A 121,896-nucleotide genomic window follows, 5' to 3' on the forward strand; every position below is an offset into this window, starting at 1 on the left:
TTTCACGCGGGAGGACGAGGGGAACTATTTCTGCGTCGTGAACAGCAACCAAGTGCTCTACTTCAGCAGCGGCCAGCCTGCCTTCTTCCCAGGTCAGCAACACCTCCACCCAACCTTGCCCAGCTCTGCCAAAATGCCCACCTGCATGGACAGCACCTCCTGTCCATGCCTTTTGTAATCGGTCGCCTCTCCCACAAACCCTATTTTCCCTGCTTGCTTGCCCAAGGCATCTTGTGACCAACCCACCGGTCCTCCTGCCAGAAGCTTCCTGCTTGCCATCTCTTCTCATGGTATCGCTCCTGCCCGAAGGCAAAGATGATCGGGCAGACCCAGCATCACCTGCCCATCCCCACTTCTCCATCCCATTCATGGCTCTGAAGGGATAAGACTAAAGCAAAGTTCTCCCTCATCCCTCCCTCCTTCAGAAATAAGGAGCCTGCAGCTCCTTATTGGGTCTTGGGAGACCCTCCTTGGGGGAGTCACCATCCAAAATGGGCTCTATGAAAGGGGCTCTGGACCTGATCCCTACACTGGCCAGAGAAGCAGCCATGCCCTGGCAGGGGTGGGAGAGAAGAAAGGCAGGAGAGCACTATTGTATTGTGTTTCCCTGTATGCTGTATTCATCCATTTTCACTTACAGTCCTCACCACAGCGGCACCCACTGCACCGGCACCCACCACCCAGCATGGCATCACCGAAAAGGATCCCTGCCCGATGACCCCAGATCCAGGTAGCCCAGCTGCAGGGAGGGAGCGGGGAAGAGCTGGGCTTTGGTCCACTGATACTAAGGGGGATCCTGCAGGAATTTTGGGATAGGGGGAGAGGGAAAAATACTTAGAGCTTTATCAGAGTTGGACACGTGGGTACACGCAGCTGGGAGGGTTAAACTCCAACATCTCATCCCTCATAGGAAAGGCTAAGGATGACTTAAAAAGCACGAGGATGCCTCATGACTGGGTACATTGGGAAGACTTGGAGGGAGGGCAGAGCCTCGGGGGCTGGTGCTGGTTTTAGCCTTGGCAGTGGAGACAAGAAAATTTTTGGCTACACATCCTCCCTCAAGTCCTCAGGAAAATGCTGACAGCAGCAGCACTAACGAATGCTTATCGCTGGGGATGACACCAGGGCTTGTGGACACCCCTGGTACCCATCTCTGCCTTTGCAGGCCAGGGGAAGCCCTCTGCTTCATCGCCAGCCTCACTGAATGCCAGGCAGGTCCCTTGGCTCCACCACAGCTGGCCGTAACACCAGTCACGAGTATCTTTCCTCTTCTCTATTCCTGCAGAGACCAGCAAGAAGAAAGAGATGAATTTCTTCTGTGAAATCTTCATCTGGGTTCCCTTAGCAGCTGCCTGCCTCCTGCTCCTCCTCGCCCTGGCAGTCACCATCGCCCTGTGCCAAAGTAAGACTCACCCATAACCCCCCGTAGATATTCCTCTAGCCTGAAACTGCAGCCCTGTCCTTCAGGGGAATGGATCTCCCAGCTACCCCCTTTACGTAGGCACCAGATAACCAGGACACAGTCAACACAAGAGAAGGACCACTGTTAAAAATCCATGTCTGCGTTTTCCTCATCAGTAGGCTTAGGCTGAGAAATAATTTTCAACTTCTACACTACAAGGAAGAAAAATAAATTATAAATAGAGAAAGCTTTATCAAACTGTACTGGCTCTAACAATGGCTCTAAGGTGGCTCTAACCATCCTTAAATCGGTGTATCAGAGGGTAAAAGTACCAGAACTTGAAACACTTTGACAAAATCGGGTAAACATGCTCCAGCACGGGGCTTGCAAATTCAAATGCTGTGACAGCTTGAGCTGTACGCAAACGAGCAACTTAATTGCACAGGTTCAGAGACTGCTATGGCTAAAGCAGTAAGGCAAAATCCCTGGGTAGGCAAAAGTCCTCTGGTGAAATTTCATGTTTGAAATGCCTTTAAATTACCCCGAGCAAGCAGTGAGTGCAAATGTATTTAAATCAATTCAACGCTCACTGAAATCAGTTTAACTTCCCGATATCCCCAGAAGTTACATTAAACTGGCTCAGCTCATCTGCCTGGAACACCAGAGTGTTTTGCTGCTGAATTAACCTAACTAGATCCTGACTAACCCCACAGCCCGGAGCTGATGTGGGATGAATTTACCAGCTGACCCAGTTTAAAAAAAAAAAAAAAAAAAGTACAATTTTGCAGCATCCTTCAGCCCTGAAAAATACTGATCAGCATGGTCTGCAGCGATAGGAAGGAACGCATGGAAAAACACAGATGAGCCACAGCCAAAAATCATTCTTCTTGAGGGAAATAGCTGGCGATGCAGCCGAGCACCCAGAGTTGGTCCAGATTTCCCTCTGAAGTCACCAGGAGCCTTCCCTGTGCGCTAGGATTCCCCAGTGACCTGCAACATCGCTAACCTACAAATGCCACCCGATGATTTATTTCTGCCTTTTAATGCTGATGTGATTTACCAGCGAAAAGCCATTAGCTGCAATTAATTTCTGCAGCAGGCAGCCCCGAGCCCTCAAGGACAGATTTTTACCTTGTGCTAAAATTAATGGCTGGACATTGTTATTTTGCCGTGTACGTTCCAAAGTGACGACGTCGATGCTAAAATGGGGAAGAGCATCGTTCAACTTGGTTGCATGCTGTGTGGCATCATTGCCACTCGCCTGTTGTAGAAATTAATTGCTGCCGATGGATTTTCAGTAACATGCCAAAGTCGCTGGAGACAGCAAAAAAAAAAAAAAAAAAAAAAAAAAAAAATTCACCATCGGCATTCCCAGGCTGACCCTGCTACTGTTACTCCCATGAAAATCTAATTCATGAAAATATTTCAGTGGACTGCTGGGGGAACGTGAGCTGCAGCACCGCTCACTTGCACGGCTTTCCTCAAAGATAAGCTCCGTTTATCCGTCGTTAGTCTCACAGCGGCCGCCAGCCCTACCTTGCTGCAGTGCTTCCTTCCCGAGCTGGGACTTGGCATCTTTGAACTAAAACGTTTTCTTTTTTATTTTAGAAACCAGAAGACGAAGGTGCAGATGTAAAAGGTTAGTGAGTGACAGGTGTTGGCACTTAGACTCAGCGGCACCTCACCCTCAAGCGAGCGATAAAGCAGGCAGGTGCCAAAAAGCCATCTAAATATTCTCCATCCAATACACAGTGGATGCGAGGGGACTGCGCAATGAATTAAGGGCAAAAAAGAGATAAGATTATCTTCTCCTGCGGGGTTTGCTTTTGGGTTTTTTAAAACAATTTAAATCACTGACAAGGTAGTAGCTACTTAACAGAAAGACAAGGGGTGTTTGTGGCAGCCTAAAAACTTTGTGCATCACCCCACGTTCATAACTTTTATCACATTTTAGTGCTCACAATGCTCTGCTCGGCGGTGACCGTATTTCACCCCTTCCCCTCCCCAAACTGTTCATTTGATTCCATCACCAGATCTTCAGGTTGCGCCCATGGATTAGATGCCAGTCATTGCATCTCAAATCCCCCTCTGCGCAATTTTTGGACCAACACCAGCATGGCTTTATGCCCCTATTTCCCCAACAGGCACGAAGTGAGAGTAGCCGAGTGGCTGATGCAGCCTTCAAATGACTTTCCTGGGAAACAGCAATGCAGAGAGGCACAGCTTTAGAGTTAACCTATTTTCTAGGGCAGACAGGAACATTTTTTTAATGCTTTTCCCTCCCGCCTCCCCAACCCACCCATCAACCCGAGGCACCAGGAAAACGCTAATTGGAGTAAGAATTGCAATTTGCCGGTTTGGAAGAAGAAATCCTTTTGCCTGCGAGTAACACACGTTCTGCTTCTGCAAACGGAGCTGCCAGCGGCCGGTTCCTTCCCTTCGCCTGCCCCGCAGGGAACCACGGCTGCGGCTTTGCAAGCCTTGTGCTGGGAGCGCAGGCCAGGGCTGGGGGCAGGAAAGGGCTCCAGCACAGAATTCCCCGCTCCGGCTCCGGCCAGGTGGCAAGAAAGTTTGGAACAGTATTGCCACAGCTCTACGGCCTGATGCTTCGCACATCGAGCGCCTTTTAAATCAGATAAATTACCGTTCCTTGTTACACGTCCATGGGTTTCATAGTAAAAAAAGTTAATAGTTTTTTAGTTGCCCAAATTAACATGACCACTCAGAAAGAACCTCTCTCCTCCTACATTAACAGAAAATGGATCCCTACAATTTTTTTTTTTTTTTTTAAAGGCAGAACACATCAGAAATCAGTGCCTGAATAATAAATAACGATGATGAAGGGAAGAGGCACCAAGTGGCAATGCTGTCTGCCCTTGGGGTGCAATCTTCCCCTGCGCCTGTGGGAATACAGCTGCCCCTACAGACCCACATTTTCTTTTGCCTGTCTGAAAAAGGGAAGAGCCTGGCAATTTTTTTTTTTTTTTTTTTTTTTTTTAAACAATGGATTTTTATTATATCTCCTGATCCTTGCCTGGCTTTCCAACGGCTAAACGATAATGAAGAGCTCTCCCAGCCTTGTTCGGGATTCTTATCTCAATCCCTGTTGCCAGCCCTGGGCAAAGATGTTTCATCCCTGAGGAGAAAAACACGCTGCAGAGCTCTTCAATTTTGCACCGATGGAGCAGTCAGGTTACAAAGGACAGCCTTCCTCCGGCAGCCTTATGGTTTAAGCAATTGTAACATATTTAAGCTTGTATGTAGAGAGGAAATTCCTGCTGCTCTGAGCAGTTCCCAGTTGTTGAAATGAAGCTCTTTGGAAGTTAACAGTGCAATTCACCCAATTAAAAAGCGCCTCAGGATCTGGCCTGGGATTCGCGCTGGCAGCTGAAGGATTCATTTTCCACCACAAATTAATCTTCAGTGAAAAGGGGTACCAAATCTCCAACTCATTAAACCAGCATAAAACTATCAGTTGCTGGAGACCACTAATTTCCATCATTTTGGGAACACGCTGGTAGCCTAGAAAGCCTCCTTTCAAACTTCTCTGCAGGAAACTGGTTTGCAACAAGAAAAAAAAGAGTCCTTATGAACTGATAACAGCTTCCCCGACTCCAAAAAAGACCCGAGCTTTTCTTCCCATTTCAGCTCCCAGCGTTTCTGAGTGTGGAGAAAGGCTTGATGAGGACAGAAGTGTGCAGAAGGCAGACGCAAATTTTTAAAAAATTAAAAAAAAAAAAAAACACAAAAAAACCCAAACCCTTTCTTTTAATTAGTGTAACAATTGATTAGCAGTGTCTCTTAAGAAAGGGGATTTAGGAACACTTTAGAGCCTGCTCTTCGAGGTCCCTGGCTGCAGACCAAGGCTAAACAAGCTGATCAGTAGCCATACTTTAATTGTTGCTTTGACGTGAAAGTAAGTCTAAACCTTTTCTCTCTCTAGACCTGCGAACGGGAAGCCCAACGCGAAACCCGTCACGCCAAGCCGACACGTATGAGCATCTGCACCTTCTGGATCATCTTCTGGGAGCTGTCACTGCATAAGTGCATCACCTACATTATCTATACTGCTACTAGTTCTCACACGCTCTGCCTGGACACATTTGAAGAGATGGAGCAGACACACGGACAGCAAGCAGGCGCTTCTTCTGTGAGCTGCACGCTAAAGCACAACTCCTCCCAAAACCTGAGATTTTTCAAATTAATTCCCAAGGGCAAACACCACTTCTGTTCCAAATGGCAGAGCTCCGTGGTTCAGGCAAAAGAAACAGGTCAATCCGGATGCTGACATGTATCAAACCGATGAGAAATAAGGATGTTAGCCAGATCTTTCCTCAGGAGTGTGTAATTCTTTCTAAAATGCAGCTAAAAGTTGAATTTGCTACAGGATTACTTCGAAATAAAAACCCTCACTTAACAGACCCTCTTTTCCCGGTGCCACGTATCTGCTAGGAGTTTTACTGTTTCATCTAACATAGCACAAGGCTGCACTGAGAAGGTAAACACGGATTAAAGGGCCTTGTTTTGAGAGTTTTTACAGCCCTGGGGGCTAAGGTTTACTGTTTCCCTCTTGCTATCCTTTCCTTGTTCTGCTGCTAGCCCCACTTCTACCGATTTCAGCAGTTTTGCCTGAGCAAGGAAGGTTCTGGAAGAAATAGTTGAGTAGTGGGGGGGGGGGGGGGGGAAGGTCTTTGTCACTTCCTTTGGTTAAGCAGGACTTTTAGCCTTCCTTCTTGGGACATGTTCATCAACTACAGTGAGTTCTGTTTTTTTCTGCTCTGTATGTGATGTAAATATTTCCTTACTCCACTTGCACATCAAGAACTGAGAAAAAAATTAAAAAGTGTTTTTAGTTGGACTCGCTAATGTTTAGTTCTTTATTCAGCTCCTAGCCTCAAAACCGCTAAAATCCTTTGTGAAAATAATAAATGAGGGTCTGAGGAAGACTTGGATAAGGGAAAAGGCAGTGATTTACACACCAGCCTGAGCTTTAAGATGCCAGAGTTCAGCTTCCAGCTTACTACTGCCTAAAATGATCTAAAATTCTTTTCCCAGACTTGCAAGATGGGCCCGTAACACTCCCCCATCCCAGGGGGGTGAGAAGGTGGATGAGATAAAGACTCTGAAGGTATTCCAGTATTCCTGCCAAGGGGCTGATAAAAACCTGGGGAAAAAAAGAATGAAAGAAACCTTTTGCTAGTCTCCTCCTCTCCAAACAAACTGAGGAAATTCAGAGAAAAACAAAGTTCTCTCAAACTTAGTTTTTTGTAATTCTTAATTTAAAAAATAAAAATAAAAAAAGGACAAGAGAAGTGTACCAAGAGAAGACAAGAAGAAATACCGAATGACAACTACGTGTATCTACACACACTATAAAGAAAAAAATTAACAGAAAAGCCTTAACATTGAAACATCTACGAATTCAGACCTTAATAAGGGTGGCCTCGTTCAAACCCCAGGTGCTAAGCTGGGTGAAGCGAGGGTCTCGCTGCACCTGCGGTGCCAGACTCTGCCCTGTCACCAACATGCACCTGCATTTTGACACGAGCACGAAGCAGATCCTACTCACCAACCTCTTTTGAGGCAGACTAGGTCACATTTTTAGCCCCATTTTAACATGTTATGGTTACCTCAATCAGTTTGATCTCATCCTACAGTCAGCTCTAACCACGAGGATGAAAAGCTCAAGCCTTTTCTCTCTCTCCTGCGAGCATCAATTTTATTATTAGCTTGTCCCGGAGTCAACCTGTTGACTTAGTATGAGCTAAAAGTTTTCACTTATAAAGCCTTAACTCATAAAGCACTTCTGCAAAACAGTTTACAAGAGGTAGGAACATCAGTACCTCACTGGTAGCATTCTCTTACAGCTCTTCTCTCGCTGTTCTCAATCATTTTATCCTGCGTTTTCACATTACACCTAGGGCTTTGGTCTACGTTATGCCACGTTCCCGTAACCCGGGCTATCAGGCAGTGCTCCTCCTGATCTGGTACTAACTCCCAAACCTAAATCCTCCTCCAAGAGATTGCCTCCACACTTCCACAGCGACCTTCCAGCTCTTTTAAATGGCTTTGTAGAAAGAAGGTGAATGATCTGACTGCATGCATCTGGTGGTGTTTCCCCACAAAAGGCCCCCTACTATACCTGGGACGCGTTTCCTTGAAAATGCAGTTTCTCTAGCACAGTAGTTGAATGTGGCATGACTGAACGTATAGTGCTAAACATTGAACAGAAAACTTAACAGAAGCATTTTTCTGTATTTTGCTCCCTATAAGCTATGCTATTCTTTCAAATGAAATTATTATTTCAGGATCCACAGGTTAAATACTTATTGCTAGTTCTACCGCTATGAGAGTCAATCCTGTAGTGTAAAACAGGATATGGGTACTTAAAAATCAAAAGCATTTCAATAAGGTGAACCTATGTACAACAAATTCCTCACTACAGGAACCGCATGGAATCCTAATGCAGGATAAGCAGAGCAAAACCATACCCTAAGCAATGTAAAATACATATATTCGGGCATTACTAACTACTGACATTACTAATAGCACTGCTCCCCTGTGCGGTGCCACACTGAGACACCCCCCCGGCTCCTGCAGCAAGATCAACAGAGCCAAAGCCCTCCTGACACCACCAACAACTGGAAGCAGGGTATGTTTGGGGTTTGGTTTTTTCTAGTAGTCGTTTGCACAGGAAATAAACATCTAGAAAAAAAAAATTACAGCACTGACAGTTGCAATTACCATCCTCAATACAGCACCAAATGCACTGCACAGTGGGGGCTGCCGATTTTTGACCTCTAGTTCAGAATCACAGAACATCACTGATCTCTTTTAACCCCAGTGCCAAACTGGGGAGGCACCGGGAAGCCTCCTGTCTCCCTCGACGCACTCTTCACCCTGAACCTCTAACCTGCGCTCTGCCGGCCACAGCTCATGCAGTGCCCCAAGAGCACGCTCTGCTCAGCACAATCCTCAGGACCCAGCATCCGAGTGCCACAATCCCAGATAAATACCGACCACCACACAACTGCCTGCGGCAACTAGTATCTACCGGCTCAAGCTCCGTTTCCACAGCCAGATGCCTCAAAAGAAACCAAAGAGGAAATTTCATCCTTGAAGATAATCAGAGACTTCGTTCATAAATTCAGGAACCTAGCAAGTTTCCAGCAGTTTCAACACTCTGAAGAAAGGACTTTGATCGCAATATTGCTGTCGATAGCATACTCCCTCTTTAGAGGGTATATTTCACATGAAAGAAAGCCCAGTTAACAGACAGATTACAAATTCTCCTGCCTGCCAATTTCTGGGCAATGTCATCACAGCTGTAAGCTATGAGGGCATGGCTTTTTACTGGGTATAATCAAGCTATTAAAAATACATGACCGTTCACTGAACTCTATTAGCAGCTTTCAGCTTCTTACTTGCTATCAGTCAGGCATCATCTTCAATTCTTTATCTTCATTCCTGTCCTTGCATCTCTCTAAAACATAGATCTTGGTGGTCTCATTTTGGTTCTTAGATCTGTAGGTGACCAAAGGGATGTATCACCCAAACTGCATATCAAGCTTGACTGCAAACCGCATGTGAAGTATCAGTAGAAATATTATCCCTCTGTACCTCTGTGACAGATATCATGAGTCAGCAAAAACCTATTAAGGAATTAATTTTAAAAGCATATACAACTCTCCACCTGTGGACTTTCTGTGAGATACTACACGTGCATGTCCAGGGACCGTTGTCCATCTCTGGATACCCAGGAGTAAAACTTGTTCATCTGCCTCTTCTTAGGTGGGCTTTTCTATTTGTGAACCACTGTGATTTAAATGTTTTCAAAATACATCAGGCACACTGGACCAAAGTGCTGTGATTCAGCATTTGCTACACAAGCAGCAAAATCATGAGAAGTTTGCTTCAAACCACCAGCCTGACTCCACCAAGGAACCCTCCACCAGAGGCGGTGATGCCGCACAGCTCTCCAAAGCAAGACTGAGCTTCCTTCCACGCAGTCCTGCAATCGATTCATCTTCCAGTTCGGGTCAGCTGTAGCCACCACCGCGTCTTGGATTCAAACCTATAGCTCAAGAAGGCCTGTTAAGTTTTCCATCTACACATACAGCTGAGGAACAATATTGTTTATAATCAGCTTAATAAGACCAGTATTTTCTTCACAAGACAAACGTGTACTTTTGCATCCCAATAATAAGTTACCAATAGAAGGCAAAACCCAAACCACATCTTTTGCACCAAAACCTTAATAACCAAGATGCAAATATCAGCGCAGCAGTGAGAAGGGAAGGAGCTGACAGCAACTCCAGCCCTGCTGTAGAGGTGAATGGCTGACGCGGCATCAAGCTAGAAGGCACGTAGACGCCTCCAGCAAATCAAGCAAGTTTGCTCAAACTGGATGAGTTTCTGGATGCAGAGTAGCAATGACTGGGCAAGAAGCCTGGAGGACCAGCTGAGCTGGAGTCTAGAGAAGCAGCTCAAGGGTGCTTGTTTCTCCATGCAGGAAGCTGTTTTTGGACAGGCCCTACAGATCTGACAGCTTTTTGCTAACAGCGCGCGTAGAAGGTTCTAGGCTATATGGTGAGGGGACTCCACTGGGTGCAGAGGCAAAGGCTGGAAGGTGTTAGGGGTTAACAGGAGGCAAACAAGAGTCTGAGATATAGAACTGACTTTCCAAGAGAAGTGGAAGGAATAGATTTGCTCTGAGGTTGAGGGTTACCTAATTGCAGAGTTGCTCAAAACTAATAGTAAAGTAGCCCAAAACTCTCAGATGCTGATGGGCTAAAGGCAAACAACCTAGGGGTTAACGCTTAATGGTGGAAAGAGCAACAGCTGATTTACAATTTAAGCATAACTTCAGCTAATAAAGAAAAAAGGGTACAAGATGGTCAGTGAAAGAGCCCTATGAAGCTGAGGGAGGCATCAGATGTCCTCCACACCATACAGCATCCAGAATTTGCTGCCTTTGTTAGACACCTGCTTCTCCCCCATGCAGCGCTTCACTTACTCTGAAATATTTTCTGAGTGGTAAAGGATTTTGATGAGTTAAACTCCAGACAAATAATACAGCCAAGATGACCCCAGAAGAGCCAGTAATTGGTCACTTAGTCACTTTGTCTGTACTTGACAGACGACGTGTCACAGTGAAGGCACCTGAGCCCAACCCAGACTCCTCAGACTAATGCTGTGATGCATGTTGTGCAAGTGCTTGGAAGCCACCCCACAGAAACCATACCCTTGCCGCTGTTTCTGCGGCATTCAAGACAGAAGAGCACAATAAGGTGAGGAAAGAGTTACAGAAATCCTGGGGAGAACAGAAGCAGTGAAACATGACCTTCTTGTAACTAGGTTTCTTCCTTCTGATTCATCTGAAGTCAAATCTATTTGACATGCAGGGTCAGCATGACCTATCCATCACTGGGTTCCATCCTGAGCTGTGCTGAATAAATTGGTAAGTACAATTTTTGTCATGGGAGAACTATCACATCTGCTTGTGCTCCACATGCCTGGAAGCCTCCTGTGTAATTCAGAAACCTTGGAAAATACTGTCATTTACTCTCACTTCTGAGGGGAGAAGAAATTGTCAGTCAAAGTAGCTGTGTTTGTATAATTAGTTCCTCCCCTCACAGGCAAATCTCTCATGGATCATGCTCAAGACTTGAACTGAGGCACTATTTGCATCTTCCCCATCCCTTTGTTTCTTTAGCCAAAGCAGAGGAAAACCCACAGCGATAGCTTGACACTTAGTAAGAAAGAAGACACCAATAGCAGTGTCACTCAGTCTGTAAATAAACACGAGGTAGAGGAAATGCAGGAGAAAAGGGGATATCCATTTCAAAGGCTGAATTCAGGTAAGCTTTGCTCACTCCAGTCCACGCCACGGCAACCACCAGCTTCAGGACAGAGTCTTTGTTCCAGTCTGCATTGGAACTGTGCTGTTCAGCTACGTTTGAAATAACCCTCTAGAAAGTGTAAAAAATTCTTAGTTATAAAGTGGAGTAGGTCCTGGGCAATACAACCAGGGATTTTGCATTTCAATACACAGATACGATTTTCCTGTAAAAAATACTACAAGTCAGTGTGATGTGAAAACACCAGTTACTGCACATAAACCCAGCAGGATTCAGTAAGAGCTTATAGTAGGCTGTAAGCAACTCCAGTTTCCGTATTTCCTTAGAGAACTCCTAATTTAATGCAAGCATGAAGTCATAAAGGAATGTTAAGTCACTCTTCTCTCACATATATACACTTTTGTAAACCAATCTTCCTTTATATATATTAGGGCTTGAATTAAATCAGAATAGTAATGTAACACTATGTTACAGCTTTACTCACTAACAGTTGGGCTGGATTAAGGACCATGAATTTCCTCCCCCTCCCCTCTGAGATAAATCAACCTGCGCAGTGACAAGTACAGAAAGAAAAACAGTCTCTTGCAGCAGGCAAACAAACCTTGCTAGGAAAATCAAACCCAAACTTACTGCGTTGAGCTTGACAAGTTGGCTCTGAGTAGTCATAACTAACTTCAAACTCAAATTTTAGCAGCAGCCATCCTGTAAAACGTTAGGAAGAAAGTATGAAAGCAACAGGATAGAGACACATCTAACTTAACAGGGATCAAAAGCTCTAACTCATTATTTGTAACACACAGCTTTCAGTGCAGCTTCTACACACATTAATTGACCTGACTTACCGACAGAAGACTGAAATCAATACAGTATTTCAGCAGAGAAACACTGATTTTTAGCAGGGAAGATCTGTTTTTCAGCCATGTATACTTGCTATGCGCAGTGCTGAAGTCACTGCAGGAAAAAGACCTTCCTCAATTCGAGAAAAAATACTTCACAGAGCAGCTGATCATCAAGAGTACTAACGGGGGGTTAGGACATGAACTTTGCCTTAATGACAGTCATAGTATTACAAAAACGATCGATACCTTTTGAGATCAAAAAGGCTATCATTTTCTACCATCTGTTTTTAAGGTCTGATTATGTTTTATACCACCAGTCAGACTTGAAACCCCACAAGAACATATCACAATAGACTTCCAATTTAGAAAAAAAAAAAAAGAGTTAATGTAACATGTCTATTAATAGACATAGAAATAACACCACTAACAAGCCACTGTTATGGAAATCATATTTATAACCATCCATTACTTTTGGAGCACCTATAAGCTAAACCTTTTATATAAGCATAGCCAAAAAATTCTTGGCTTAAGGCCCATCTACGTTATAAGCTGGAACACTTGTTGCCGCAGAGTTGCTGTTCTGACACATTTTGCAAAGGAAGGGGGGAAGCAGCAGCTGCAAGCCCAATGCAGTATGCAGAAGTGACACAGTGATCTCGATACAGATATAAATGCGCTGAGTCTCTTCACTCTCATCATGCAGCAGTCTCATTAAAAGGCTCTTGCTGCACAAAGGGACTGGTTAAAGGCTTCACAATCTGGTCCAAAAGCGTAATAGAGACAGACCTCAGATCATGCTGTAGCTTTAAAATCAGAACCTTTTTTCTATGGATATTCCCCAACCCTGCTAGAGAAAGTGTACGCGTATCAGCTGCTAACTATAAGTATGAAAACCTCAGAGTATTAATCACTTTTCCCCATGCAAGCACTTTCTCTAGTTACCAGAAGCGTATCAAGCGTTAGCAGGAGATAACTTGCATCACCTCAAAGGGCAAACTGGACAGCTTTAACAACCAAAATGCAGACATATTTCAAACATGCCCAGCACAACACCCCGTTACTGTAAGCAAATAAGCACTCTATAATAAACTGCTAGCATCATCTGCTGGTGGAACTTCCACACTGCAAGCAATTATTTTTAAAGTAAACATACAGACAGGTAAGAAAAGAATTGCAATTATCTGGTGAAAACAGCCGTGGAGCTATAACATGCACTGTTTAAAAGGGAAAACAGGACCACTCTGTATTAAAAACATTCTAATACGTAAGTTGAGTTGGTATTCTGCTGCCATTTAATAACTGTGCCATTTTTGTCCTCTAAGCAATTGCATCCGAGGCACTATAACACTAACCAGCGTTCATACCAATGCCAAAATACCAGCAGTGTAACAGAGAAAGACATGCAGACCTTACACTTCAGGGTGATTTGGGGTGGGTTTTTTTTTTTTTTGTTATTATTACTTTTAAATAGTCCATACGCCATTTCATTTAAATCCAAAGCATTAAGCAATTCCTCTGCAAAGAAAATATTAAAAGCAATTTCAGTAAGACTAGGAAACCTACATGGAAAATAATATCCTCACCCGTTTATTATTGATTTTACCACTTGGTAACGCGGTTGTTTTGAACTCAGTGTGAATACAGTTTAAGTTTTGCAGAAAATCACACACCTGTATTTTTTCACACGTATCAAACACATTTAAAATTTAAAATTTGTGTGCCTTGACTTGCTCCTCTTAATGTCTCTTTAGGGATGTCCATTGTCACTGATCCAATAGAGTCCAACTCAGTCTCTCAAGTCAGGTGATGTACAAATTCAAAAGGTGTAGATTTCTCAAAGACGGTCTTCTCTGTAGTGCATTGTGCTAGTGCATTCAACCAGTGTGTCAGTATTCAACCATATAAGCTTGGGTTGTTGTTTTTTTTAAACTACACAATACAGAAATATAATTTTACATGTAGCTTTGCATGCCTTATGGCTGCTTGCCCTACTATAGGACAGTGCAATAAATACAAATATATGCACACTAGAAAAGATTTAACTGCCATGATCTACATCTCATTTATGAGTACAAATTTACCTAGTCAACAATATGACAAATTTAGCAGAAAAAGTGGCAATGGCAGTAATAGTCTACTACAAAAACAAGGCTAGAAGCAAAGTGTTCTCAAGCTACAGAAAATTTGCTACCTCCTAATATATGATGTAGGGCCCAGTTCCGCCAAGTGCAGAGTCGTGATCAGTAGATTGCATCAGAACATGCTTTTCCCCATTTAACAATGAATACTTCTACAATTTATTTGGTTTTGATAACTGTTTATAAATAGCACACTATAATGACTATTAAACTATACAGCAACATGACATTTATAGCCTAATCCTGAATACAAAGTTCAAAGAACATGACTACAAAGGCCAGAGAGCAAATGTCATCGACTAAAAGCATTTCCACTTCAGAATTTATTGAATGTTCTCTTACACAAACACTTCTCGATCGTGAAATCAAAGGAACAGGATTTCCTGTTCCCTCTCTGCTCCAGTAGTAATTTAGCCACGCATCACCCTTATAAATTAGTGATGGATTTTAACAGGTAGCCCCTTGGGGCTATATATTTTATATACTTTATATATATGCACATTTACTTTGAATTCTATGTAAAAATTGAAAAAATGTTTGAAAGAAAAACTCAGAATATATCACAGCTTTTTCAGCGAAAAAAATACAAATTAGTTTTATAACCACTATTCAAATTATCAAACTTTTTTTTCTGAAGTATTTACCTTTAATTATGTACACATTACAGGAAATAAAACTTTTTCCACAAACATTCTCTAAGGTGATAGTTATCAATAGAATGATAAAATAATAGCGGGAATAATATGAAACCAATGGGGGTGATAAATTTCTGCTTTTAAAAAGTAAAAAGTCACCGTATAATTAAGTACAAAAACCTGCATTGAATGACAACTGCTGGTGTAGTAACTTGATCAGGTATGGAGACCAAGAGTATAGTAAAGCCCTATGGTAATATTATTTCTGTAGCATTTCCACTTGGTATGTATATACTAAATGTTGGCAAAGTTTCTGTAGCATTAGCTTATCAAACATAGGAGTCCTCAGTCTGCTGCATAAAATGGAACAAGTGTGTTTTAATTCTCCTGAAATGCACCTGAAATCCAGAGTGTCACTTACAAACTGCATAATGAAACTTTTCTTCAGAAAAATATCTGTTTGGCATCTCCAGGGCTCTGTTCCATCGGACAATAGGGGCATTTTAATCTGAGGACAAAGACAACGCGTTAGAATCGTGGCAATGTGCAACAACTGAGCATTAAGCTTCTTCATCAGTTACAAAAGGTATCAAGTTTGCAGTGATAGCCCTTTCTCTTTCCCCCCCCCATGCAGCATGAAACAGGTGTACTCTTAAGCCATAATACTTAACTTGGCTCCATTAAAAGTCCTTTAGCTGAGAGAGACCTTATCACGCTTTTTCTTCTAATTATATTCTTTCTCACCTTTCGCCCACACATCCCTGAATTATTAAATACCAAGAAATTACTCTTCGTGATTAATCTATTATTTCTACTTCTGGATTAGTCTGCTGCATTTCGGCCATTTTAAATAGGCTGGTAGCTTTCCTTTTGACTTCGTCAGCACCCAGTGCGTTTTACTCTCTGGTTCCCAAAACGCTGTGATTTTACAACGCCCTGAGATCAGCTCCTGCAGGCTCCGGCTAAAGAGGTCAGCTTGGCCTTCCTGCTGAGGTCTCTCCACTGATACAATTCCACCTGGTTACAATATTTCTTCTAGCATTGATTCATTTTTCCCCATCTCTAAATTTGGGCCTTTCATTCCCCCCCCCCGCCCCGAGTTAATATTGTCAGAGCTGTGCTGTCACCAAAGCTGATCAATGAAAGCATCAGGAATGAGTGACTGGGGACAGGAATAGCATAGCAGTAAGTTTACTAGCTTAAAATGGCTAAGTCACCCATGAAGGCATACCTTCAGGATTTTCGAGCAGGGCAAAGAATGCAAACATCACTTGACATTTTCATTCATCGCTTATTTTCACACTGGATTTCGCAAAACCACTTATGGCTTTAAGTTAAGCCGACAGCCTCCACGGATGCTGCATATATTCAATCCAAATTACCACTGGTTCTTCCCCAAGAAAATCTGTATAGCTCTCTCCCTCCCATTTCCTCCATCCCAAAAGCCTGTAGGCACACCACTGATATCTAAGGAGGAGTATTTCCATAGCAATAACTCAACTGCCTGACCAACTACCAAGCCATATTTCCCCAGAGGTTTACTTTTATTTTTTAAGGGATGTTTCATGCATTGCTAACCTTGCTCCCAACGAAAAACTGTGTGTATAAAGCCTCCATTTTGAATTTAAGACAACACAATGGTACTTACAACTTGGAAAATTATTCTGTTCATTGCATTCTTTTGTGTAACCTCACTTTCTACAACATCAGAGGGTTTGTTATGCTCTTCTCCAGTGCACCAACCTGGTTTATCTGGTTTCTAAGTCATTCTTTAAGATTAACAAGCTTCCACCAATTATGTTCTCCCAAAACACGCTATTCTGTTCTTAAGATTTGTCTTTGTCTATATGTTGGCTTGAAATAGAAGTATGGTACTTACTTGCTGCCATTAAACATTTTATTCAAAGCATCTCTTGATATAATATGACCACAGACTAACTTCATAGGTGGATTATTATCTGTTGTTTGCTGACGAAGAATGGGACAGGCAAATATTGAGTGATACCAGCACTTTTTACCAAGGTCCACTTCAATCTGTGAAAGGAATTAACAAAACAATTTATCTTGGGAAACTACATTTCCAGCAATTATCCCTTTTAGGTCATGGCCCTTACTTAATGGATTTCACAATTCAACTGTGAAGGCAGCAAAAGCCATTGTGTGGATGCCTGACAATTTCTCAGCCAAAAATACTTAATTGTGATCTTAAAATGGTGATTTACATTGCTTCTTCCCATCCCCAACAAAGCAGAGCATTCTGCCAAAGGACAAGTGCATATTTTAGTGTAGATCTATGCTCTGGCAGGAAAACTGAGCTGACCACCCAGCAAGACTTTCTGTATTTCCTAGCGCCACTGATTTCCAAAGCTGTTTAGATAGTAGATCTCATTTGTGTGTGACAACGGACACACACAGAGAAGAGAAAGCCCCTTGGATTGATTATGTTAATGTTCTACAGCTTCTTGAAAGACTCTACCTACACCCACGTGTCCTGTCAATAGTGAAGTGTATCAGAATCATTTATTTTGACTACCAACACCAAAGACACTCATACAGCACAACTCTTGCTATCAGGACCAGATGATTTCAGAAAGGGATACCCCACAGAGAAGAATGGGTGTATGACTTCAGGAATCAATTGAGAACTGCAAAAATCACAGCTTCTCTACCTGAAGCTCCTGTCTCTGACCAGTCCTTAGTTCTGACAGGTTTAACCTTCAACAAAAGCTGACAATATAACCTTTTCACGCTACTTAATGTCTGTCTTTGCACAATGAAAATAAAGCTTCCCATCCCCATACTGCCTTAGCAGTACACACTTAGAGACCCTTAGGTTTAGAAAATGCAAGGAGGCGTATATGTATTATTAAGTGATCTGCATCTGACAGCAATCTTTTCCCAAATAATCCCTAGCTAATTATTCCTGTCTGGACGGCAGGGCACGAATCTGTCACACTCAGAGGTTACACTCTCAGTGTTACAGAAAACATAGCTGGGAGAAACTCAACGCACATACTTACACTATAAATGAAGCTCTTCCAGCTACAAAGAGGCTAACTCAGTTCACGCCCAGATTGCACTAAATAGGTTTTCTTTCCAAATCAGGAGCAGGCCACTAGAGAGCTGCGCACTCCTGGTAAGGTAAGAGCTATAATGGGAAACTGGGGTTTCATAAAGGAACTTCAATTCAACAGATAGAAATGAGCTGTGCTGGAAGCATAACGCACTGGATCCCAATTCCGTTCCTGTGTCCCCACATGTAGCGCTAATTCTTTTACCTCTTATCTGCCTGATAAAGAGTCAGTGCAAAGCAACCCATGGACAGAGCTCAAGCCTAGCTAGAGGAAGCTGATGTTTCTCGTTGGGATGCATTTCCTTTCCAGGTACATAGAAACATCTCCTATGTTCAGTGTAAGGCTAAGTAGAAGGTGAAAGCACCTGTTTTGTTAAGGAGATTTGTTCAAAGACCTTTTCAATTCAAAAAGGCATAACAAGTGAAGGAGGGAGCAACATACAAAACTGAGAGATAGAAACCTGACAGATAAACATAACGGAGACGGTAACAAGAAACAACCTTGTCAGTCACACTAATTGATAGGTTATTGAGAAACTGCAACCAAACCTGACTTTAACAGATAAGAATGCAAACCTGAGGGTCTCAGAGGACAGGGGGTCAGTAGAACTATACAAACTGCAGGAGGAATGTGTACAGGAAGGGAATTGAGGAGGAATGTCCAAAAAGGGGTACAAAAGCGGGCAGAAGGGCCATGCCAGTATTTGAGTGTCCATGAACATGCATTTAGCAGTGCCTGTTGCGATAGGACATGGGGTAATGGTCTTAAACTAAAAAGGGGTAGATTTAGATTAGATAGAAGGAAGACATTTTGTACGAAGAGGGTGGTGAGACACTGGAACAGGTTGCCCAGAGAGGCTGTAGATGCCCCATCCCTGGAAACATTCAAGGTCAGGCTGGACGGGGCTCTGAGCAACCTGATCTAGTTGAGGGTGTCCCCGCTCATTGCAGGGGGGTTGGACTAGATGACCTTTAAAGGTCCATTCCACCACAAGCTATTCTATGATTCTATCAGAGTGGTGCATGTGTGCTTTCACCAGTGAATTTCAATCTTTACCAGACAAAGAGGAGGAAGGGATCTTGGCTGCCTATACTTAATGTTTTATGCAAGTCCTGTATGTGGGTGCTGTTGAAGGTAGCGCCTTGTCTGCGGCAGCCTGTGTAGCCGGTCGTATCAGTGTCCTTTGTGTGTGTGCGTGGGTGGGCATCTGCGATTCATGCTCAGCTTCGCTACTGGCTGAACCTACAAACAGGAAAGCAGCAGGTACGTCCATTGGCCTGGGACAGACACCCCCAGGTCTCTGTAAAGTAGAAAGCCCCAAGCCCCAGACCTGCTGGAGGTGGCGACCGTGTATAACATCCCTAAACATTCAGCACAAGAGAAAAGTGAAAACAGCATTTGCCATTAGAAATCTGCCCTGGGATAGCTCAGCATCAACTCACCGGTAGTTCATCCTTCTGGTTCCAAACACCTGTGCACTGCCTTTGTTCAATAACTGCCTTGATATTAATTAGAGCTGGTAATGCTACACAACCTGCTGAAAAACTGCAGAAAAAGGAAAAGTTAACACAAGGTGCCTGTTAGAAAACCAACATTTTTTTGTATTTCTACTTTAAAGGTTACCTGAAACACAGGAGTGTTGTAATACCTCATTCAGTTCTGGTCAGTACTTCTAAGCTGCCTTCAAGTATAACAAGCAAGAGTTTTGGGGCAGGTCATCAGCTACCCTGCATCTTAGGCTAGGGCCCTCATGTACTACATTCTGGACTGAAAACAACAGTTAATCCCTGCTCTGAGTCTTATAATGAATTGATTTTCCATACCACCAACTTTGATTTTGAGCTGTACAGGAGGAAGCCATACTGTTAGCTTGGATAGGTAGTTGCTCTCTTAACTGTGGAAGAGTACATGCAGCCTAAGAGTTTCCGCATAACTCACATGCACACACAACCCATAATCCTTTAATTATAGGTAATTACCACATAAAGAAACAGGTCTTCCACCTTAAATCCGGAAAACAAGTGTAGGAAAAACAAAGGAAGGCAAGCAAAGGAAAGATATTACAGCCTGTAACAAGAATGGCAGTGTACAACTGAACAAAGTCAGCGTTCCAACAGTTGAGTCTGCTCTGGGAGTTACCCATTACCAGAACTTACCACATTATTTTGAAATATTTCACCATGTTACAAAAGAAAGCATGACACTAAGTTTCCACAGATTAACAGATGTTTCTCATGGATTTAAGTCTAATGACAGTACTATAGGCCTGGAAATCAGCAGCAACAGAAACATGATTTGACCTTGGTATCAGCCTGCTCTGTTTCTTTGGCTCTGTTTCTTACTATTTGTGCAAGTTTTATTGCCTACAGAAGTCGCGGTCTTCCTCTCCACTGCGCCCCTCCAGATACCTGGTTTTATGTTTCTGCAGCAACATTCTGGCTAGTTTACTTGGGACGGATGTGCCTGAACCTCATGGATCTCTTGCCTAAGCTAAAAACCAAAACAAAATTAAAAAAAAAAAAAAAAAAAACACCACACACACACCAAACCAAGCCAAACATATCCCTCACCTCTGACTAGCCACTTTAATCATTACACTTTGCTTTTTGGTTATTTCGGCACTAAGCATAACTTGTGTTAACTCTGTGGAAAGTTTACACAAACAGTATTTGTAGAAATAAAAACTATTACTGCTTTTTTAAGAGCATAACAACTCAAGTAAATTCAAATGGTGTCCTGTAGTCTTTCAAGACCCTGAACCATGACCTCCTTAGTACAACAAGAGTCTTCCCACTGATTCCACACAGGAATAGTGTACAGACCACGAGGCCTCTACAGGATTAGATATATACTGAAGAAACTGATCAGCCTTAAAAAAAAGCGACCACTATCCATGTTCTAGAAAGCAATGTATTTTATAGCAGGGATTTAACTTCAAGGTAGTTTAATTTCTACAGGATTTGCAGTGCTCAAAGGTCACGGCAGTTTAGAACGGTCTTGTTTATAACAAGAGTATCAATACCACCTATACAGTAAATGCATTTCAGTGCAGTTGATTTCACACCAGGCACAGAGCAAGCGTCCAACCAATCCAAACATCAATAACAGGGATTTTCCACTTCACCAAAAATCTCTTGGCCATTTGCGCTGAAAACAGCATTACAGTGTCAGTGCATGAGCAATTAAAACGTAAAGGACTATTGTTAACTTGACCGAAACAGGAAAAAGATGAAAAATCAAAAGCCAGAGATAGAAGTTTTAGATAGCTATAAAACCCTCAAACTGAAACTCGTAACGTTTATTGTAGAAGACAATTAATCTGAAATTGCTCCCTTTGTTGCTTCTGTTGCATTTTGTGACAGAGGTGCAAGCAGGAGAAACAGAAGGCTTGACAACTTTAAGAGCTCTAAACTAAGCACAGAAGTCTAATAATAGTAATATGCAAACAGTAAAAAAAAAAAAGAAGCCAAAACAAAAGAAGAGGTAGTGAAGCTTTTGCAAAGTACCAAATCTACCCCAGGAAGATACATATAATTTACTTTCTATTTAATGTCTGAAATGAAAATGAGAACATCAGGCAAGTATATCAGGGGAATTAACATCTAAAGGCTACATAGCAGCTAATCTGTTTTATCTTCAGAGAAACTAGAGGGAGATTAGATTGTATTTTCTTCACATTTCCAACAGCCTCCTACAGATTTGCATTTTGTCCGATTAGCTACTGATCTTGGAAGTGCCTCTTTCTTCTTTGCAAATGAGGTCCAGCAAACAGTTTGGAAAATTTAGCACTTGAAATCACAACATAACTCTTATCATTCTTCTAAGGAGAAGACAGGTAGAGTAACATGTGGATTAAAAACCAAGATGATCAAATGCTGACACAATCATGGCCACAGTTTTGGGGTTGTTTTTTTTTTGCAATTAAAGAGCAGGGACAGTTTTCACACATTTGCTGTGGGAATAACTGGCTGATTGCCATCCTCATCTTTTGCACTGATGTCTAAACTACAGAAGCCAAATTCCATCCATGCATGCTTCCTCTTGAGCTGCAAAGGTGCAGGGTAAAGCACAGCACACCGCAACCTCTGATTTCTGAGCTTTGCAAATCTTGTTAGAGTCGATCGTAACTACACTCTTTATTTAATACAAGTCAAATCAGACTCAAAAGCCATTTCTTTCATCCTCAGCAAGAAACAGAAACAAAAACATTATGTACCTGGTCTTAAAAGCAAGTGCAAATGAACATACCTAACACTGAGAGGTGATTCAACTGAGAGACCCAGAAGAGCACAGGCGTCTCTTGTAAAGATGTCACAGATGTCCGCCCACTGGTTTGCATCTAATAGATGAACGTACGGAGAGTTCTCTATACCTTGCCGCAGATACACCAGGCTGCCCATCAAAACCTGAATATCTGTGAGGCACCAGGAACAGTTACTTATTTTATATAAGAAAATAAAAGCTAGCGTCTACAGTTTTAGCTTTTACATGGAAAACAGGCTGACACACCAAATCAATATTACACATCCTCACCTCTACAAAATACAGTTACAGCCACCACAGAACAGACGTCTACAGCTACGAGAGCCCCTGTCCACTATAGGCAGACTCATTGTCTGCCCCTCTACAAGCACAACATGCTGCCTATTAATTTGTTTCAAACAGGTTTACTTTTTTGTAAGCTTTCTGACACACACAGCGTGCTAAAAATTAGGTGTTACTTGATTCAGTTTGCGATGGCTCACCTAACTCACATATTGAGCAACTGACATCATCTACCTGGACTTGTGCAAATCATTTGACACTATCCTGCATGACATTCTTGTCTCTAAATTGGGGAGACACGGATTACACTGATGGACCACTCGGTGGATAAGGAATTGGCTGGATGGCTGCAATCAAAGACTTGTGGTCAATGGCTCTATGTCCAAGTGGCAACCAGTGATGAGTGGTGCTCCTCAGGGGTCAGTATTAGAACCAGTGCTGTTTAACATCTTTGATGGTGACATGGACAGTGGGAATGAGTGCACCCTCAGCAAGTTTGCCAAGCTGTGTTGTGTAGTCAACATGCTAGAGGGACAGGAGGCCATCCAGAGGGACCTGGAGAGGCTTGAGAAGTGGGCCCATGCAAACCTCATGAAGTTCAACCAGGCCAAGTGCAAGGTCCTGCACGTGGGTTGGGGCAATCCCAGGCACAAATACAGGCCAGGCTGAGAATGGCTTGAGAGCAGCCCTGAGGAGAAGGACTTGGGGGTGCTGATTGATGAGAAGCTGAACACAAGTCAGCAACGTGCGCTCGCAGCCCAGAAAGTCAACCGCATCCTAGGCTGCATCAAAAGAAGCAGGTCAAGGGTGATTTTGCTCCTCTAGTCTACTCTCATGAGACCCCGCCTGGAGTACTGCATCCAGCTCTGCTGCCTCCAACGTAAGAACAACACGGACTTGTTGGAGCGAGCCTAGAGAAGGGCCACCAAGATGATCAGAGGGCTGGAGCACCTCTCCTATGAAGACAGGTTGAGAGAGTTGGGGCTGTTCAGCCTGGAGAAGAGAAGGCTCTGGGGAGACCTTATAGTGGCCTTCCAGTACCTAATGCGGGCTTACAGGAAAGATGGGGGAGGGACTCTTTATCAGGGAGTGGAGCAATAGGACAAGGGGTACCAGCTTCAAACTGAAGGAGGGGAGATTTAGCTTAGGTATTAGGAAGAAATTCTTTACCATGGGGGTGGCGAGACACTGGAACAGGTTGCCCAGGGAATCTGTGGAGGCCCCATCCCTGGAAGTGTTCAAGGCCAGTTTGGATGGGGCTTTGAGCAATCTGGTCCCAGGGCAGGGGGGGCTGGAACTAGATGATCTTTAAGGTCCCTTCCAAGTCTAACCATTCTATGATTCCAGGTTTTTCAAAAGTTTCGTTTCTCTTTGTATTACCCCACGCAGCAGAAAATAGCAGATGACTATTCCAAGAACATTTCTGTGCAATTTTAACACTTTATCCTGGCAGTAGGCCTATTCTAGATGTCATCTACGTATTATTTAGAACCAAAACCCTCAAATTTAAGCAAATGTGCAGGCATATTAAAATATAATTTTGTTCTCTCTGTCAAAAAAAAAAAAAGGGAGTCAATTCAAATTGTAATACATGTTGAATACGAAAATAAGAAGCCTCTAACAAAATCAATATAATGGAGTAAGACACATTTGGAACATGATTTATATTTTACTATGAGGTGCGAAATCCAAGTGCTTTAAATCCCCTTAATGTGACCAAAAACTTACCTTTCTGATGATTTAGGGCAAATGGCTGGAAGTTTTTCGCATACTGAAGTGCTTCTCTTTGATTTGCCGTTCCACCCATCAATAAACTAATGAAATATAACCTGTGCAGTTTAAATTCCAACGAACTATTCTGTGCCATAAGCATTTCTCTGTTGGATACCGCCCACCTAGAGAAACGAGGAGGTACAATGGGACATGACACAAGAGTTATTAAGTATCAGCCTACACCATGTGAAATTATTACAATTATCAACCACCTATTTCAAGGAGAATATGACTATTCCCTGAACCTCTATGAGTCTATACAGAGCACAGAAAATGGCAAGACCCTTTACAAGTAACGGAGCTACCAACGGCGCACAACACATGAACGATGGCACTTGTGCTGCTGCTGTATGGGTTAACCTCTGCAAAAATTCAACATGCGCTGGCTGGAAGGTAAGACTGAATTAGGCACAATATAAGGTAGAAATACCTAGAATCTACTGTATTTGGATTAATACTACTCTGAATTGTAATGATTACAGATAGTCTTCAGCTGCATTTTGAAGAAGTTTGACCAAGCCTTTCAAGAACATATTTTCCAACTTGCTTATTTGCCAAACATTTCCTCTAAGCCACTATGTTTATACGCATGTGTATGTTGCCCTGGAAAAGGCAAGTGCGTCCATGGGGGCCTTGAAGATAGAACTATCAAGATATTACAATGAGGGGTAAGGGGAAGGGAAATCAGTTTAAATAGCATACTTTACCCTGCTTAAACTTTGCTTTCTGTGTTATTTTCAACTTGGGCAATAAAAATATTTCTCACTTTCTGATTCTCATCACCATGACAACACTGATGTTTGGCTCACAAATAACATGGAAGAATTCTTAAACGTGCACCAAGTAAAATGAGCTGGAATTTTCAAGGCATTTCATAAAGTTATTTTACGATTTAGATTTTATTCATCCCTCCCCTTTTTTTATTTTGGTTTTGGTGGTTTTTTTTTCCTTAATTCAATTTAGTCAGGCCTAAATCAATCCAATCTTTCCCTTAAGAACTTCAAGTTTCAATGTTCTTCAGTACATCTGTTTCTCATTAGTGTTAATTAGTTATACTATTTTCACTGTGGGGGCCCCATTAAGCAAAGAGCTTTTCACTTTTCAGCAAGGAACTGAGGTAGGTCTCTGTTCCTTAAAAAGAAGGGGTATGTAAGGCTTCTGTTCTTTTCAACCAACACTAAAATAAGGAAATTAAGCTTTCTTACAGTACTAGTAAAGCCTTCAATGCAAGTTAGCCTTCTGCATTAAGATGTAGCATTAATGAGCAAGTATCTACTTTCAATGTGTTGTGATAAAAGCATCAGGAGTCTGACTTTACTGGCAAGGCTTTGTAACGACAGCAGTAACCTTTCAGTGGGAAACAGTGAAAAATATAGCCTTTGACTAAGAACAGGGCCCACTGTCCCTAATTCCAAGCAGTTTCAAATGAGCAGCCTCAGAAGACTGTCAAAACCGTAATCCCCACCAGGAGGCAAGGGCACACTAACCATGGGCTGTTTGTTGGCTAGTTTGGTTGGTTTGGTCATTTTGTTGTGGGTTTTTCATTGTTTTTTTGGTTGGTTGGGGGTTTTTGTTTGTTTTTGTTGTTGTTTTAGTTTGTTTGGGTTGTTGGTTTTTTTTAAATGACCAGTGTTCACAGTTTGAACCAGGTACAATGGCAATAAAGCTCACTCCCAACCAAGAAAACAAAAGCCTGAAGTTAACAACTGTAGACCAATAAGCAGCTCAAAGACAAAAAGTTATTATCAATAAACAATAAGACTAGTCCACAGACCCATTAATGAGATATTAATTTGCATTGCATCAAAAGAGCCTCCATCCTCTCCCTGCCAATATTCACAACCACATGATGCGGTACTTCATCTTGCTGAAATCGAGTCTATTTTTCCAGATTAGCTTTTAGGTAGGCTTTCTATTTTTAGCTCTTTGACTGGCAGCACAGATTTGTATCAGAAGAAAGCAGCCACAGGAGCAAGGCCTGAGGTGTTTGGTCTAGGATGCGCTGTTCCTATTTCTAATGGAAAGACAAAAAAAAACAACAAGCAAAGTTTAAAACATTCAACCCACTGTCCAAAATCGCCAGTAATCACAACACCTGTCTTCCTACCTCCTCTCAAAATGATACTTTTCAGAGTGTTTTCACTTCTGAGACTCAAATCCATCTGAATTTAAAGTTTACAGTATACTATTCAAACACAGGTACACAGAGCTCTATTCTAGCTCCCACATAGGATTTAGTTAAAATGAATTTCACAAAGCCTAGCAAAGATTAAATTAAGTTTAAACCATACCCCAAAGGTCCAGGCAAATACCAGGACTTGTGCACCTTGCTGCTTTATAGACAGAAGAGAAGACAGTATCTCTTACCCAGGAGATTATAGTGAAAAGCTTTGAACCTGCAAGTCAGTCCCTACCAGACCTTCACATGGAGATCCACCTGGGCTCAGATGGGCCAGAATCTGCCCAGATGGATTTCGCTCCCCCATCACCAAATTACAATGAAAAATGCTCACTGGAAATTAATGGGATCCCGCAGAGGTACAGAGATTACATGGCTCTGGATTCAGGCCAGACTGGGCATCTACAAAGTCAAGTGGCACACCCCACAAAAAGATAAAAGTGTTATGGCCAGTTATACTAAATTTAATTCTGAAGTAGTAGTATTTTTTAGTGTTGCAATTTGTATTAGTAAGAAAATCTGAAAAACAAAATACAGTTAGGGTTTTGTGCTGGTTTGTTGTGGTGTTTTTGTTAATCAGATATGAATACTAACTTCCCTCTATCACCACAGCAGGGCTTTGAAAGTCTTTTCGCAAAGTCATTAATCTGACAACTCCCTTTCGATAGCAGTGACCAGGAGCCACCCATGTTTGCTTCGTTTCCAACACCGAGTTAAGCCAAGCACCAACTGCAGAGCACTGGCAGAGCCAGAGAGACGGGTTATTGTTTTCATCCCAACCTTCCACAATTTTGCTTGGGTAAACCCTGCTATACTCCTCCTCCTGGTTCACGATACTGTAATTCATTATCCTTGTGTAACACCTGCTTTCTGCTTCAACACCACTGTCAGCAGCCCAACACTAGAACGGGCCGGTTTGGGACTGCTTTTGTGCCCCTCTGAAGCTGTATTTACTGATGCCAATTTTAGCCATTTATTAGCTTTTTGTCCAAAAAGCACAATGCCACCCCTCAAAGCTCCTCTCACATAGAGGCCAATCCTTCAGGAGCGGTTTCTACCCCTACTCCTGAACACCCACATCTCCTGGGAAATAATACGGAAAATACATTCACTAGCATCAGAAGTTCTGTGGAATAGACGGGCATTTAAGGCATTGGTTACCTCCTAAACTGTATAGTTCTGCCACATTTTGACTGCCCTCACTAACAACCATGGTTTTTACATAAGCATCACTATAAATAAGGACTCTCTGTGCCCAGCAGCAGGAAAAGAGAAGCAGATAGCTTTTGCACTTTAGAGTTTAAACAGAACAAACATTATAAACAGAAGCGAGACAGGGTGGGGGAGGGAGACCAGCATACAAACTGTGCTGACAATACACCCTATTCTCTGTCCATTCAGCTGTCTTGGGAATAAGCATTCCTTTGAAGAAGGACCATGCCTTCTCCTTCATTTGAAAAATATTTAACACATTACAGGAACTACAAGATACAACTGAGTATCAATGAGTACGGCGGAAGGCTTAGCTAACTGGAGCCAAAATGAATTTAGTGACTTCAAGTGAATGGATGTAACAACTTATTGCTCTGCACAGAGCATCCTTTGCAACAGCTACGTTATGTATTTCTTGTAGTTCAAACAGTAGTGTAGCTGACAGTAAATCCTTTTTCAGTTGTAACATAAGGCATTTCAGTGTTCCTTCCCTTCAGTTTGCCAATTCCATAGCAATAAACCACCCGAGCTTTCCACCTGTGTAAACAGATTCAAAGATCATCTATTTAGGTCAAACTTTGCATGGCCCAAAGGCATAATCCAGGATTTAGCTGATGAACACCATGGTTTGAATAGCAGAGTATCCCTGCACTTAAAGTTTAGATGCCAATGACTTCTGAATTGACATACACGTGTTGGATCATGTTAAAAGGGAAGAGAAAACTTTGTTGATATGAAAATGTATTCAATTGAATAAAGCAAAAAAGGTATTTTAAATGTATGAATTATGCTCTGGAATTAAACAGAAAGTTTTAATTTGTTGTGTTTCATTGTTTCTACTTTTAAAAGATCACTTCAAAGCTATTTTATTTTTTTTTCTTTTGAGACCAATCTAGGCTTAACCAAAGCTCTTGCAACCTAAAAGAAAAAACCAAAACAACCAAAAAACCCAGAAACATGGCCTGAGGGTTTGTTTGGGGTTTTCTTGTTTTTAAAATAAAAGCTCTTCTGAAATGGTACAGCACAGTTACCTACCCACTACTGGAAACCAAAACAGTAGCCCACAAGACATTTCATTACATTTCCCTCTTCACTGTCACTTTTAGCATCAGCTTACATCCTAATGGCTGTAAAGTCTAATAAGGTCCAAAAAATATCCTGGTCTAGGGTCGGTTGCTAGACCTCAGACATTCCCAGATTTGGTTTTCCTCTGAGCGTTCAGCATTACCCACTGACTTCTATGAAAAGAATTGTTTTATTCAAAAGAAATCTCATTAACAGATCTCAGTCAGTTCAGGCTCCCAGCTCAAGTACCACAGAGGTGTTTCCTGTGAAGGAAAGGGACACACCTCACATCCAGCATTATTAATCGGCACCTACGCAGCAGCAGCCGCCTGCAAAGTCCACACCTAACCTTTCACTCCCTCTTCCCACCCTGTGGTCCCTTTTCTGGAAAGAGAAAGTGACTTGAAGAAAAGTGAGAACTTTGATCCCTCTGCTCACCCCAAAGGCTTGGTGAAGCTGAAAGACCTGGTGGTACCCAACACCTTTAATAAGTCCTGGTATTCTTCAGAATTGGATCTTTTAAAATAAGGTTCACTAACGATTCACTATAAGGCTAACTACCATCATAGCAGACAACTGTCTCTCCAAGTGATGTTTCTTCCCCAAACCTTAAATCAGCATCAGAAATTATTCAAGTTGATCCTTAACATAAGAAAGAGACCCTTAGGTAAGCACTGCCCATGGAAAGGGACACAGAGGGGAAGCAGACGGCAGGGCTTCACTCAGTAATTAGACCTCTCAAAGGACAAATGGAGACACACCAAAATTTACTAAAGACAATATTTAAAGTGAAAAACTAAGGATTTGTTAAAAGCACTAAAAAAAAAAAAAGGGGGGGGAGGGAAAAAAAACCTGAGTAGACTCACTCTAACGCAGGTCTCAGAACTCTAACTTTTAATGCTTCCAATATTCGATTCAACTCCACAAATGGTTCTTTTTGGCTTTGATCTATTGACAGACCAGATTCCTGAAAAAACAAAGGCAGCTTTCAGTTGAAGCATAAGAAAACATGGGATTAAAATGCTGTTGTTCCTAACAATTTAAATATTCACCTGGAACATTAACATTCAAATAAGTACACTAACACAAAGCATAATTTTCCATGGTTGATAACATTCAACATCAACACTTATCATTACCTGACAAAGTTCCTCAGCTACATCCAACATCCCCTGCCGGAAGAAGTGCTCCACCATCACCTCGTTGAGGATTCGCTGGCTGTCAGTCTGCCAGCACCCATCTATCCCCACGCTGCTGATGTCAGAGTCAAAATTCTGAAACGTACAAATTAACAGTTAATAGAACGGAACAAATCACCATTTTCCTTTAATTACGCAGGGCACCTATGTCTCCACCCTTATGCTTTCTGCCTATTACTCAGTTGGCCCTCAATTACCTCCTGTTCAAAGTGAAATATATCTGTCAGCTGCTTCGTTATTTCCTGCGTGCAAAAGAAGAAATCCTTTGGCTTGCTTGCTTGAAGTCTGAATATTATCCACTATAAGGAATTACACAAACAAATTACAAGTCTAGCTAACAAATTACAAATCTAGTGAACTAATAAAGGGGTTTCCAGACCATGATGCATTTTTGAAGGAAGTATCTGCAGAAAAGGCTTTTTCCATATGTGAAAACTGAAAATGCATCAAGAACGGAAAACAAAATCGCCTACACAAAATCAAAATAGTGTTATCAATGCATCACTGTCGCTATAGCGCACCAAATTAGAAGTTAAAGCTTTAACTCAAGATTTTTTTTTTTTTTTTTTTTTTTTTTACATAGCTGGAAGGGTAGACAATGTTGAAAAAAGAAAATGTCACTTCCCACTCCCAGACGACAATGAAATTCAAATCTCTGAGGACCTCAACATACCAGCAACAGGATGAGCTTTGAAGATGTGAGAGATCTTTTACAGATCTAACCCTGATGATCCTACTGCTGTGTATTTTTAGGCCAGTGGCCTATGGACATATTCCAGGCATAAGTAAAAATATTGTCACAGTGACTCTTTAGTAACACTTGGCACTGTGCCTCTTGGCAGCAGGAGAGCAACACTTATTCTAACCCAAGATATAAAACAGGATTTTAACTGCTAACATGTTTTATGGTCGGGGCAGGCAAATTAATTTGAATAAAAATCCTCACCCATTGCCTATAACAAAACTCTTGCAAAAGAAACCCGGTCTAGAAGTCAGTGCATTGCTTGCTGCCTGACCTGACAGCCTAGTACCTACAGCACTCTTCCAGGAATGAATGTCAGAAATCAGAAGTTTGGTGAAAACAGCAGTGCTTCAGCTGCAGCTCTGTCATGACCGACAGTCCTGCACAATATGGGAACACCTACCTAGCATAAACTCACACTTCTGTCAAAGCAGGCAGAGCAAACACCACAAAGTTGGTACAAGCTATCTGCCAACCACGAATTATCAGTTCCCCATCAGCCAGCACAATGCCGGAGCGGCAGGTTAGCCAATACCCGACCTGCTGTAAGGTCTGCCAGCGCAAAGCTGGATAACCAACTTGAGAACAAACCCGAGTAAGTGAGGTTGGTTTATGTTAGATTGGCACTTTGCATACCAGGGAACACAACATCGCTGACCTTCAGTACCAGCCCCAAGAGTCATATGTTGTTTTGTCAAAACACACACCAGGCAACAGACATTTGCAGAGCAACACTGCCAAAAGCATTCGTGAGTCTACTATTGACCTGTTGCAGAAGTTAAATTGAGTTGGAAGGAGATTCATAAATAAAAAATAAATAAAAAAAGTAGAGAACATCATGGCAGCTTCAAACCTTCAGACCAAGGGCTCACTTTTGCCTTGCACAAGTCTCCCATTCACAGTTATGCCTCACTGCTTTTTCCTCAGGAGCTATTAAATATCTAACTGCAATTCAATTGTCAGCCTCAAAGACTGAAACTGTTGTTGCCTTTATAGGCTGGCTAGAGAGGACCGGAGTAGCGTGTAGCTATTAGCTACAGTAAAGGCAAATGCATGGTGGAACCTCCCATACAGAGGGGATCAGCCCTTCAGAGACAGCCTTACCAACAGTGAGCATGTCCACCTCTTGAGTGGCAAGTGGGAAGCTAAAGGGGGCACAGGAGCATAAATCTGTAAAGCTTCTCATTCTTTCTGCAAGCACTCTGCTCAGCTTCGCAATCCATCTTCCTTTTATTTGACACTTATGAGTTTCCTTCATCAGCCACCTCCACATCTCCTCTGATGCTGCTCTGTGTCATTGTGAGAAAGGGACATCCTTCTCATCCCCGCACGAGTGGCTTCAAAACCACTGCTCCCTTCAGGTCTCTTAGCAGACTTTCAGAAAAACATTAACCTTAGGCTAGCAAATTGTCTCATCTTTCAGAGATGGTGGAGCAAGATGAGCATTTAAATTATTGCCATTGATTAAGTCTCACATTTAACAACGTTTTCACTCAACCTGCAAGCTCCTTGTCATGCTGCTCATCTTTAATCTGTATCTTGAAAAAACTTAAGCGTCTTGAAGACTAAATAACACTGTTCTTATTTGTGCCAATCCATTGAAGCCTTTAAGGTTCTCCACCATTGCCAATTCTGGTAGCACTGTCCAAACACCACCAGCAGGTAACATAAATCCGTCACGAATGCATTACAGAAATACTAGAGGCAACAGCAAGAACACACAAGCTTGCTTTTGCTACTTAGGTTTCAGGGGAGGCGGGGGGGAATCATCAGTAATAGACTATATTATTTTTCATGCAATTTCAAGTCCTACTGAATGTATAAACCCATAAGAAGAAACTGTATTCTTACGGGCAGCTACCAACCATTAGAGCTGAACTTCTGCCTTAAACATCATCACATCCTTCTCATTGCTTGGAGAGCCACCTACCTCAGTTCCCTCACAAAATCCTGATTTTGTTCTGAAACAAGAAACCTATGAGCCTTGAGAACCTTTTCAAAACCCCATCATAAATTAGACTATTTAAATCCCATAAAAGATGGTAACAGTAAGTCATATTAACCTAGATGTGCTGTAGATTCAAGTCACATCATAAAATGTGAGGACCTCAATTTTTTTTTTCTCCCCCTCACCCATTCTCCAATCAACTCAGTCTTGACCAAGTTCTTACTGAAATAACTTTATTTTTTTAAAACTATTGCTGAGGTCTCTGTTATAGGATTATAGGATGTAGGATTCCACAGCTTCGCCTCCAGGTCCTGAGGAGCTTCAAGAACTGACTACGTGTATTACAGTGAGTGACTGTCACATGTCAGAACAAATTACTGCTTGCCTTTGGCTTACACATTTCCTAACTGTCACGCACACATGATATGCTGGTGACTACACATCTCTCAGTTTTGTTTTCTAAATGCTAGCAGTATGCTAACTGATAGCATGTGGGCTTTAACAAGATGTCAAAAGTTGAAATAAATTCCATAAGTTAAACTCCAGAAAGGTTATTTTGTGCTTTTCAGGTTTTAAGCTTAGAAGAGCGTCAGTTAATATTCCCTAGAAACAAGCCTTTTTTTAAGAGCCCAACTAGTAAGCCTAAGACTAAAATGTAGAATATTATGTGCTAAATATATAAATGATACAATGTAAAGTACATTACTGGTAATTGCTAAAATGTGAGAAGAATTTCAAGATGCACACACATATAATATGGACCATTTTAACCAACATACAACCTTCCATGTTATTGGTAACAACACAATATGAAGAAGGATGATGATTAAGGACAGTTCTATTCCTCAGTTTCTCCATTGAGATTACTTTGTGCGTGCATTCCTTCTTCTAAATTCTGACCCAAAATACAAATAAAATACATTTGTTTGCCTCGTCTGTTCAGTTTGTTGGTTCAACAGATAAAGCTCGACTTGCAAAGACTCTGTAGCTATCTAGCCATATTCTTCACAGCAACAGAATTAAAGGGTGTTCAGTAAAGGGTTTTAAGTTTTTTGTATACAAGTTTTTACAAGCGACAAACACTAACTTTAGTAAAAGTTTGCTTTCCCAAAACAAAGAATGGATTAAAATGTTGACCCTTTAAAAACAGGCTTAAAATTCAGGGGGAAAAAAAAAAAAATAAATGGAAGGCGCTACCATCTATTCCACTTACTTTCCTGAATGAAGGCATTTAGCCACTACTCAAGACAGATTGCTGCTAGAGGGAAAACATTTACTAGCCACATCAAACATGCTTTGAGATGAATTCAAATCATTCCAGAAGATTGACTGATTTACAGGGAGACTGATGAGTGAGGTACCTGATAACAACTTGCTGAACAGTGACATGACTAGTTCTGGAAGCAGAGCAAATGCTAGTACAATAAAGAAAAAACTGGATGCAAACATTTCCTTTCAAAGGAGAAAATGCTCTGGAAGAAAGGGTAACCCTTCATGGACCAGAAGCATGTAATCCATGTAGAATTACAATGCAAAAAGCTCTAGCTTATTAGGTAAACTTTCCAGGAGCTGCTAACTAAAAAAGCAACACACAAAGTTCCAGCATTTCAGACTTCAACATGCTTCATATTTGATGCCAAATTTGAACTTAATTTTTCAAATGTTTAGGAGCTTCTGCTCTCAGAGTGAACTCTGCAGGCAGACAAATCTAGGTCCCATCCAAGTTCATAAGCAATGACAAAACTAACTTAAAAAACGACCAGAATAAACTTTACGTATAGGTATAAACCTGTCTCAACCCTGGAAAAAAGAAATTTACCCTGAAATTTGCCATAAGCAGATAATACAACAAGCTATTTCAAAATCAAAGCTTGTTAAGTAGGAAGTTTGTTGATTCTACACGTAACAACAGCTGTCATTTGGATGCGTCACATAAAATTGGTACCAGCATTAGCATGTTTCCCAATCTCAAATAAGACAATAAAATAATGAGTTACATTTATCTGAGCCTGAGCATATAGAGCTAGGAAGACCATAAGCAGTGTTCCAGCGGTGTCAATCTGTCTATAAAATAAATTAGGAAAAACGCTAGAATGAGGATTTATATGTGTCAGAAATAAAACTCAAATCTCGTGAACCAAGGCAAGGGCTGTGCTTCTTTAAATTCTAACAAGCATTTTATTTAGGAAGCAGTAGTATTTTGCCCAGAATGTGCCGAGAATCAATTCATTACATCAATTACGCTTAATTACTTCTATTGGTTTAAGCTTAAGTATATTATGGGGAAGAAATGGGGGAAGGGCAGTTTCAATAGGTTATGGAACTCGGATGCCAACGAAGACTTTTCTGGTAGGTTTCAAGCATATTTTCCAGCAGGACAGGGAAATTGCATTAAGTACCTACTGAAGATTTCCTTCAAATATCACCATCCAGGGTAACATTAAGTTCCACCTGGATTTAAACATTACACATATTCATCTGACAAACAGGCCAAGACTTCAGGGTACGTTTTAAAGTAGTTCCATTAAGATGTTACAATCAGGGAAAACTAATAAAATTCATACTACTTGCATTAAAAAAAGCGAAACAAAGTTCATATTTAAGGAGACAATCCTAACTGATGCTCTGAACTTCATAAAAATATGTCCTTAGTCACAAGCAGAACTGGGGGCTCATGCGGTTCCCACTGTTTTGATATAAACACCACAGACGCTAAGCAAGATTGAAAATCCAGAGGAACAAGCACACTGAATACAGCAAGTTGAGCTCACTTTTGAACACCTCACTGAAACAACCTTTCTGACACTCAACAGGCACAGAGCAGATTATTGGTATCCTTTCTACTATTTTACAAAACCACACACGTGAAATTTAAAAAATGCTTTTATTTCCAGCTATTCTTCTTCAAATAAAAATACTAAATAAACTTAAAACAGCACTGGAAAAACTATGCACAGGAGAACTGAAACAGCTATTTGGGCATTAGACTCAAGCCTAAACTTTATTAGGCTTGCAAGTGTTGCTTTCTTTGGTTTCTAAGAAATACTGTCACCGATTTCCATTGAATATTCACACCTTCTATATATGATCTAGGGCTGCTCTGCCTCAGAGTATTTAAATGAAAGAGGTCTAGACAAACCTGAAAGCTTACTCGTACAAAGTCCACTTCTAAAGTAGAACACGAAAGTTTCAAACTTAGGACAAGATTACATAGATTTCTTTCAGGCTTCAAGCCAGTAATAAGGATAGAATTTTACTCTAGTTAATTGGTTTAGATACAGCAGCAAGGATTAGAGACAGATGCGTCCTTAAGCTTTGGATAACAGTGATGCTTGGATTAAAGCTATTAGTACAAACTTTGAGCTCTCCATGATGGTCAGTCAGAGATATAAGCAAAAATACAACAGTTGCACAGACATTCTGCCCAATAACACAGCATTATGTACTTTGTCTCTTCATCGCACTACTATTAAATTATGCTTTAACAGATTACTGTTACTAACAAAGTTTAAATGCAATTCCCAAAGGATGAATGAGCATTCTGTAATGCTGCTAATGTCTTTGTCCAGATGAAAAGACTCATTTACTAGAATCTTCCTTAGTAAAATTATAAGGTCCACCTCAAACCAAATGTTCAGGCCCTATCAACGTAAGTATGTTCTGATACGAAACTATCACATAAGAACGTCCAAAAAAGTACAAGACTCCTTGTACACAGAACTACTTTATACAGAAGAACACAGAGAAAAGCATGGCCTGAAAGTATACATACAGCACCACTTACTACAAAAACAGAGTTTTAGTATAATTTTAAAGAATTGTTAATATCTACCTACAAAAGTATATTCAGATCCCAGTTATTCTTGAACCTAGAATTCATACAAGACTGTCCCGTATGCAAAACTTCAAAGATAAGCTGCCCTACCTTATTATTTGTTATGGCATAGACACAGATACTATGAGAAGTTGAATCTACTCTTCTCACATTAAGAACATCGTATGTTACAAAATTGAGCCCTAAGAACTGACAACACACCTAAAATACGTACAAAGTGTCTTTCTTAAAAATTTCTCTCAGTTTTTAAGCTGCCTTCTAGAACAGAATGCCACTTTTGCGTTATTCGCTACTGACAATTAAATAGAAATGCAACATATATAAAAAACCCACTATTTCTTATTGAGTCTGATATTGAAGCAAACATCTTGCTAAACTGACATAACACACACTATTACTAAGTCTAGTAATATTTATAAAGCATGTTCTCTCAGAAATTAAGAGATTTGAGCTGCTCAAGGAGGAGTACTCTGTACACAAGTTCTGAAAGCAAGTACCGTACACCCTACTGTCCTGCTTCTGCCCCAAGCCTATGCTTCTGTAGTTGACAGGAAGATTTAATTAAAATTAATTGTAGTATAAATCCAAATTTTGTAGAGTACACATGACAGAAGATATGCGACCATACAATGAAACCACAATGTAAATACCTTATCAATGGCTTTTCCAACTCGGGATACGCTGCTGTGAATGTCTTTATGATCGGATGCCAGTTTTTGAACTGTGTCTTTTATTCTTTTACAACATTGTGTCATAACAAGTGAAATTGTCCCTGACAAGTCTCCATCTTGATCTAGACAAAAGAAAGGAAAATTACTAACTTTGTTACAAATCATATCTCTTAATATGCAACAACATATAATGACAACAAATGGTATTAAAAGAAAGAAATGCAATTAGAGAGTATGTGTAAAGAAAGATCAATTTAAATGAAGGAAGATGTACAGGACACGGCTCATCCATGGAATTAGGAATCCAGTTGGCTGCACAATAAAATTGAACAAGTGCAACAGTATAAAAAATTAAAGTTCTCATGTGTCTCAGCCACAGTAGATTAATAAACACATCTCAGAGATGCCCCAATCCAGAAATCTCACAGGATATCATAGGAAGCTACTGAACAGGATCAGTTTTCTTTTAGACTGTTTCATGAAGATATGTCAGAACATCATGTTTAACTTCAACAAGGCGCAAGCAAAACTTGGATTTATTAAGGCCCAATTTACACTTGCCCTGCAAGCTAGTCACCTATATCAGATTCCGTTTGCATTTGAGCAGTGGGAAACCTTTGCTTCCTGACTTGTAGAAACGGCTCCAAATAGTTCAGCCAACCAGTCTCCGGTTCTCCTCAATGGATGAGAAACAGCCCATAAAGGACCTGACTGTGAACATCAGATCCACTCTTTCTTGTTGTACAAAGAAACTAAAAACAGTGACATTTTTTAAATTATGTCCAACCAGCAGGTGCAATGCTGTGTGACCCATTCTGTGGACAAAATAATAAATATGAAAGTTTTACAAGCCCCTGACCACATCACTGCACTTAACAGTTTACACTCTTCATGCCTCAACTCCACTCAGTAGCTTTAGTCAGAAAATATTTAAATTTTTTGTGCTTTACTCCAGTACTTTCTTCCAGATTTTGATTTCAAAATACAAGGAGAAGCTCTTTTTTTTTTTTTTTTTTTTTTTTTTTTTTTTTTTCAGTCTTACCTCTGAAGGTCTCTCCTTCCTCAAAGTTCATTCCACATGAAGAATTTTCCCTTTAGGGACACAGACTTAGCAGCCTTCAATGGCACAGGAAAGCTAATTTAAGTGGGAGAGCAGCCCAGAAATGCTTCCCTAACACTCCGGATCCAAACCCTCCATGTGAAAAAATAAAATCCCCAAAATATCTCTTCAGAAGAAAGATTTGAAAAGGAACCACGTCATAAAGTTTGTTCCTTTCTCATTTTGTATTATTTTAAAATGCCTTTGGTTTCAGCAGCACATTAGAGTCCAGTTTCTGGTATTTCATGGACAGCAAAATGCAGGCGCATCGAACTGCTGCTGCAGGACCGGCAACACGAGAACCGGAACAAAGTGTAACTCTTACAACGTCCCCTTAGCAATATGCCTCAGAGAGCGCACAGAAAATCCAGAAAAAAAAGCTGTAATCATAGGGGATAGGTAATAATTTACCAGCCACTTATTCTAGATACCTTCCTTTATGCACCCTAACTCTCTCCAACCTTCTGTTGTTATACACTAAAACTACCTCATTTCTAGAAAAGTAAATAGCTCCTGTTCAGCCCCAACTGAGGAAGCTTTAATAGCATTTTTGCAACAGACATAGGCTTTTAAGAAAATAAAAAAAAGCTTTAACTTTTTCTCCTCCCTCCAGTCCCACGAAACTAACAATCACCTCCCAGGCAAACAGCTAATAGGGCTCAGTATTTTTTCTAGTGAATGCGCGAGGAGTACTAGGATTCAAATAGTCTCTGCAGCGCATGTTTACAAACTTGACTCTATGCATCCTGAATTAAAAAAAAAAAAATTCACTCAACTATTACATAAAGTTCGCCTTCTAAAATTATTTCAAGAATAATCATTATTTTTCCGCTACTATTTAATTTTTATGATCTACATTTAAAAATCCCATGAAGGATCTTAAATAACTGTCTCATGACTTTTGCCAAGACAAAATGATCAGTCAGAGATTACGCAACAAGCAAAATGGAAATACTCATTCCCCAATAAATGGAAAGGTTAAAATACACTCCCTTAATAGCCATTTTTTGCAAGAAAAGCCATTAAGCTAAAATCCGAACAACTTACATGCGTAACAGCTTTTACCCCAAGCAAGTAAGTGAATTCCTGGCCCCTAACACTCACTGTAGCAGAAACCAACTACAGTAACAATGAAAATGTCTACGCAGGAAAAGACAGAGCCATAAGAGAAAAGATTTCCCCTCTACCCATTTCTTTCAGCTTTAATTAAACTATGAGCTACTTCTAATAAATCAGCAGAAGAAAGCCTGCAGACAGTCCTCCCAGTAATTCAGTGTTCACAGAACACTACAGACTGACAGCTTCTTTCTGTATTGTGTACATACAGCCACAATTTAAAAAAAATAAAATACATTAGCAAGCAGACACTAGGCACAGAGTAGAGTCCAAAGCCAAGTTTACTCAGCCAGACACATTTATACCATCCAAGAATATGCAATCCTGCCTTGGCTATTCCAGGAAGCGAGATATATTAGGGGAAGAGAGAAGAAAAACAAACTTCATCTTCCTATTCACAGGCCTTAGCATAGGGTTGCTCTGTACGTAGGCTGTAATATGAAAACAGAAGTTTTAAGAGACTGTATGAGTAGGGAAAAAGAAAACCAGTTTAGAGGTTGAAGCAGCTTCTAACAGTTTCTTTTTCTCCACCCACTTCCTTTTTATATCCACTGCCTATTTAAAGCCTTTTCATGTATCTTTGCTCTCCAATCTTGTCCTACAGCATTACTTTCTTCTTCAGCAGCGAGGGTCTTCCCCTTTTTCCTTCAAAATTATATACACAAGCACATGTCTGCAGTTCATACGCCTGAATTGCAGAGCTCCACATTAAGATTTCTGGCTGCTTCTACTTCCATCATTTTTCAAAAATATTCAGCATACAGTATCTAAAAGCTGCAAATACCTGTTCCTATTAGAAAGTTATAAATACCACGTTAAAGAAAAAAATAAGAGTTTCGCCACCTATAAAGCCAGCTTACACTCGGATCCCAAAACTGAACAGAGTCCCCAGATGTTTGAGAGTGCACCAAGTACTTACTAAAAGAAAGCTGAATTTGGGATGCACTCTGCTGGGACAGCATCACCACTTATTTGGTAAGTGCTGAAAACACGTCTAGAGGGTTTCACAGGACAGTCTCAAAAACTCTTAATCCAAGTCTGGACAGAAAACCTAACAAGGACCCTGAAGGAACCACACACTAGAACCTTTTAATATTATCATGGAGTAAAAGCTCTGGACCTGCAACAGGATTCTCAAAGACTAATCTTTACAGCCCCACAGAGTCCTACGAAAATCAATACAGGCATAAGGGTCATGCCACACAGCTTTCCATGCAAGGTCAGCATCTCAGTTCGTGAAGATACATATTTTATCAACTGTCTTTAATGCACAAGCCCAAGCTGTTTCGAAGAGCACAAAATACATTTATTGAAACACAGTTCAAAACAATGCCAAAAAAGACCAAACATTATTTCATCCCAAATGTATGCTTCAGAACCGGAGTTCCATGTTTGCTCTCTATGGAAATTGCTGTGTACACACAGCAGCTCTAATACACTTGTGTTTATGTTCCTGGAATTATACGCACTTGTAAGCGAGCTTTGCACCTGTATTTGTACAAGGCTGCAACAAACACATTTTTCTCTGAACCAAGCAAAATCAGATTCTGCAAAACAGTGAAACAGCACAGTTAGTTTGTTTTCAAGTTTGGGCTCAGGAGCCTGCGAGTTCACATTTTTAATCCTTCAGCCATCACTCGCTTCCTGCATGGCCTTGGGTAAATCACTTCAGCTGTCTCACCATCCCCTCCCACTCCATCAATAAACACTGCATTACCTCCATCTCAGGGATTTCGTAAGGTTTAAATGTCTCATGTTTATAGAACGCTTTGGCCATCTAGCCCGCCTGCGCAAGGGCGCAACATCAGCTCTAAAACACAAACAAGACTTGGGAAGCCGTGTTTACTTCCTGCTCAAGAGTGGCTTTGCCCAAACACTTCCAAACCTAGCCACATCAAAAGAAAACAACTTAGTGACTTAGGAGAGGGGAAAAAAGGAAAAGAAGTAAGAGGGGGGGGAAAAAAAGAGAACAGGGCAGCTCTGCTGCTTATTTCCCCGGGGGTGGACTAACCCCATTGCAACCCCGCACAAAGGTGCGGGAGGTATGGACACGCCGACCAGGAACCAACGCTCCTCTTCAGCAGCGCACCCAAGGCAGGCAAGGCCAAGGAGGGCCCATACCTGTTCCTACCTTTAACTTTTCCCTGCCGCAAACGCACACAAAGCTCCGACTCCAGGGGCTGGGGGGGGTGAGGGGAGGGGGGGAGACCTCCAGCTCAGACCTCCCCCAGCAGACCTTCCCCGGGGCCAGCCGTAAGCGGGTCGGGAAACCCCCAGGAGCGGGGAGCTCTGCTCAGCCCCGAGGCTGGAGGAGGGGGGAGTTCTCCCTGGAGGCGTCCCACAGCCCACGAAGGCCCAAAGTTTTGGGCCTTTTAACCCCGGAGGAAGGAGCCGGGCCCCGTCTCCCCGGGGAAAGGGTAGTGGGTGGAGGACGTGGGGTAGGGGGAAAAAGGGCAGGGGAGGGAGGAGGGTGTCTCCACGTACTCTCTGTCTGGAGGATCTCCCGGCGCAGCCCGCCCGCGTACTGGATGAGCTCTTCCAGGCTGCGCTCGCAGAGCTGCCCGTAGCCCGAGAACTTCTGCAGCACCTTCTCCAGCTCCCGCTCCACCGTCACGCACTGGTCCATAGCGGCCGGCGCCGGGCCGCGCTCCTCCGCCGCCACCGCCGCCGCCACCGGGCCCCCCTCTCCACCCGGGCCCCCCTCGCCGCCCGCCCCACCCTCACCGCCCTCCGCCAGCACCGTCCCGCCGGCGCGGCCCAGCCCGGCACGGCCCGGAGCGCCGCTCGGTCCCAACTTCCCCGTCTCCTCAGGCTGCCGCACTTGTGCGCAGGCAGCACGGTGGACAGGCGGGGACCTCAGCGGCGCTGAGTACTGGCAGCGCCACGGACACCTTGGCCGAGGACCTGCACGCAGGCCGCGAGGGGAGGGGCAGCGATTATTGCTCAGGCAGCGCGGCGGGTAGCCCTTGCCTGCCGGTGGGACGAGGCCGGGGTCGGGGGGATCGGGGTTACTACTGCCGGTGCCCCGCCGTCCGAGGGTGGCCTCCGAGGTTCCGGGCGGTGCTGGGCTTTAGGCTTTTCGGTTAGGGGGCCCGTGGGGCGGGGGGTGGGGAGATCAGCCTGGGGAGAGGGGGATCCTTGAGGTGTTACGGCTCAGGCAGGAAGGTAGGCAACTAAAGGAGGGGGTCCTGAGGTGGGGGGGCGCTGTTGCCATGGCGACGCGGAGGCCGGTGAGGGCGCCCGGGGAGGCAGCGGGGCTGGGCCTGGCGGCTCCCGCTGGCTCCGCGGCCCCGCAGGAGGCCTCGGAGGGCCGGACGGCTCTTCTCGCTCTCAGGGCCGGGCTGCGCGACCCCTTGGGCCGGCGTCTGTCGGCGCGCAGCAGCTGGGAGGCGGCAGGCCGAAGCCTGCGCTAGGGCCGAGGTGGGTGGGTGTAGTGTCAGTGCTGAGGTAAACCCCCGGGCGGCGGGGAAGCGCGGCGAGGCGGCTCAGCGCAGTAGTGTGGCACCAGGGGCAGAAGGGGGTTCGCTTCCAGTCAGGCTGGGGGGAACGCATCTCACAGCCGCCCCATACATCTCACAAGTACATACCGGCTTTTAACAGTCAGAGCTGCATTAAGAAGCCTGGCGTGCCGGAAACAGAACATTTAGTCTGTCATTAGGTTGTCACCATGGTCAGTAAACTTCCTCTTGAGTTTTATGTTGACTGACAGACTGAAGTCATGCATCTCACTGTAAAGTGTCTTGTAAAAACGTGCTTGAAATAAATGCCTCAGATTGAATGCCACTTGCTTAACACACTCATTCCAGCTTCAGTATTTGGAAGCAGTAGCACAAGCCAGATATGACTCTGTTTTCTGTAGCACAGTACAACTAAAGCTCCTAAGAGACTTGGGCAAAGTTGACTGCAGAACCAGCATTTGGTCTGAGTCTGGGACAATGTTGCTTCATCTGTGCCCACACTGCTGGAACAGGACAAGCAAATAAAGAAATCTGTATTCTCAGAAGAATACGTGACTTGTGTAGATGCTTACAGATCACTGTCATTCTCTCAGATTTAGGCTCCGATTTCTGCTTTTATTTGTATTCTTGCTCTTTACGTAATCATAGATGATATTTAAAGACACTCAAATATCTTCTTATTTCTTATGTCATTAGCACACTGGTTTTAATTTGTTATTTACCACTGTGATCTCCTTTATCATCTCTTAGCACATTCAAGCAAGGTCTCCTGATTTATATTTTTTTTTGTCATTAAACAGAGTCTATCTTCTCCAAGGCGCAATAAATAGTTTTTTCACTGTTACAAAAAAAAAAAACAAAAATGCAAAAGCAATTGCCTAGGAAAATAGTGTCTTATATTTCAAGCTTTAATTAATGTATTCTGCTCCTGTAAGTTGCTTTGGCCTCGACTGATGTACATTTCTGTGCTGTTGACCACTGCATGTTCGTAGGCAAGGAAAATTGCCACAGGAGAGGAAGGGGTGACTATCAGATAGAACTGGTAAAACTCTAGACTGCATAAAGCCCTGAGCAACCTGCTCTGGTGTCGCAGCTGACCCTGCGCTGAGGAGGAGGTTGGACTTCAGAATCTCCTGAGCTCCTGTCCAACCTGAATTACTGTCTGAATCACTACTGGATCACTTCAGGATTGCCTCACCCAAATAGCCAGTGCTTTAGCTGAGGTGTCAAATACTGGCTGTTGTATTGCAGAGTAACACCTACATATTAAATCTACTTCTGTTTGGCCACTTGTAGATAGTAGGAAACATCTGATTTAAAAGTCCTCTACATACAACAAAATAATGTCTGGGATGCTGTCATGTTGCTTCGAGACTCTCATACAGTCTTGTTGGTTTATTTAATAAATATCAGGTAATGACAAGTAGTCACAGTTTCATACCACACATAAAAATGTGTCGAGATGCACCTATATTGCTTTAAAAGTACATCAAGAGACTCTTTGTTAGTGAACTCCGAGCAACTGTATTTACAGAGTTGGCTGACTCTTAGGAAAACTGGGTTTCAGATAGTTTAAATAGTAGTTCGCTGAAATTTATCTTGATGTATGGCAATATTAAAACTGTCCATGGGTATGATAATAAGGGATTGAATTAAGATTTTTCAATCCTCTTTTTTACGGCCTTCAGAATGGCAAAACTTTTCTTAATGTTCCCCGTAGAAGTCTGGAAAGTGGATTATTGTCCTTATTCCCAGGCTGCACAGTCAGCAACTGCTCCTAGGAGAGGATGAGGGAGGAGAGGGAATCCTTGCCATTTATCAACGGGCAGTGGCGACTGCAGGTTTGGCTGTCTGACAAGAAAAGATGGCTGTCCCGGTTCTCAAGATTTGGTCCTGTTCTCTTATAAATCATAGTAAAATATTTTTTGCTGCCAAAATTGTGTAAAAGCAGATCCCTGCTTCAGGTTTTTGTTTAAAGGTGGAATTTCTGATCTTCATTCTCTTCACATTTGTAATATTTGCTCTATGAGCACAGGACTGACTGTCTGATGACTGTTTAATGTTGTTAATTAGGTAGAGGTCTTTAAAAATGTCAACGTGTGTCGTCTTTGTCTTCAGCCCAAATATATTTTAATTGACGGTTAAGATATGTAAATTTTCCAGATAATTAAAACTCCCTGAAAAATTCTTTGAATTTGAAAAATTCTTTTTTGAGAAAAATTCTTTTGCCTTCATCAAAGGCACTCTGAGTTGCAACTGGAAACCAGCAAATGATGTCTGTATCTAAAAAATATAACGTTTTCTGGAAGGGGCAGCTTAGTAAGTCAGGGATGTAAAGGTAGGGAGGAAAGAGAGGACCAGAGGGCCCGGGGGAGGAACCGAATTGGTTTAGGTCAACTCATGACCTGCAGTTCTTGGTCGTACCCATCCCTTCTCTTCACGTGCAGCTCCGCCCCTGCCCCGTCTCGTTCCCTGGGTGCCTCTGCGTTGGAAGCTGCTTTGCTTTTAGTTGTTGTGGGGTTTTTCGAGTAGTGGTTTGAAACATCGTTTTTTTCTTGAAACAACTCCAGGGTTTTGAGTTTTGGCAGATGATTAGCTTTGTCTCTGCAGGGAACTCGTCATCAGTTACCACTGGGGAATGCTAGGAATTGATTTAACTCAGCCCATGAGCATTAGGAAATGACATATTGGTGACAGCCTCCCCAGCAGTTGGTGTTGCAAATAGTTTAGCTGTGAGCGTAGAAGCGTAATTGTTGCTAGGTGCTTTCCTGCCGGAGGAGGCGAGGGCATCCCCAAATGAGTTACAGGGGAGAAACATGGGGATCGAGTGGAGCGGGGTCTGTGGCGCCCATTAAAACCAAACCAACCAACAAAAAAGAACCCCAAGGACATGTTTTCTAACTAAAGGTAAATATACGAGGTTCCTCTTCAAACACCTAACTCCCATCTCTTCCTCTCACCCATCGCTTCACATACACTCCAGCTGCTCACTTGAAATAAAAGGTAAAGATATCAGGCAACTTCTTGTACGTGTGACAAACGAAATGGGCCTTCACCAACCTTTTGAAAAAGAACTGTGATCCTGGGGTGTGTTTTCGGGGCTTGGGGGAAACCTGCCGCTGGCCCTCGTGACAGGTGACATTAAGTGTGTGTTTTATTGAGAGCCCCTTGGCTCTGCCAGCTGCAGTAACAAAGCCACTCTCGTTTTTGGCCAAGGGGAAAGGATTCATCTTATTGATGATACTTTGCCACTTCTCATTAGGGAGATGGGCCCTGGCTCTGTTGGAGGGGGAGTTTTCCGAACTGGAAAGCCGAGGAGAGAGCAGCAGCTCCTGGTCTCCCACAGGCCCCTTCGCCGCACTGTGGCCCTGGTACGTTCTGTCCCAGCCGGGCATCCCACCCGAGGCTCGCTGCAAACCCAGCTGAGCTGCTGGGATCCCTTCGTATTTAATCCAGCTGCATCAGCACAGCTGGGTTTTGCAGGCCACCTCCCATCTTTACCACATAAAAATTCTGAAAGATAAAGGTTTATACAGCTCCCAGTGTAAGGCACAACGTTTACCAGCCCGTAAGGGCTTCGTTGGTGAGCAGCTACTTCTGCAATCCCTCTGCTTGTCCCTTTTCAAGAAATGAAAAGAGCCCATTGCCGAAGAAAAGTGTCATGATTGTTCCTCTTGAAGGGGCCGTGGCAGCTGAGTGACAAAACGTGCTTGGACCTGGGTTGTGGGTTTTTTTCCCTTTTTAAATCATATCAGCATGCTGAGAACCCTGTAGATGTGTTTTAAAGGCTGTGAGGAGCACAGCCATTTAAATACTTTCTACAGGTCAATCTTAATGTGTCTTTTTGAAATTCGATAGTACAGAATTCCTTCAGCGTGTACACTCTGGGGGGTTGTGAAGTGTTTTTAAAATTAAGCTGTGCTATTTTTGCGCACATCTGGATGAGTTGGCAATTTTCATGCAAATTATGGATTCTTAAAATAACTAAACATACAGAAGACATGTTGAAGTTTCCTTCAGAGGAGAGCCTTCGTCTCAAAGACGAAGCTTGGGGGTTTAGTATGTTTTTTGCAGCAGATTACAATCGCGTCTTTACAGCCTAATGCTTCTTGTATAGCCTGGGGTGATTAGTTGTGGATCCGCTGAAATGAGGATCCCCGATGGATCCCCAAACGCTTCCCATGGGAAGAACAGCCCCAATTTCACCCTTTGTCAGAAGTCTCGGTGCCGCTGGCTGGTTGGTTGCCTTTTACCCTCAGTTTAGCACGACGAGCTCCAGGTGCTCAAGTGCCAACCCAAAACTGCAGAGTCCCAGGGATTTCACTTTATTGTTGGCGTTAGCGGGAGGGAAGGGCTGGGAGCAGCGCTGGTGGCTGGGAATGGGGAGCGAAGGGATCATCCCTACACCCAGCGCAGCGCGTCCATGGAGCCTGTCAGTGCTGCCCAAACACCGCCACTGTGTTCCCCATGGGTAAACATTTTTCTTCTCAGGAAAAGACGTTGATCGGGGGTTCGGTTCGCCCTGGTAACTCATACCCGAGGTATAAATGTATATATATATATTTTTTTTTTTAGATATATAAATTTTATTTTTTTTCCCCGGCAAGTGCAGGGTCCAAAGTTGATCCCGGGGGCAGGGACACCCCCCCGGGGCAGGGACCAGGGACCCCCCCCCAGCCCGGTGATGCGGGGTCGGGACGAGGTGCTGAATCACCGCCGGCTGGGGGGGTTGTTGGGGGGGGGGGAGGCGGTGCCGGTCGGCGGGGCAGCGCCGGGCCCCCCCTCCGTTCTTCCTCCCCGTCTCCGTTCTCCCGGCCCCGCCCGCCCACGTCACTTGTTATGTCTCCGCCGGCGGCCGCCGCGGCTCCGCCGGGGCGGGGACAGCGGCGGGAGGGAGGAGGCGGGGGGGCCGCGGCCCCGCGGCGCTGACAGTCCCGTCCCCCCCCCCGGTTCCCTTCCCTTCCCGCTGGCCGCCCCGCCCCGCGGCAGCCCGGCCTCCGGCGCGGCTCTCCCCGGCCCCTCGGCGGGCAGCCCCCGGCGGGAAGATGTGGGTGAAGCTGTGCTGTTTGCTGCTCTACTTCCTGGCGCTCTTCGTCCTGGCCAGGGTGTTCGAGGCCGTGGCGTGGTACGAGAGCGGCTTCCTCGCCACGCAGCTGGTGGACCCGGTGGCCCTGAGCTTCAGGAAGCTGCGGACCATCCTGGAGTGCCGGGGGCTGGGGCACTCGGGGCTGCCCGAGAAGAAGGATGTGCGGGAGCTGGTGGAGAAGTCAGGTACGCCGAGCATCCCCGGCGACCCTCCCGGTGGGGAGGGAGGTCGGTCCCCCGCCACCCCCGCGTGGGGAGGTGGATCCCCGGTGACCCCTGCGTGGGCTCCCGCCGCCCTTGGGATGGAGACCCGGGGCGCCGCTTCCCACGCTGGCGGGCCAGCGCCTTCGCGGGGTGAATTTGGGGAGCGAGCCGGTGTCCCCCCCCAAGGACCCAGACGCCGGAGCGGTTAAATGGAGGAAGGCAGGGGGGAAGCTCGGGGATGGTGACGTGAAAAACCTCCGCGGCGTTTTCAGCCCGAAGAGGCTGCGCGGAGGGAAGGCCTCGGTTAGACGGGTCACCCAGAAATGGCTCTTCCCGGTGGGTTCCGCCGGGCTGCTGCGGGCCCCCGGGGTCGGGGTGGCGAGGCGGCGGCCGCACGGGCGAGGGCGAACGTCGTCGGCCGCCAAAAGGGAGGAGGAAAGAATCCAAATACATGAGCAGTGGGTTAGTGTGTACAGCTGCGGCCAGCTTTTCCCGTGTATTCCTCTCCCTACCCATTTGCTGGTTTTCTTACAGTTACTGCGATCTGGATGGGCGCAGAGGGAAGCAGTGATTTAATAACTGAGGGAAGCAGTGATTTTATAGCTGAGGAGCAGGAGGGATCAGTACCGAGGGGCACGGTGGTTTTATACGGGAGGAGCCAGAAGTAGATCCTACATACCAAAAACAGCTTGGAAAAAGGGAGGGAGGCGTTTCAGAAGTAGGGAAGACCAGGTGAAAGGGGTAGAATATTTTTTTTTTGGCGGGGGGGAGCGATGAACAGCGAAGAGCAGTGGAGATGTAAGGAATGGTGGAAGTGTGTTGACAGTAAGGATGGTGGCCTGGGGCGGTCGGAGGGAGCTGGCCCCAGGGACTGGGAGATGGGGCTGATGTAATAGCTGTGGTGCTCGCCAAGCAGGAAAATGTGAGTGGCTGCGTGTAAATCGGTGATCGAAGGGCTGCTGAGAGAGAAATCCCAGCCATCGGGATGGGCAGTGTGGGCTTCAAATGCCTGGACAGAAAAAGAGGAGGATTTGGATGAATATAGTGAGTGTCATAACCTTAAAAATGCTAACTCTTTTAAATAATTGATATTAATGCTGGGCATTTAAATCTAATTTGCTTTTATTGTTCATTGTTTATTTATGTTTATTCGCTTTGCTGCTCCAACAGTAAAAAGCATTAGGCGATTTCAGTTTTGTTTCCAATCACTTTCACTCCTTGGCTGTCAGGTACTTTCATGATGTCATGATGTTTGGGTTGCAAATGCTGCAGGGAAGTGTTTTAACTCCAAACAAACTGTATTAACCAACTTCTTCAAATGTCATAGAAACACTTCTTATACCAGAAGGTGTTTTTCCTGGGTTTTTTTGTCCTTCCCCCCCCCCCCCCCCCCCCCGAATTCTTTGAATACTTTTGGGAAGGGTTTCAGCTGTTAAGCTTTTTTTATTTTATATTTTAAAGGAAACAGCCTTTTTGGACAAGACTTAATTTCTTCAAGCTTAATAAATTAGTTACTAGAATGCTAGCTGTCGTTACCAGCGTTTGTAATGATTGTGAAACACCACCTGAGAAGGAAATGAGGTTACAAAGGAAACATTATCAGATGATTTTACTGTGAGCTCCTTACGTCACTAGGATTGGAGTTCACGGGAAGTTTTTCCAACTTTGCCAACAGAAGCCAACAGCTAATTTATTCTGCCTGAGATTTTTACTTGCAATGGGACAGTCAATGTGGCTTTTTGTTACAAAATTATTGATTGAAATTCTGTAAGTCTGTTTGAATTATCAGTGTTAAAAAGCTGGTTGCTGCAAAATTACCCTCCTGTGAAATGAAAGCAAAGGCACATGAATTAAAATTGCTCTTAGCCACAGAATATTGTTATTTTCAGAGAGTGAGGCTTAGAAGATATTCATTTATTCTTTTGTGCGCTCGGTTGCGTGCGTGGTACGTCTGTGTAACCAGGAGCATAGTGTTCCTCTCTTCTGTGGCCTGACAGCTGAAGTCAAATTGTTCATAGTCGTGTCACTATAGATAAAATTATAATAACTTTTTAGATTAGCTACCTTCGTACTGAAAAGGTTCTCTGAGCAACCATGTAAAATTTAGTTAGTGAAACTGTTACTAGAATTTATGAAGCGATCTTTCTCAATTGCTGCTGTAATTGAATTTCTCCAATTGTCTCTTTTTCAGGCGACCTTATGGAAGGAGAGCTTTATTCTGCTCTCAAGGAGGAAGAGGCCTCTGAATCGGTTTCCAGTACAAACTTTAGTGGTGAAATGCACTTCTATGAGCTTGTAGAAGACACAAAAGATGGGATCTGGCTGGTACAGGTATAGAAATTTGATCATATATTTTTATGTATTTATCACATCCAAAATGCGTTTCAAAGGAGGAGTTTGTGAGAGTAGTTAACTAGTAGTAAAAGTGTGTGACAGAGATGTTTACAAAAATAAACTACATCAGGGAGATCATAAGGAATAAATCTGTTCCAAAAAAAAAAAAAAAAAAGAAGAAATTCTGGAAGTGAGAGTTCCTATACAGACAGGAATAAAAAAACCCACCTGTTATTCTGTGGATTGCTTTTTGAAAACCAGGTACTTTAGAACCAGAAAATAAGCAAAGCAGCACACACTTAAGTACACAAACTATGCAGGTACTTGACCCTGGTATGGTAAGACCTCGTGTAATATGTGAAGTAGGTGCATTAAGTGCAGATGCTCCCAGCTGGCACAGGAGAGGTGCCTCTGGCATTGCTTTTCCTTTTGGTTGTGTTACATGCTCAGACCCAACCCGTTTAAGTTTCTGTTGATCTGGGGGGCTTAGAGCACTTTTAAAAGCTCTATTGCCTCTTCACAAAGGCAAGAGCTCAGTGTGCAGCTTCCCAGTGTGCTACTCAGGCTGCTTCTACAACATATTCCAGTAGCTTAAAGTTAACCTTCCCCCTAAACTTTGTGGGTCCACTGATTTTAGAGCGTGTTTCCCCAGGGCTGCATGAGGATAAGAGAAAGTTTAGGAAAGGAAAGACTTTTCCAAATAGGATTCGAAATAATTTATCATCACTCTTGAGAACATAAATAATCTAGACCAAAATGTAAAAATGCTTTTCTGCATGAACTTCTTTATTGAGAAGAGGTTTGGTTTTTTTTAGGCATAAGTTCTCTGCTAACAGCCACATCAGGCGATCAAAATTCTCCACCAGACAATTAATTGTTCAGCTGACAGCTCTGCTGTCTGGTTTGTCTGGTCTCCTCACTTCATGTTTTCTAGTTAAAGAGTTTATCAAGATGTAATGACTTGTTACTGGACCTGCACCGTCACCACATCAGATCTCACCCTAAAACAGACAATGAGAGGACAGATTACGTTTGCCACTGAAATGGCATTTGTGTTTAGGGGAAGATGTATGTGGAGTTTGTTGAATGTAAGTTTCAGGTTCAAATCATACAGAAGGGGATTCTTCAAGCGGAGAGAGAGAGCATTGAAAGGAAGTTTACACATCTCCGAGCTAGTTGACAAATGTGAGCATGAAAACGCTATGAAAAACTTTCCCTCCTCCCCTTGCAGCTCAAAAGAGTAAAATATGGTAGTTCTCTCTGTTGTCTCTTGCTTGCAGAATTTTAACTGTAATACATTTGCAGCTAGCTTCGTAATAGCAGATCAGATGGGCTGCGTTTTGATATCTCTAGTGTGATTAATGTTGTCATCATTCTGGGAATATTTGCACAGCTATTCAGTTGGTCACAATAGCTGTGGGAAAAAAAATCAGGGGAATTTACTGAATAATTTACTTGCTGAATGCTATTTGTCTGTTTCTCTCTAATAAAAAACACTAGATAAGTCACATTTATTTTTTTCAGTCTTGCCTTTTGAGTTTTCATCACTTTGAGTTTTGATTTGCTCCCTTCCTCATGATAACTCCTGCCTGGATAACTCCTGCGCTGGATTCTTCATCTCCTTTCACAGGTTTTTCCCATGTTCTTTTCTTAGACCTCATCCCTCCAAAGCTGCTTTTTATCATCGCATCCCTCTTCTAATTCTTGATTACTCTCCATTGCCCATTCTCCTTTACCGTTGGGCATCCTGTGGAAACTTTACAGCTAATTAATCAGCTCGATGCTTAGGCAGGGGAGAGCAGGAGAGTGAGGATGCCTCGTGGATGGGTTTGGTGACCGCAGACAAGGTCGGAGCATTCCCCTGCTCTGTTGTTGCTACTGGCTGTGAAGCAGGAACGATCTCCAGGTCCTTTTCAGGATCTTGACTGTAAATCCCTGTTTCACAGTGGCTGCCGGAAAACAGCAGAGGGAGAGGAACGGTTCTGGCTCAGCTGGTACAGCGGCTGTTGGTTGAGTCGGTTTTGAAGGCTTTATGATGACGTATGGGAGGATGGGGACTCTGAAGATGATTTTTATTTTCCAGTGCATGTAAATGAAATTTCTGGGGTGGCACAGACTGGTAATGTGATAGCCATCACCGTCTGCAGAGAAATCAAGGGAAAAAGAGGAAACAATTATTATTTCTTCATATGTTTGACACAAATTCAGATGTGAATTTATCATTTAGAACCAGCAAAATGAATTCCTTGAAGAAAGTCAAAGTCCATACACAAGGAAACAGTGTTTTGTGGCTTTATTTCTTTATTTTCTGGAAATCCACATGCCAAGCATCCAGGTTCAGTGGTAATTTGTTTACCAGTGTAACTGTTCACAGGTGCCCTCTGCTCCTTCGTGGAGCTTCCGTAAAGCCCGAGACAGCAGCATGTTCTCTCTCCTATTAGCTCGTGATCTCATCACCTTTCCCTTTATGCCTTTCTTCTTGCTTGCCAGCTGCTGTTTTGCACTTCTTTGGCTGGCAAGGAGGATGTGTGGTACTTTCTAGAGCTGCTTCTCTTGTTAGTAGAGGAGTAACACATAATGTTCTTTTCCAAACTCTGCTATTGCTCATGCTCTCTGGTTAGTCTCTAGAAGCCTGTCACATCCAACAATATTGTAGTCGTTATGACTTTTTAAAAACATACAGTAAATGATCTATAGATAAAAATCCTCTTTGAATGAAGTTAAAATCTACATTAATGTGTATTTTTATTTTAAAAGTCCCTACTGTAACACGGTGGTAGAGAGAAGTAAAGGGAACTTTCTTCTTGGCATTGAAGCAGGAGGACAAACATTCTGACTGTGTCTGGTAGAAATGCAAAGGACATTATTATGGATATAAAATGTTGCAGTCTATTCTGCATCTCAGCTTCTTGTTCAAGTGGTGTAATCACAGAGCAAGGGATGTGTCTACAGGATTTTGGTGGATTTTTCCTCCTCCTTTTTCCTCCTCCTTTTTCCTCCTCCTTTTTCCTCCTCCTTTTTCCTCCTCCTTTTTCCTCCTCCTTTTTCCTCCTCCTTTTTCCTCCTCCTTTTTCCTCCTCCTTTTTCCTCCTCCTTTTTCCTCCTCCTTTTTCCTCCTCCTTTTTCCTCCTCCTTTTTCCTCCTCCTTTTTCCTCCTCCTTTTTCCTCCTCCTTTTTCCTCCTCCTTTTTCCTCCTCCTTTTTCCTCCTCCTTTTTCCTCCTCCTTTTTCCTCCTCCTTTTTCCTCCTCCTTTTTCCTCCTCCTTTTTCCTCCTCCTTTTTCCTCCTCCTTTTTCCTCCTCCTTTTTCCTCCTCCTTTTTCCTCCTCCTTTTTCCTCCTCCCACATAGAATCGTAGAATCATAGGGTTGGAAGGGACCTCTGGAGATCATCTAGTCCAACCCCCCTGCCAGAGCAGGGTCACCTACAGCAGGTTACACAGGAACGCATCCAGGTGGGTTTTGAATGTCTCCAGAGTTGGAGACTCCACCACCTCCCTGGGCAGCCTGTGCCAGTGCTCTGCCACCCTCAAAGTAAAGAAGTTCCTCCTCCTGTTTAGGTGGAACTTCCTATGCTCAAGTTTGTGCCCATTACCTCTTGTCCTGTTGCTGGGCACCACTGATAAGATCCTGGCCCCATCCTCCTGACACCCACCCTTTAAGTATTTATAAGTGTTGATAAGGTCCACCCTCAGCTGTCTTTTTTTTCCAGACTGAAGAGACCCAAATCCCTCAGCCTTTCCGTGAGGTGGTTAATTTTTGCGTGCTATGATGGATGTAGTCTTCTGTCTTTGCCTATTTTGATCTAATTTCTCACGGTCTCTTTCTCAGAAAAGAAAAGCAAAAAATCTCCTGACATCTTTAATCCATATGGATGGATTCTGCACCAGTTGTGAGTTCTTAGGAAATAGTGACTGTGCGGAAATTCAGTTTTGTCAGCACAATGCCGAATAATAAACAGAGAGTGAGATGTCTCAGAATTAATAAAAGTACAGACAGTCATGTAGAAACTTATTGACGTTATCTGGAATAAATAGGCTTTTTTCCATGCTTCTAATAAATAACCCACCAGTCCATTTATAATTAATTGTATTTCTAAATGAGAATTGCCCAAATATTTTTACTTCTATTTTATCTATGGGAGGCTATTTTGCAACATAGCTGTATAAAGAGTTCTATGAAAAGCACATAAGAAGCTTAACTAATAGATCAGGGGTTTTGAATCTTTGTATCTTTGTGGATTCCTAAAAATCTTGCAGCGAGTGCATGGACTCTTTACACTAGTTTCAGGCTTCCTTTGCTCGTTTACCCTTTGCAGGCACTGTGGGCAAGTTCCTGGACCTCAAGGGGTCTGGATATCTCAAACTGGAAACTGCCAAACCAGACTTACAGTTCTCACAGACATACTACCTTACCAGTTCATTAAATAAGTTAGAAATCAGTTTTGCCTTTGACAAAATCACAGGTTTTTTTCCCAATTCAAATGTCAATACTCCTTCATGTGGAGACAGACTTGCTGAGGCTGGATGAGGACTGACCGTTCCCCAGAGAACCACCTGTACGTGTGTGTGTGTGCGCAGCGGGAAATGGTGTCTCTTATTTAAAAGATTTTGTTCTTCTGATGGTGTAAAGCCTGTCACAGTGCCCTAGTGCCCACGCTTGATGAGCGCTCGGTGGTGGTGTCTTTGTGGCTAAGCTGTAAAACCAAGTTTTGACTATTTGTGCATATTCAAAACTGTGTGCTCTTGGTATGAGCAGGTGTGCCTGACACCTGGTATCCTGGCTAAATTCCAGCTTAGATAATGCCTGAGCTTCCCTTTACGCTTTCATTTGGATACAGTTTTCTCTTTCTTTCATGGCACATGCTCCCAACCCGTAAAGGCTGAGAGATGCTGCCAACGTGAATATTTTTCCATTGTGAAAAAAATATATAAAAAACACATGTGCTTCGCTTAGCTCGGAGCTTCTGCTGTATTGTGATGATCTCACAATTCTGCCTTTCTGCTTTGATTTCTTTTTTTAGTGTTGCTCCCATCTCTGGCACAATGTATCAAACACAAATGGAATGACTCTTAATCAAACTAGCAAGGAACAAGGGCTGTCAAACGTGCAACGTAGACGCTTCATTGGGATGTTTTTCCCTTTAGTGTTACTGAGGTTACTTTAGGTTCCTGAGGCTGTTAGAAGCAGTAATAACTAGTTACAAGGACTGCTTTTAAAATGCCCTCTTTAAAAAAGCCATCAAGGGTGTTCAGGTTTTGTGGGGAGTCATCCTTGCATATACTGCAGTCTGCAAAGTACTCGGGTTGCTGCAAGTTGCTGGAGTGGAGGCAACTCGCAAAGAGTGTTGTTTTCGATCCAGATGGTATACCTGGTGTTGTGCACAGTACACTGTAGGGATTATTCCCCATTAAAAAAATACTGGTTAATCCTATTTTAGTACCTTTGCTGTCAGGATATGTATAAGCTCTTTCCTCCATCATGCATCAAATGGTTAATACGTTCCTTTCCTCTCTATGCCTTAACTAAAGGAGAAAGCAGAGAAAATAATTGAAGGAGATAGAATTGGTTAAAATATTGAGAGTTGAAATACCATGAAGTGTTGATTGTTCTGCATTTGTCCATCTCTGACTCATTCTCATGCCTTGTGATATTTGAACATTTTTAGTTTTGAGTGAGCTTAAAAACTAAGACTAAATCTTGTTGCAGTGCCCTGTTTCAAAATCTCTACATACCTATCTGAAAGGGATTGAATGATACCTGGTTTAAATGAACAGAAAATAGAAGAATGCTCAAATAAGGCTACTACCATGTTGTGCTTAAGTACTGCTGGAGTACCGGAGCAGGAATTTGTCTTTGCATATCTCATTGCTACAGCAAACTCTTTAACAGCAGCAGTGTTTCCTTGAGCCACTTCAGTTTTTGTCCCATCTTTTCTGGTATTTGAAGTATGTATGTTTCATAAATCAATTTTAAAAAATGCTTAATGTTAACTGAGAAATTAAGGAGGAGCTGCATCCATGACAGTTATGAAGTAGATATTGTGATATCTAGGCATTTTTGGTTTGGATTAAGCCAGAGAGGCAAAGTGTCTTGCTGACATTGTCCTATTTTTCCAAGTGTTTACATCTTTCTGTCCACGGGATATTTGTTCTTAAAGCCTGCTTCCTTAATGTCATGACTATGACTATTTTAACTTATAGATCAAACCTATTCTATTAATTACATTCTGAATTGGCCTCTTTTGTGACAGTTCTGTCAAATTCAAAGTCAGGAGAGCTCTTCCAGTGCAAAAGCTACCTATGCAAATACCTGTTGAAATCATCAGGATTTTGATGATATCAGTATTATGCGTCCCTAGGTGGATTCTCACCCTAGTGGCAGAGACTGTAGGTTGTTTGGTTGGACTCGATGATCTCAAAGGTCCTTTCCAACCATGAAGATTCTATGATTCTATTTTAACTTTGTTTTCTGTGGTAGCTGGAAGCTGCTGTTTTAGGTGTTTATGGAAACTAAACAAGAAAACTCAATCAGAAGATGTAGAAATAAAGGAGATCTCCAAACCCCTGTCTTTCCATTTTTACTTTGCACATCTTGGTGACATAACTTACCTGCAGTATTTCACAGTTGTTGGTTGAGACTCTCAGGACCTTTTGGGATATGGTGTGGTCCTCCTAAATTCACATATGGAGTACGAGGAAACTTGTGTCTAAGACTTCAGAGGAAGTTTGTGGAAGTTTGCTCAGTGAGGACCTGGCCTTCCCTCTGGCATCTTCTTCCACCGAAGAAGCTAGTAATTCATAGAGAGCGATGGTAATTCAGACCCTGCAGTTGGAGCCAGTCCTCTTGGCCTGGGTTAGGTGTAGGTGAGGGAGCAGATCTATTCTGTGATGTGGAATTGTTAAATGGCAGGGTTACTTTGATCCTATTGGATTTTCTTAGCCCATTAAGATCATTAATGGATTAATTGGGCTATCTTCATTGTCACTCTGACATATGATATGATGCAGATTGTGAAGATAGCTAATAATAACAAGAGCTTCAAGGGTTTGTGTTCCTCTAAATGTGGTGTTTGTTTCCCAGTTGTTCTAGCTGATCTCATAAAAGATAACCTGCTTTGATGAGCTTTGTCTTTATTTCTTTAAAATGAGATAGAGCATATGACTAAAAGGGACCTTCTCAATGAGCGAGTTCAGCTCTCTGCCAGACTGTGGAATATATGTTTATAAAATATCTTGCCGTCTCTCTTAAATCGTAAGTTGTCTGAGTGTAATACTCCTATTGACTGTTCTCTTCTTGGAAACATGTATCTGACTTCTGGCCTAAGTGTATTCATGGCTAATTTGTTCCTATTGCGCCTAAATTGACATCGCCCATTACTTTCCCCGACTCCTGATGCCTACCCCACTCCTCCCAGTACATGAGATCAATCAACCAGTTTGTTTTGTCAGGCGTAATATATCCTGGGCTTTGCTTATTTCGCAGCCAGTTAATATTGATGCCTCATAGCTCCTTTTGGATCAACTAACAGACCCAAGCTTTTCCTCCCATTGCTGTTTCTAACTGATGAACTCCCTGAGCGCCATGTTCATTATTGAATTCAATTTCATTTCTGACACTCTGCATTACAAGATTTGTGCAGCTCGTCCTGTATAGCGCTATAATCCTCTTTTGTACATAGATGTGCTTCCCAGTTTTATGTCACCTGCAAATGGCTTTGGGAGAATTCAGGTTTCTTCAGGAAGGGCATTAATAGGAATATATGCTGAACTGAGCTCTAAGGTAAATCTGTTAAGAAGTCTGTTATCACTTTTCTGGCATTTGGATGTTTTTCTTGTCTTAGCCAATTTCTTACTCACTTTAAAACTTTTTTTTTTTTAACTCACTATAAAAACTTATCTCCAGTTCTTCTGAAAATTTTCCATGTGGCACAGTACTAGATATCCTATCAAAGTACAGAACGGGTAATACATTCCCTTTTCTTGAAACTCAGTTCTTTTCCTATAGGAAAAGATGGATTTTTAACTCTCAACCTAATTAGGAATTAAACATCTTTAGTAATTCCATGCTGGAAAGGGGTGGAAAATTCAACCGTCTCTGCACCTTTAACATTTGTTCTGCAGTTTTGCATACTGTTGAGATCAAACTGGTGGGATATTTTTATTTCATTCGCTCGTAAATATAATTCCTAACTTGTTATTCTCCTGTCAAAATGTAAATTACTCTCAAAGGATTTTTATTAAGAAATCTTTGCAGGTTCATGTGTAATTTTTTGTGCTTGTATTACAGTTCTGGGATGGAGATTACCTGCTTACTCTGATTTAAATGCATTAAGTTATTTGAGTTTTGTTTCTATCTTCAGGTGATACAGTCTGTTCCCATAAACTCGCTAACCTGTCCACGGCCAGCCAGCTCCTCTTCATTGAAAACTGAGTCAGAGCATTCATTTTGTTTTAAAAAGAAAATTACCTTACATTTCTATCCTGTCTTCGTTGTATGGTGATCCTGCTGCTTTTCCCTCTGTTCTATTCTTATTCATATAACTGAAAAACCTTTCGGTGCAGCTTGTTATATTCTTTGTATGATCTAACTTGAATTGCTCATTTTTCCTTACATTTTTTTGATTTCCCGCTTATCTATCTTTGCTAGCTCTTTGTTTCGACCTTTTTTCATTCCTTGTAGAGTCTCAAACTATTTCTAACATCATCTAGGAAGAAGAGCAGGACTTGACAATTTTTTTCCCCCTCCTTGCTTGAAATAGAAAATCCTGAGAGCTTTAACACCTTGGACTTAAAAGAATTTCCAGGCCTCTCCGGCATTCAAATTCCTGGCCTCCTCAGTCACAGGTTTTTAAGCTAAATTTCGTAGCTTATCAAAATTCACGCTGCTTAAATAAAATCTGTTACAAGTGTTTGTAAGTTGTCCTTCATTTAAACCAAATTACGGGGTGGTTGCTTAACCTGTAGTATTTTCTCAGGCTCCCCTATTCACAGAGATGACGACTACTTTCCAAAACGCAAACCCTTGCCTCTGTGTGCTAAATTCCCAATGTTGTAAGTGGGTGTTGTCTGCAAGGAGCAGCCGCAATGGACTTGTTTATTTGGGAGTTTTTTTGCCATAATGACATAAAAAAGCATGAGCCCAAGAAATGTTACAAAGCTTCAGTGTGCAAACCACAGAACTGCTAGTTCTGTTGTTGTCTGCAGCGTAAATAACTTTCTCCAAGTTGAAAGACTTTTTCATAGGAAGGGAATTATAGCTGGTGTTAAAAACTCTGCCAGTGCAAACGGTCAGATGACAGTAAATCATACCGGTGACTGTGTTTGCAACAACTCTCCTTCTCTTGACACTTAAAGTGAATATTGCAGTATCAGACAGAAGAAACAGCTGAGCAGGATGGGTTCTCCTGGACGTAACATTAGCATATTCTCATCAGCTGTGCTAGGCTTTCTCAGAACAGGCACACAGAATTGTGGAAGCAACCGATCGCTGAATAGCTGTGCCAAAGACTAATCCAGTTCCCAACGTTTTATACTTACTAATAAAACGCAGTGATTCCTTACTATGTTGGATGCGTTTATCATACCGTAGTAGCTCTGAGGATATATGGGCGTTAAGGTGTCTTTAGGAATGTGGTCTCTTTTAGTTGAAGTACATGAAAGGAAGTTTAAAACATTCAAAGTAATTGCTTCGGTTACATTGGGGGATGCGAAGAAGCCTCAATAATACGACAGATTTCCCCAGGTGGTTGTCTCGGTGCTTGAAGGTTACGTTTAGCTAATCAAAAAGGCTTTTCTATGCGACGTGTGTGTTTTGAGAATAACTTGAGGGATTCTTATCTAGATGTTCACCTCTGGTTTTGTTTAAACATGTTGGCCTCAGTGGAATGGGAGTGTTATCTGTAACTTCAGTTTGACTTTGTTTCCCTATGTAGAACGTTCTGTTTAGTGAATTCTCTGCTTCTGAGTTTCTGAGAGGATGCTACTTGCCACAAAGCAGATAATATTTTTGAGTCGCAAAGGACAGACACGCTTTCCAGCTCTGCGTCTCAGCCTGTGCCCAGAGAACTGTTAATCATGGTGACAACCTAACTTCCAGAGGAAAGCTGACATTTCAGGTTATTAAGTCAGAAAATTATTGGGAGGAGTTTAATGGTGGGTAAACAAATGCCTAACAAATGGAAGTTTCAAAACTTAATCTAAAAATGTATTTTAAGTGATTGCCAGTCCGCCTGAAAAAGGGTGTGGGGTATTTCTAAAGTAGAAACTGCCACAGCTGATGGAATAATGCATGATCAGTCGTGTCATTCAAAATTACCTGTCAGCTGCAGGCAGGCAGGTTTCCCTTTTTCCTTTTTTTTCCCCCCTTTTTTACTTTTTCTTCCCTGTACAGTTACAAATCAGAGGATGCATGCCTATTCTTTGTCATTCGTGTTTGCAGAAGCTTACGTTTAGGTAACCTGAAGTACTACTTTAATATACTAGGTTAGAACAAATTAGACCTTGGGATATATCACAGTGAATTATGATCCTGAAATGGCAGATGGGACATTGGAGTTGGTGGAACAGTCACGTAAAGTTACAGAGTGAGTCACTGGCAAAGCTGGAAGGAGTCAAGATTTTTAGGCATTATCCGAGAGTTTAATCACTACTTTCCACCGCTTAGAAATGGTTGATGACAGTCTAATCTAGTACCAGGTGCATACGTTCCAACTCATTTTACTTTCTCTGAGACATTTTTTTTGGTATGTTGTAACTTTTCATGGAGCATTGTAATAAAATAATGGTCTTTTTTTACTGTGAAGAAGAAGAACCTGCTGCACCTGCTTCCTTTCTCCCCTTCTATGAACTGGTTAATGATAGTTTTTGTATTTTCCCAAGGTTTTTGTTAACTACCAGTGATTTTAGTCTCTTAACAGGTACTTAAAATGATGATAAATTTTTGTCTTTCTGCAGAAACAGTATTTCTGTCTTAGAGCTTCACTCTTTAAAGACATGTAGTGTGATTACTATTGTATATACCTACTCTGTGTTCTAAGAGAGGGGGAAGACAGTATCAAGGATGACTAGATCTCTGTTTTCATGAAACTTGCTCTTTATTTCAGGAAGCAAACTTACTAAATTATTATTTCCTTTTGGCAATAGGTCATAGCAAACGACAGAAGCCCACTGGTGGGTAAAGTCCACTGGGAGAAAATGGTGAAGAAAGTTTCAAGATTCGGCATACGTACTGGCACTTTTAACTGTTCCAGTGACCCCAGGTATATTCTTAAAGGATTATCTAAATCCCAAGAATATCTTAAGGCTCAGCTGTGCTCTGGCAGCAGGGCTTGCTGTGTTGTAAAAGTAGCTGTGACAGAATGTGGCTTTATTAATGGTTTTTATCTCTACTGAAGTCTGTTCAGAATTCTCCATTACATTATTTATCAGCACCATAAACACAGATCTGCAGCTTCCTAAAGCATCATGTGTGAAATACATGATTAGACTACGTGGAGTGTAATACAGCAATGGAAGGAAATGAATAGAAGACTTTGGCCTTAGAGTCCAGGCATTCGGGGACAAGAACTGTGGTTGCTTAGAACAAAGGCGAATATATATGTAGCCCATGTAAAAGAAGTATAGCAGTTGTAGAGGTGTTATATTGCCATCTGGAAAGGAGAAACACAGGTTAGCATGAACCTTGCAGTGCCTGCTTCTCAGGATTACTGACAAATCCTGTTTCCTGACAAATGTCTGTATGTTTATATATAAACTCGCACACACCCTTTGACAACATACAGTGCGCTATGCAAGATTCACTGTTGTTTGCATATGATTTCGAACAAGGAAGAAGAGCAAAGCCAAAGAAGCTGTTAATAATTCTGTGCTGCTGTAAAAATAATCCTTTTTTAACGTTTTGTTGGAAGCGTTTGCTTCACGTGATGGGAAACTTGGTCTAGAATTCCAGTGGTGTGTATGGATATGCACGTCTTACACAGCTTAAGTCCTAAATGTTTACAGAAATCTCAAAGTTAATCATAAGAGAAAATTATTTGACTTTGCAGTGCTTATGCAAAATTATCTTGTATAATCAAAATGCTGGTATTTGAACATCTTAAAAATTCGGCAGTGTTTCTCTTTGCATAGCTTCTGACTAGTCTTAATGTTGCAATCAAATATTATGTTTTAAATGAATGCATTTTTCCCTAATGCAAGAAACGTTTTGTTGAGTAAACCCTCATGAATAGTTTTCATCAGGTTGCAGCTGAAATTCAGAAGAACACTGCGTGCTACAGTAGTCAGGTATCTTTATTAGTAGGGTAATACCTTATGGCTAGACTAGATCTAAATATGTTACATTCAGATTGCTGAGATGGGGAGTTGTAATTGTCTAAATGTTTGTTGACCTAAACCAGAGAGGACGTAGGTAAGATGGCTAGTGAATGAGGCTGGTGGCCTCTATTTCATCTGCAGGGTTCTCAGAGACAGTTTGCATGCCTGTTGGCTCTGTAACGTTTTGAATCTTGAAACTTGCCAGACATTTGCTAAAAGGAGGGCTAGATAAATTGGGTGGCGTAATGATGCTGATACAAAAGATGCATGAGAGAAGGGGTCTTCTGAGTCACCACACTCATCTCATAGTTACTGGGATCTGGACCATGACTCAGGGTTCAGCCTTGAAGAGCCTCTTCTTTTAGGTATGGATTTGGAGTTCGTCCCATCTCAGCACTCTGCCTGCCAGGCAGCAGGGGTAGTCGTTTAGCCCACAATGATCTGGCAGCATGTTTCTGCTTCCTCCTCCACCAGATTTGTGGCAAGCTTTCTCACCACAAGCCTGTCTGCATCCTTCCAAAATGGCCCCAGTAGGAAGTGGACACTTGTCAGCTTCGTTAAAGTAACTGCAAACAGACCAATGTCTTGTTAACTTCACCTCACTGCTGCTTGGCAAAACTAGGATGGAAGGAAGCACTGGGAAAGTTACCTGCAGGGTCAGGAAAGCTGTGGGACATTGAGTTACATCGTAATGGTTCTCTTCTTGGCTGGAAGGCCATGGAAAACCGGCTTCTATTACTAATGCTTTATAGTGAAGAGTCAGCTTGCGTATTTTTAAAATACAGTTACGAAGCATGAATAACTCCAATATATTACCTTGTTTACTATAATGACCCATGAAAATTAACACTGTTCCTCTTCCTGTCTTATGAATACATCTCTCTATATGTCTGTAAAGGAGATTAATGAGTGTATTGTAAGAATAAATACACTTTGCCAGAGAATATTGGGTGCCTGTATTTCCTGTTATTATATGTAAAGATTCCCAGGTTGCTCAGCATGTCTTGTTTTTGGGCTTATAACAGAAATTTAATGAGTGCAGCTCCAGGGGCATGAAACTCTGTAATCTAACTTGCCATTTTCTTTATAGGTACTGCAGGCGGAGGGGCTGGCTGAAATCCACCCTCATTATGTCGGTTCCACAAACCAGTACCTCTAAGGGAAAAGTGATGCTTAAGGAATACAGCGGGCGCAAAATCGAAGTGGAGCACATTTTCAAATGGATCACAGCCCATGCTGCTTCTCGGATCAAAACCATCTACAACTCTGAACATTTAAAAGAAGAATGGAACAAAAGTGACCAGTACCATGTGAAAATATACCTGTTTGCCAACCTCGACCAGCCGCCGGCGTTCTTCTCTGCACTGAGTGTAAAGTTTACTGGAAGAGTAGAGTTTATTTTTGTGAACGTGGAAAACTGGGACAATAAAAGTTACATGGCAGAAATTGGTGTCTACAAGACACCATCGTACATACTTAGGACTCCCGAGGGGATTTACAGGTATGGAAATAACACTGGTGAATTTATATCACTACGTGCCATGGATTCCTTTTTGCGCTCATTACAACCAGAAGTTAATGATTTATTTGTCTTAAGCTTAGTTTTGGTTAATCTGATGGCTTGGATGGACCTGTTCATTACACAAGGCGCTACTATAAAGCGTTTTGTGGTTCTTATAAGCACTTTAGGGACGTATAATTCATTATTAATTATTTCCTGGCTACCCGTCTTAGGTTTTTTGCAACTACCTTACTTAGACAGCTTTTATGAGTACAGTTTAAAACTCTTCAGGTACTCTAACACAACTACTTTGGCTTCTTGGGTAAGAGCCGACTGGATGTTCTACTCTTCACATCCAGCCCTCTTCCTCAGCACGTACCTTGGTCATGGTTTACTAATTGATTACTTTGAGAAGAAAAGAAGACGCAATAACAACGCCGATGAAGTAAATGCTAATAATCTGGAGTGGCTGTCAAGCCTCTGGGACTGGTACACCAGCTACTTGTTTCATCCTATTGCCTCTTTTCAACACTTTCCTTTTGACTCTGATTGGGATGAAGACCCGGATTTGTTCTTGGAGCGGTTGGCCTTCCCTGATCTCTGGCTTCACCCTCTGATACCAACCGATTACATAAAAAACTTACCGATGTGGAGGTTTAAATGCCTTGGTGTCCATTCTGATGAGGAAATGCTGGAAACCTTTCAAGACAGCGAAAGTGACTCTGACAGTGAAAACAAAGAGGTCTTCAGTAGTGAAAAAGAAGTCTCGGAGGACGATGATCTGAACACATTTCATAGCCGCAGTGAAGGAGAGCCTCGGTGCAGTACTGAGACCTGTTCATGTGCCAATAAATATTGCCATCCCGAGCCATATGAACGGAAAGTGCGATCCTACGGCTCGTACAGCACCGCGGGTGACATGGAGCCGGATTGGTCAGCCTGGCCCTCCGACATGTTGCACTGTACAGAATGTGTTGTGTGTCTAGAAAATTTTGCAAATGGTTGTCTGCTCATGGGCCTGCCCTGCGGCCACGTATTCCACCAGAATTGCATCGTGATGTGGCTGGCCGGCGGGCGACACTGCTGCCCTGTCTGCAGGTGGGCTTCATACAAAAAAAAGCAGCCATACACACATCCGCAGCCTTTGTCGAGTGATGCCCCATCTTAGCTGTGTGCTGATGTCCTTTGTAAGCTTTCAGGATATTACTGCTTGCCTTTTAAATGTTAGTCACTTAAAAGATTATGTGGTTTGAAGTTTTAGTTTAAATGTTAGTGCAGTGAACTAAAATATACATGATGCTAACGTTAACGACAGAATCATTTGGTTGCCTTGTATGTTGAACTGAACGCATACTTATCGTACAATAACTTCTTTTTAACATCTGGAAACTCGATGCTGTTTTTGTAAGCACAAAAATCAAGCCTACAACAGAAGCATATTCCAGCAAACGTTTACAAGTTAGGATGTGGGTGAAATTGAAATTCTAATCGGAGACAGTTGCTTAATTTAAGTGTTTCTTATTTTAGAGTCTGTTCAGCACATCTTTGTTGAATAATGTACGTTGTAAGACAGTACCATTTAAAAAGAAATCAGTGAAATAAATTATTTTAAAAGGAGATTTGTAATGTTAATTGTTTTGATAAATATTTTGTGTGTATGGTCACGGATGTCTTGCTGGTCTGATTTATCTGTGAAGACAATAAAAATATAACACAACTTTTGTGACTAATAAATCATCTCCTAGTGATACAGGAATTCATTGCTCCAGTGCGAACTACTGGCCGCGTGGAAGGTGATGGTGTTTCACTGGGAACTTCTTCCTTCCTAAGTCCGCTGCGTTGAGGTGTGTCTTTGCTTCACCAGTGGTTTTCCAATTGATTACAAACTGCTTTATCAGGCAGAGCCCCTCTTTGACCAGCTGTCTCTCCAGCACCCTCATCTCCAGACATCTAGAAAGACTTTAGGGTAGCCCCTCTACAGCCTCAAAGTAAACCATCGTGCAGTAGCAGAATATTGTCATGCAGTCACAAAACTGGCTTGTAAAGGTAAAAATTGCCAGATTCTGACTGCTGGTATTTTGAAGTGATTTCTGATTTCTTGGAGAAAAGTAATAGTTGATTGATGCCACAAAAAATGGAGTCTATTGTTTTCTTTATATTTCAATATGAAACCGTTGTTTTGATTGTACCTTTCAGAAATGATCTGGCTGAAAAGAGGAAAAAACAACAAAAAAAGAGCATGAGATCATGTAAGTAGAAGAAAAGGCTAAACTAGATAGGTATGTTCAATTGTTTTACGTGCCACAGTAGAAGCAACAGTCCCATTGTTTTATTTCTCTCCTAGTTCTTGCCCATGTGGTATAAAAGGAAGATAATTAAATGAAGATGATAATAGGAAATGTAAACACGGGTCCCTCTTGCAGTTATGATCCATCTCTCTGAGCCTTTACTGAGAGTTAGGAGGCCGACGCTCACAAAGCAAAGCTTTCTGGCATTGTTTTATCTGTCCAGGGTACCTGGGCACTACCTTTTCTAATAACAAATTATTCATGCCTCCAGTCACCAGGCGTCTTCCCAAGAGGATATTCTCTTAACTATCAGAAGAGCTGTTTTTAATCGTGAGTACTTTTTCCTCTCGTTTCCTTTTTCCTATTGCAGTACTGAACCAGGGAGGTAGAAGGGGCATAATACCACCAATTCTCCTGTGGTCCAGAAAGTAATTTTTATTCCAGTTGAGGCTTGTCAGTATATGCCCTTTATCTGTCATTACAGCTGCGGCAGAGCAGTGGAGAGGCATAATGAGGGCAAAGAGCATTTCTGCTTCCAGTTTGTGCGGCAGCGTGACATTTAGCCTATGTGCTTAGCATAAGCAGCCACAATTGAAATCCACGTTGTTTCAGGACTGTCTTGAAATCTGCACCGAACTGAGGCCTTGCCATCTCAAAAGGGGAAACAGAGGAGAACTCTCATGAATATAAATAAGTCTGTAGTTGATGTACTGAAGTACACAAGCGAAGCACCGTATCAGAGTCCAGCGTATCCTTTCACTGGGACCTCAGCATTTTGCCCAACACTGCAAGCAGTAAGTTCAAGCAACCTGTGTCCTTGGGGCACAGCGTGCTTCTGGAGCATGGCTCTGCTGCTGAAAGCTGACCTCTTCATACGAAGCCTGGGCCCAAGCAGCTCCTGTGCATGGGTGCAGCCTTATTAGCAAGCCATTGTGCACACCTGTTTCGGCTGAAGGCTTGTTTTAATGACCTCAGTTGCTCTACTAGTCCAATTCTTTTGATGAATGATACAAACTGCAGTTTAATTAGCAGGAGAGCCACAGAGGGCACATCTATATGAGCAGGTAATTATGACCAGTAGATAGCTGTGAGTGAGGGTTCGGTCCCCTCGTGTCCGTTAGCCTGGGTTGTATAAATTGTTGTGATCCAGTTCATGGCGATGCATCTGTTTCAAAATCTACAGCAGCTGCTGTAGTGTATTGGTAGTCCCAGCAGGAAAGGAAAAGCAGTTGGACGTATTTATTTTATTAAATGCTTGTGTCGGTAGCAGCAGAAGCATCCAAGTAGGATTGTTTTCTACGGAGCGCAGATTCTCAGACGGCCCTTACCCAATGCGTTGACAGTTTAAAATCCAGAGAACAGAGCAAAGACTGTGCCTGTAACAAGGTCAGCAGTTTCGCTGCTCATTTGTTTTGCCTCGCTGGGCTGGGTTGTGTTGTGCTAGTATTTGTGAAGTGTCTTAAGTTAACAGAGATGCTAAACGTTCTTGAAGTACAGTGTTTTATTCTCTGCATGCCTGAAAGCTGGCGGCCAACTGTAAACAGAAAATGTCAGATGATCTGAGGTTACTTATGTCAGTAGGTTTAATTAAGGCAATTGGTCTTCTGTTCTGCTACTAGGAGAGGGCAGATTTAGATCATCTCTGAAGGTCTCTGCCAGTCTCAGCAATTACTGTTTTGTTACGCTGGCTTTCCCATGGCTGGTACCCAGTCCAAAATGAGAGCAAATTTAGATCTGGTTTTGTTCTGCACTAGCTCTTGGAAGGAAAAAAGACAAAGGTGAACTGTATATTTTTGTAACTGTTATTAAAATGTCTTTCTCTGGGAATTAAATAATGAGGGTAAGTATAATTGTACAGAATTAGAGTTAGATTAAGCTAGTAGTACCTTTTTCTTCCTAAGCTTTGGCACTCTTTCTGTGCCTCAGTGATTGTTTCCAGTCCTCTGTGTCTCAGCTTGCGCATCGGGGCGCAAGGGAATGGAGGGACTTGCTGGAGCTGCCTCCGCAGCACCCAGCAGGGTGGCTCCATTAATTTTGGCCAGGTTACATGCCCTTTGCTGCAGAGAGGACTGCAGAGGATGGAGATGAGCCAGGCCTTGCCGGTGGGGCATCTCCAACAGAGCCCTGTCAGCTTAAGATGAAGGAGGCAATGTCTTATGTGCCAGCAGCTGCTTCTCTTTCTCTTTGGGTCTCCTGCGGGTCTTCCCTGGGCTGCAAGGGAAAGATAATTTACTGTAGTTTGAGTCACCGTTTGCACGACTAGATTTTATACATCCTCTTCACTGTGCTTTCCTGCAACCTGTGTGGCAGACTGAGGGCAGGTGGTGATGTAACCCGCTCGGGTCTGCTTTTTATTGCTCTTAACTCCTGCTGGAGGTGGTGCCTGGCCACTATCAGCACCGGGCCCAAATCCTGTTAACTCCTCTGTGCCCCGTTTCTGCTGGCTGCCCGCCTCACACGCAGTGGCGGGGGGCGGCGTGGAGCCATGTGAGGTGGCGTGGAGCCACGTGAAGGGCTGCGCGGGGTCGTGTGTGAGGCAGCGCATGGCCATGCAAGAGGCCGTGGGGGGGGCTGTGTGAGGGTCTGTGTGGGGCCATGCGAAGGTTTGTGTGGGACCGTGTGAGGGGCTGTGTGGAGCCATGCGAAGCAGCGTGGGACCCCGTGAGGTGGAGTATGGCCATGCAAGAGGCTGCGTTGAGGTGTCGTGTGATGGGCTGTGCGGGGCCATGAAGGGCTGCATGGGGCCATGCAAGGGGCTGCGAAGGGCTGCGTGAAGCAGTGTGGGGCCGTGAGAGGCGGTGTGTGACTGTGAGGAGCTGCATAGGGTTGTGGGGGGCTGTGAGAGGCAGCGAGGGGCTGTGTGGAGCCATGCAAGGGGCTGTGTGAGGCCATACAAAGCCCTGCGTGGCCCTGAAGGGCTGCGTGGAGCCGTGAGCGGCAGTGAGGGGCTGCCTGGAGCCATGCAAGGGGCTGCGTGGGGCCGTACGAAGCCCTCAAGAGCTGCCTCGGGCGGTGGGAAGCGCCCGGGCCTGGATGACGGTTGGTCCCGCGCGGGGCTGGGCTGCTCAGGCATCACCCGCCCCCCGGGCACGGGCGGTGCGGAGCCGTGCGCGTGCGTGGAAAGGGGAGGGCGGGGCGCTCCTCACCGCGCACGCGCCGCCCGCCCCCGGCAACGGGCGGGGTCGGGAACCCGGAAGGGCCGGGCGGCGCGAGGCGGCCGCCGCCATGGGCCTCTTCGGGAAGACCCCCGAGAAGCCGCCCAAGGAGCTGGTGAGGCCCCGGCGGCGGCGTCGCCTCAGGCGGGGGCCGGGAGGTGGCGGGGGCGTGCGGCTCGGGGTGGCGGCCTGGGTACATGGCGTTGCCGTGGCGCGGGGCGGGGGCTGCGGAGGGGCCGGGCCCGGCCTGGGCGAGGCGCCGCGGCGCCGGGGGCCCCGCCTGACAGCAGCGGACCCAGGGCTGAGGGGGAGGCGGCAGGCCTGCAGCCCCGCGGCCGGCGGGAGGAGGGTTTGGAGCGGCGGAGTGCCCCGGTGAGCTCTGTCGCCGTGTGTCGCTGCGGCGGCCGGGCCTCAGCAGCGGTTGAGGAGCCCTGGTACTCCGTCCCCAAAGAGGCTGGGGCACCTGCGCTCGGTTACCTCGCTTCTTCTAAAATACAGCAGCTTCTTGAGGTGTTCGGTGTGCTGTCAGAGGTGTCCTGCGCCCTGGGGGTGTGCAGAGACCTGGTGGGGGGAAGGGTTTCTCAGGGCCGCAGGTGCAGTAGCCAAAGGAGTGATGCATCCTGGGTGGCGTGGTTTGGGGAGGCTTAGTCAGCGGCTCCTGGATTGTTAGCTTGCTGTTAGCTGTCTTCCATAGTTTCTAGCTCTCCGGCTTCATTAGGAGCTTCTAGGTCCTGTTGCAGAGAGTCTTAAAAATATGAATAGCTGAAATATTTGGACTAAAGAAAGATATAGACATGCTGGAATGTGTCCAGAGAAGGGCCGCAAGGATGACCAGAGGGCTGGAGCACCTCACCTGTGAAGACAGACTGAGAAAGTTGAGGTTGTTCAGTCTGGAGAAAAGAAGGCTCTGAGGAGACCTTATAGTGGCCTTCCAGTAACTTAACAGGGCCTACAAAAAAGCTGGTGAGGGACTTTTTAGGATGTTGGGTAATGGTAGGACTAGAGATCAAAACTAGAGATGGGTTGATTCAGACTGGACGTTAGGAAGAAGTTCCTCACCATGAGGGTGGTGAGACACTGGGACAGGTTGCCCAGAGAGGTGGTGGAAGCCCCATTCCTGGAAGTTTTTAAGGCCAGGCTGGATGGGGCTCTGAGCAGCCTGATCTAGTGGGAGGTGTCCGTGCCCATGGCAGGGGGGTTGGAACCAGATGATCTTTAAGGTCCCTTCTAACCCTGACAATTCTATGATTCAAAGGGGTTTTTCTGAGGCTACAGGCAAGCTGCGTGAGCCTGGCTTCTGCCCACAGATTTCTAATGTCACAGTGAAATGAAATAAGATACTGATTTCGCTGTGGCCTTTCATAAATCACTGTTAATGTGTTAATTAAAAAATGGGCTGTTTGATAGGAGGAAAGAATCAAATACATTAGAGGTACTAAAAAAAACAGCAGGGAGAAGGTGGCAGACAGTGAAGTTGAAAGCTTAGGAGAGCTGCAATGCCACAGATATATTCCCTGCTGTTTTGTAGCAGCCGAGTTCCAGGGGAGCAAGTTATAGCTGTTGCTTGTTGGGTGGTAGCATTAGATGAGGAATATACCTTTGACAGTATACTTTCCCTTCCTCCTCTACCTGTTTCGGAGCACTATGCAGGCTGCTTATAGTTTTCCTGCGTTCATGAGCAGTGTTGGAAGATAACACAGGAAGAACTGGGTTTTGTAGACTGCTGCTTTCAGTAGTCGGGATAAAGCAGCAGACAGCTGTTTAACCCACATGATGTAGTTATACTGCACTGGTAAGTCCTTGTTGTTTCATGTCCAATGACCACTCTTTCCCCTTCCACAACTGACAAATTTGCTGTGTTTTCCAGTAACACAGCGTGTCTGTGGGTCATCTTGGAGCTGTTTGCAGAAAAGTCTGCAATGATGCTAGAAAACAGGCATCTCTGACCTGTAAGAAGTGACTTGGGTCATCTTGCCATCATGAGCACGCTCTTGGGTTGCAGGCTGGCACGAGGACTTCACAGGCCATAACAGAGATATTGAGAAACCCATTAGTAGTAAGACTTTTCTTTCTTCCCCTATCTGTCTGTGCAGCTTTAGAAGGAAGTAGTAGTTATTTCTGCTTACTAGATGATGGGGGGAAAAGCACTGCTTACCTCGTGTCTGCCAGCAGCTGTACACAAGATACTGTCCCTGAGTAGGGCTAGAGAGAGCACTGAGCACCACAGGAGGTGGCTGGTAATGGGAAGAGGTTGAGATTTTTGTGATGGCAGTGAGTCACCCTGGATTTGTTTATGTGCTTGCTGTTGATGGGACAGAACTTATTGGCTGAATGATACAAGGCAAAGATCTTCAGTCCTTGCAAGGAGCTAGTGATGCATTTCAGTCTGTTTAAAGCTGGGGGTCTACTATACGTTTAATGACACATCTCGATTGTTTGAGATAAAAAGGTGGTTTTCCTCCAGTGTAGTCTGAATGGTTTATTTCAACTTAGTGTTTTGCTGGCTGACTTTCCAGTGTGATGAGGTGCTGTGAGAACTGTGTTTTTGTTTATGTCAGAACTGGAAGCAGAATAGCTTCATCAGAATGAAGTTGTGCTTGGGGTAATTAGCCTTGCTTAGTTAGCCAAAGTACTTCAGTTCCCAGCATTGCTACCTCTATGCTGCCTTGTGCTGTGGTTCATAGTCCTATCCCTGGTGTCCTGTGTGAGATGGGCGATACAACTTTACTGCTCAAAAAATTGACGTGTCTGATGTAACTGGAAGTATGCAGTTGTCTAGATCAGAGTCAATGAGTCCTCCTCTTATACACAAAACTGGTGATGAGTGTTGGGAAGACCGGGGAATGCAGAGGCACCCAGCTCTGCCTCTATGAGGGCAGTTGTGTGAAGCAGCTTATTCATCATAGAATCGTCATAGAATGGTTTGGGTTGGAAGGGACCTTAAAGATCATGTAGTTCAGCCCCCCTGCCATGGGCAGGGACACGTCCCACTAGATCAGGTTGCTCAAAGCCCCATCCAGCTTGGCCTTGAACACTTCCAGGGATGGGGCATCCACAACTTACCTGGGCTACCTGTTCCAGTGTCTCACTAACCTCAGAGTAAAGAATTTCTTCCCAAGATCTAGTCTAAATCTACCGTCTTTCAGTTTAAAACTGTTAACCTTCATCCTATCACTACATTCCCTGATAGAGTCCCTCCCCATCTCTCCTGTAGGCCCCCTTTAGGTACTGGAAGGGGCTATTAAGGTCTCCCCAGAGCCTTCTCTTCTCCAGGATGAACAACTCCAACTCTCTCAGCCTGTGTTCATAGGAGAGGTGCTCTAGCCCTCTGATCATCTTGGTGGCCCTCCTCTGGACTTGATCCTCCTTATGTTGGGGGCCCCAGAGCTGGACGCAGTACTTCTGGGCGGTGTTAGGGATGAGCTATCAAAGAGTTTTCTGCTGTCAGAGACAGCAGGGATTGATGACAACATACAGCCATCTGTGATTTAATGGTGTCTTTGTGCCGAACTGTGCATCACAGAGGCGGGAATCTGTGAATCCTGCTGTAGTTCACTTCACAGTTGCTGATTGTGCTTGTATGTGAAGGCTTAATACATGTTTGTTTGTTCTAGAATACAAGTTGTAGAACAAATATTTGGGAGATGTTACATTTGAGACATGACAGTTGACCACCTAGAGTTCAATCACGTTTTACCTCAGTCTCTTTCCCCGCTTCTCTCCCTCTAGTGTAAGCATATTCAAAAGAGGGACCTTCTTAGCCTCTTATCAGGGTGAGGAATGAATCTACATGACACTTTCTGCTCTGTTCTGGAGGACAAGAGGGGAGGCTGCAGTCAGTCCTGCAAGGGCTCCTCCCCCCATAATAAAACAGGATTCAGTTAAAGGTGCAGGAGCTTTCTGAAACCCCTTCAAAACTTCTCAACACCCATAATGTGTACTCACAGAGCTCTGCAGGGCTTTTGGATTTGGGGCTTTTTTGCAGCAGATTTTGTGCTTGGGCAGAATGGATGATGGTTGTTGTTTGTAGTTAAAACATGGTATTGCTCATTGCAACTGAGCATTTCTTTTGAGATTGGTTAAGTCTAAGAATATGTCTTGCTCTGCTGGGCTTGTGCACTGAAGAGTGCTCTTTTTACAGTTCTGTTATGAAGCTTATTCAGGAAGACAAAGGTTTTTTTATTTGAATTTTAAAAATCGCATAAAAATCAGGGAGATTTTCATATGAAATTTCATACAGCCAACTAGACTTCTTGAGTGGCCTGTGTGCTGGCATGTACAGTGTGCAAGTGGATCCACGAACTAGAGGTCATTTTAATACTTAAGGTGAGTTTTTTAGGTACTATGCAAAATCTGTGCTGCTAATAATAAAAGTAGCATCAGAGCTCCACAAGCATTTGGTGCTCTGTTCGTATGCTATTATCTCACGATTCTTTAATCTGATGTTGTGCAGACCCTTTCTGCTTCTCTCTTTACCACAAATGCTTCCAGTTCTCGGATGGATATCTGGCTGTTGCTGCCTGTCTGATGTCTGTGGTTCCCCAGAGAGGTGGTGGGGGCAAAAGGTGCTTGCCACCTCCTTCAGCACCCTGTGTTGGGGGAGCCAGGAGTGCTGGAACAGAGACATCTTGGCAAGCCCCAGGAGGGAAGCTGCAGAGGGAGTGGCTGTGTTTGAACCCCACCAAATACAGGGGAAGGGAATCTGGAAGGCAGAGCTGCTGTGTAGAGGGACCTGAGCAAGCAGGAGGAACGGGCCGGCAGGAACCTCATAATGTTGAGCAACGCAGGGTTGTGCATGTGGGTCAGCCATCCCTGAATGTCGGGATGTGCAGCCTGAGGCTGGATGGGCAGCAGCTCTGCAGGAAGGGACCTGGGCTTCCTGTGGACAATAAACGTGAGTTAGCAGTGCGCCTTTGTAGCAATGAGGGCAAACTGGCCTGCATTAGCAAGCTGTAAGCATCATGTTGAGGCAGATGGTTGTTCAGTTACTCTGCTACATTTGATGTTAGTGAGGCCACATCTGCACAACAGTGTCCTGGTTTGGGCTCCCAATTCAAGAAAGGTGTCAACAAACTGGGGAGAGTGCGGCAGAGGACCACCAAGATGGGGGAGGACCGGTGCCCATGACACAGTAGGAGAGACTGAGGGAACTGGGCTTGTTTTAGTTTGGAGAAGAGAAGGTGAAGGGGCATGGGGCTAAAGCTTTTCACTGCCTCTAATGGGGTTGTAGTGAAGACAGGGCCAGGTACTTTCCAGGTGTGCCCAGTGACAAGAAAGGGGCTACAGCCACAGGTGGCCAGAGGAGGTTTTTGAATTGGATACGAGGAAAGGTCTTCACCACAGGAGCGATTAAGTGCTGGAATAAATGCCCAGAGCAGCTGTGAAGTCTCTGCCCTCAGACAGTATCAATGGATGAGGCACCAAAAAACCTTTCTGAACTCTGAACTTGGTCCTGCTTTGAGTAGGAGGTTGGCTTGGAGACTTCCTGGGGTTCCTTCTGACTGAAATGAGTAGTGGCATTCTTGGTGCTGTCATCCTGTGCCAAGTCCTACCTTATGCTGAAATCCCCTGCGGCAAGTTTCCTCTGCGCTGTGACGTGGGAAATGAGCTAGGCAGTGACCGTCTCTGATTCACAAGTCACATTCTTCTTAACTCCTTATCGGAATGTTAAGAGGAGGGCAATAATTTGTGGTCCCTCTGCAGTGTTGTGTTTTTTTTTTTCATTTGAATAATGAAATATTTAAACATCACTTGTAACTTAAAGCTTGTGCATTTTGAAGTGCTTCTTTAGATATTGAATGGTTAAGTTACAAGAAAGTATAAAGGCATAGTTTTAAAGTTGGAATTTCAAGTAACTCTTACTTTTTCTTTTTAAGGTCAATGAATGGTCCTTGAAGATAAGGAAAGAAATGAGAGTGATTGATAGACAGATCAGAGGTTTGTATTTATGTGTCATTTCTTGTTTTTCCTTTCTCTGTCTGCCTTTCAAGTTGTTTTTTTTGTTTGTTTTAATTGGGGGAGGCTGTGAAATCTAATAACCTGGTGCACTCTATCGCATCCGGAATAAAGGAAGATGAATGTGATCCTGGGACCAGACTTAGTCTGTGTTACAAAATGATGTCACTGTAAAGTTGTCCAAGTAAAATTTTCAAGAGAACCTGAATATTGTATGCTTCCAGTAGGACATAATGCTCTTAAATCCCATTTGATAAGAAGAATTAGACTATTTATCCAGAATTTCACCCACATCATTTTAATGAATAGAGTATTGGTGTGGTAAGTAATTCCACATGTAGAAGGTTCTGCAGGTATGTACTGGCATGAAGCACACATGCTAAACAAAAGTAGCTTGCTGTCAGCTTGAGAAAATTGCAAACAGTGGGGGGGGGGGAAGAAAGACTTTTCGCAGTAGGAGTTTTGCTATTAAATTGTGGGCATTCCACTTTTGAAGAAGTCTTGAAAAGCAGGGGAGTTGCTTGTTATTACATTGCTGCTAGCTCAGTTTCTTGCTCTCTCTTCTGCCCGCCTTCCCAGAATCTGGACATAGGTTTGGGGCTAGATTCTATTTTCCCCTTTTTTTGTCTTACCTTGCCCTCAGGATTGGCCCGTGGGATGTGCTGGTGTTTTGCGTCAGCATCTGGTTATTAGGCACATGACTGTTTTGAGTGACTCAGGGAGTACGTTCTCCCTTCTCCCTTTCCTCCCCTGCCCCGTGCTTCTGGAGTAAGCTGGCGGGGTTCATATATTCTACCACTTGTAGATTTGTTTGAGTTGATTGGAGGGAGATGCTTGCGCATTACAAAGTCTGTCTTTGTCCTCATCTGTGAAATGAGGACAGGGTTTATGCCTCTTCCAGGAAAAACGCTGTACAGTGGTGTTCATTATGTCTGTGAAATGATTTGCATTCTCCAAGGCACTTTGTGTGGCTGTATCAGGCACTGAGCAACTGAAATGTGGCTGATATTACTAGCAAAGTATGTTTTAGAGGCTGCATCTTGCATGGGAGTAAACTGCCCATGTTTGCTATTGATGGTTACTTGAAATTTTGGTTTTCTCTCAACTTTATGCATACCATAATAGTTCTAATGGCATATATAGATATTTGGTTATGTGGTAGTCTGATATTTTGATGTCGATGTAAATCTAATTATTGTAGCAGTTCTAAACATCTCTGTATTTGTATTTCAGTGTTATATTCGAGGAAATACATGTCAGAGCTTAGACTAGCCACCAACCATCTGCTATTATGATAATTTTGATAAAGTACAGAGTATCTTTTTGATGCCTGTATTGTGCTAGTATTTCACATCTTACCAAGTGTCAGCTGTGGAAGTACACAGCTCTGCTGGACACTTACCAGGCTAGCAAGCTGCTGCTGAAAGGTGACAGCCAGGTGCCACTAAGGGTGTTTTTGGGTTTTGTTGGGTTGTTGGGTTTTTTGTTTGTTTGGTTTGGTTTTTTTGCTGTTTGTTTTTTTTTTTTTCCAAAATTACCCACTGTAGTTGGATTTTGCCATGCTTTATCATTTAAATTGAGATTTACACAGGACATCTCTGTAATCTTTGAGCAAAGATGCTGAGCTGGGACCTGTCTTCTTTCCCTGGGGAAACTGTGCTAGATGTGTTTTGATAAGGCAACACTCAGATCCACCTGGGACTGACTCAGTGGGCTTGGATCACTCAGACATTTGGCTTGCCCAGTCAGTGCAGTTACTAATATAGCAACACGCTGTTTCAAACCATCTGTTGTTGGAGTCTTGCTTCAGTAGTGATTTCTATTTGGTGTAGGTTGCTTTTGAGGTTTTGGAAGGTTCAAAGAAATGAAAGGTATCCTTGTGACTTCAGAATTGAATTTTTTGAGTTAATATAGTTGGAGTAATACAGTAACTTTGTGTTTTACTGAGCTTGTGAGCCCCTCTCATCGGTGCTTTGGACTGCCTTGTGCCTCTGTTATGCTTGGTAATGCTGCAGAAGGACTGGTGTAGTGACTTGGCTTGCTAGGCGTGTGTAGCTGGCATTGACCTTCAAAGGCGGAGTTGACTGTTCTTGCATAGTTGTGCCTCTAATCTCATATTCAGCAGTTCGTCATGCAAGTGAAAGCATTCACTTGAGTACAAGGCCACCCTACACTAGTTTGGATGTAGTAGCACATCAGTTACTAGTAGAAGCAGGTGCATTCAAAGTGAATGTCATAATTCTTCAGTACTGCTGGAGTACTCCTGGTGCATTCTGTTTTCTACTGTACCACTTCAGTTGTTTCTTACCTGTTCTGATATGCTGGGACTCAGCTCACTCCCGTGTCTGACATACAAGTGTTTTCAAGCTTGTGACATTTCTGCACATAATAGTGGGGAAGCAGCAAGGAGTATTTTTCTGATTATGATTCTACAGATTCCTGCCAGTCCTTCAAGATAAAGAGGCCATTGAATGATGTTGAGAGAATGACTCATCTTGAGTACAGGGTTCATTAACTCCCACGTGAGCAGCTGCGTCGAAATCTTCAGGTCGGCCTGTGCCAAAAAGTGTGTATTGATGCCTTTGTTTTTATAAAAGGGCATCTTTAGATTCTTGCCTATGTGTAACTTCTGTCTGGTATAAATCAAGAAGACTTGAACAAAACCAAATTTGAACAAAGCCACTGCTAGAAATAATTGTTCTTGTGGTTCAGCTCCTTGCAGGAAAGTGTGCCTAACCCTTACTATCTAAATTCTTTATTTACTTTAGGAAAGGGCTTTTTTACACACCGACTTAGAGCCACATTTCATCAGTGGCTAATTTATTGCTGAGTCTGGAAAAGGAAGGGGGTTGATACAGCCCCCGCTTGTTCCTGTGTTTCTTACTCTGAGCTTTTTGAGGTACCTGGTTCTGCTGTACACAGCCAGCATTGTCTGACGAGGCTGATGTGTGAACAGTCACGTCAGATTTGCTAGAGAAACCTATGTTACTTGAAGAAGCCTGTTTAATGTATAATATTTCAAATCCAACTATTTGGTGCTCATTGTATACAGGCTTGGTTCAGTACTCCTGCACCAGTATGCTCTTATAAAAAGCTGTTGAATGAAGCTGAATACCAGGAGAGTTTGAACAGGCTGTTTTAAGTTAAAACTAATGATTTACCAGCATACTAGTTTTTACTGATAAATTTTCCATAACTTTGGCACCAGCTTATAATTTGAATATGCCGGTTTGTATGAACACCTAATGCGTGTGTCTTTAAGTATGAGCAATATAAACTCAAGACCTTAAGTATGAGTATAGACTTGGCTGGGTATCCAGTTGAGGCTTAATGAGTTGTACCTGACGAGGAGAAAAATTAAGTCTGTCTGCAAGGATGAAGGCTTTTTTTGATAGTAATTAACAAACCTGTGGTTCAAAGTAACTCTGAAAATTGTGGATGCACCCTTACAAATTCACTATATAAATGGTTATGCTTTTTTTTTTTCTCTTAAAAAGGCAGTGCATATCTAAAACTTTCTAGCCTCTGTGAGATCAGCCTTCTACAATCTTTCTGAATGTATTTTTTCCAGAAAAACACATTTCAGGGATTTAGAAACAGTGAGGACAAATTTGCCTACAACAGCCCTCAAATTGTCTTGAAAGTGGGCATTGTGAGTTAAGCTTTGAATGTAGTCTGACCGGTAGGTATTTTTGCTAGTAAATGCCCATCTGTCTTCTGAGACTACTAGTCTTAAACTCCTTGTGACAACTTTGCTCCTTCCTGGTGAAGTGGGACGATCTGGTGATGAACACAGAAGAGGTAATCTTATAAGCAGCAAATCAGTACAGTATTCTTAAACTTTGTGTGTATATATTATATATATGCGTATGTTTTTATGCATATATATTTATATCAGGCCAGTTTAATAGTCAGGAAGTTACTCTGAAGTTGTAAGTCAAGTAGTGATCTCAGAGTGCTTTGTTCTTGCTGGACCTTTTCTGCTTCTTAAGAATTCATCTTAGTCAGCTCAGCTTCATGCAGTGATACTCCTGGACAGTCCTTTACAGTACTCTTAACCGCAAAGAAAATTACAGAGCTGGATGTTTAGTACTGAGAATTTTTCTATTAATATTCAGTTGAATTAATCAGCTAACATGTAAATGAGTCTAGAATAAGGCCTTTGAGTAACAGAGGGGATCTGAAATCAAGCAGAAAAGATTCTTTGCATTGAAAATACACCCCAACAAATTACTGGTTTCTCTTCCAAATCCTGAGCAGTTTGTTGCTATTTGCTGTGTTTTTCTATACTCCAGATATTCAGAGAGAAGAGGAGAAGGTGAAGCGGTCAATAAAGGATGCTGCCAAAAAGGGTCAGAAAGATGTGTGTGTGATCTTGGCGAAGGAACTGATCCGCTCTCGAAAGGCTGTAAGCAAACTCTATGCATCCAAAGCTCACATGAACTCTGTTCTCATGGGGATGAAGAACCAGCTTGGTAAGAACTTCTCCTGAGCCCGAATACTTCTAGCTTTAGAGGTGAGGTCTGAGTTTCCGTTTTCAGAACCAAGGTCAAATGCAGGAAGAGCTTGAATTTGGAAACAGGCCTACTCTTGTGAAAGGCAGCTGATCCCAGTGAGCTTCAGGACCCTGGGAAATTCCCCCTGTAGCTGGCCTGGAGGTGTGAGGCTGCTGCAGTTCCATGTCCCCACATCCAGCCAGGCTGAGCACCTATTCCCAGTAGGCACACACACCCACAGCAGTGCCTTCACCAGCTCCCGTGTAAACACACGCAGCTTTCACACAAACATGAATGGCACTGATAGCTCAGTCCTGGTCTTCCTCTTCAGCCGATCAGGACTCAGGCCCACCAGTAGCATACATATATATATATATATATGCACAATATATGTGTTGTTCCAGTACCCATTCTCAGACACTCAGTCTAAGCTGGCCAGCCATCTGGCAACTGGACCCACGTCTCCTCCTCTGCCTGAGCTGCTGGTACCTGGACCTGTAGGCCCCTGAGGTTTGTGTGTTCCCTGGTCCACCTTGATCCCTGCCTTTCTCCACCTTTAGTCCTTCCCCTAAACATCCCATGAAAAGTTTCTCATGTTCAGTCACATTCCTGCAATTCCCTTAAAAGATCCCATAGTAAAATTTTCTCTGTTCAAGAAATGCTCTTTTGCCCTGCATCCCATACCGAGTACTATATCCCTGTAGGCAATAACCTCCTTCAGTCTGCAGGATGTTCTGGAGATGGTTTCTGCACTGCCCTGTCTGGATGGGTTTCCCACCCTGGGCTCTGGAGTAGTCAGGGAGCTCTCAGTTAGCTTCCTGGGGTTCCTACCCCTCGTTGTTCCCTGGATCCTCACTGGGTCTCTGTGTTTCCTTTGATTAGCTGCACAACAGATAATCTAACACCTCTCCTTGGAGCCTGAGGGTTGCAGTGATACAAGAATCACGTGCTTTGAAACAGAACTCTCTTCCAGTAACTGGGGGCATGTTTTTAGTCTGCCTTCCTAAAGAGTTTGAATGTGCCTAATATCCCCGTATCCCTGTGGAGCCTGTTGTTGTTGATTTTGTCAGGATCAGTAACATGAGGTTTATTTTTCTCAGTAGAATTCCCTTCATCTTGTAAATGATTGTTTCTCTAGCAAGAGTCTTAGGACACTTACTAAGCCCTAAATGGAGATGGGGGGCAGTGTTTGATTTCCTTGATTTGGATGAATTGATTTGTCCTGGTGGCTTAATACCTGTCTCTCTCTAAACCCTACTTAGTCCTTTTGTGCTTCTCCAATACCAGCATATTTCCTTCATTCCTTATCCGCACCAGAAATCTGTTGTAATAGACTTCCTGCAGTATTTTCCACACCTTAGAGCATTCCAGCCTGTAACAAGAGTGGAGCTGAAAGCATTAAAGATGGGGAAAGACTTGGGGGAGGTTAACCTGCTACTGAAATATCCAAGTATTCCCCCCCATTCCAGCATTATCCAAGCTAGTTGCTAGTAGATTTTAACACCAGATGAGTGATAAATCAGGAGTTACCATGTGAACCTTAAGCGTAGTCTTACGAAAGGTCAAATGTGGCTCCCCACATACCTCATTCAGGAAACAGAAGCAGGGGCTGTCCTTGCAGCTTGAGGTGTCCCTTAAAAAGAAAACGTCCTTATTACGGCTACCAGCATCTTCGTCTTACTGGGAATGTACTTACCCAAGAAATGGGAAGCAATCTAGAATTCAGTCTAAGATTTGTATTAACTTGCTTCATGTTGAGGAAATGACCACCAAAGGCAATATTTCTGTTAGTTTGTTAGTGTTACAAGTGTAATGTTCTTAAATAAATCATTAAAATGATAAATAATATATGCTGTACCTTCATTTTGCTTCATTAAGGAGTGACTATTTTATATACAAGCAGGTAAGTTCTCCGTGGCTAGGAAGCTGCGAAGGTAAAAGGCACAATTAAAGAACCTCAAAGTACCCTTAATTATTGCATTTTGATCTTGGTATATCAACATATTTGAGAAGAGGTTTTAAGCTTTATTATGAGAATAGCCTCTGGAAAGAGTATTGTTAAATTCAGTTTAAACTACACTTATTTACAGCTTCTCTGCTTTAGTATTAATTTTCTAGCTTACTGAAACTATTGCCTTAGAACTTCTGCCAGAGTTATCTTCTGCTACCCAGTGTCAGGCAGGAGGTCCCTACTTTGGTTGGCAGTCAGGCATGGAGCTGGACCGTAGCTCCACTGGTGACACCCTCAGCAGGACCTCTGGCTGCTGAGGGGCACAGGCGGGAGCTCCTCAGGGATCTCTCTGTATGAACTGGGGTGCAAGTGGGTTGAAATCTCCCAGCAGGCAATCTGAATTGCTCTAGGTGATCATGCAGGACCAGGATCTGCTAGAAACTTATCTTTTCCGATGTGGGTAGGAGTTGAGCTTTTCCAGGAAGGTAGACAAGAATGAAGAAGAGGGATGTCCATTTCTTTTTTTAATTAAATTGCCTACATGTAAACCAACTTCTGTCACTGTAGGGAGAATATAATTGCTCTGCTTTCAGTGGAGAACGAATCATTCCATGTTTTCTTTGCCTCTCCTTCACAGCTGTCCTGAGAGTAGCTGGTTCATTGCAGAAGAGCACGGAAGTCATGAAAGCTATGCAAAATCTAGTAAAAATCCCTGAAATCCAAGCAACGATGAGGGAGTTGTCCAAAGAGATGATGAAGGTAAGATCTATAACATACACAGACTTGAGTGAAGAAGAGGCGGTTGTTCAGCATGCTGGAGTGCTGTGCGACTGCTTAGGATGGCCCCTTTGTCAGAGGGTTTGTGTGAGCTCTGACAAACACAAATTAAAGTACCACGTTAATAGCTGGGGAACTTCTAGCAAGTTACGGTATGTGGGGAAAACCCTGATTCAGTGATACCTGCAACACGTTTGGTGTAATACTTGGTTGAAGCAGAAAAAAGCTACTGGGGTTGAGGATGGAAGGAGGAAGATCGGTCCCTATACGGAGCGGTGGTGGCTTGGTCACCCTAGTCCTGAGGGTGGGGGGAGTGGAGGCTCCATCAGGGTTCACACCTGTGCTCAGTGACTGCCCCTGTCCCCGAGCTCCCGTCTGCTCCGGGAGAGACTGAATGTCCTGTTTCCAGGGGTGAAAATGTTCATTATGAAAGAACCCACCACAGCCTGTTGTGGAGTGGGAAGCTGAAAGTCCCATCTTAGGCAAGGTGGCTGTTCTGATACTGGGTTTAAAACATCGAGCATAGTGTCTCCATCTGATGAAAGTGCTCTGATTTTAAAGTATACTACTTCCCTATCATGGTTATTTTCTTTTCAACTACCAAAGTTGTTTTGCTTCCTGCCACCCCGCCCCCTTACCACTCTAGACTGTTTATGTCAAATCAGCTAATTTCTTAATAACTTTACCATTGTGCACCGGAACAATTTGGCCATACCTAGATTGCAGGCCCTGCGAAGGAATGTTTTCAAATGCAGCTGAAAAAAACAGAAGCTATGTCAAACACTAATTTTACAGCATGTTATACAATTTACGCTTCGTGACTGAAGCATGTGAAATACGGCTGCAAACTTGGAGCAAACTGGGGTGTCAGTGTTTAGACATGCAACAACAAGGAATAATAGCTTGAGGGTTTAAAAGTGAAAACATGTGTATTTAATCCTCAGTTTTCTTACCGCTTTTCCTGTGCAGCAGTTGTGCAGATACGTGCTTGAACTGTAGGCAGGTGTGTTGGCCAACCCTCATACAACAGGATAGCCTTGGTCTGGAAAGCCCCATCCTTCAGTGCCTGGATTGGCGTAACCTGATCTTGAAAGTAGGAAGCGTGTCCTCTTGCTCTGCCGTTTCCAAGGGCGTCACACGCTGCCTTTCTGTTTTCTGCTAGGCTGGTATTATAGAGGAAATGCTGGAGGACACCTTTGAAAGCCTGGAGGATCAGGAGGAAATGGAAGAGGAAGCAGAGATGGAAATTGACAAAATCCTTTTCGAAATTACAGCTGGTGAGTTTGTGTGTGTTTGCTGAGAGTGGAGCCTTGCCCCGCTTTGTTCAATAGGACACAGCAATTTATATCTTCATCTATTCTGACTCCACTGCGCTCTCCCAGTGGTGTCTTTGCCTCTGCTAATAGGCAGAGTGCTCTGACAAACTGGTTTCTCAGGGAATACTGGCTGAGAAAGCCGGTGTGGTTCGGTAAAGCATAAGTAATAATTCATCAGCTGACATCTGTTCAGTGCTCTAATTGAGGCTTTAACAGATCAGTGTTTGTCTGCACACTGGATCCTCTTAACAAGGTGAAATTTATGTGATTGATGAGATATACCATTACTAATGAAGCCAGGAAATAAACTCAGCTGCACGGCCTTGAGTCTTAGGCTCTGTTGTGATTCCTGGCTGTAAAAGGCTGTTTGTCTTTTGAGTTGGGGGAGGGAGGGAACCCCCACAAAACAAACAAAAAAACCCAAACCTAAACCCAACCCAAACCCCCCAACTTCTGCCTTACAGCTCGTGAAGTAACGATCTGCTGTTTCAGTTACTTGACTCAGATAATGCTTACGATGCTCCTTACCTGAATTTCTTGTGACGGGGTGTGACAAACCAAAGTACCGGAGCTGTGTCCAGCTGAAAGCACGGTTCCCCAGCTCCTGCCCTGCTGTGACCTTGTCCCAAGCCACCGGCTTGTTGCCCTCTCTTGTTTCTGGCATTCTGCTTTGCTTTTTTCCATCCCGTTTCCTGGCTGGAAGCAGCTCCCTTCCTGCCGGGCGGGGGGAGCTGACAGGTCAGTACTGCTGCCTTAGCCAACAGCCTGGCACTGACAGAGTCCAACAGTTCTTGTGCGCGACCTTTACCAGAAGTGACACGTTTAATTATTTTAGATGCACCCGAAAGCTGCTAATTATTAAAGGAAGACCTAGTGCACACTAACGAGCCTATTTGTTGTTTGCAGGGGCCTTGGGTAAAGCACCTAGTAAAGTCACAGATGCTCTTCCAGAGCCTGAACCCATGGGAGCGGCCGCTGCTGTTGACGAGGAGGAAGACATCGAAGCCATGCAGTCACGACTAGCTACGCTGCGTAGCTAAGGATCCAATGAATGTGTACAGTTTGCCTTTTTTTTTTTTTTTGCAATGGGATCTTCTGTCCTACCTTCAAAATGCAAAAGTTAATATGTGAGAATACTTTATGTAATATATATATTGTTTTCTTCCTGGGGAGTGTATTCTCCAAGAAACTACTGTAATATACTACTTCTTGGGGAGTGCAGTCTGTAGAGATTATCTTACCTTTTTGTGTTTGGCCTGTCTCCCCCGTGAGAGGCTGTGGTGAAATGGCAACGGTGGTGTAAGATGTTGCATATTTTCAGATATAAAGTCCTGAAACACATTTTTAGCTTCACGTACCATCTTTCCCTCAAAGGCACTTTTGCTTAATCTGCTACCAAAAAAACCTTCAGTGGTGTAAGATCTCTTGTTTTTCTGACTCACTACAGATTTTATTAAAGCTGCTTTTAACAGTTGCTCCTGTGCATCAATTTAGTTTGCATCACTTCAAACTCTTTTCACAAACAATATCCACCTCTAACAGCTCCCTCCTGGTTTTAGAACACCTTTTTTTTTTTTTTTCTTTAGCATATTTAGGCCCTTTACAGCATAGTTAAAGAAGAGCTTTCACTCAGAGCAGCTGTTAAATAGCTGTTTTCTTCCAGCTCTGTCCAGGCAGAGCCTTATTTAGCACAGGCAGGCTCAGGCTGCCCTGCCTGCTGTGTGCCATTCCTTCAGGGACAGGAGTCCTGCCACAGGCAAGAGCCGCTCTTCAGGTGTAGTGACACAGCAGGAGCCCTGAGAAGGGTGGGTTTTACAGGCAAACAGTCACCAGCCAGTATTTTGTTAGTCATTTGCTGAATCATTCCAGGTACTATCACTTCACTGTCTCTCAAGTGCTGGAACGCCATCTGGTGCTTAAGTGGCATGTTTTTAGCTTCAAGGGACTCCAAAAGACAAGGAGAGGTGTGTCTCCTCTCAAGAAGAACTTCAGGCAGAACTTAAATGTCAGGGCTCACAAAAGGCAGTTTGGAAAGGAAGTGTCCACTGTGAATGTGCCAGTGCCTCAGGAGCTTCACAGGCACAGGAAAGAGCTGCTCATTTTAAGGAAGCCTTACCAAAAGAAAACAAAGTCTAAATAACTGTATTCCAAGAGCAAGGCTGGAAGAGCAGATAATGCACATGGACACATGGATGTTGTCCAACACCTTCCCGTTTTAGCGATGAAAAGCAAGGAGGGGCCAAGCATTGTTCACCTTTGTGCCAGGGGGCAGCACATAGAGGCCCATCTCACAGCAAGCAAAGTAACCCTAATGCTTCAGGGCTGTGCACCCAGTGGGAAAACTCAAATTCAAGTGGTCCATCTCCACCCCAAACAGACAAATGGGACTATTTGTTTCTCGTGATCTTAAAACTCCAGAGATGACAGATCAGAAGTGAAACAAAGCAGTTGAAGAGTCAGTAAAATGGGGTAGATAACAGCTGCAATAAAAACAGATTGAACAACAGCATATTGTTAAGAAAATTCACAATCCAACCTCAACAATGGGTCTTTTCATACATACATGTGTGCATAAGTGCGTATAAGATCAGCGTGACTCATTGCACTGGCTGGGAGGTAAGGTACCTGTACGCCAGCTCCCCACAGCTCCTCCAGCTGGCTCCAAGAAAAGCAATTGGAGTGCTTTGTTTCATTTACTTCAGACTTGATGGTGCAAGAACACTCAGCTGAAGGACGCTCAGCTGAAGCATTGCCTTTTAGGATTCTTAACTCCTTCAAGCATAGAATGCCAAATCAAGGTTTATTGCTCTTCCTTACAGAAGGCAGCTGAAGCAACTAGAAAGAGGCCAATCTTTACTGCAGGTAGAGGCGGAGGGAAGGTCTCACTGACAACAGCAAAGATGCGCAGTTGTTCAGCCACATCTAAGGTAGCAGCATAAGCCAAACGAAGCAGAACATCTCCCTGTGCAAGAACACCACCGCAGCACTCATACAGCCTCAATTCCTCACCTGGCGTTATGGATCTTGGCAGAGGCAAAGTGAGCTGGAAATGGTCACCTAAAGATCTGCAGGTCTGACACACTGTACCTATTCACAGTAGACAAACCTTTTATGAGCCCACTTTATTCTAACTCCCTGCAAGTGACTGCAATCTCAGCTCCACTCTGGATACTGAGGGATAGATAAAAGGAAGCTTCTCTGAAAAAATACTGTCACCTGAAAGACTCAGAACAGTTAATGCTGATCATTAATAGCAGGTGAAGTACTATGGGGAGGGGAACTTGCACAGAGTTTGTCAATGTGTTACATAAAGTTCAGAAAAGTGACTTTTGGTTAACTAAGAGGTTCCCCCCCTGCATGGCTTTTTCCAACAGTGCATTTCAGTGCTGGAAGGACACTGGAGAACAGAAAGGTTCATATGATCTTAGCTTGTCTTGTTAGATGACAGATGCACTTTTCTACTTTTGACCTCTCTGCCGGTTTTAAGTTTTATGATGTTTTCAGTCTCTCTCTCATTTTGGAGCAACGTATGTGCCATTTGAGACTGAAACTGCAAAACTCACTTGATACAGCCCATAGTAACGGTATTAGCTGAGAAGCAGTAGTCAAGCCAAGTCACACTGGTTAACCAAAAAAAAAAAAATTAAATTATAAACAGATCTGTCATTAAATTCAACACCCTAAACCTTCAGATACTTAAAAACGCATTATGAACAGTATCCAATACACAACTTGCTTTTGCATTTCAAAGCACTGCATCAAATTCGCTGCATTTTAAAGAGTCAATTGAAGAAGCCAGGCAAAGAACAGTATCTGAAATAGAAGAATTTTATGTAGACCATTCAGTGTTAAAAACCAGAGAAACATCAGTTCAAATTAAAGAGCAGTTTCAAACAGAAGACATTTGATTAAAAGTTTCTTTTAACATTTAGAAATTTAAATACATTTACCTAAAGATGGTTAACCCCCATCTCTATGTTACTATACAATAGCTTAAAGCTACTTTTAAATGCTAGTTCTATGTTAATGTGAAATTCCAGAACTGCATTCTTATTTTTATGTAAATTGGTTATTAAAGTGGGTGACTCCATACTTCCTCCCACCCCAAAATAAATTTTAAAAATTGGAGCTTTACAATGTCTTGAATAATATTTTTTTCAAATGAGTAATTTGGAATCGTTTCCGACAGTTCTATAGGAGGTATTTTGTACAGTTTGGAGAGCAACTCCATATAAAGTTCTATTGCAACTGAGCATTCACAGTATGCCACAGTCCATACATATTACTACATATACATATCAGGTTTGTAAACATCGGAAGAATACACAGAACATAGTACCACGATCCTCTGGTACTGCTGAAAGGAAGATGAGGTAACATTCATATAATCTCAAAGTCCACAGAGGTCCTGACTGAGTAGTTAAAACAGCTGCCGACGCTTCTGTTTCATAGTGTGTGGTTAAGGCTTCCTACTTCACGGTCTGCTAAGGCTGGATTCGTTCGCTCTCAGTATCCCAACTGCATCTTTAACAGCGTGGTATATGACATTCTTCACCTAGGAGGAAAGAAAAGGCCTTTAAGTTCTACAAGCAAACAGGATGGTTCAGGTCAGGTTGGAGCCTCTGACACACAGAACACACCTGCACAACGTCCCCACTTCTCCACACCCCTTGCGGCTCTCTTTGGAGTTTAAACAGCACAAGCTTCACTTAAATCACTAACTTGTGAAAATAAGGTTCAAATTCTAACAGGACATAAACTGAAACCCTGTAGCTTGAGGAGAGTACTGTGAGCGCAGCTAGCAGGAGAATAAAAGAAATGGAAGCAAGAAACATTTCAAAATAATCTCAGGGGAAGCTTCAGGCGGCTTCCTCAAAACTACTAAAAACAACTGTAACAATTCAAAATAACCTATGGAAACTCCTCTTCTAGATCCAATGTGTTAAAACCGACTGGAACGTAAAAGCAACTTGGGTTGTGTGGACACACCCCTTATGGGTTTGATGAGGGTTGGGTTTTTTGGTTGTGTTTGGTTTTTTTTCCTTTTGGAAGGGTTAAGAAGGGCAGGGTTCATCTTGAATATTGGAAAGTTACCTGCAATTTATCTTCATGGTTCGTATGCGTATGCGACAGATATCTAAATTCCTGAGTGAGCCAGAAGCAGTGTTTGACATGCTCTGGGGATACAAAGTCTTCTGCAACTTTAATACAACTGTACAAATTATGAACCTAGAGAGAACAAACAAGCATTAGCCACATGCTCAAACGTCTGCCCCAAGTGGTCAGGCTGTAACAGTGTCCCTGGTCCTTGCCTGGTGTGGAGCTCCTGCTGGAATGAAAACTACATCTCCTAGAAACTGTACAATAGCCCAGCCTTGAACTCCATACTCTTGATGAAGGCGTTTTCTTAGCGATCGGTCCAAGTACCAACTCTGATCATGAATGGGATCGTGATCTACAGGGTTTTCTTGACCTTGTTCTTCTGCTACCTGAAAAGTCATAAGACAACAGGTATTACAATGTACCAGTCTTACAGGACAGTCAAGATATTTCTGTGGTATTCCATAAGCACACATGCCAGATGGAGACGTGCACCATGTGCTTGGGTATAAGAGTTGCAAAATGAAAGGTTTGGATTCTTTTTTAGTCCATGGTTTGCTCAGGAAGGCTTCATTTCTCAGTCCCTCTTGCTTCACAGACACATTGGAAATGTGAATATAGGAAATGCAAGTAAACCCAACTTACAGTAAAAAGAAACAGAAGGGTTAAGTGACTCACGTGTGTTCACAGGGAGAGCCACTGTCATATGGGATCAATAACCTTACACTACTACAGCCTGCAACTGGAAGAAACTACTGAGTGTGGAATTGAGCAGGTGCCTGCCCTGAGGCCAGCACTAGTCAGTGTGCTCACTGACCAAAACAGAGGATGCTAACTAGTTTTCAGGAGATGCGAGGCTGGGAGGCACAACAAGCACTTTAGAAATTTGAAGGGTGTGGGGAGAGAATTTATGAAAAAAGTTCCAGTATAAATCCAATTTGTGGTGACAGTCATTTACACCCAGGACCGTAGCCCAAACACTCATTCGGGAGGAGATGGACAACTTAGTTCTAACTCCAGGACAAGCTGCTGAAAGCCTCACACCTGCAGACAAGTATGCTACAAGAGACCAAGAAGAGGTGAGGCACAGACGTCAAAACTCAGAACACCAGTGTTTATCAAAGTCAGTATCATGTTTTATCATGTTTAAGATTTGTTCTTTGTTAATACTAACTAAACCTGCTGTAGCCTCTCTAAGCTTCTGCCCAAGACACAGTAGTCAGGCTGACAAGGCCAACAGTTATTCATATCATCCCATTTATCCTTTTAAACACCAGCGTATTTGCTCTTTCTGCTTTTAGAACACCAAAGAAGTTCTAGACCACAGGGAACTCTGGAATATTTGTGGTGAATTTAAATAGCGAAACAAGCCCTTTTGGATGTAGTATCATCTCTCTACTAAGCCTTCAACTCCCATGAAAACAGCACCCAAAACACCTTATGCTTTTCCCTTAATCCAAGCCTCATAAAAGTGGAGGGGGGAAGGGAGGTAGTAAAAGAGAGAACAAGGAATAACTTTATGCACCACATATTGCTCTGACATTTCCCAAGAACATCTCACATGTATGTTTTTAAGAAGGGTCTAGCTGAAGATTAAACTGTTTTTGCTAAAATCTAAACCATCTTTTTTTTTGTTCGTTACTTAACATCATTCCTTGTGCGATAAGAAGCATGAGCAAAAGCAGTGTATCTAAATACAAGGTAGCTTCAACGCACTACCCTCCTCAGATCCTCCGAGATGCATGGCACCTAAGAATTTTTGTCTTGGACACAACTCCAGTGCCTTTGTTTCCAGAACAACTGGGATAGAAAGGAGAAGAAAAGTCCACAGACACATATTTGCAGAAGTATACAGGCAGAAGATGAGTTTTTAAGATATAACAGCTTACCTTTTTAAGGAATTCCCGGATCTTCTCTGTATCTTTAGCAGCATAAATGTGCCACAGAGCTCCAGGTTTTTCTCGACTTTCAGTAAAACGCTTAATTGTCAATTCATCAGAATCACCATCTTGTATGGTTTTAAGCACTTCTGTTGAGAGCAAACATGAGCAGTTACACTAAAGGACCTTCCCTCCAAGCACAGAAATAACCCCCCCAGGACTCAAGAAAGACTTTACCTTCTTCTTGATTAGCCTGGCCTTTGGGGATACCCACATAAACCATAACATTAGCCGCATCAGACACATCTAAATGGAGGTTTGTTGTGCCGTATTTTCTGTCTTCTGGCGTTATTAAGCCTGGAACAAAAAGTTTCAGGTACATTAGCAAGACAAAAAGAAACCTTATGGCACTCTTGGCATTGCTATCTACAAAAAAAAAACAGAGAGCTTTTACTGTTATCAGCAAGTTATTCCAGTACAGTAGTATACTTTATATCCAGCACCTTGCCCTTTTTGTTCATGTCTTCCCAAGTGATTAGTTTACAGGCTGACACACTGATCTGTATCTATACCTAGCCTGCACGATACATTAAAATTCTGTTTACATCGTGCTAGAAGAGGGTTTCCATAGCAGTTTAGAATAAAGTATTCTCAGAATCAGTCTCTTGTTCACACAAAAGGCAGCTGCTACAGTATTTACTAGCCACAATCTCTTTACTGGCCATGATCCCACTTAAAGTTCTAAATGCCTTTTGAATGACAGCAGATGAACTAGCCATGGGAAGAACTGCTCAAGAAGAGATTAAAAACGAAGTGATACAGCCCAAAAAAGGAGAAGTAACAAAAAAGCAATACAGCCAGACGTAGCAAAACAACAAATACATGTGGCCAGCTACAGGAAAGGGAGGCTGTCTATACACATGTGCAGCAAGCTGATTGGAAGACTAGGAATAAATATTATTGGCTTGAACACACCTGGACAAAAAGACATTTAACAACATCATAAAATGCTTTGGACATCACTAGCATCTATAAATAAGCCAAAATTAAGTTTTCAGATCAATGGGATTAATCAAGTTGTCTACAATGGCAAGGATTCATTTAATTTACAGTAATTAATTCAAATGTGTGGAAAACATGACCTTTAGAGTGAAAAATTCCTTACCATACGCATTGTACATCTTAGGGCCCAAATCTGGTCGTACGAAGTAGTTGGGAAGTCGAGAGGCAAGGTTGAGCTTGCCGCCTCTCCTAGTGTATTCTGGCAATGGAATATTTTTCATCAAGTCATCAAACCTAAAGTAATAGAGCACAATTTAATGTTAGGAACTCATAAAAAAAGCACACTAAAATAGACTGCAACAAAAGCTTCCTCCAGTCAAGAAACTGTACTCCTGCTCCCATGGGGTTTACCGGACACCATGAAAAGGAACATAACAAGACATAGGAATATAGCAGATAAATTTTTAACTGCTCTGGAGCAATGCTATTGCCTTGTGTATTCATCTCGACTAATACCAAATTGAGTAAGTCAGAATACTTAAATAGGTTTGGCAAAAAAAATGGCTTCAACTGAATTTAAGATTTCAAAATGACTCATGCTTTTAGGAAGCTTTCAAAGTTTAACCAATCATTAGCAATTTTAGGTACTGACTTTACTTGGCAATAGAGACAATGAACTACATAGACTTTTATAATAAAACTTGTTTAGCGTTTCCAGCTATGTCAGGCACCTCTGAGAAAAAATGTTTCACACGTGAACCAACTGCTTCTTGAAGCTGAAGCAGGTGTCAGAACAGAACACTATTCCTACATTCCATTATTTTGGGGGTGTACCACACAAGTGATGAACAGTTTCTTTGTAACTTCATACCGAGAAGGCATCATATCTCTGAAGTCTTCTCCTGGAGGCCAGTCTTTAAGCTTCAACACCATTGGCTCTCCTTCTTCTGTTCTCAGGCGACCTATGGTCAAATATTAACAAGTCTTAGTTTTTAATAGTCGTACAACTCAAAATCCAGAGAATAAAGAAAGAGATCCTTATCTTAGTTTAGAGTCATGTTCATTCCACACCTATTCACACAGAACCAAAGACAGGCAGTTTACCTGCCACCACAGTCTGGTACTACTGCTGTGACAAATGTGTTACAACAGTACGGAGTTTTCAGACCAGACAAGTAGCCTTTACTTTCTCCTCTCCCCAGGCACCTCCTACAATTTATCTCAGACATCTCTTTTGTGATTGAGGCTAGAGTAGCTGATGATAAAGCCAACTTTTTTCAAAGATCAAATAACAGAAGAGAAAGGTGTGAGCGAGCCTTCCAGCTCACACTCTTCTTGCCCCAAGTACCAAATTCCAAGAGTTTACACCACACAAACAGATTAAGAGGAACCTCAGATGCCACGGCAAGTATTAATTCTCCTGGAAAGCGTTTGTACCTACAAGTGCAAACAATGCCAAAACTCATGCTCACCTCCCCTAAACCCATTTTTATACAGAATAACTTTGCTTCCTTAGGAACAAAAGGCACGTGCAAGTTAAAGCAGCAAAATCCAATTGCCTCATGAGCACCAACCCTACACACGCTCTTTTTGTTTCACTCAACTGGGCAAAAAGGCTCACAAGTGAACCTACTTGCTAGGAAGATCCCAAACTTTCTCAGAATGCTTCCTCAAAAGACTAAAGGCAGCCAAACATACTCCTGAAGACACACTGTCCAGGACGAGGAGAAAGCCTGGAACGTCTTTTACACTGCTTGAGGCTGCTTAAGGATAACAAGTTTGTGCCAGGGCAAGATTGTTTCTGGTGAATATTTTACCTATTGGAACAAAAATTCACACTACTTACTTGAAATATCTTCAAATCCATCCCAGAAATCCCCCACAGTAGCTCCAGTGATGATTTCATTGGTCCTGCAGTTCACCAGATCTACTTCCTGTTGGCCAAACTCCTTCCGAAAGGACTCCGGTCTCCAGAGGTCTGCATTTAATTTGTGATGCACTCCTGACACCATTACAGGCTATGAAGAACAACAATACATTCTGAAGAATTACTGAACACCAAAAATTCTAATTCCGTCCAGAATAGGGTAATGCATAATATGTACTGAACGTTTGAACACAGGCACTTTGCAAACATTGTATTTTCCAAAATAAATGCTCAGCTTGACTTATCAGAATTATATCATTCGTTTGATCATTGTTTATTTCAAGCTACAAGACAGCTTTTTATACAGAGCCATAAGTTCAGCAGTGTGTTTAGAAGCTGATTTCAAAGAGGAAAATATACATCCTTTTATCCAAGGATCTAATAGTGTTCATGTACTACAGGTTATGAAGGTTTAGCGTCGCTTATCATTGCAGTAGGTCTGTACCCACACTTCAACTAAAGGGCAAAGCACATGAACTGAAAATGGAAGAAGCAAAAAACAAAAATACCTGTCCCTGCTTCCAGCACTCCCTGAAGACGTTCCAATTACTTTCATTGTTGGGATCTTGAAGACATAGCAAGCGGTTATCGCATAGCCAGTAGTGAGGCGTATCAAAGCCCATTATCGTAGGCTTTATAGTCAGTCCTTGAGGTTTCTTAGGCAAGTCTGTAATGGTTCTGTTTTGGACCAGGGAAGCAAAAATGTCATCAAGGATTTTGGGTGTACTCTTGAGTCCATTGTCTGTCTGATTTAAAAAAAAAAGAAAAGGAAGAACAAAACCAGAAGTTGGTACACTTTTCTGTTGCTTTGTCCTGCAGACTTTAAAGATATTTGCCACTTTTAAAATTTTTCACTTGGGCTTGCCATCATGCAGATAATCAAAAGTCTGCAGAACTTTCCTGTCTAGAAACTCACTGTCATTAAATGCCAATGCCACTTCCGACACTTTGTCTATAGCATTCTGAAATAAGTAGTTCTGCTCCGATTTACATTTCAGCAATGCTGCAGAAAACCATGAAATACAGCACAGAACAGGACTTTCTTTATATCAAAGAACAGAAACGTAGTTTCGTCAAGGAACTCTCAAGGCCAGTATCTTACCCCATCATTTTAAAGCCTTAACAGGAGCAAATAAAGCCCAGGACCATCTGAAATGAACCTGTCTGCAAATAAGGTATGAGAAAGATAGTCACCCACCACAGAATGCTTTTTCCTTCTATCTGTAAGTTCACTGATGCTTCTTTTCTGAGTCTAATGGACATGCCAATCAATGTACCTGTCAGACACTAGCCTAAGTAAATTAATCTGCTTTATCGCTTGGTTCCCAATGCCTCACCAAGCATCTAGAAAACATTAACTAGAGAACTGCAACACAGACACTGGATTAAGTCCTTTTTCCCAAATGAAGCCTGAATTTTACCTACTGTGACAAATATCTATGGTAGTTGTTCACAGGTTTAGAACAGTAGTCTAAGCCTGGTATCAAGTCAAACCTGTAAAACAAAATTTTTCCATATACCTTTCCTCCTGAAGAGTTCAACAGATTCCGCAAGAAGCCTGTGTTATTGTTGCTCACAGGCGTTAGTATTGCACTGTTGAATGTCTGCAGGGCTGCAGCAGGCTTAGCTAAACTAGGGAGTGTCTGAAGAGGTTTATTTTCATTCTTTGAAGTAGGCGTGAGGAGTTTCTCTGAAATGAAGAAGAGAACACATCTGAGAATAAGGCAAGGATTAATTCTCTGAACCATGAGAAGTATGCACTTTGGATTATTTTTTTTTTAAGACAACGAGATACTCCTATATGCATATATGTATGTGTATATATATATACACATACATCTCCTCTCAATAAGTGCAGATTAAATACTCCTTTTGCTAAATTTCTTCAATACTCCAAAGTTTTTAAAATCATTCTCAATTTGAATCTTCAAGAATACTTGCATCAACAGGATATTAATCCAGTTTTCAAAAAAGAATATGCTAACCCCGCCAGGTTTTACTCCAAGTAATTGCCATGGACCAGTTTTGCAATATAGGCACTAAACACCCATCCCAGCAAGCAGATTATATCATTCTCAATGCAAGATATTGCTGGGTTTGATCTATATTTTTCTGACAGCCACAAAGGGTCTACTCTTCACTGGTTCTGCCCATACCTTTGTTTTCTTTATTCACATTTCCACTGGTTAAATTTGATAACCAACTTAACGAAGGAGAAGTATTTACTGAAGTGGTTTGTTTACTTCCAATTGCTGACTTCAGAGGAGGATCGTGTGTAGTGACTTGGGGGCTCAGGACAAAACTGTTATGTTGAAGGGTGGTCCTCTCTCCAGGTACCAAGTTCTGAAAAAAACAAAGTGAGAACTTGATTAGACTCTACTGAGTCTACTCAGTACTACTACTACTACAAACACACACTACTGAGAAAGGGGAAGCAAGCAATAACACGTCCAATTTCATTCCTTTATAAAAAAAACGGTGAGGGCATTCAAAAAAATAGCTGATCTCCACAAGAGGTCAGCATTGCATGTCAGTATCAGCCAGAGACAAGGATCCAGCAGGATTCAGGATCTCACAACTGTAAAAGCAGGCAGAGTCCATCACCCCTCAGGACAAGCACAGAAAGCAGAGTTTTTCCAAATGCATTTTCTGGGACTGCTTTGGGAACAAAATGCAGTTATACTGGCAGTGCTCTTGCAATTCTAGTAATAGCTGATGTTCAGACCAGGGATAAGTTGGAGGTCTAGTTCAGTAGACTAAAACAAATATGTAGTCTTCCTAAATTTTTATCTTAAGAAGGTGGAAAAAGTCCACTCACCTGCCATGTCTAAAAATACACCTACATATGAGCGCAGCACAGGCCTGGCCAGCAGAATCCAAGCACAGGAGCCACTGTACATCTCCTGTGCAGTTGGTTTATCTACTTGTTTGGAGATTCTAGGTTAACAGACTAACCAGAACTACTGCTTTGGCCTGGAATTCCTGCATGACTGGCTAAATTTCTTCTCTCTGCTCAAATACTTTCCAGTCAAATTATTCTGCACCTGTGTCTGCCTACATTCCTTATTTCATCTCTTAATGACTGCTGATGCTTGGTAAGGATTCCAAACATGGCATAATATAAAATGCTTCAATCTTTTATAAGCTTATCCTCACACAACCAGTGGAGTACTTGTTTTTACAGAAAGGCGTAGATAAATTTCAATGCAGTTGTTTGTCCAGGGTCACCAGGGAAATCTCAAGAAACAGAAGACTGAAGCTAGGTCAGTGTTAGGCTAACTTTTGAATCACATAACCACCTTCCTCACTTTCAACACTTTACAATATTTTTTGTCTCTTTTATTGATTACCAACACCAAAATCAAGTTCAGCCTGCTTCTTACACTTAAGATAACACATTTATTCTCAAAATAGGTTTACAAATAAGCATTCAATAAAGTTAAAATTACTTAACGCAGCTGGTTTCTTGTGAGATGCTGCAAAACAAAGCCATTAATTTGGGTTCTGTTTTCAAAAGCAAAGAAATAATACATCCATTTGCAAATAAACACGGTGGGGGTTTGTTTGTTTGTTTTAAATATAATAAGCAGCAAATTTTCTACCAGGATTCTCAGAGAAATCAGTGCTTCTCCATACTGCTCCAGCCCTCACAATTTTATTCATGTTTAGTTTTTTATGAATTCCAGTGCTCTTTCACTCTACTTATTATTTTAGATGTTGCACATATTACACCTCCAGGACCCAAGGGATAGCCCACACTCCACAACCGTTCCCATTAAGTCTGTTCTTCAGACTCTTCTTCTTAAGGGTTCTCTCAATCTAATCCTATTTTTGCTCTAAAAAATATTCACTGAGCATTTCTCAAGGATAGGTCAATGACTGAAACATCAGCCTGTCAAAAGGACACAATGATATTTCCCCCCAAACTTAAAAAAAGAACTAAACCAGAAAGATTAATACTGAATACAAGTTTTGAACAAAAACCTACATGGTGAGGTTATCAGTAGTGGTCAGGATTGGCATACCTACAAAGTCAATTAATACTGGCTTCAAATACGAGTAGCATACTGAGGCAAATCTATACTACACAAATATAGTGCAAGACAGTAGCAGTACCTGTTTTGAATCCTCCTTTAGAGTTGGCTTTGACAGTGCCTTGAACTGCTTATTTGCACAAGGACAATTTGCCTTTATTCCCCATTTTGTTCTTACAGAGTGAACAATATCACCAACATCATAGAGCGCTGAAGGAAGAGAGTCATTAGTGAGCTCACACATAATTAGAACAACCAGCATTTGTTAAGACTTTTTAATAAATTGTGTATGCTATGCCCGTAAGCAATTGTACATGAACACAGTTCATCATTAAACAAGAAGTTGTGCTACTTCTCTGTAAAAGTCAAAGATAACAAGATAGTACTAAGTACATAGGCTGTTCCAGTCTTTGGACAATAAATACTAAGCTTTCACTAACTTTATTACCCCCCTCCCCGCCCCCCCCCTCCCCCCCCGCCCCCCCCCCCCGTACAGTATCACCAACATACAAAAGACAGCAAAAGCCTACAGCATTTTTTTATCTCAATCAAATATTTTAAATACCTTTTCCAGGAATTATTTGTGTAGGCATTAGATTCTCTGGTTCATGTACCTGTCCCTTCACACATTTAAACCAGGAGAAAGTATCTGAGTCGTCATCTGTAAAATAAAACCATTAAATTGTTTTATTAGTGCATGTTTCATCCTCCTCTGGAAAGCTACGTATTTTACTGTTATTGATATACCAAACCACAGATTTACAACATATTCTTTTTGTTGAGAAGGCTTATTCCTTGCTGTTTAAGGTGGTTATTGACTTCCAAGTTCAAAATACAGGTTTTCTGTCTCCTCCCTCTGCTTTGTTTCAAGTAGCAATACGCATTCTCACCTTCATGTAAGCTTTTTTTCTTCATTCTGTAACAATCCACACACACACCGAAGCCACACTTAGAGCAGACCCAATGAAGGTTGAAGATTGTGGTGTCACAGACATCACACATTTCTCGAACTCCACGAACTGCACGCTTCCAGGCTACCTGTCCTGTGGTAGTTGACAGGTAAGTCAGTTTAAACAAAGATATTTGCATGTTAAATATAGCTACATTGAAACTCTTCAGTGATATAGGATTCGGACTTGTTTTTGTATTGGAACTCCAAAACAAAGCCCTTGCTGTTACAGATTCAGAAAAGTAGGTCCAGAACAGAGCCTAAGCAGTCAAGGTTATTTAGCTTGCTCCTGTGCAGCACCAACTGCATTTCTTACTCCCAACATGTATTTGCCCAAATTAACATGCACGCAGCTGACATTCTCCTAAGTGGAAATTCCACAGCTACCCTAGAAAAAAAATGAAGTTACTACTAGCAAGCTAAGCTTAATGTCTAGCTTGCCACAGCCAGCTTGTCTGTGTTCTCTATTCAATAGCATAGCAGGCAAGTAGTTCTCTTCCTCTTAGTAGTAGATGTGTATCAGACCATCTCAGAACGGTGAGTTGTTGTTCTCTGAAGAACTGACCACTGTTGTTCAGGTTTCTTATGTACCCAGTATATCCCACAGTTCCTCACACCAAGTCGCTTTAGTACACTCAAAACATCCCAAACATTGACAGCATCTTCCAAAAAAAATTACAGGCCTTTCCAGGGCTGCATTATGTACAGATTATTTTAGACTGATCATCATTTCATTATGTCACCAGCTGGAAAACTAAACTAGACAAAAAGCACAGATCTGCTTCCTCCTACCTCCTTCCCCACTTGTAACTTCTCTGAAACTTTTCTGCCCACAACGTTTCTTAATTTTAAAAGTAATGAGAGACCATGTCCTAATATGTACTAAAAAAAAAAAAAAAACACACCAGGATCCAAGACATCTGTTGCTTTTCTTCTGTATACTGCCCATTAACTATGTATGGAACAAAACTAGAACAGCTTGGCACAATTTGTTCTTAAGTAGGAGGTAAAAATTGTTTGACTACTTGTTTCAAAATTCTTCCAGCAGACAGAGGTCTGAATATCACCAGTTCCATTCTTCTCTGCCTTTTAAAAACATGGACTATATTTACCATTTTCTAGGCCAGTCCTCCAATTCCCCCCAGACAGAATGGTTTTTTGTTATCTGTTGTACGCCATTTCATACGTCATTTTTATGATTTTGTACTTTTCTATTCCTCCTATTCTTTTGTTTCCTCTCCATAGTCTGACACCGTCTCCTCTTTCTGTAGGTCTCCTTTTGGCACTTGGTGCCCACGGAGCAATGTGACCTAACAAGCTGTTCTTTCTACACTAGTCAATCTTTGACTACACAGGGATAATTTCACTTGTACTTTAAATAACTCTCTTTAAGGAAGCTCTCCCAAATAATTTTCTCCCTTACGCTTGTGTGTCTTGTGGCTCTACCTAACAGAGTCCAGTAATACACTGGTAAGAGAGAGAAGGGCTGACCCTGAGACATACAGGGGAGTCCAAAAATATTCAAACATAAATGATCCAAAAAAATTAGTACTTGAACAAAGTATTTTGACATTTTGGAAAAGGTCAGTTTGTCAGAGCCAGAATTTTTATGAAGAGGTACCATTTCAACTCTCTGCCAAGAAAAGTTTACCGTAACTTTAAATGGGGGTGACAGGAAAATCTATGTATTTCCTATGTCAACCGGCTGCTCACTTTTTCACTGAACTGTTCAGAGAATGAATATCTAGGCTGTAAATTACTTCTTTCCTACCAAGGACCAAGGGCATTAAAAACAATCTCCACTATTTTAATGAAATTGAGTTCTCTTACTCTCACCAGTCAGGCCGCTAAGCAATCAAAGAGGAATTCATGACCTTTTGCTCCATTCAATCCAGCTCCAGAACTCACATGTGTCTTTTCCTCTGCTACTAAGAAACACCACACCTCCCCTTTGTTTCATGAATTCCACCCCAAATTTCATCCTTCTGAAAGTGTTTCAGCATTCCAGTCTGTACCTCTGACTCTGGCTATTGATACTTTGCATCCACAGCCCTGAATGTGTTCCAGTTCAAGTAAAGAGCAAAGCTTGCAAATTCCAAATAGTACTGGGTAAGACCCCACCAGCAAACATTTCTGAAATATCTCAAGGCTTCCCCCTGGCTCTGAAGGTCATTCAAGCCTGTTCAGTTTTGTTTTTTCCTTCTTCTATTCAGAACCTTGGAGTGACTGGTAAACTGATAAAATCTTTATATAAAGTCGATACTACCCAAATGTAGAAGACATTGGGTACAGTCTTCTAAACCATACTGCATCTCTGTCATGTAGTTATAATCCAAAAAACAAACATAGTTTTAAGAATCATTCTACTCTGAGAAGTGATTATGCAAGATCACAACTTTCCCCATCTGCCCACTTAATGTTTGCTACAGAAAGGTTCTGATGTGGCCAAACTCCTGTGTATGAGGATGCAAGCTTTGTCCCGGATGAACAGTTACCCCCTCAATAGCACCTCTCTGGTCTATTCCCAGCAGGGCTGTACACACAATCACTTGAAATAGTCCTACTGGAAAATTTCAGGTGAAGATAAAAAAAAAAGATTTCTTTACTGACTTGACAGGCAGCATTAGATCCATTATGCAAGAACAACAAAATGGGACCAAAGCAATCTAACAGAGTCTGTGCAGTCAAAATGAAAGCTGTATTGCATTTACACACTAAAAATAGATTGTCAGCTGCCTGCTGTTTTATTTAATTATTTTAATTTTTTTTTTTTACACTTTGTTTCATAATAGAATTATACTCTCCGCAACAGGAAAAGTAATTTGATAAACTGAGAAGCCTTCTGACACACGGAAGGGTAGAATTACTTTTCCCTTTCCCGCTGCCCGTAAGCAAAGAGCTGTTGACACTAGTTCACATTGGATCTTAACCATTACCTCTCTGTGAGAAGAGAGGGAAACACTGAAGTCTTACATGACATTTCCAAATGCACACAACATATTTCCCACAGGTCAGAAGCTTAAGTTTCACATAAAGCTATTAAAATGCAGATTATTTTAATATAAATTGATCTTACTGTGTGGTTCAATCGTAGACATAACTTCCTTTTCAGATATCACTAGCTGACAAAAGTGATCTCCAATGTTGGCTAGGATATACTTCGCTGTGTCAAGATCTAGACCCACAACATTTTTTGATAGAGGTAGCCATAAGCTAATAGCCTCAGGGTCATACTTATTTGGAGTTAAGAAGCCTTCCTCTCGCAGTATTCCATGCTTATTAAACTGCAACCTATGGGAAGAGGAGGGGGAGAGAAAAACCCATTATCTCAAATATTTTATTAATTTACATTCATTCCAATGAGTCAATGCCGAAACTGTAAACATGTATACTGTATGTCAATGAGTTTAACACTTAATGGTTGCAACAGACATAGGTAAACATACTTGTCATTAGCAGTAAGCATGCTTAATGTACTGCTTGTTTAAAAGAGAAGAAAAAGACTCAAAACATCAGTTCCTGTGGTAAGGTAGATTTCCTAACTAAAGATTTTTTTATTCACAAAAAAACAAATCAGGTTAAGATAATTTTTAAAATGCACTGGCATTAAGGATCACATCTAGAGGAGGTAACAGTAAGAATTTAATCTAGAACTATGTACAACTCACAAGAGACATTAGAACACCCTAAAAATACAATATATTTCAGTAACAATTTACAAGTAGCTGTCAAAATCCAGCAAAATTTGAGTAAGAGTGATTCTGAGTAGGTGGAAAGAATGAGATCTGTAATAGTTTATTAAATAAAAAACATCAAGAGTTCTGCTCATGTTCTTGGGAACCTTTTTACTACATGTTGTAGAGGGAAGTTGACTTCCTATGACAACATGTGCTCACTGTAGTGTTAAGCGTGGCAAGAAAACACATGCCAGCAATTACTATCACCAGACAAATGCCACCTTCAGACTTTGCAGATTTCATATTCAATAAGAGACAGTACCATCCGTTTCAAGCTCTAAACTGAAGGATTCAACTGCTTTGAACTCCACTGCAAGTCTGGATTTTTACCCTGAGAAGATGAATTATCATAGTCTGTTGCTACTTTGATCTCACACATTTTTGAACATTTCAATTAATGTCAGATTATCCCAAAATTTACTATAGTAAAATCTCAAATCTGAGGTTAAATAACAGATTAGTAACACATCTTAATTTTTTCTTTAAACCTCTAGCTACAAAATGTGCAAGGAGGGTAGTGTTGCAGTGGAAGAATAAACCTCAAGAAACAAATGAAAGAGTGGAAAAGTGGGGTTCTCCCCACCCCGTGATTTATGTAACTTTTCTGCTTTCAGTTTTCTCTCTTCAGAAGGTCTTCAAGACCTATAGCTTTTTTTTTCTTCTACCTAGAGTCTCAAAAGAAAGCAATTCCTCTGAAAAACTGAGAATAAGTAAGCTTCTCATCTCCCTTAAATTTTTGCTTTTCTTCTCTAATATCACAAGTATTACCTTCTTCCCACAAAAGGCAGTCCATGCTGCAAAGCTTAAATAGGTGTGAGAGGAAATAAAAAGTATGCAACAACATCTGGAAATGAGATCAAGTAGTTCATAGAAAAATGTACGCAACTTGAAAACAAAGGAAAGGTCATGTTAAAGAACAGCCATACGCTGCAGTTTGACAACATCCACCCTGGGCTTATAGATGGGCTTCAAGTTTTTTCTGGGCTTCAACATTCTTTTTGAAAAGGTTCCTCACAGTGTCTTAAGAACTAAAGAGATAAGACATCAGAAGACCTTGACTGTTCAACTAAAGAATCAGGCTCTGTGGGCGAGGTATAATGGATCTGAAGCTGCAGATCGGGTTTGGAAAAGCAACCACCACTCCACAGTCAGCAGGTTTTCCTTAAAGTTGCCTTGCTAACCCTCCCCATCTGCTCTGCTGAAACACAGTGAGTGTACTGATTAAACATTTCTATGGCAAGCTTAAAGAAGCAGCACAAACTCTCGAGTGTATAGCGGAACAAAGAATGTAAATTATTGTTTTCCCCATCAGTATTCCATGATTCCAGCTGAAAGCCCCTGGCCACTTGCTGCAACTCTTCCACAGCTGTGCATGTATGTCTAACAGTTCACATGTCCAAACACTCAACTTTGGGAGACATGCACAGAATCTACCCTGTCGCTACTATCTCCAGTACTACTGAGTTGTAGCACTCAAACTAAACTCATGTTATCCCATTGGCACTCAGCCCAGAATAGCAAAATAGAGCTCAAAGTCCTGCCAAAGAATTTTCTACTCAAATGAAGCAGTTATAAAATTTCTAAGGGCTAAAAAACCACAGGCAACCTCTCATTAGTTAGGTATATTAGCCTTATAGCTTAACAGCTATACACTGACATCTAGCAGTTTTGAACCAGAGACCTAAATGAGACCACTTTGACCAAATGACTGTTTTTTTTAATCTGTCCTGGAAGATGAAGATCCATGTTATAGCTAACAGTGAGCACTCAACAGCCTCCCTTTCAGAAAAGGAAAAAAGGTCAGATATCCAACTCAGATGTGTGGAACTTTATTCACATTTAAAGAACATCAAGGTGTAGACAGAGTCAAAATTCTTCTTACCTTCTAAAGTGAAAGAATCTACAAAAGACAGTGGAGTCTTTTTGTTCTTTGTTCTTCCGATAACTGTCCAAACGGCATTCCCTGCATTTATGCAAGTGAGGTGCAATATTATTACAGGAACCATCCTGCACAAATGCTTCTCCACTTTGCTGCAGCTTCTTCACTTTAGAAGCATCTGCTAAAATTGACTTGCGAGCAATTACTGCAGGGAAGAGTAGTGTAGATTAGACAAGCTTCAGTTTCTCACACAAAGGTACAAGCAAACATACTTTAGTGAAAGATCCATGTCAACTTTTCCTGTAAGTTTCACATTGCATTGAAACAAAGTTATGCTAAAATGTTTACAGTTGGCAGAAACCTCTTTTCAGGTCAGTAGAAACTTCCTCAAGCTGTAGTTCCACCACAGTCATAGTCTGCGGACTCAAGTTTAACGTTTCCTTTTGCACCTCCACAGAGGAGTATTTTGAGAGTGTCTGCTTTTAATGGAAGTTCCTCAGCCATCAGGGCTGAAGTAGCTGAGCACTGAGTAGACCAGGGCACAAAGTAACCACATTTTGCGAGAAATGAAGACAAAAGTACAACCTGGCCATTTCTCAGTCCTGTTTTCACCCTTCACAACGCAACAACAGCTTTCATCTTCTTTGTAATAGATGCCAAACATCTCTCTCCCTCCCACATTGCGGGCGAGGCCTAGCAGGGCACAGCAGTGACTGCTTGGCTGGCTGTGTTCCCAGGTTAATTATGGAACAGCACATGGTAATCCAAGACCAAGCAACATGAGATTGGAAAGAAAGAGGTGGGTGTGTAGGGAGATTCCCAGAACCCAGGATGATCAGCTATATCACCTGATGCACAGCACAATACGTAACATAAGGAGTCCAGCTCCTTAAACAACTACAGCCTTTCCCATTCTTCCATGTGGAAAACTTCAAGAGCCCACCAAGTGGAAGCGGGCCACAGAAAACATGGAAACAAGGTTGGTTGTTTTGGGGTTGGGTGGTTCTTGATTATTTGGTTTTTGGTTGGTTGGGGTTTTTGTTTATTTTGATTTCAGAACATTTATTAAATGAAAGCCCCTCTCAAACAAAGCTTTGTTAAGAACAACTTCCATCCCTCACCATGCTTAAAATAACTTAGGACCACAGCATTTGCATTCCAAACAGAACCTTGTTTTTGTAATCTGTTTTGCCATTCTGTTCTGGCATACATTTTGTAACAACTTATTTCTATAAATTAGTTTTTAGTCCTTATCCCTTATCATGAAAGGACTTTATCAAGTTTATTGCATTCCTCTTGTAAAAGAGTCCACAAATGACTCAAATTCCAAATCACTCACACAATTTAAATTACTAATTTTCATATGTTACAAAGTATGTATGTAATTATATACCTACTTGTATGTAATTATACAGAAACTACAAGGACTTTCAAATGACAGGAAGATTTAAAAATACTTACTATTATCCTGGACCTTGGCACTTCCAGTCCAAAAGCTCTCATTTTCATTTCTGTCATAAAGAATCTCATTTGAATTTCTTCTAATAAAAAAATCCATGTCTATAGGTTCATCAATCTTGTTTCCTTTGTGGCTGTTCTGGCTGTTGCAATTGCTTTGTGATTTAACTCCAGACTCAGTAAAAGAGAGAGGATGAGCATCTGAGGTTGAGGGTCTACAATCTAAAGTCCGCTGCAGTTCAAGAGTACTACTGACTCTGGGTATTGCTATGGAAGAGTTAAGGTGTTGCAACTGTTTTACAGAAACACACTCTTTTGGAAAGTTTGTTGTGGGCTTCATAAGAGCTTCATTTGTATTTTTCAGGTTGGTTCCTTTTTCATTAGCTGAATCAGTCAAAGATGGAGATCTTGAGGTTGTCAAAGAGGTATATTTACCATTTTGATCATTGGGATTTTGCATTTGTTCTTTAGATATAAATCTCACTTTAGGAAAGGCTGTCAGATCTTCCTTCAATGGTTTAATTCCAGTATTAAGACAAGAAGGATGAGTTTCTGGTAAGCTTCGTCTACATGTGCTGAAACACATGACACACAATAATTAGACAAAGAAAAAGGTGTCAAGCAAATCAAGGCATCAGCTCTTCAATCCAGTCACATTTAAAGCTTGAAAGATGAAATTTAATCATGTACTTTGAACCCTAATGTTCCAAGATTTTAAGTTTTGTGTGAGGTTAAATAGGTTTGTGTTTTTGAGGGTTTTCTTTTGTTCAGGTTTTTTGCATTTGATTTTTTTTTTAATTTTTTTTTTTTTTTTTAAGAGTTGGACAGAATGATAAAGCTGTATGCATACTTAGGCACACACATATTTAGGTACTGCAGCTACTCCACTACTTTAAACAGTTACTTTCTCGTTTTCCTCCATGCAACAGCTGTATAACCAAATGCATTTGACTTGCATGTCTGTGTGAGAAGATTCTAATACTCTAAGAAACTTCTGGCTGGTGCTAAAAGCTCCCCACAAAAAGCTCACAAAAAGCTTCCCACACAAAAAACTCAAAAAAATCATCATCTTTTCTATATTCGTCTTGTGAGATATATACACAAAAGTGGAAAAAACCCTACAGCACTTCCTTTAAAGCTAATACACAAAATTTGAGTTTTACTGTTACACTATTTCTACCATATATATTCATTTTTGTGACAGAATTGGGGGCACAAGCACAATATACTAACTTTCAAATTATGCATGTTAGGAAGGAGCTGCAATTTATACTCGGAAAAACAGTTAATGGTACAATACAGTTCCCATACTCGCTATGGTCAGAGAATTGACTAAAACATACCCTTCATCTCAGGCCCCTGACTGCCCTTCTTCCTGTCATAGCTGACATATAAGTTTGTATCTTGAAGACATTTATCTGATTGAAAAATGCCTCCAGAACATGACTTCTAGAGCTAGTTTTATAATGGAAATGCAGTATCAGCTCAAATTTGTTCAAGGAAAGTTTGGAGTGGGAAACTTGGTATTGAAAGGTTTTACACCCAGTTGGTCATTTTCTAGCCTCCTACAGGTAACAATGAAGTTTAAAGCGACTAGTGTTCAACAGAAGTGTAACCAAGGACCCGTACTTGATCTGCAAGAAGCTAGTATACTGGACACCTGCCTGAATGCGTTCTATTTTTCTTGGGGGCAGGGGTGAAATGCAGAACAAAAAGTAGGCACCACACCTATGTATAACACTTCTGTTTACAAATGGGTACAATGAAGCAGTAACATTGGCTCATGACATTGAAGGGCAACTACCTCAAAGAGAAAAGAGAAAAATATAGCATAAGCAGGCAAATTATGTATCCGGGGCAATTAAGGCTAACACTTTTCTATGCCAATATTATAGAAGACTAGTATACTACAGCTCTTTAAAATAACCTCTGAGTTTGTTTTGCTAAGAATTATTTTTGGAGGGGGGGGAAAAAGTCTGCGTAAGCATAAACTGATTTCTTACCCCTGAGGAGTTTCTGCACCAAGATTGGGTGGTGAGTTAGCTGGCAGGGGCAGGCCTTGATGCCTTTGGTCTTTATTAGCAGGGGTACATCCTAGCAATGCTTCACCCAACACTGTTGGTACTGACTGCACGTGTCCCTGACTGGGAGAAACCTGTAAGGGAGATTTTAACAGTTAGGAAGATTCAGGATAACAGAAATACTGCTTTGCAGGGTTGAGCTTAAAAAGAAAGATACATAATACCCTTGCCATTGTGTTTAATAAAGTTCGTTGAAGACCATTCCTCACTCAGTCTGTAAGATGGAAAGACCTTACATTGCCCTTTTAAACCTTATAGGTTCCATGAAACACTGCTCATTGTAATTCATTTTACCCCAATTATCAAACGGTTTCGGAGAAAGGAAGGCGTATTAAGAAGGCAAATAGGATAGAAAGCCCTGCTCCTCATAACTGCCAGTGCAACGATCTTTCTAAAATAATTGCAGTCATCAAGAATTCACAAATAGCTTTCAGAGCTCATTTGAAAAATCCTAGAGAAAACTAAAACAGTGAAGTTAGTCTGACAACATTAACAAAAATCTAGATGCAAACTTCCTTGTAGTTAGAAAGTCTTTGTACTGGGATTCTAGACAGTGTTAAGTAAAGAAATCCCGTGCTGATTAAATCACCAGCCTCACAAATCTACAGTTCTTTTAGGAATACAACAGGCCTACCAAATTAGAAAGTGTATTTTTCTGTGGGGCTCCTTCCTCAGCTCTAACATTCATATTCCACTCCCACACACTCAACTCACTGCTGGAAGTTACACTACAGACTCTTTACCATCAACTCCAAAATATTTCCTTTCTGCTTTGGTATAACACAGCTGTCAGGCATTGAGACAAGCTCTCAAAAAAACCACTGGAATTAACTCCATATTAGAAATCAGACTACTATCACATACTAAGTAAAACAAAAAAAATATAGCTTCAGCTAATGACTCCCATATATTTGCATCCACCAAAATCAGAGAAACAAACAGAACTTCTGTTTTTCTTATTAGAAAGCACACTCGCCTGTAACCATTTTGAGAAAATAGTTGCAAGACATTTCCCAATGAGTACAAAAGTGATAAAAAATCCAGTCCTTCGAAGGAAGGCAGACTAGAAAATTAGAAGTAAATAACTTCACTATGTTAAGGTAAAACAAGCTATGAATTCAGATCAGAACAACTCTTCTGCAGGACATTTGGAATATTATATAAAGACCAGCTTTGTATGTATCAAGCAGGCTGCTCAATGGCTGAATATGCAGAAAGATAAAGATTGGCAAATTGAGCCCTGAAAGATGATAAAGGTACTCAAGCTTGAGCTATAGAAACATAAGCAGAGCATGACTGCAATGTACAGGTTACTTAACACTGATTTGCTGCTTGCTCTTCCTCAGCAGTAAATAGATCGCTTTTCATTGAGGAATCTTATCCTGTACTTGCTACTTCATGCTGTATTGTTGTGAAGCCATTAAAGATTTCTAATAGTCATTAGACTATTAGCCAGACCTACATAATGGTAGACACATCAGCCAGACCCACATAATTGACTCGGCACAGGACTGACTGCAGAGAAGCCAAGAACATGACGCCAAAAAAATGAAACAAAAACCCACCCCCACCACCACTCTAGAGCTTCCAGATGGCTGCTCCTGCCTAAAATGCAAATTTTGGTCTGAAACACTGGGCGAAAATTATAGGGTAAATTCGAAGTACTGTTCTTTAGCCAAGTCATTATTTTTCATTTGCATTTCTATACTTAAGTTACCCAGATCGTTTCTTGACCTTTGAGAGAATTTTCTTAAATCTCAGTGATACTTGGCAGGTCACTCACAAAAGAAATAAACATAGACATGGAATTACTATAAAAGTAGTCATATTCCCTTTTTGTGCTGAAACAACATTCTTCAAACCACTGCTTGTGTAGTTTAAATCCTCAAAGCATGCAAGCGTAGCTGAAGGTATTGGGTTAAGTACAAAATAGTTAAAAAAAGAATGCAAAAAGCAAAGGTTATAATCTTGAGAACTGCTTTGCGTTTTCACCCATTACAGAATACATGACCAGGCAAGCTAACTCCTAAGCAGGAAGGGGGAAAAAGTACAGTTAAGAAAACAACCTTTAAGGCTCAGTAGCTTTTTCTCAGATTATCATAAAGCAAGATGTTTTACCCATGCCTAGACAAGTTTCAAAGAACTCAACACACCCTCCTAGGGATTATATTTATTATTCCACTTTTCTATCTAATCCTTATTCAAGATGTTCTGAGAAGTGACATAACCATTATATAACAGTCATATATAACACAGTAAGACATCACCTCAGGAGAAGATTTTGTGTGTTTAACATCAACACCTCCACTACTCTCAGATGACTTCCTTTTCATGCCCGCAACTCTTTTAGATTTATCTGGAAGAGAAGGTGATCAAGATTAGTATATTTATCACAAATATGCTACTTAGCATTTGAAGAACGAACAATAACAGGTCTTACCACATTTTCCATTGTTGTCATATATGATTTCAACATGAATTAACTCTGGATCAAGAGTTTTTAAAGCTGGAATCTTGAAAAGGAACAAAACCACAGAAGCAGCCATTTAGAGACGTGAAAGTTACTGTTTGAATGTATTTATCTTAGATGTTGTGGTATAGACTAAGCTTAGACATTTAACTTCTAGGTTCTTTGAATACCAAGCTGAATTTAACAATATGTTGCTGTGACACAGTCTCTGCATGAAAGCACACACATAAACTGGTGCTTCAGAGCAATGTCTACACAGCACAGAAAGCAAAGAAACCAGAATTGTACGTTTGCCTCACTCTTCAAGTAAAAATTCCAGGTCTTCCTCATTTTGCATAGAAGGCCATTTCTTATTTGATAATTCTACCAGCAGCATACAGAAACACTTCGGGGTAATAGATTATTCCGCACTACACCGATCCCCATATTTTTAAGTATATTACAGCAAGGACAGAATTAAAAATGATGTTGGTGGGAATATAAATAAATGTTCTACCCATTCCACATCTCTGATTTTAAACCCAGAGCAACCGGTTCTTACCTCCTGACAGTTGACTTCTAGAGTTCTTGTAGCTGGATTACCATTGACAACAACTGCTGTGAACCACTGAGTAGATGGATCCAGGCTGTAAATTCTGATTTTTGAACCAATGATATTTTTTCCACCTTAAAAATTGAAAAGAAAAAAAAAAACAAGAAAAGGGATCTTAAGAAAAAGGGAGCATGAAGATCATCACAGTTACCAATGTGAATTTGCTGACAGTACTGTATGCAAGATGTAAGCAAGCAAACAAACTGGGAACCTTGGGACAACTTCCATATACTTTATGGAAAAAAAACCCACACATGAAAAAAATATGTTCCAGCTACTTCCTTCCTGGAATAATTCAATTAAGTTTTCTGGAGGTTAAGACATGCAGCAGAGGCCAGGCTGACCTCCAGATTTCAGACAGTGAAGCAGATCAGTGGACACTGAAATAAAGATTCAATATTTTGATGTGAAGTTTTCTTCTCTTTACAGTGACAACTGTAAAGTGACATGGAAGTGACAACTCTAAGTTGCAGTATTTACATTTCTATTAAAGTAAGACTTTCCTTGCACATGCAAGTATATGACTACAAATATGCTTGTATGAAGCCAGTAATTAAGAATTTGAAGCTAGTAAATCTAAAAATAAAAATTTTAACTTGACTAAAAAAGTAGTCTCTACATAAAACTTTGGAAGTTTTTATAAACAAGCATTGGACTGAAAAAAAAAATAATCAAACCATCTGAAACAATAAAGAACTCCAAATAATTTCAGTGAAAACTGCTACAAATTTGATATCTCTTTCACAAGTGACAGGCCGTCTATATGTGCCTAAACTACGTACTCATACAAAGAAAATATCTGAAACTTAGATCTCTATAATCCCTCACATTTTGCATTCATTGCTGTAAAAGAAAGTGGAATCAGTATTTTAAAAAAGCTTTTATCCCTGAAACAGATTACTGTAATTTACACCATCACTGCTAAGATTTCTCTTTTGACTTGAGTATTTATTGCCAGAGTTTTCCACTACAGAGTAGGCTTGTACCTTGTACCAAGCGTGTTTCATCTAGGTGTTTCTTTACTAAAGCTTGTATTTCTTCATTAACATTTTGATCATCCTTAAGAGGAAGCCTGGAACTGTCCATATCCTATTTAGAGGGGAAAAAAAGAAATATATAAGTTGCTATTAAGAATAATGCTTGATTGACAAAATCCCATAATATTTAGAAAAAAAGATTGCAGAAATTCATACAAGTCCAACAAGTTTCTCATTACTCTGTGTTCTTTCAGCTCCTACAACATTGTATCTATTGAGGCAGACATCATTTCCTTACTACTAATCTGGATCAATTATCTGCAAGCCAGACTGAAGTGAGCTCTCCAACTCTGCTTTAATACTGTCCTGAAAACAATCTGGTTTGTTTCACTAGATTGCTAATGAGCACTAAGTTTAATTGAACCATCCATTTTTTAATTTAGGATTTTAAGTTCTCAGGAGAGACAACATATAAATAGTCCTGAGCATACGTAAATGTAAGCATTTTAAGTTTTCTATTTGTGATAACACCACCAGGATACAGTCCATCTCAAGACACTATTACAAAATGTTCATACAAATGAAAACAGAGTCAGCTACTTTAAATCATTCATAGTTATTCAGCATCATGTATTTATATTTTAGGGTTTTTCTTCCTCTATTGTTATCTAAACCAAGCTTCTTGAAAACATTTAGAATTGATTCTGAAATGGAAAGTTTAGAGCAAGTTTTTACCAATGGCTCAGAGTGCTAATAAAAAAAAAAAGGGTTTGGGGCTTGTTGGGTTTCGTTTTTTGGTTTTTTTTTTTTTTTCTTTTTGCACTGCTCTGGTATTTATAAGCAGCAGAAGGCTAAAGAGATAGCAGTCAAGAAACTGTTATTCAAGAAGCCAAAAAAGTAATCTTCTCCATTGCAGTATCGGCATAAGGCTTCTACATAAATAATTCTTTACTCTGTTGTTGAGCCAGCACAGGCAAGACAACAATCTACAACTCAAATTTAGCTTTAAGTGATTCTTTTGTTAGTTTCTCAAGAGGAGTTGTCTATTTGCTGACTGTTAACAAGTCAAAACAGAACACTGATGATGACACTACTAGCAGTCTCAACATGGGACATCTATTACTAGTTTTATTCAGACTGTTTATAGGTCTTGAGAGTAGTTTCCTGAAAAGGTTAAATCATTTATCATTAGCAGATACTACTCTTCAAAATGCCTGACCCAGTCACATGGGGCAATTGTTTCAATCCATCTCCACCTAAATTTCACTAACAAACTTTCCTCTTGGTGCTCAATACAGGGACTACAATTCAATCGTCTCATTTATATCCTGACCAGTTCCTCATTTGTTTAGAAGTGATGCGTTTCTATTAACTAGCAAGAACAAAGGGAAACTATTTCAGATTATCCCCATCAATGTGACACAACTGCTGTCACCTGAGATGAATAACTGTCCTAGCACACTCCTTCATCCATCTCTCTTAAGTGACCATGTCCTGGATCAGCTTCAGAAGGTTTTTAATTAACACATTACACTGAATCACACATTACATTCAGAACTTGTATTTATGAGTTATGGCAATACATACTTACTCCAAGTTTTTCCAACCTTAAGTTTGCATTTAGAATATATTGATGTGACATATCTTAAATACCAAGATAAAAGATTTATCTTCCATCTTTATAAGGCCATACAAGGTTACCTGAATGGGTGTCAAAAGGTCCTTAGAAATAAAGACACATCTCTCTTCACCAAGATAGCGTACTGAAACCATTGATCCCAAACCAGCTTTGTCCACTAAGGATTTGTAAGTCTAGAAAAGTGATAAACATTGTCTTAGAAACAGAGTAAGAAGACCTCATCACTCCTCATTTGCATTTAAAAAATTATTTTATGTTTGCATCTATTTCTCGGTTAAGATATCACATCTACACGCAACTCTTGAAACAAAGCAAGTTTCTAATAAAACTTCTAATATATGCCTAATAAAGGAGGTACTGGACTATACTTGCAATTAATTTCATTTATTAGAATGAGTAAGGAATTCAGTTCAGGTGGCTGCCATTAACCATCATTAATCATTCATCTCAACATGAAGAATTTACTAACATTAAGAGTTCTAATTGTTAATATGTTAATGAAAAACCCTCCTTATGGTACACTGGGGGAAATAGCTAGCAAATCATAGAATCGCTTTGCTTGGAAGAGACACTTAAGATCATCAAGTTCAACTGTTAATGTAGCACTGCCAAGTTACCACTAAACCATGTCCCTCAGCACTATGTCTACCCATCTTTTAAGTACCTCCAGAGATGGCAACTCAACCACTTCCCTGGGCAGCCTGTTCCAATGCTTGACAACACTTTCCGTGAAGAAATTTTTCCTGATATCCAATCTAAACCTCCCCTTGGCAAACTTGAGGCCATTTCCTCTTGTCCTATCACCTGTTACTTGGGAGAAGAGGCCAACCCCCACCCAGCTACAACCTCCTTTCAGGTAGTTGTAGAAAGCAATAAGGTCTCCCCTCAGCCTCCACAAGCCCTGTTCCCTCAGACACTCCTCATAAGTCTTGCTCTCCAGACCCCTCAATGAGGGCCTGCTGCATGGCTTACATTAAAGTTCTCAAAGCTCACGCAACATTAACAGTATACTGAAGCCTTATTTTAGGTGTGTATAATGACTTGGATAGCCTCATAGTTCTTATACCACTGCAGCAGAATGATGAAATTGTGTTCAGGCTGACCAAAGGCTTTAAGAACAGACAAGAAAAAAAGTTTCCTTTAAAAGCTTCTGAACTCTTCCCAGTACGTTCAAGGTTAAATTTTGTCTAGTCCTGCAGTAACAGCTCTGAGTGGGTAAGCATCAGGAGCCTGGAACATCAGAAGTGGCGAGAATAATTCCTCCCTATGTGAAAGGTACATTTGTGCCCCATTTAAAAGAAAAAAAGAAAACCATTCTGATAGAGTATGCATTTGGGTTTCCATAGGACTGATCAAGCAAACAAAGACTTTCTTCTCTTTTGTTGTTTTCACTTCAGTTTGGACAGCATTGGCAAAGGGGCAGTATCACCACAAGAGGAACAAAAGAGGAACAAGAGCCTCTCCAGGAGTGACAGGGCATCACAGGAGTTCTCCAAAGCTATTCCATTTGTCAGAAACATACTCTCCCATATACTTGAATCAATAAGTTGTGATAAAGATTTAAATAAATTAATCCACGCATCCCTTTTTTGACCCCTTCTTTCTTGTCTTGAGTGGTGGGAATGGGAGGAAAAAGTCAAGACAAATTCCAGTATTGCGTTTTACTTTATCCTACATTGTTCCTCTGCTAAATGAGCTTATAAACACATACACTGCCTGATCTGACACATCAAACACATCATAAAGGAAGCTTTATGCTCAACAAAGACAAGTGTCTAGTAAGAACTGTTCAGATACTTAGAAAGGGACAACAGTTAAGTTTAAGTAAGCAGGTTTTCAGAACATTGTATCAGCAAAATCTCCCAGTAGAAATGCTGATACTAATGGACAGGTCAGGAAATAAAATTAAGAATTCATCTTCACACTTCCTCTCCTGTCTTATTTGGCCCTACTTCCAATAAATATCTGCTTAGGTTAACTTTGCTTAAGAAAAACCTCAGCTAAAATGCAGCAATATGAATTACACCGCATACTTTATACCTAGAGAAGTTAGAAGAGTATTAAACATGGACTACAACTTCAGCATAACTGATGTTCAGCAAGTTTACATCTTTATTTCACAACTAATTTTACGAGTAGCAATAACCAAAGTAGTCAAGTAAAACTATACTGGCTGAATACATTAAGAAGTGTTCCCTGTTCACCTCTACTGGCTAATTTTCCTAGCCAGCCATGCATGGCAGTTACAGAAAGCTTGGTTCTCTGGCTTGTACAGCATAGCTCACATTTTTATAAGCACAAAATCCAGATCTCACAAATTACCTGTGCCAGGCTGCCACCACATAGGAGTCATTCAAATTATTTTTGTCTCAGATCAAGAATCATTGAAGAATTAACAGTACTTGAGGCAGAGTAAAACAAGAATTTAAGATAAAAATACAGGCTATCCTTAGAAATCTATTGTTTACCCTTTTTATCTCTATTCTTAACTGCAATTTCACAAAAGAAGGAAGAAATACGAGACTTGAGGGAAAAGAAATTAACATTGTACAGAAGAGTGGTTTGGGAGCAAAGTCATAAAAATACATTCCTGTATCTCCAGGCACAATATACCAACTTCAAATGCTTACAAGCTCTGCCAAGCTCTAGCTGCACAGAGATTTAGTTTCCCTTCAAATCACATATAAAAGTACATGAGTGAAGCTGTACTTGAGAAATTCACACCTGTAACAACACTGTCCCTAGAACAAGTAAGTGCAGAATCAACATGATTTTTGCCAAGCATATACTTGCCATTGCAGGCCACTGGACAGGAGACATAGAACCAGCCTGATATTTTCTTTCAGCCAGTACCAGCTTTTGCTCCACCAGGAATACTTTCATTTTATGGCTGTAGACTTCCATCCATCTTCTCTTTTCCCATGATTCATCATCAAATTCTACACAAATCTACAGAAAGGAAGCAAAATGAAGGAGTGACTAACCATAAAATTCAGGCATACACAACATGAAAAAGGACAAACACCAATTTCCTCCAAGAAAAAAAAAGTACTTATAATGCAAACATGATTACTGCCTTTCTGTCACACAACCAACCAATCACTAAAGGATCCCAGCATGACCTAGTATTTTTTAAGTGACAGTGAACATTAAATGGTTTGTCATCATTACTGTCACATAAAACACTAATATTCCTATTTAACTATACGATCTTTCCTTCTCAAGTCCTCTGCTACTCAAGGACAGCTAAATGTGTTAACTCTGCCACCAGTGTTTACAATCAAGGAAACACACATACACAAAACCCCCTAAAACTCTAAAGGACTGTATATAGTAGTGGCATATGCACTTTCCACAAACTCTAGACCAGAGTACCTGAAAAAGCAGGCTGTTTTTCCAGAAATATTTTAAGAGTTCCAAAGAATAACTTTAGTTAATTTATTGAAAGCACAAATGACAGTAAGCCAGTAAAGGTGATCAAATTATATCACAGGAAGAAGGTAATTTTCTGCCTGCGTTTACCTGGTATTTATCATTACTAATCTCTGAAGCATCTATACAAACTTTTCAAGAGGAAAGCAGCTGTTACTTCACAGCAAAAACACAGTGGCTTGACCAATTTCTTTGGGATGACATTACTATTCTTTCATAGGCAACATGGGGAGATCAGCAAAGGATTGGGAAAGACCACAAATACGACTTTGCCTAAATACAGGAATTGGAATGTCTTGATAAAGAACACTACTCAGAAAAATCACTCTCTCTTCCCATAAAATATAACAATCCAGTCTAAATACATTTAACTAACAGCACAGAAATCTCTCAGTTGAGTGAATCTTAGAAACATTCCCTTGTGTTTAAGCTTCCCTCTAAGGCGAAAGGCAAGTAAAAGCATGCACGCAAAACAGCATTACCACAGACAGGAGTCATAAAACTAATGGGTGCAGAAATGAATTTAGTCATTTTGAAGTTCATGGAAACAATGAAAGAGATAAGCAAATAACACAAGTACCAGAACCAGAATGGCTTGTTTTGTCTATAGTATGAACACCACACAAACAGGAAAATACAGTTGAGAAAATAATTTCAAAAGTAGACAGCCCTTCTATTCTGTAGCTTGCTCCTGAGACGATAGAAAAAGATTAAATATTTCTACTCCTTTAGAGACTTTTCCTCCTCCCCCCAGTCCATTACTATTTTGGGTCTAACTATACATTACTCAGGAGGTGTTTTGGTACAAAGGAGATGGCATGTGTTTTGGTACAAAAAGTTCTCAGCGCCTCAATTGTCTACTTTGCAACTTCTTTAACACTTGCACTGGAGAACGCATTAAGTCAATTGCTTCTGGCAGAACCGTAACCAGTTACCAGGCTCACAATAAAGTCTTCAACAGCACCTGCTCCTTCTTTTATGTCCCAGAGAAGGTCCTCAAGAAGAGCTTTCTGCAGCAGCAACATCCTCCTCCTCCCTCCAAGTATGGCATGGGCACAGCCCCGCCGGCCAAAGATGGAGAAAGCTCCACCCCTGCCGCAGATCCATAACAAGAAGCTCGGCCTCTAACAACTCGCGGCTCTTCATAACAAGTCCCAAACTTCACACTTTCAAGAAAGAGTTAGAAATACATACAATTTCTTCTTGTTTGACAAGAAGCAGGTGCTTTTTCAGTTAATCTAAGGTCACAAAGTTCTTCCCATTAAAAAAAAAGGCAAGTAAATAGTTTTAATTGAAAGATGGTACTGTTCTTGCTGTCGTAGAACAGCCTGCCACCAAAGTCCCTCCTAGAAACAAACAGGAGGACCATGTAACAAGATGCCGTTACTATAGTGGAATTTTGTCCTTAGCGAGTACTTTGTATGCTATAGTAATTGCTCAGACATGGTTGAACAGTTTTACTGACTACAGTTGCCAAACAGCCCCTTAAGAGCTTCACAGTCAAACTGTGAAAGTCGCTTGAATTCCACCCAAACTATATAGTTAACAAGTTTCACTAAGTTTGCAGTAATTGATTGCATGTTTAGAAATCCTGTTGGTAATCATTAAGAAATGGCCACCACGCAAAAAGAGTCTGAGAAACCTCCACCATACATGAATTTGGCACGTCTTTCAAGACAGGAGAAGTACTCGTTCATTACCAGCTACTTCAAAGAGCAAGAAAGGGAAGTCAACAATCCCATCAACATAGGATTGTTTCCATTTCATTAGTAACTACAACCTGTGGAAAAAAAAAAAGTTTACAACTGACAACGTCTTAAATTACACTTAGGAAATACACAGAAATAAAATCTAGGCACAGCAGGTGCAATAAAAGTCTTAAGTTTTCAAAATGCTGGTGGAAGAAAGCACGTTTATAATTAGTTTGAGGTAATTTCCGCCATTAGTATAAGCACACTGGGGGCTTTACGCAGAGGTGCACGCGTTTGCGAGCACATTAGGCAGACAAGTTGACTAAGAAAATCCCTGTCCCCCAACAATAGCATATATATACACGCCTATACACACCCCCACACGCATGCACGCACACTAAATTTCCAGCTCACAGGGTAAGCACTCTCGTTTCAGAAGGTCTCTTTGGAAGTTCCCGGTTACCTTCAGGTCTTGTTTGGATATGTCCGTATGTGAAACTGCTCGGATCTTGCCCGACTTCCAGGGCCATTCCGAGATGCGACTGGTGTCCCACGACCTGTCCTCTTCCTCCGACAGGCAGAGGAACCTCTTCCCCACCAGCAGCGACCAGCTCCCCTCGAGCCTCAGCACCATTTTAACTCATCGGGAGGCCTCCAGGGAGGAAACCGAAGGAAGGAGGAGAGAAAAAAAAAAAAAAAGAAGAGAAAAATAAAACAACAAAGCAAGGCGGCGGTCAGCGGGCAGGCCGCGCTCCGAGCACTGCCGGCGTGCTCGCCCCCCGCCCGCCTTTCCTCGCAGGGAGCCGCGGGGGCCAGGGCGGGCGGGAGCAGCGCTGCTTCCTTCTTCCTCTCCCCGTCCTCCCCCCTCCCCCGCTCCTTTTCAAGCGGCTCAAGCCGAGCCCTCCGACACCCACAGGATGCTTCTTTGCCCACGCTCTCGTTAATCATTGCCTCGCTGGGGGTGGGTGGAAGGAAACACCAGAAGCTGCTGCAGTGCAGCTCCCAGCGATTCCCACCCCGTCTCCCTGCCGCTTCTTTGTTCCCTCCCTCTCAGGAGCCGAAGCTCGGGGGTGGGGGGTGGGCAGCTGAAGGGAAGGCAGGGAAGCAGGCGACCGGGCCGAGCTCCTTCCGGACGCCTCCCCAACACCCTCTGCTGCCCGCCCAGGCAGCTCTTCGAGCCTCGCCCCTGCCCTCACCTGCTTCTCCCCCCCTCTGGCCCCAGCCCGGCGCACCCCGCGGCGACACGGCGCCCGGGCAGCGGGTTCGGCGAACGCGGCGCTTCCCCCTCCGCCCCCGGCAACGGCCGCTGCGCCGCAGCCAGCGCTACTACTCGGCCCCGCGCTGGCGCACACACCCCCTCACCCGCGCGACCGCCCCCCGCCCCGCACCGCGGACGGCCCCCGCCGCCCCGTCCCTCGCTCCCATTGGCTTCTCCGCGCCAGGAGGGCGGGGCTATCGACTAGCCTCCCGCTGCGATTGGCCCGGAGGGGCGGTGCCCGCGCCGCTGGCCACGCCTCGAAACCGTTGCTCAGCAGATGGCGGATTAAAAAAAAAGCAGTATCCTTCCGCAAAGCTTCGAGTGCAGGAGTGCGCCAGCCCGCCAACGGCCATGAAGAGACCAAAGATGGGGCCCAATGGAAAATCAAACACGTTTCAGGCCGTAGCGTGCCTTCAGGCGTACGTTTCCGCTTCAGGCGAGCTGAGCCTTAAGCTATGAGGGCCGCCTTTGGAGTCGGCGGAAGGATCTGAGGGAGGCAAGAGGTGTGAGGCGGCCGCTTATACGTGCGGTTCGCGGCGTACTCAGATATAGCACAGGGGGAGGGGGCACCTGCGGACGGCTTCTGCGCAAGCGCAGGCCGGCGCCGTGCACCTGCGGGGGCGCTGCGGGCAGCCCACTGCGCAGGCGCATACGGGAAAGGGCCCGGCACCTGCTCGGGGGCTGCGTCGGCGCCTGCGCAATTGCGGGGTTTTGGCGGCGCGGCAGCAGCGGGGCGGCGGCCATCTTGTTGGGCCGCCTTGGAGGCTGAGGGGGACGGGGAAGAGGTGGCTGCTGCGCGACAGGAGAAGTTCAAGGGGAAGGAATAACGCTCGCTAGAGGTTCCTTGGGAGGGTGGCAGGCTTTAGAGAGGCTCTAGTTGTAGTTGAGGTGGGTTATGTAGTTATATTTACAGGGAGATGTCTTCTGTCCCCTCAGATCCCGTATTCCTTTTATGCAAGGCCTGTGTGCTCTTATGAAAGACTGTAGCCATGATCATAAGAGAACTAACTAGTTAAACTGAGAATATGCTAATGAGGTAGCTGATCGTAGTCTGCAGTGACCTAGCAAGACGCTCATCTTTTACCACAAGGCTTTCCTACCAGAGGATGTGGGAGGAAGAAGACCAAAAATGAAGAAAGTACCCAAGGCTAAGAATCTGTTGAGTCATCCAGTTTACTGGAAAGTGGTGGTGTTCAGCTTATGCTTTCTCTGGGGTTCTTGCCATCACAAGAGATGTCTGAGCTCCAAAAACCCCATCAAACAGCAGCAGGGGCTCTGCGTGATATTCCGGCAACGTTCTGGTCTCCTCTTCCATTTTCTCAAAGCCGCCAGTCCCACACTTGTGTTAAATGCATTTTTAAAGCTTTTCCCACCAGTTTGCTTCAGGATTCTCCACTGACCACTTCTCCACTGCAACATTCAGACAGACACATTCATGTATGACATCAAAAGGCACAAAAAATTCCTTGTGTGCCATGAGGAGGGAGTTCTGTTCTTCACACCATGGAGATGAGGCAGCCCAAATTCCTTGGTAACTTTAAGGCCTCTTCACTGATTCCTAGCAACATGATGAACCTAGTAATATGTAGCATTTCCAGCAGGGAGAACAAGCAAACAAACAAAAGTG

At 42.3% G+C, this 121,896-nt stretch overlaps 4 protein-coding genes and 1 long non-coding RNA gene across 10 annotated transcripts in view; 3 read left to right on the forward strand and 2 right to left on the reverse strand.

Moving 5' to 3' along the window:
* Positions 1-5,483, forward strand: part of CD8A (CD8 subunit alpha) — a 6,937-nt gene extending 1,454 nt beyond the window's left edge. The window contains exons 2-6 of one of the 2 annotated variants that reach the window (XM_063336846.1): positions 1-92; positions 641-730; positions 1,286-1,402; positions 3,011-3,041; positions 5,346-5,481. The exon at positions 1-92 is cut by the window's left edge and continues 277 nt beyond it. In XM_063336846.1, the coding sequence (XP_063192916.1) occupies positions 1-92; positions 641-730; positions 1,286-1,402; positions 3,011-3,041; positions 5,346-5,400 (385 nt within the window). In that variant the 3' untranslated portion in view covers positions 5,401-5,481. Of the gene's footprint in view, positions 93-640; positions 731-1,285; positions 1,403-3,010; positions 3,042-5,345 lie in introns of both variants that reach the window. The other variant, XM_063336845.1, reaches the window with a different exon arrangement.
* Positions 5,484-13,665: 8,182 nt separating this feature from the next.
* On the reverse strand, positions 13,666-42,132 carry RMND5A (required for meiotic nuclear division 5 homolog A). Its single transcript, XM_063336144.1, has 9 exons — positions 41,817-42,132; positions 37,097-37,239; positions 29,862-29,996; positions 29,589-29,689; positions 24,222-24,388; positions 22,197-22,362; positions 19,391-19,493; positions 16,754-16,908; positions 13,666-15,382 (listed from the first exon to the last, which is right to left on the reverse strand). Exons 1-9 carry the CDS (start codon positions 41,956-41,958, stop codon positions 15,319-15,321), a joined length of 1,176 nt encoding a protein of 391 aa, XP_063192214.1. The 5' UTR covers positions 41,959-42,132; the 3' UTR covers positions 13,666-15,318.
* A 5,513-nt stretch (positions 42,133-47,645) lies between these two features.
* LOC134516595 (charged multivesicular body protein 3) lies at positions 47,646-85,637 on the forward strand. Of its 4 annotated transcripts, XM_063336952.1 has the most exons (7): positions 47,731-48,061; positions 50,271-50,410; positions 75,545-75,605; positions 79,919-80,098; positions 82,708-82,829; positions 84,010-84,124; positions 85,070-85,637. In XM_063336952.1, the coding sequence occupies exons 1-7, from the start codon at positions 47,836-47,838 to the stop codon at positions 85,201-85,203; spliced, it is 978 nt and encodes a 325-aa protein (XP_063193022.1). In that variant the 5' UTR covers positions 47,731-47,835; the 3' UTR covers positions 85,204-85,637. The 4 variants fall into 4 exon arrangements, with proteins under 4 accessions (XP_063193019.1, XP_063193022.1, XP_063193018.1 ...); XM_063336951.1 differs by lacking the exons at positions 47,731-48,061; positions 50,271-50,410 and adding an exon at positions 69,648-69,783; XM_063336949.1 differs by lacking the exons at positions 75,545-75,605; positions 79,919-80,098; positions 82,708-82,829; positions 84,010-84,124; positions 85,070-85,637 and adding exons at positions 61,555-61,670; positions 63,815-65,942 and having other exon boundaries at positions 47,646-48,061.
* A 2,340-nt stretch (positions 85,638-87,977) lies between these two features.
* KDM3A (lysine demethylase 3A) lies at positions 87,978-120,344 on the reverse strand. 2 transcript variants are annotated; one of them, XM_063336946.1, is made up of 26 exons: positions 120,208-120,344; positions 119,475-119,663; positions 116,682-116,837; positions 113,951-114,061; positions 112,259-112,361; positions 111,222-111,346; positions 110,651-110,723; positions 110,478-110,566; positions 108,133-108,284; positions 106,133-106,704; positions 104,675-104,876; positions 102,132-102,346; positions 98,997-99,149; positions 98,672-98,767; positions 98,189-98,316; positions 96,229-96,415; positions 95,593-95,762; positions 94,582-94,818; positions 93,992-94,163; positions 93,017-93,107; positions 92,309-92,439; positions 91,381-91,500; positions 91,153-91,292; positions 89,476-89,652; positions 89,258-89,392; positions 87,978-88,718 (listed from the first exon to the last, which is right to left on the reverse strand). In XM_063336946.1, exons 2-26 carry the CDS (start codon positions 119,643-119,645, stop codon positions 88,638-88,640), a joined length of 3,987 nt encoding a protein of 1,328 aa, XP_063193016.1. In that variant the 5' UTR covers positions 119,646-119,663; positions 120,208-120,344; the 3' UTR covers positions 87,978-88,637. The 2 variants fall into 2 exon arrangements, with proteins under 2 accessions (XP_063193016.1, XP_063193017.1); XM_063336947.1 differs by lacking the exon at positions 120,208-120,344 and adding an exon at positions 119,926-120,099.
* On the forward strand, positions 105,302-115,560 carry LOC134516596 (uncharacterized). The gene is made up of 3 exons (XR_010071370.1): positions 105,302-105,650; positions 106,494-106,554; positions 115,286-115,560. It is a non-coding gene; the product is annotated as an uncharacterized LOC134516596 (long non-coding RNA).
* Positions 120,345-121,896: the final 1,552 nt, after the last annotated feature.

Source organism: Chroicocephalus ridibundus, chromosome 5 (genome assembly GCF_963924245.1).
Source record: "Chroicocephalus ridibundus chromosome 5, bChrRid1.1, whole genome shotgun sequence".
Taxonomy (NCBI): Eukaryota; Metazoa; Chordata; class Aves; order Charadriiformes; family Laridae; genus Chroicocephalus; species Chroicocephalus ridibundus.

What these genes read in the sequence shown, in the direction of transcription:
- RMND5A (XM_063336144.1), bottom strand. Translation starts at nt 41,958, where the DNA reads ATGGACCAGTGCGTGACGGTGGAGCGGGAGCTGGAGAAGGTGCTGCAG. An exon ending in GTTCTGAGACCTGCGTTAGA is followed by an intron (nt 24,389 to 29,588) that starts GTGAGTCTACTC and finishes TCGTTTCTCTAG; the next exon opens with GTGGGCGGTATCCAACAGAG. An exon ending in ACCAGAAGGATGAACTACCG is followed by an intron (nt 16,909 to 19,390) that starts GTGAGTTGATGC and finishes TTCCTTTCACAG; the next exon opens with ATTGAAGTGGACCTTGGTAA.
- LOC134516595 (XM_063336949.1), top strand. Translation starts at nt 47,836, where the DNA reads ATGTGGGTGAAGCTGTGCTGTTTGCTGCTCTACTTCCTGGCGCTCTTC. An exon ending in GGAGCTGGTGGAGAAGTCAG is followed by an intron (nt 48,062 to 50,270) that starts GTACGCCGAGCA and finishes TCTCTTTTTCAG; the next exon opens with GCGACCTTATGGAAGGAGAG. An exon ending in AACTGTTCCAGTGACCCCAG is followed by an intron (nt 61,671 to 63,814) that starts GTATATTCTTAA and finishes TTTTCTTTATAG; the next exon opens with GTACTGCAGGCGGAGGGGCT.
- KDM3A (XM_063336946.1), bottom strand. Translation starts at nt 119,645, where the DNA reads ATGGTGCTGAGGCTCGAGGGGAGCTGGTCGCTGCTGGTGGGGAAGAGG. An exon ending in ACACAAAATCTTCTCCTGAG is followed by an intron (nt 108,285 to 110,477) that starts GTGATGTCTTAC and finishes TCTCCCTTACAG; the next exon opens with GTTTCTCCCAGTCAGGGACA. An exon ending in AGAGATATGATGCCTTCTCG is followed by an intron (nt 92,440 to 93,016) that starts GTATGAAGTTAC and finishes CTATTACTTTAG; the next exon opens with GTTTGATGACTTGATGAAAA.